Here is a 101,683-nt window from a genome sequence, read left to right on the forward strand (position 1 = left end):
CCTGCTGGTACTGCAGCCAGACACACTCATCATTTAGAATAATTATGTACTGTAAAACAGCAGAGATGCGACATACCAATGACCAAACAAGTTAAATTACAGTATGAACAGAAAGATTAATTACAACACGTATGGTCATTTCCCAAAGATCTGCCTTGATGTTGTCCATAAGTTTACAGGTTTAGAAAATAGTAATACGTGCATATTTGTTGTACAGGTAACCAGCTATGAGGTAACACAGTCTATAGTTTCATTTGCAACTTAATGTCAGGTATAAGAGAAGATAATATAGACAATTGTGATGAATGTACACTTTTATTTCCTAGGGTAACTAAAGTACCAACAAACAGTTGAAACAAAACTGTATGCAGCACACATTGAGTGAAATCATCGGGCTTGTGTGAACAGGATATGCTGAAATACCGGAAGATATATTGTGGGTTTTGAGGGGAAGCGCAAAGTTTTGCGATAGCAATACCCATCAGATTGAACAGCAGAGCAGGGCACAAGAACAGACATGTGAAATGTGTCAAATTGGATGACATGGGTGAAGCAACAGGAAATATTTTATGACTTGATACAGTAAAGTAGATAACATTTGACAGAATGTTATCAAAGAAAATGTTTGCTTCCGCACACTGACATTAGTTTAATACTATAACACCCACTTTATAGAGAAACTGTAAATGCAAAATGTCAATCAACTTTCCTTGTCACACATGTACACAGCACAGCACACAATGAGATTTAACCTTTGCATTAACCCATCCTAGTATAAGGAAAAGAGGGCAGGAACTATACAGCTCTTGCTGAACAATTGTGGGGTCCAGTGCCTTGCTCAAGGGCACCTCATTAGTGCCCCGGAGGTAAACTAGCACCCTTGTTTGTGTCTGAATGAAACTGGGAGGCAGAATTTTTCTATTTCCAAATTTTAAGACAACTTGTTACTATGGATCTGAAATATTAATCTTAAATAACTTTTGTAATGTACGTCTGATCTCAATTAGAATCTCGGACTTGAGCTGTACAACCAAAATACATCCCTTTTCTCCTAAATGGTGGATACAAAAGAGCAAGAGTAAGTTTGCTTGTTATCATAATGGCCAATATCATTTGATGTGCAATAAAATCAGTTTATATACACGAATAAATTACATGACATTTCAGAGTAACACAGTGCTGATCAACATAGAATTTAACAAATAAAATGACCAATAAAAAAAGCCCTACAAACACAAAAACAGTTAATGATGCTGGGATTGACATGCATTTCAAAAACAATATACACCACAAATATCCCTGTAAACCAAGACAGCCTAGAGGCTGTAGTTAAGTGGATTAACTCCCTTTTACGGTTAACCGATACTCCACAGAGTGCTGCATTGTTGTCAAAATTATTACTACAAGCCGTATTGTTTTTTAGAAAAAGAGAATGTATTTGTATATGAAAACCCTTCAAGTGTGTTTTTATAATTTATCTAAATTCTAAAGCACACATTTCCCCTGGTTTGTTACAAATTGCCCTTTTCAATTGAGAGAAAACTGAACTAAAAACAGTTACACTGTTAAAGAGGAAACTGCTACAGTTTCAAAAAACACAGCTAAGGTGTACATAATACATCCCACATAGTGGAGGACACTAAAGAGGATTTCCAAAAGTCTGTTCATGAATGTATTTTCTATACTGACTTATTACTATTAGGTCATGGTGATTTCTATTTCTATTTTAGTTCGAGCCAAACTAAAAATTTTGTTACTGTTAATTAACTCCTATCAGCATGTACAGTACTAAAACTGCATGTCATAGTGTAAAAACAGAAATCTTAATAGCAGGCAACTGTCTGACTTACATTAAGAGTTTTAATCATTTTTTAATACTTTATGTACAATTATTACACAATGTTGTTGACACCATTAATTGGTTTTCAGCTACAGTGTAGGATCTTCTTCCCATCCATTTCTCTGCTACTACATTCCATCTCTGTCGTTGACCCCTGAGTTTTTCCTCTTTGCATTTAATCGTTAGTTGCCCCGGTATGCGACATTGGTGAAGGTGGAGGTGGCTCCCTTGTACAAAGGATTGTTACCCTGGGAAATGATAACAGTGGTAATGCTTTTCAATTCAGTGCCACACAGATATCGAACTTGTTACTGTATTTACAGTACTCCATTGATCCCTGAATCAGAAGCTTAGTAAGTGTTAGTGTTTTAATTAAAAAAAATTCTCACCGTATCCCATTTGGCTTTGGCTCTCTCCTCCTCAAACCTGGCGAACTCTCTGCGGTCATGTATGGTGACCAGAAGCTTCCAGATGAGCAGTCCAACGAGGCCCAGTAGCAGAATGGCTCCGGCCACGGCCAAGAGCGCCACCAAAATGTCTGGACCCTGAGGACACTCTGAGAGACGGGAGACAGGAAGAGAGGAAAATAAACTCATTTCCTCCAGGTTTACATGATGTTTGTTAAGCAGGGGAGGTCACTCATGGAGTGATTATATAGCTGATGATGTGTTCATCTATAGAAAATTACTGATTTCTGGTGCACACACTGCTCCCCTTTTTCTGTAGCCAGCCAGACACAGGCTTAAATTGCATTCAAGAACATATTGTTCTGTCCTATTAATGCACCTAGATTATCATGCTCAGTTCTCTTGACAGTCTATGTGTCTCATACATGCACGGAACTCTTACAGTACCTGGCTCTTTTACCACATACAGAATGGATTTTCCACTTTCATCTTCGTAATACAGGAAGTGCTCCACGCAGTCATTATCATCTTTGTATGAGCAATTCACAGAATTTTGAGAATCTAAAACTGTAGGAGAAAGATGATAAAAAAAAGACACAGGGTGATACATTATTTAACAAAGGTCCAGGTAACAAACAGTCCATTATATCTTTTGACCACCTTGCATGTTTGAAGCCTCCAACTTCCTTCACTTGCATTTATGTCATGAGATTAGCAGCAGGATAACAGCAGCAAGCATTAGGCATATTGGCATCACAGTATGTAGTAAAGAGTTCTCACCCAGTTTATCCACTACTTTAATTTCATCTTTGCAGATTCTATTGCAGCTGTTGTCTTTGATGTACTGTCCTCTCTTGAAGTGCTGGCACTCAACACACTCCCTGCAAGCAGAGTCCCATTTGGTTACCTTTATTGAATACACAGTATGCATACTATTGATGCTCTTTAGAAGCAGTGCATGGTTTAATTTGATTAAAGGGGATGGACAAACAACAAGGTATAAGAGCATCTTAGAGTAAAGCTATATCAAGATAAATCTGGGAAGTGTTAATATTTGCAGACTGCCTGGCTGTGAAAGGAGTTTGACCTTTAACTGCTGTTCATGAAACCATGTTAAAAATGTGTTTGGGAAAAGTTTGTTTTAATCCTGGAATGTGGAAATATCACGATCTAATGATGTTTTACTGCAGAGTGCAACCAGCCAACTTTGTTAGTCTCAAATTATTTGCTGAACATTTTTCTCCTTGCTAGTGGCAACGCCTAAGGTCCAGAGCAAGACATCTTAGTTACTGGCCTATTACAATTACATTTGTTATACATATTAATGGTCTGGAAGATGACTACTAATCATTTTGGTGACTTCTTTACCTTTTGCCACCATCAGATCAAAATGTTTGACCAACACTTGTCTTGTCAAGGTACGGTACTTTTGAAACCAGAATTTCCATAAATATATATCTGTGGCTATTCATGGTTCCCTGAGAAATCTTATTGTTTTTGATGAGCAGCTCTCCATTTGTTTTAGTGCCACTACAAGGCCAAACGTTTCACTTGTACATCACAAGAACCAGGGGAATCTAGTGGAGATACTAAACATATTCTTGGTCCCTGGAGGGCAAACCCTTTTTTTCTTCTTGAACGACCCTCAGTCATGATATCTCATATTCTTGGTAGACTGCATGCCATTTGCTGGGGAAATACACCCCTTAACCATTCCTCTAGTGGCATCCACAAACGGCAAAGAACAGCTTTAAAATATTTGTGCTGTCTTAAACATGAACGTTAAAACATCAAGGAGGTTCACGCTGTGTAACTGTAATCGTTTGTTAAAACATTAAGAAATATAATTACTTTTTTATAGTGCAGGAATCAGGACAAGTGGGGCATTTCTCACAGGTGGCTCCGTAGGCACCAGGCTGAGTGCATTGACAAACCCCACACTCGCAATGACCCCGGCCGCTGCACAGCAGGCCAATGCTGGACATGCAGGTGTCTATGACTGTGCTACAGTTACAGTTTTCTCCTTTCCAGCCAGCGTCACACTGACATAAGCCACAGCTACACTTACCATGATCTGAAAGATACAAAAAAACAAGGTTAAAGCTGTTATAGTCCTTTGAAATATGTTTCTTTGAATTCAAATCAAAGTTGTTCAATTCAAATATGACCTCTAATGCATATTGATTCAAATATGTGTTTCAGTGACCATAATCATATGGGTGTGGCCGGGCAAACAAAATTGCAAAATACAAATTACACAATTGCAAACTGATTCACTGTGCGCCTGTGTTTTATAGGTCTATTATGTCTGTGAGTTGTCCTTTGTTGCCATTTAACCTATGTGTTTTAAGAGCATGTTGTATGCTTGGGCAAGTACACCTGTGGATGTGTTTGTATGTCTGCAACAATGCAATTACTCGTGTTATGTGTAACTAATGTGTTATTTTAGTTTATTTCTGAAATTAGAATGTTGCTTATTGTTGTTAAACGGGTTAATAAAAATAAAAAAAACTATAAAAAACATATTTTAAAACAATCAACATTTGACAGCAGTAGCCATAAACTGATGATATTTCAAGTGGATAATGAAAACATTTACCTACTTTTAATTACGAGTACAAGTAAGCTTTGTGTACAGCTATGTTTGTCTTTACATAATCTACATCTTCTCTATAAAACAATGCTAAGCAACAAAACAACTTGGTTACTAACTGCTCTAAAATGTAATATTACTCAGCAAGGGACATTCCACATTTCCCTTAATCATCCCAATTCTGACAAAGGCAGGAAATGTTCTCTGGTGATAAAGACACAGATTATTCCCCATCTCCTTACAGGCAGGCGTACACGCACGCGCACACGCACACACACACACACACACACACACACACACACACACACACACACACACACACACACACACACAAACAATAGGGCTTAAGACTCTACTGAAGTGAAGAAAGCACAAAAGCCAAGCCATTCGGGGAACAGTGTCACAGTGATGCAACCATTTGCTGACAGAATCTGGAGGTGAGTTTTTCTCCCTGGATTACAGAGAGACAGAGAGATTAAGCTACTTTAAAAAACAAAGGCAGAGCCCAAAAGACTACAGTGTTCTTTGCAGGAAACCAAACAGGATTTGGCACAGGATGACTAAGAGCGAGATGGGTGAGTCACAGCCCAGCTGGATCAGACTGGGGGAGTAACTGGTCATGAAATATCACAAAGGGTCCAAGGGTCCCTAATTCCAGAGCTTCAAACAAATCATCCGCCTTTGTAAACTCCAGAATACAGCACCCCAGTGTACGCCCTGTCAACTACGGCTCCTGTTTTAGATTGTTTGTAGCTGGGATGGGATCAGACGTGGTCACAGGTTAATGGTTAACAGTCTCACATTTAATGCTTAGCAAGGCAACCGTTGAGTAATCTCTTTACTCTGTTAACAAGACAACTGCTGGAGACTGTTGAAAAACTTTGAACAAAATCTGACATTTTTTGTCAAAAACATTGCAAAACTACATTTTCATCGTAACCATGGATATCTTTTGAAGTCTAGACCACTTAAAACTTGAGTGTATAGTTGTGCTGTTGTTATTAGTTGTAAAGTTGATTCACACTCATAAAAGGGAGTTTTTAGGGTCACATCATCCTACTCTCTCAGTGAGGCTGCACCGTAATCCTGCCCATTATTCATTTGCCTGGGTTTAAGTGAAGGTTAACATGGGGGCCATGATGAAGGGACAAAAACAGGGATAAAGACAGAAAGGTAAAACAGCACATTACACTGTTGGAAGAAGAGAGGGAACAGAATCAAGTGCAGTGGAGAAAGACAGACACTGGAGAGGAAGGGATGGGTTAAATTGCCAGCAGAGGAATGCAAACTTTCCTGTTCTCTCTTCCCTCATATTTATGGGCCCTGGGGCTATGCTTGCTGACTCCTGCTCCTTGGCCCTGCACAGTCCCTCAGCAGACAAAGAAATACACAACCACAGGGAATATCACGGAGATGGAGCTTTTCAGTGCCCTGGGTTAGAGTAGCTCCAATTGAGCTGGGGCTGAGGGACGCTCACTCTTTAAAGACAACAGCAGCATGACTACTACTGAGACACAACAACTTTGCGGCCCCAAATTGAGCTCTGTGGACTGTGTTACACCAGCTTTGTGTGTGTAGGTCTGTGTGTGGGCAAGTTTGGTGGCTGTCTGCGCCCAAGCCATGCGATACGTCAATTAATGCCTTAATACCCGTTTCTAAGAAAAACAATCTACATTGAGAAAGACTCCTCCTTGTTGATGTCAATATGTCATATTCCAGGAACATTCCAGCTTGCCAACACACGCAGTAGTTTAGGATGTTGATACTTCAACCTGATATATATATATATATACACATCCTTTGAAATTGTTATGTCAAATAATACCTATTTCCTGAATGTTGCACTTTCAGTTCAGTTCACTGGAAACCAGTGTCCATTACTGTAGAACGGTATGGAACTTTTAAGTCATGATTATTAAAAATGGATGGACAGACAGACGGATAACTTGAAAACATAATGGCTCTAACCTCAGCTGTCGCCTGCGTGGAGGCATTATACAGTTTCCTAATCTGCTATTGCGCAGCCTCCTCTTTAGAACCACAGGGCCAAACTGCTGTTACATTAAATTGCACAATGACAAAGCCTATTAAAGTTTTATCACTGTGATTGAGTAACTGTGCACTGAGCTGTGCAGACTTGTAATAGGGAGTGATAACACAGCATTAGGAACTGCTGTAAGTTATAAGCACATGAATAGAACTCAGTCACACAAGTTTACAGACCTGACAGAGGATGGGACATTTGTAAGCATTACTGTTTATACTTGGCAGTTAAATGATGCAATTATTTACAAGACCTTTGCAAGCAAACAAAGTAGTAAAAAGTTTAAAAAAGGCTGTGGATTTTTGATTTGTCAAGCGAAGTATCAGAAAACTATGTAAACAGACCAAGGTGTGTTTACAGACTGAGATTGACTGAAAACAACCAGAGTGTGTTGCAGTAAAGTCACACTGAGCCTCAGAGCAGGGGAAAGGAAAGGAAGGGCAAGGAAGGGTTAGTTTCCTGGAGTAAGAGAAAAATGTTGTGCATTCAAGATCATTTACTTGTATGTATGCAAGTTTATACAGTGAGTATTGAAAATAGAGTCAAGTTGTTGTTGGCAAAACTGCAAAGAGGAAAAACACTGATTAAGACAGAAAAAGTACATTAACTCACCGGAGCACAGTTCCCCTTTGAAGCGCAAGCAGTTGAAGTCGTCACACTCGCAGTATTTGCCCCAAACCTGACCAAACTCGTTTGCGTGGCAGGAGCACTCTCCGCACAAACAGTCCCCTCTCCCGCTGCAAATTGGGTTCCCTGGCTTCGGTATGCAGTTGACATCATCAGATGGACTGTAGTCCTCCACCGAGCACTCGCATCTTGGGCCCAGACGACCCTGGTGACACTGACACACACCACACTCGTAGGTCCCGTTGCCGTTGCTACAGAGGGGGCTGTCGGCTTTGGCATTTTCCTCACATGCGCAGTCACAGGCAAAGTCCACAGTGACCTCCAAGGAATCCTTAAAGCCTCGAGGTTTGATGGTAAAAGTGCGGCTCTTCTCTTTGGGGCAGCTACGCAACTGAGCCTCCACACTGAATGACACCTAAAGAGAAGGACATGTTTCTGTGACAATCTGTGAATGTAGATACCAGATGTGCACGTCAGCATCTCAACAGATACGTACCGTGTCTCCAACCTTGAGGCCAGAGCAAGACTTGAGCCCATGGATGACCTCTCCATTCAGGCAAGTGGCATTAAAGGAGAGCTGCAACTCTTCTGGGACTCCCAGTAGCTCCAGCTCCATTTTAGAGCGAATTTTCTGCTCAACACAAAGTTATGGAGTTAAACAATTACATCAATAAAGGTACATTTATTGTATCATATTTTCCCAGTTGAAATAGATTACATGACTTTTTTATTTTCCCCTTATTGTCCTCAATTTGGGTAATGCTTACAGTATAAGCGTCTGTAATGAGCTCAACTACGTTCCCAGAGTCGTCGGACAGTAGTCCCACGTGTGTGCCTGGAATGAGCTGACTGTACTCCTGGGAAGACAGGCATGAAAACAAGATGATGACCCAGTTCTTTGTGTTTTTCATACCAATAACTTAAAAAAAATCATGCTGCATTGCACAAGCAGGGCAGTTTGTTTACCTTGTAAAGTGGCACCCTATAGTCGGTCACGGCAAAAATTAAATTGATGTTGTTTTCAGACATTTTCTCTGTCATGAGTCCCAGGGAAGGATAATCCTGGAAGTCACAGGAAAGAAATAATCATCAATGGAAACAGGATCTGTCCAACAACTCCACAAAATATTAAAAACCAGGGTGAATTACTCATGTACTTTAAATTCCTGCCTTTACCAGCACAGTGGATTTGTTGTAAACATTCTCAATATCAAGATGACATTTTCCATCATTGGGCTGGACAATTCCAGCTATACGTCCATCCAGAGCGATGTGAGTTTCGGCATCAGTGGTGAATACCAAAAGGTGTGTGGCATCCGGACGCCATCCAATCTTGTCCTATTGATGATTAACACAGAAATAAATATAACAACTGTAAGCAAGACTGATGTAGGCACACGCTCAGTTTTGCACATCAGCGAGTGAATGTATGTGATTACATGTCCATACCTTGCACACCACAGCCTGCATGATAGCATCAAATCCACCCTCTGGAGCATCTCTATTTCTAGACACCCTCTGTTTCTCCACCTCCTCAGTGAAGCGAGCCACCTCCTCCGTCAGTGACAGCACATTCTTGAACCCGAATTGAGGCAGGCATGTAGTACCAATTCTGTATGTATTGAACAGGTGAATGGGGGATAGGAAATCAGGGAAGGAGAAATGGACAGACTTTCTCAGAATATTAGAAAATCTCTCCTTCTTCCCCTTATCCACCTCAAATGTAACACCAACATAACCTCCACCTAATGTCCAACCTACCCATAGCAAGGGTTTTCCACTGCCTCTTGAGGATAGGTGTACATGTAAGGGGAGGTGGTCTTGTCCACAAAGGCTCCAAACCCCATGCGTAACTTGCTAGTGGTGCGGCCCATCGTCACAGCAAGCTCATTGCCCAAGGTGCGAAGGCGAACCAAGTCATCCCTCATTGAAAATGAAAGATCCATCAGATAGTAGAGGTCCACTGGGTAATCATCCACCTGTTTCACTGACACATCGAAACGCTGGGAATCTCCTGAGATGGAAAGAGCAGAGGAGTTTATGGTAGACTGAATGAGATCAATTGTGTGTCCAAACCTTTTTTTGACTTTCAAGGGAAACCGATTAAATATAAGATAATAATAAAGTATAGAAATCAGTCTATTAAAGACGTGCAAACAGCTTTGGTGCATCAGGCTATTAGTGCATGCACAACAATAACAACGGACCTTGATGTCTTGTTCCCAATAAGTATATCTGGTCTTGTAGGTTTGTTAGCATCTGGTCTTATAGGTGATGTGTGGTTGGCTCTTAAAGTACCTGGTCTTAGTTTAATACTGATTTTTTGAGGCTTTATCTGAGTGACATCATCAGCTATGCCCGAGGCCTTGTCGCTGAGCGGTGCGTCCTTCTCAATACTCAGGGTGCTGAGGGGCAACTCCACAGCAGCTGGACTGCACCCTCCATCCAGCAGATTCTGCTTCAGGCCACAGCGGGACCCACCTGATCCCCCCATCCCATACTCCTAAATAAAGTATCATTGCATTAAAGAAAATCCATGCATGACAAAAGAAAAAAGTTTTAGGTTTTCATTTATGAGATGATGTTGATATATCCACCAGAGGATGACAACAAGAGGTATGCTGTTGGGAAATAAGATTTCTGTTCTAACTTGCTGTCTTGAGCAATGAATGGGAAAAGCAACTGTCTGTATGTTGATTTGCACCTGGTGTTTTTACCTCCTGAGAGCACCACGCACATCTAGGGTGTGCAGCCAAACACTGTCGACAAGTGGTGACTCCTTGTGAAGTGCAGATGTCGGAACCTTTGATAATCAAACAAACAGAAATGCAACACAAAATCAGTAGTGGAAGAAGAACTCAGATCTTTTATTTAAGTAAAAGTAGTAATACACAGTCTGTAAAGAGCCTAACATTAACATAGATACATAAATACATTATACAACACAATATGACTAAATGAAAGACATCAGATAGCCAACACACCTATACATAAAGCACCTTCACAATGTTATTGATAATATTTTCTGCAGCTGGTAATGGTGGGGCTTTATTCATAAATCGGCAATACTGCCTGGTAACTTGTGAATTTGACCAAGTCTTACCTCAATCCATAATAATAAACCATACTGTATTTGTTGATTATTTTTTTCAGTTGTTAAACTGAATCTGCAAAGTGACTTGTACATAAAGGTATGAAATAAAAGTAGTTGAGTAAAAATTACATTTTTCCGTCTGAATTGTTGTGGAGTTAAGCGGAAAACAGCAAAAACGGAAATACTCAATTACAAATACCTCAAAATTGTACTTAAGGATAGCACTTGAGTAATTCTTCTTAAATACATCCCATCATCAAGATTTTTTAAAAAAATATATTTTCCTTTCACTTGTTGTTGAAGCAAAGTGACATATGTAGATAGCACTGTTCACCACACTTTTTTTTAATCAGAAGTACCATGCAGCTCTGTTCAACCACAATCACAGATACCACAGCCATCTCATCCGTCATAAGAGTAGAATACTGTGCAAACATGTGTGCAATTTACCCATGACATTAATGATGCTAATCCTCATTATGTTTTCTCAGAGTCCTTCGACCTTGCTAGCAAATTACACCAAACGTTTCATTCTATGCAAGTCAACAGATAATACCAAATGCTTTTCTATGTATTATCTAGAATGGCCTATGGGTGTGGCTCACTTGAGTTAAACATAAGAGCGCAGTTACCTATGTTTATCTACCTGTGTGAAGTGTTTGAGATTTGAATTTGAGATCTGACAAAATACAGGCTATAAGAAGAAAATACTTAATTTAGCTCTTGAATAACTGCCAGCATTTATATTAACTTCCAAATGAGGTGGCATAGTCAAGGGCCCCTGTAGTAGCCTAAATACCCTCTGAATAAGCACCACGCAGTATGGTTTTTCAGATTCAGTATAAACTATTCCAATAAGTCTTATGATTGAAACTTTATAGTCTGTCATGGTGTTTTGTTTATTGTTGTTTAGTTTTTGTTTTAATTGAGAAAAAATAAAGCACACGCACATATATACAATGCATTCATATACACATTACCTATTCCATTCTGAATGAAATCATGATATTTTATAGTCAAGTTTAGCTGAGGAGACCCGGGGAGCCTGGTCCCCTCGCTTCGGGAAACCCATCCCAACTATGTTTTACTCCCTTATAAGGAAAGGTGGCCACAGCTCCAGCGGAGGCGCGCAGTTACAACCAGCGGAAGTTTAACATTTAATTATTCCTTTTCCCGTTGAAGAACATTCCGCTTTATTAAATGGCCTAATCTTCGACAAATATAGCCAACTGTTAATATGAACAGTAGGTACCTTAGAAGATGGCATACTAAGCCGGGCGGAAACACCCCCAGGTCGCGTAAGCAGGTGAAAGTTTTTTCAATTTTTTTTTTTTTTTTTTTTTTAAAGTAGCTCAAGCAATAAAAAAACTTACCGAAGACGTTTGATGCCGATAACAAAAACAGATACAGTATCATTAGACGGTGTAAAAACGTTCCCATGGCTGGAGAGTAACGGAGCAGATCTAACGTGGGTCGTCTGTTCTCCCCTGTGGGCTTGTTCACTTCGCAACTTGAACGCCTTTCCTCATTCTTGACTTAAACGCATGTTGGGTCATACAGCGTCGCCTCATTCATCAAAACTCTCCAACCAGTGAATGTTTCGTGGAACTGCCAAGATTATGACATGTTGACACTCGTTTCCTAATGGTTTGAACAACAATTGTGTTGAGAGATTTAAAACGACCCTAAAAGACCCTAAAGTTGAGTAAGTTACAGCAGTCTACATTCACATTATAGACTATTTTAAAAGACACATGATTGATAATTGTTTTTGTTTTCAAGGATCACCTGAGAGATTTCCCTATAACTCCTGAAAGCTCAAAACAAACTATTATGCTGCAGTAAGCAGGGGGGGAATAAAAACAAACATAGATCTTTTTTTCTTAAATTTTGAACAAAATCAATGCATCTTAAAGCTCCTCTGTTTTGGTACTAGTTCCACAAAAAGTTACATTATAACTGTTTTTTTTTTTTTTTATTAAAATGGCACCAGGAACTAAATCAAATTGAAACTGTTGAGCAAAATTATGATAAAAATATAAATATTAATTGATAAATTAATTCTATGTTTACTCCTCTGTTAACGACTCTTCCTTTTTCGTTGAGTTGCATTGTGTACAAAAATAGTCACCATCAACACTATGGGCATTCATGTGTATTATTTTAAATGTGAACCTATAAACTACTCAAATGATGCTAATCCTTACTGTATTTTCTGGAGAGTACTTTGACTTGCAGCAAAAGTTTAAATAAAATAAATCCAAACGTTTTTGTATTTGTTATCTAGCAGAGAAAGGGTGTGGCTCATTATAACAAATTTAGAATTAGTATGGAATTGGACGTGTAGTAGACTGAATATTACACTCGATTTCATTTGGCAGTGATGTAAATACTGGACACAAGCAGCATTTTGGACACCTATAAAATGTACACATACAACGCTGCTTTAGCACAGTTGGTGAATCGTTGCTATGGATGTAGTTCATAAAATAAAGACGAAATATGAAAGTGCTCCTCTCAAAATAAAAAGACATAATTTCACAAAGAAGGTATAAAGTTACATACATCCTGTTAAATATAAAATGCTTTGCATATTACTCTGCCCTCTACTGGTTGAAAAGAGCAGAGCTTACATCAGTGGACCAGCTCAAATGTGTGTGTAATGCTGGCCTCAGGCAAAACTAGAAACCCTGACCATGCATCTAGAGCTCAAAATGAATGAATCACCACAACTTGAATCAGCCAACACTTAGTTGTGTAGTTGTGGTAGATGGACCCCTAGTGCGAAAAAATAATGTATAAAAGGTCATATATACAGTACTAGAGTTCATATTGGTGATTGTGATCAGCAGTGATTTCTTAATTTATTTAGGATTTAAAAGGACCCTTTGCCCCAAGCTATTGCTATGTAATAGACATTCCCTAGAAACAGTCTAGCCAAGTTTTCCGTCCTCCTCACCAAATTATTAAATTTGATAAGAGCTCGTCACAAAAAGCCTCTTTCCATTCAACTGAATGATGGAGCATGAATAAATTTGCCAGATTCTAAAACAAGAAAGGAAAGGCGGCAGAAAATGGAAATAAAACCTAAGATTGCTTTACGGGAATTAACTTTGGGAAGTGTGTGGTGGTGGTGTGTGTGGTGAGGCTTGCAGAAGCAGACAATGCTTCTTATCTTTGCTCTTGTCCATTTATTGAATCTTTATCCCTGTGCCCTGCTCTTATTCTCCAGCTTGTTGCTAAGTTACTGCCACCCGTGTCCAAGAATTGCCGTGAGAAGAAATGACAAAAATAGAGAAATAAGTAGAAAAGCTATAATAGTTGTATGTTCTGCTGGCATTCAGCTCTCAGTGTGGGTGGATGGTGCAGGTAATACACCGGAGGAGGCAATCAAACTCCCTTCTCCAGTATTGACTGATTCGGATTTATTGGCTCCAGAGCCTTCTGTGGCGATCACCCCCACAGATGAATGGCATTTTGGGAAGAGCATAGCGCCCGTCGTCATGAGTAAAAAAAAACAGAGACTGGGTCAGACGGCAGCCAATTAAGACTGAACAAGACGCGAGGATGGGAGCTGGAGGGGGGAAAGGCGGATGGAATGGTCCTGACCTGTGTTACAGATCTATCTGGAGCCCTTTAAGCTTTTCACTGAGTCTGAGAACACCGTAACAGAGAGCCAGTATCAAAACCCAATTGCTCTCAGACAAAATCGGTGTTTGGTTAACCACAACCGGCTTACTATTTCCTGCTTCGATGGGTTTAACTGGCGGGTATGAGGGTCAAGTGGGGGGATATGAGTTTTTCTCAGGTGATGGGTTGGCAGGCTTATGAAATGTGCCCCCTAGTCGCTGACGTGGGACCATATCTATTTGTGTTGTGATACTTATCTGATCAGCCTTACCCTCCTCCAGCCCCACTGGATCTGCAGCTTACATTTCTCTCTCAGGGGACGACAGCGTATATGTGGCGAAAGAAGGAATAAACAAATAAATAAATAACTGGGGGATACATAAGGGATGGAGGGAAAGAAAGAGTGCATTTCCATTGTTTCTTTTAAGTGCATCCAGACTTCAGAACTGTGGGAAGTCTAATGTGGCCTCCTGTTGGATGTAAGTGAGACAGCTGGAAAGAAAGAAGTTGAAGGTGCAAAGATGACTGAATCTGGCAAATGAAAAGACAGAAAAGAAATGGCAGATTATGGTAGCGTGCATTACTGAGATGTGTCTAAATGGAAATGAGGTTAATGGGTAGCGTCTGGTGGAGTGTATGAGATTTCTCCACTGGAGAAGAAGAGAGGGAATTTCTTCAATTAGATTCATGAGATCTGTAATCTGTTTCTCAAACAAACAGATTTTCACCAGCCATTCAAATGGACAGGTTGCAATAGGTGCGGTAGGAACACACACACACACACACACACACACACACACACACACACACACACACACACACACACACACACACACACACACACACACACACACACACACACACAAACGCGCACACACACGCTCTAATATACCCCTACAACGTATCAAAGCAATGAAATCATTACCTTCTTAAAATACATTTAATGACTGATGGTTGCTTAGTGTGGGGTCGGTGTGGGGCACCACTCTGCTGCACTGTATCAGTATGTAATTAATTACTGTATTTATCTCTGCACGATTAAGAGTCCCAAAGGTGGCAAATCCCTGAAGATTTGCCACCCTGGCATCTCGCACTTTCCCTGAATCTTGTGATACTTTGTCTATCCATATCTAATGTCCAAAACACACTTTGTTAATGCAGGGTTCCTTGCAGTCCTGTGTACTTTGATCAGCTAATAAGGGGCATCTCGGAGAATCTGTACATTAAAAAGTTGTGAGGAAAGTCTTCTCCCTCTGGGGATGGAGGGGCTTTTAAAGAGCGTGTCCATTTTGAGTCCTGGGTCATGTCAACCCTGTGGCAGCCCCACGAACAACAGGGATGTAGGTGTAAAGAGCAGCGGGGAGGTGGGTGTGGTCAAACACCACCTCCTTGTTGCTAGGGATGTCTTCACTTAGTTTGTGTTGCTAGGCTGCCAATTCCCTCATGTTAAGTGGAAACGTTCCCCCCCTCTTCTCCGTCCAGGCACCTCATCGCTCCCTCCCTCTCTTTCTCTTCTAAACCAAAATAACTTCACCAACCATCTGTCACTGGGCTCACAGGTCTACTGTTGCTTAGGAACAAGTCAGACACTCTCATTAATGTCTATATGCATCTTCATATGAATATACACTATCTTCATATACAGTTATGCCAACAATAACCACCGGTAAGAAACAGATCTCTGCCTGTGCATGGGAAAGTGCCAGAGGCCGTTTATCAATCAAATGAACATTGTCACAGAAAATCCTTTTATGAAGTAATACTTTTGCCAGAGGGTCTTCAGTTTATGAAGCTTTTACAGGGCAAAACTTCCTGAAAGACATTTAATAACAACATGAAAAATGCTCAAATGATTTGGGTAATTGGTGCAAAGAAGTAGCATGTTCACAGAAGTCCCCTCCTCCTTGACTTTGCAATCACTTTCTCCCCATTTGTAAATTCTTTGAAGTTTTCTTTTTTTAAAGCCTCAAAGAGGCCTTGTTGGGTTTTTAACTGTAGCAGAGGATTTACATATTGACAGAGAGATGAAGTGTAAGTACAAGCTACTTACCATAATCACACTGCAATGAATAATAGAACAGAATCAAATAGTGCGGCATTGATTTACATGCTGCCAATTAATTTGCAGCAACCAAATCCTAAAGCTAATGAGATTACTTGATCTCATTATTCTCAAAAAAATACTCCTTGTTCTTCTGTTTTCAGCCATTAATAAATGATCTGAAAGTAAACCACCTTATGAGGCTTATGAAAGGTATTTGTTCATGGAGCTAATCATTGTTTGTACACGAGCTTTTCATTTGGTGACTAAAAGCTGCTTACTCAGACATCAGGAGGATCCCAAATTTAATTTCATTGCCTTTGTTTTTAGACAAACAGCAGATTAATTTTCACAGGCTCTGCAGACAATGTCACATCAATATAAGTTAAAGTGAGGTATTATGGTAGAATGAGAAAATAAGCTTTCTCATCTGTATGTTTTTAGGAACATTTGAGTGTGTCCATATACAATATAATTGCATTATATTAGCCGTTTAGGGGAGTTAACTGTTATCTTTGCCGATGAAATTAGTTATTACATATTAAATTAGTTACAATAGTTTCTGAATTAGTTAAAGTCCCAAATTTCAGCGTTTTTTAGGGCTCTCTCCTCCTTACAGCAGTGACATGTCCATAAAAATCTGCAGATATTTTCATAAATTTGAAATGTTTGAAACTTTAAAGTACAGACTACCTGTAAATTAAATCCGTCAGATATTTTTTTCTCCAGGACAAACTAGCCTCTTTGGGTCGCTTTCAAACATAATGTGCAAGTATCCATCCATCCAGTAATAATCTGTGTTGACGTCTATATAACTGCTTACAGTCTCTTGCAAACATGTCAGAATTTTCAAATGATTTTCCTGTTATGAATGCAATCGCATAAATATTCATAAATAATCTAATAATAAAATCACTGGAGTTATTTTAAATTACAGTATGACTTTATGATGTATTAAGTGCTGTTCTAAAGAGAGAACTATTTATTGTTTTATACTCTACTTATATATTATACTCATTGCCTTAAACTTTTTTTTTCTTTAAAGACTGACAGGTACGCAGAGATATTATTGGGTATTGTAGACTGTTAAAACAATAACAAAAGGAAATTCCAAGGTAAATTCCACCTTACATTACATGCTAAGTATTAACACATTTTTTCACAAATTAAGTCTGTCAATACAGTACAGATTCCAAAAATGATTATCCCTCATCACTGATGGGGGGGAATATTATTTTTATTATTGTAATAAGAATCTTTTAAGATTGTTCACGTAATTCCTCATATGGTTTATTTGCAGCGAAAAACACTTACCAAGGGTTCATATTTCTTTAGGTTGCAAGGGTTTCACTTCCACCTTAGTTATTTGATGTCCAATGAAGCTGCAAAAGTCAAACACAACAAAAGACAAAGTGATATTTGAATAGCACATCCAATAAAGACGGAGAGCTGTCTGTTGTTCAGGGGTTTCATTACAGCTGCTCACTGAAAGAAAACAGCAGGAGCCAAAGGGGAGCCAATGTTTCTGATAAATATTTGCCATGGTTCTATCATAGATTATTAATTCATGTCTTCAATTATAAGCTTGCTGGACCTATATTGGTCTCTCTCTGGGCAGTTCCCTCAGCAGAAACATTACACTCTATAAACACATCTCAACGGAGCAGATGACAATCTGCAACTCATTTTGTTCTAATTGAACTGAATGCTTTTAGGTTGTCAATGATTTTCAACCCTTTCATGAGAAGTCTTCAAAGTTAATGTACGTCTGAATCAATATGGGTGAGGCTTTGAGATGTTATTGATGTGCATAAATGAGTGTGCATGCGTTTCAGAAAGGACCCTTCAAAATATCTAGGTTTAAAAGTAATTTAGCGACACTTAAATTAAGAGACCAAATGGAAGTGCCACTGGTTTGAAATACAATCACATATTCTAAGCTCTAATGCAAAATTCTTGTGATTCCACTAGCCGTTTCTCAAGGAAATAAAAGATAAATGTAATATCTAGTCTGAATGCCAGATTAAGATTTGTTCAAATTCCGTTTCTTTACTTCACTTTCTTCAATATCAGAGGAGTCATCATCTGAGGCTATCTGACTACCTCCCCTTGTGAGGAGGGGTGGTGTGGTCCACGGGGAACTCATCATCACTTTAAAACGCACCAGAGACTTGGCACAAAAGAAGCGCTCGCAGGCGAACACAGACGCAAAAGGACTGTCTCTTATTTCAACGAAGGAAACGACGTCTAAGAAGATCCACTTAAAGTCAGAAAAACATAGACTTTGAGTTGAAGAAACTTACTTTTTGCTGTACCTGATGCGACGCTGTTTGCCTGCAGCAACAGTCGGTGATGAGGACGTTGTCATTACGCACTAAGACTGTGGCAAAACTCGATATTTGCCTGTAGAGCGGGACTTTAAAAAGCTTATTATTCGGAGGTTTCACATGACGCAAAGTTTTACTTGGAGTCGAGGTGTTAATGTGAGACTGTGTGCCTGCCAAGAGGAGTTTTTGTGTCTATTTGCTGATAACCCTAAAGGAAACATGAACGTGTCCTTCTTCAATGTGACCCAGGGCGCGCTGTTTAACGGGACTCAGACTCTCGCCGGGACTCTGGCGACATACTCCTCCGGCAATGGCACCGACAACGTGGTGACCGGCGACGGCGGCGGGTCTCTGGTGCTGGTGCAAGACGAGCGCAAACTCTTCGTCATGCGTGTGGTTCAAATCGCGGTGCTGTGCGTGTTGTCGCTCACCGTCGTGTTTGGTATTTTCTTCCTAGGGTGCAACCTGATGATCAAATCGGAGAGCATGATTAACTTTCTGGTGAAGGACCGCAGACCATCCAAAGACGTTGAGACGGTCATGATCGGGCTCAGCTAGAGCACGGAGAGAGTTGGCACCGTGGAGATCTGGTTCGCGTTTCCGCAGGTGAAGATCTGCATCTGCATGTGTTTCTCAGAGACGCACTCTCTGTGTCCTAGTGAGGAAAGATATGCAAACACTTCTCATTTCCTTCCGAAAAACGACTACAGGATAGCAGCCAGCGACCAATGTTCATGCGTAAAGTTTGTGCGTAAAACACGGGAGATTGTTTACACGTGGGCCTGTTGAATCTTTTGAGTGAATGTAATGTTGCCAACTTGAACACAGTGACGAAAATGTTTACAAGCTTGTTACCTCATTTTTTGTTTAGTTTGTTTTTATTTTCTCTCTTTTTTTATGTACATTTGAAATGATTGTAACTGAATGTATTTAAAACTGTTGAACTGCATGATTGTGAATTCTTATACTCCCACGTCTGCCAGTGTACAGTAATATGTGGACGTGATGGACATGTAGGTATTCTCTATACAAATATTTTTCTTGGTCTAGTTTAGTAAATCTCTGAATATTGAAATCTTGCACGTTTTTCAACGAACTCAGTCACCGTTTACGTGAGAGGTTCTGGTCCTGTTTGGCATGCTCGCTAATTGATCTAAAATGTGATTTTTGGACCTGTTTTGCACTTTTGAAATCACTGATGCTGCATGAATTATTTTGTACCAAAAAAAAAAAAAAAGGAATATAAACTTGAATTTGCAGCACGCAATTAAAACAGTGAAATGACCATGTTAAAGGGTGTCATCTGTTGATTAGCATGACACAAATCACGGTAACACTGGAAGAATAATTGTGTTTTTCTGTCAATATAGTGTCTCCTCTCTCAACAGATCTGAAGTGGTTCTAGACCAATCTCTAAAGAAACATGTATTAATTACTGTTTGATTTTGAACTCAAATTATATCTGACTTCTGAAATGTTGCAGATCCATCGTTTTTCTTCATATCTAAACTTTACTTACATGATGAAAGCATTAAGTCAACACATTCAACCAATATAAATGCACCTTTAAATTCAAAAGGATCATTTTTATAAATGTTAAAAAAGTAAAAGAGAAAAGGATATTTCACATAGTTCTAGTTAAAATTAAGACAAACTATCAGATTGAACAAGCACACTTAACACTTAGGCACTCAATACAAGCAGAGTGGCATTTATTGCAGCTTTATATAGAGGTGCTGAGAGGCCAGGCTGAGTTATCCATCTTGTAGACAACAGGCCAAGCTCATATTGGCTTCACAGCATTTAATCTGATCTCTCTGAAGAACGACTAGCTGCAATCAAGGAACATTCAGGCTCACCCGGACCACTTAACTTCCGGGCAGCCCCCACTGCACCTTAAGAGTTTAAGTATGGCATCCAGAGCTCATGTTCTTCTTTTGTGACATCCGAAGGTGTGTAGCAGAGAGTATGAATGTCAATACACGAACAGTGAGAGAACTTATATGCAGCTTTAGAAGGATTTTACACAAAGAGGACATATAGCGACATCCATGACCTGTCCATGTGCTTTAAGATATAATTACACTTTCTGTCTCTTAGTGTCAATTCATTGTACTCACTTGTCTTTCTCAAGAAAAAAACAACTTTCCTCACTATTTCTATTTCAGACGGGAGAAAACCCACAGAAAGTGTCATTTAGGTGTCAGATATAAGGTTTCCATTGTATCCAGCTCAGCATTTTGGTTAAATTTTTACTCAGTATTTCTATCTGCATCCCCTCCTACTCTCTCGTGCCCCACTCAGAAGCAACCAATATTCTCATTATTATTTCAGTACTTGTTAGGAGAGCTGGGGTAGATGAATCCTTACAAACACACCCATGCATCCACACATGTGTCTATTCACCATGCACACATTAGACACTGATGTGCAACAGACCAGCAAATTCTGACCTCCACCACGAGTATCTCAGAAAAACAACATGAATAAATAAAACTAATTAGATAATTAGACTTTAACAGCTGAGAACAACTTTACAATCTAGTTCAGACACAACAAATATTATGCAGGCATACAAAGACTACTGTGTACTTAAACATGTTGACATGGTAACTAGTACAACCTATGTGTGAAGGGAATTATAATTGCTTTTAAGTTTCCGGGGCACAACAGAGAGCAATTCATATTCAGAAATGATTACTAATGCTTACAAAAATGTTTAAAGCCTGATTATCATATTTTCTTTTGAAGCAGGAATTGATGAACATTTGTAGAAAGATCATCACAGCCATAAAGGTTGTTATAAGTTGGCTCGCAGCATATTTCTTCGATTAACATGACAAAAGTTAATACTTGTAGCAGCCGCTACAGTTGACCATGCATCCATCAACTGCAAACACCGGCAACGACAGACTGAAACCCTGTCGTCGCCGGTGAAACATAACAGCTAAAGTATTCAGCAATACTCCATAGCAGAACAGTGACTAACTAAACAAATCTGGTTGGATTGGTATTTAACCTTCAACTAGCTGAAATGCAAACCATCACACCAATACTTTATAGAGCACAAAACTAACATAAGATGAAAATTGATTCTCCTGTGCAAGCTTTGTCACTTTTTAAAAGTCTTATCTCTGTATGTCAGTCACCATCTGGCCTAAGATCCACTTTAAGTACTTGTTTTCTCACTTTGGAGGCACTACGAGTCGCCCACTACCACTGAGCATATGCTAAAGAGTAAGCATGTGGCGCCAATGATGGGTCCACAATCTGTTGATGACACATGGATGGTGCTCGTTATGGTGCTTCTCTACACCGATTGAATGATCTGCAATAATCATGGTATATTCTTTTGAGAAGGAAGTCAGGTACTACTTATGTGCCTACAAGTTGGCCTGCTTGACAAGGTTGAGATGTAGTTCAGTATAATAAATGCATGAGGAGGATATTAATAGGATAATGTTGCAGTGGCAGTACAGGCACAACCGTTAACATGTTAACTCTTCACCCCAATCAACATGTGTGTAGTTGTGCAAGTTTGGTGTGTTTTAAGCTCTCTTTCTCCATAGGCTACTGTACGGTTGCTTCTCAGGAAGCGTCACCACTGACCTTTTACAACAGAGACCTGACAGAAAATAATGAACTGTGCGCTGGCCATGAAATCATGACGGATATAATGGTTATTAAACCAGCAATGGCATACAGCACTTAACCGTAATTAAGATAGCTTTCCTAAGAAGTGTGGTTTTGAGAAGGTCTGTTATTGTGCTTCGCTTTTCGCCCAAAAACGATACAGATTTGACAGCTTAGTGTGTCACACGGTGTGTGACAGTCATTTTTCATTCCCTCTGTGTTTTTGATTAGAGGGAAAGATACACAAAAGATATATTTGCCGACATAGGTCCCGCAAGGATGAAGTGGCCTTTCTCAGCCCCATTCAATCGGTTTCTAATGGGTTGTGTTGTATTCAAAGAAGGAAGCGATAACAATACATGCAGTTGAAGTTGACGCATAGACACGGTATCTCATCTATCAGACAGGTGAGTGGATGTAAGCACCCCTCACTGGCTTGAGACTGTTGGAACTGGTAGAAAGTGCTGTAAACACACAGGGGTCCATGCACAAATGCACACACATACACACACACCTTTCCTCCACATCACTCCAGGCAAATTGTGCCGCATCCAATTCAGCTGGGAACCAACAGTCCTTGCATTCAAACTCATGAAATTTTAAATAAATCTATTATGTTCGTGCAAATGAACAACAAACAACAAGATTGCCTCATTCTTTCCATTACCCACAACACTATGAAGTTGGCAATTACCTACACATGCACACACACAGTTCACATAAACATCTAACTCAATTAACTCATTGCTAACCATCTACAAAATGATACACCTACCTCATTTCACACACACAAAAGTGTTTCTATGCTGCACACATTCTCAGCGTGAATGTCATCATAATTTGCCAATGTGACGTTTGTTGACTTCATAATAAGCCTCTGCTGTCAGCTTTAACCCCAAGGCATTGTTCAGTTTTTGGGATATGTCATGTGTCACTGTGCTTTCTTACCTGCCTGGTCCTGAACTTCGCCTGTCAGTATGTCAGAGTATTCTCACTACAGCAGCTCTGTCCCTTCCTCTACTGTTACCTTTTATCTGTCTGCACTCTCCAAAAATGTGTTCCTGAGACACTATGTACCAGTACTGGAATTAGGATATGATAAAGAACAAGAAGATGTTGCTGACAGGGTTATTATCACCGTCACCTCTATGTTGTTCTTTGATGGTTTAGAAATGACATTACATTACATTACCGTCATTTAGCAGACGCTTTTATCCAAAGCGACTTACAATAAGTGTATTCAACATAGGTATTCAAGAGAACTACTTGTCACCAGAAGTCATAAGTGCATCTCCTTTCTTAAACAAGCATCTAAAATTAAACCAGAGAAATAAATTAAGTGGAAATGTTACTCAGGGACTCAAAAGGAAATATAATTTGCCGAAGTCTAGCATAGTTAGACCTATCTCCACAGCACTTTTTCATTGCTGAAGAATGGTCTGGCTGCACCCATTATCATTCTTTATAAGTAAAAAATATGGAAGGCCATTTTATTCAATATTACATAAATAAATAAGCCCATGAAAGAAATACATTGCCTATGAAATAAATCCTGGAATAAATAAGTGAGTTAATATATATATATGTTTTTTTTTTCCTTAATGTCACATTTATTTCGAAGCTCCTTTTATTTCCATCTCTTATATACAAATGACAGCTGAGATCAGCTCCAGCACCCCTGTGACCCTTAACTGGATAAGCAGGTTACGGAAAATGAATGAATGAATGAATGAATATACTGTACAAATGAATGGGGCGTGGTTATATCACAGATCTCGACTGTCAGTGTTTATTTTTTTTGTCAGTTACTACTTGTATGCTCATCCGAAAGTTTGATATATTTGGACTACTCACATTGAAACTTTGAACTATCTCCATCATGTGTTTGCCCTTGGAGAGTTCTGCTCCTCCAGTGACAGGTCTGCTAGTTTCATCAGCAGTGACTCTCCTGCCCTGTGATCTCCCTGTCTATGGAGCTGCTGGTCTCTGCTGACATCCTCAGAAATGAAATACTCAATGCATCATATATATGCTGATAATACATTCCTGTATTCCTCTTCTTCTTCTTTTGAGACTGCGGATGACAATTTGCAGTCTAATATTAACTAATTGCAGCATGCCCTAAATTGAAATAACTTTAACCGATGCCATGTTATTTCCAACCAGTACTAGTTATGTTTCCTCCAACTCTCACCCTTGAAGGCTTTTAATGTACAAGGCCATTCTAGACAGGTTATCCATGTACATTAAGCTCTACGTTTGTACATGTACAAAAAGCTACAATCAAAAAACCATAATTGACCAGGCTTAGGACTTCTAGACTTTTTTTATTTATTTCATAGGAAAATAATTTTTCTATGTATTTATTTATTCATCTAATATTGAATAAAATGCCATTCCATTACAGTTGTGGCTTTTTTGTATTTCTTTAAACCAATCAATCAGTTTGAATTTAGTATGCGTTATTGTTACTGTATGCTTGTTATCAATTTAGATGAGGGAATTGTAGATCATGAAATCTCAATATATGATTTCATCACAATATACCAATTGAAAGATTGGTAACAAATTATCATATTGAATTATTGCACAGCCCTATTACAAACTATGCACATTAATACTTAGTACTCACATATGCTATTTTGCATAAAGAGCTTAATCATATCCAGAACTAATAAATATCTGCAATAAAATCAGTACAAACTGAGAGAAAGCCAGCGGTAGTATGATCTTAAGCAGTACAGATGGCCCCACAGTGTGATTCCACTTATTCTAAATTAAAATATCTAATGAGTCTCCAAACTGAAGGAAAGTTTTAGATGAAGTATAATACTACAAAAGCTCATCCTCTGTGGAGGCCTTCGGCGGTACGGTTAAATTGGATTCTCATGAGGAATGGCGAGTCATTTGTTGTACTCTTTCATCCCTGTTTCTGTATTTAATCGAGGATCACGTCCAGGTCAATGCTGCATCTGGATACACACACAGATCCAGTCAGAGCGAGAAGACAGCTCGGCACAGGGGATGTCAGATCGAAACAGAAGAAGGGAGCTTGGCACAGGTTGTGTCTGATTAAGTCAGCATTCAGAGAGGAGCACTGGAGAGAGGGGGAGCTGAGACACAATGACACCAGCTTGGCTGCCTTAGCTGGGGACAATCACCATTGGGCTAATCAAGCACACAATAAACAAAAAGCAAACACCCAAGAGAATGGGAGCTCATTCTTTCAAATTATTGAATATGCATTTCTCTAATGGCCGCGTCCTCTCAAGGGGATGGTGGGTGTCTTATCCCGTTGATTTCCGCTGAAAATCACTTGTATTGACCATAAGCTGGCACACTGTTGTGCAACCACATTACAAATCCTACCCATTGCCTACGATACGCCTTCCCCAACCACTTACATTTAAATGGCTGGGTGCAAGATAATTGGTGTCTGTGTGAAACTAGTTGATTATGTATTAATAAACTCAGGAGTGTGCATGTGTTAATTGGCGCGAGTTGGTGGTAGGCACTACACAAAGCTTGCCCACAGCCGAGGGAGGAGGTGACGGGGAGCGTCTGTCAGTCAGCACTCCTCCTTAGGGAGAGGAGAAAAAGAAGAGAGTGAGAGGAGATATATTCAAAGCCTTATCTCGCATTGCTTCCTTGGCTCCCTTTCTGCCTCATCCCTGCATCCCAGACATGGATATGCCAAAGAGAGAATAACAGCCACGCTCCTGTCTCTGCCCTGTCCTTCACTCTATTTCGGCTCTTTCATGTCACTCTTGTGATTTCGTCCACTCTAGATATCGTGTCATTTCATCTCTCCCCTTGTTGTCATTATGCCATTCAACATTATAGGACATTGCCACTGAGACGGCTCCAAACTTCTGTTTCCCAAAAGTGGTCGTAGTGACATTGTAGAGCCTTTCTGACTGTCCAGTTGTTCTAACCAGAGATTTACTAATCACCTGCCGCCGGGATCAGTCAGAAATAATTACAACACAGCTGTAAACTTAGTACAAACTCACGAACATTCACTGAACTGCAACATTTTACCCCCATTCAATATCTCTTGTTAAATGATGTGTTTCTTGAGGCTGTGAGCAGTGCACGTTTACTGTAAACTGAGAGCAACAGGAAGAGGAGATTAAAAAGGAACCTTAAAAAAAATTGATTGTAGTGTTCGCTGACATTATCTAAACAGAACTCGCGCTTTGCCCATGCACACACACTCACACGTGATTGTGAATGCACATACACACACTGCTACCAACACACAAGGGCTGCAGGGTGGTGTTGCCATAGGAACGCAGAAAGGTAATGGCCATGTTCTTGAGCTAATGTCGCAGGGGGTGAAGGGCAAAGGAGGGGGTTGGGGGTGGGGGGTGGGGTGGGGGGATTTATGGACTAATGATAACAGCTTTAACTTCAATCTTCTGTCATCTTACTGTCACCATCCCCCTACTGACGGTGGCAACCATTGCGACACCAGCGTATGATCAGATAATATTGGAAGAAGTTTTAGGCAACATTGATGCCATGCTATTTGCTTTTAATGCCTTCGGCAGAACATCCAGCTAATGCTGTTAATGCGGTTAGCTTTGATGCAGAGAGAACTGCTGGGCATCTCCATGCATAGCCGTCCCTCTCCACCCCTGGGGTATAAATAAATGATCCCTAATGCAATGAGTTGAACCTTAAACCAACACTGATGAGCATTTCTGTGAGTGTGTGTGTGTGTGTGTGTGTGTGTGTGTGTGTGTGTGTGTGTGTGTGTGTGTGTGTGTGTGTGTGTGTGTGTGTGTGCATGTGTGTGCATGTGGGATTAAATATTACTGAGAAATGCAAATAATTTAATCATACCTCAGGAGCCTGTACCTATAGCGGAGTGTTTAAATGTCAGAAAGCTCCAGGATCTCATTTATATTTGACATATCTCATATATGCATATATGGTTCCTAAAAATGTAATAATAACCTGTAGATACTACTTCTGTGGCCTCACTTTACTTAATTTTAGGGCTGGGTGGTATGGTTTTAATCAATATCATGATATATATAAGATTAATTTAATAAATTGATGCATTTATAAAGGTTAAATAACCCAACCGTATATTAGGTAGTTCAAATAAGCTTACGGTCAACTAACTACAACTTTAAAGCACTTCTTCATGCTAATAAATCAATAACTACAAAGGTGCATTCAGTGGAGTGCCGCCATGTGTGACAGCAACGACCACTGCTGTAATGTTCGATTAAATGAATACAACCCACATTTGGCTAACCCCCGTCTAGACTTCAAGTGTATCAGACCTGTTGTTCACTCGCATGAATAACCGAAAAGATACAATCTAATTTGAATCAATTCAAATGTCTGCACGAATATCTGAAGGCATGCGTCTCAGTTCGATCTCCCAGGCGTATAAGCAACTTGAAGATTTTTAGCAGTGATGCAGTCAGCTGTGTCGTATAACACAGACAATAAAATGGTGTTTTGAGAAAGTGTGAACCACCATAAACAAGAGAGGTCCTTGAGCCTGCAGTCATTACTGGCAACCCAAAATATTATGCAGTCTGCTACAGGAGAAAGCGACATTAGCCGTGGACAGAAACAGTGGTGCACACTCAATCACAGATGCATGTGAGCAATTGCATGATTGTTCTGGTGGAGATAACAATAATGATACAATATTATACAAAATACACTGATATTCTGCATAATGTGTACTTTTATTGTTGTTACATTTTGTGCTTAATACTAATGTACTTCTAGTCATGTTACATTTTGTATACAGAACATTTACTTTAAATGTAGTATAATTTAGTATTGTTTAGATTGGAATTGCGACTTTTATTTCAAAAAATTATTTGACCACAGTAATATGGCTATTGTATACAAAAAGTACATAAAATACTGATATTGGTGTTGACAAACATTGGTTAACTTTTCTACACTACATGAGACAAAAGTCTTTAAATGTGGTTAACAATACTTTAATAACCCATTTCACTAGCTTTAAACAGCCATTTCAAGAATTCTGCCAAATGACCACACAATATACCATACATATAATATATACAATACACCCTCCATTGTTCATCCACATATTCTAAATTGAAAGTTATTTGTGGTGTAAAATGTAATGTTCTGTCCATGTTCAGAGTGACCGCTCCTTTTTATAAATCCAGAAGCGTGGGTTTTAATTAGCTGTTAACAAGCGCAGTCAATAGGTGTTAAAGGTATAATCAACATGATTATATCAGCCATCAAGTGTGGTTGTAACAAATAATTATAATTAATTATACATAAAAAATGTCCAAGCATTTGCACCAACATGAAAGCAAGTTGCTTCGTGCTACTAACATTTGGTCTCTTTGCCAAACAACAGTTACAATACAATACATTTAAACAACATTTAAAGATGATAAATTATGATCTTGAAGTATTGTCCAGTTGTTAAAGTTGTCCAGAGAGGATTTTATTTTAACATCTCTTAAAAAATTAACAAGATGTGGATTGCATTTCTGTGTTGGTATGCAGGAAGCACATCTCTCTCTTTTCCTTTAAAACAAAAAAATCAGTTATTCCAAAACAGACGATGTGTGGTGCGTGGGCCGTGCTGGATAACAGGATGAGAATTATCACTCTGCCAATTAAAACAGAGTTTATTAGTTTCCTCATCTCTCACAGAGTTGGTCATCACCTGCTGCTGCGGTTTTTCCAATCTCCCCCATCCTCCTTCTCCTCCTCCTCTTTTCTGCGCTTGATACTTCCCTTTGTGTCACTTTACCCACACAATGACAGGGGCTTTTAAAAATAGAGACGATCCACCCAGATTATAGCGTTTTAATTACGGAGCTGTAGATGCGAGGGGGGTGTAGAGGCCCCCTTCCACTGACAGGGGGTTGGGGAGGGTTGAGGAGCGAGGGAGAGTTGGAAGGCAGAGTGGTACAGTGAATGTAAACTGTATGCTAATTAGTGTCGTCTGCCATAGCGAAGCTTTCAGGCTGTAACAAGGTAATTCACATTGACTGTTGGCTGTGTTGTATTCTGAGCACTCCATAAACACACATATGTGAGAGTGGCCTCATCGTTGTTATCTTAAATATTAATACCAGAAAATCACCTGTGGGGAGACGGGGAGCAATTCAAAGCCAGGCAGCTGTATCACACTCTGCTCCTATTATCAGGGAAAAACTAGAATGGTGATTCCTGTTCTGCATGTGCTCGCAAGTGTTTCCTGTAAACACGAGAAAAATAAGTAATTCCAACAAATTTGACTGATTTTGAGGTATGAGAGTTTAAAAGTAATCCTTCATCTTAAACCCCCTACCAAGTATTATGGGTATAAACGAGTAATGATGTACAACAGTATAAGACAGTGTTGTGTCTTATACTGTTGGATTTGAATGTCCATGTTGGTGACATTTCTGACGGCTTTGCTACTGAATTTTTAAACATTATGGAGTCTTTTCACTTCAATCAACATTTGTTAGGCACCACTCGTAGATTTGGCCATACATTGGTCTTAGTTTTTACTTTGGGTCCTGATTTATCATCTTTTGTTTTAAGGGACATTTTTGTTTCTATCACCTGTCTTGCTTTTAACTGTGTTTTTTGTGAATAGGAATCCTCATAAGCGTGAAACTTATTCACGCTCTTTAACGAGAGTGCACTTGTGATGTCTGGTAAATCCAATGATTAAGTGGACGGCTTCAATTATATGTGCAACCGCCTCAAACAATGTTCCAAATCACCTTTTGTATCACCTTGGATCACTGAAAACAATCATTGGCATGAAAAGGGATTGAAGGAAGGCTGAGAGACAAGAGGAAAAGTCAAAGCTATTAGTCCACTATGAGCATATGGAATTTGTATCTACCACACCTGCAAACTCCAGAGGGGTGAAAATATGAAAAGATATAAAAAACATAAATCAGGTAAGGGTGAAGGAAATTGAAGTAATTTTAATATGCAGATAGCAACTTTTGGAGCGTTTTGGTATTAGAAAACATTGAGGAGCGAACATTATTTTTATTGAATAATACATATCCTATATCATGGGATTATAATCATTAATACAATAATGTGTTCATCACTTAAATGTTGCAGCTGGTTAAAGTGGAGCTAATTTTAATTAATGAATATAAATTTACATACTGCTGGGTAGTTTGTGAATTTCCTCCTCAGGACTAATAACTCCTCAATTAAATAATATCATAATTTATTTATTGGTTATATTTTGCATTGTTAATATGAATTTGCAAAGTAACCAGTAACTAATGCTGTCAGATAAATTTAGTGACGTAAAAAGTGAAATATTTCCCTCTTAGATGTAGTGGAGTTAAAGTATAAAGTGGCAGAAGATCAAAATATTTAAGTAAAGTCCAAGCACCACTAATTTGTATTTAGGTGCAATACTTGAGTAAATGTACTGTTATTTTCCACTACTGGCAACTGAGTTGAGAAACGCCTCAAAGTTAGTTAAAGCTAGACAGTTTATCCAATATTACAAATGTGGAGGGTGGCTTTAAACATGCAGCAATATTGTTCAGCTTACATTCCGGCATTATTCTGTAGGGGCAGTTGCTATCCCAGCCTCAATCTGGAGTCCCATGTTAAAAGGTTAACTAGCTCAGTCATGTATTTTCCACTTAGAGTTAGATATTTACTTTTGTTTAATGATCTTTAGAAGAGTTATTCATGTAAGGCTGACCTGAATGTTACTAAGCTTCCACCGTTGCCATGGTAATCAACGTCTCAATCAGTATTCGAATGCATCCATTTTGTGTTGTTTTTTCTTCTCTTAATACAGGCTATGCATTACCCCAAAAATCCCAGAATTAAGTAGGGAAAACTAAGCTCATATTAGTAATTATGTGGAGTTATTCTTAGACGGAGAGCGCCGTTTGTTGTGTGTGTGTGTGCGTTTCAGCGATGTGCCAGGCAATGCAATGCAGTGGAGGGAGTTGATAAATGGACAGTCTCAACAAAGCCAGATCTTTCTTTTTATAAGTGGGCATAGGCTAACGTCTGTTTATTCAATCTTTTTTTTTGATAGTCCTACATTTGAGCAAATTTGATTTTAGGGCCTATCGCTGTATTAATCTTGTATTAACTGTTGTTATGCTGCTATGAATGCTAAATAGTAAATATGGGGGTAAAAGGAAGTGTCTAAACATATCTGTTTAATATATAAGTTAGTGATTAAGGTTGAGGTCTATGTTATCGCCTGTTGTTATATTGTAGCCATTAGGCAGCATATTCATATTTTATTTTGTAACTGAGCCACATGCCATAATGTAAGCAGTACCATCTCTGTGTTCACATACTGAGAAGGATAGAATATATCTCCTTTATTTAAGTTTAAAGTTTAAACTAAATAAAAAAGCACAAATTAAACATGTTGTGTGCCCCATTTGCACACAACATTTCAGTGCTGGAAAATACAATACTATACTGAGCACGCAGATTAAAATCATTACCAAAAATGACAAAATGTCTAGGGCCAATTAGCATCATAATTACTTTCCACTTGGTTGTTGATTACGTTTTTACTCATTTATTTGAGTAAGTAAAGTCACTCAGACTATTAGTATCTAGAACACCGAGCAAAGTTTTCATTTATAGTTGCAGATATTTTTACTTTGACAATTAAGAGACGTTTTTTCTCATTTGATCAGTGCAATAAAAACTAATTACATCCACTGTGATTCACTGTTGGAAAAACAGAGAACTATAAAAAAGTCCAGTGTGGGCGGATTCTTTTTTAGAGAATGCATTTATATTGTTGTAGATGTTTGAGTTACCAGCTGCTCTGCTTTTGGCTTCTCAAGTGAGATTAATTACACAAACAGCATGTCCTGCATATTGTAGGTCAATGTAGTGATCACAGATGGGGGTAGTGCGTGTGTATGTGTCGTGTGGGTGAGTGTGTTTGAATACGTGTGCAGACCGTTGCTTGTGTTTTGGCACCATGGCAACCTGCTACTGGGTTTCTCTGCATCTTAGCAGGTTACAATTGCATACCGAGGATTTTGTAAATAATAATCAGCTGAAGCTCTCACATATGGCGTGGACAGAAGATTTTTATCCACACTTTGAGCCGTATTATTCACATGCTTTTCGGATATTTCTTTCAAGCGTGCTTTATTTTAACTTGTTCTATTCTGTGGTTATTGGGCCGTCAGCTAGAGCTCTTTATCTCAGCAACAACTAACCTGCTGCTCTTTGTGTAGCTCAAACAAAACAAAAGAACTAGAACTGAGTCTTACGTCATAATACAATCATTTCTAGTTTTACAAGAAGTAATGTTTTTAATATTGTTTCCATATGGGAAGATGATCCTCTCGATTTTTTCCCCCTTCCCATGGAGTCGAGCTTCGCCTCTTGTATAAATAGAGTTTATTCTCAGCCAACGTGCCTCCAGGCAGAGAGCCTCATTACAGCCCTATCACTCCTCCCCAGGCTCCTCAGCAGCCCACCACTGTTCTGCAGCAGCTCCCAGCGACCATGATGCCGCCTGCCTCTGCTCCTTCCATTAGGCCTGGTGGTCATGTCAAGGAGGGTACGGCAGACTGTCACCCCACACACAAACTAAATCTCAGGATTTCACACTCGGGGCTGTTCTTGCCTGTCTGTCACATTAGCAGCTCGCTAGTAAGCACTCGGATATATTATTTATGGTCTACTCTCAAGCTTGGACTTTTGCATAGAATGTGTGTGCAGGAGTTTGCGGGTGAGAGTGTGTGTTAAATTCATAATCTAGTGCTGCAGCAGGTTTTAGAGCCCGGTTTACAACTTCTAAAAGGTTAATTTAATTATTTCAAATAAAGTTTTGTAAGTCAGTAACATTGAGTTCAGAGATTCAAAGGTTAAAACTCTTCCAGCAGGAAATATTATGTGTTCCAAAACTGTGAAAGAATTGTTACTGTGCATATGAATTTGGGGCTTTAACAGTTATAATGGCTGCCTGAACCCAGCTACTGTGTCACTTTGAGTTTACTCAGGTTATTATACAAATCTTATGCTTTAACTTTAAACAGAATAAATTTAAAGCCAAACTGTTGTTTGGCAAAGAGACCTAATGTTAGTAGCACAAAGCAACTTGCTTTCATGTTGGTGCAAATGCTTGGACATTTTTTATGTATAATTAATTATAATTATTTGTTACAACCACACTTGATGGCTGATATAATCATGTTACATTACATTACATTACAGTCATTTAGCAGACGCTTTTATCCAAAGCGACTTACAGGAAGTGTATTCAACATAGGTATTCAAGAGAACCACTAGTCACCAGAAGTCATAAGTGCATCTCCTTTCTTAAACAAGCATCTTAAAGCATAAACCAGAGCAAAAGTAAAAATGTTGATTATACCTTTAACACCTATTGACTGCGCTTGTTAACAGCTAATTAAAACCCACGCTTCTGGATTTATAAAAAGGAGCGGTCACTCTGAACATGGACAGAACATTACATTTTACACCACAAATAACTTTCAATTTTAGAATATGTGGACGAACAATGGAGGGTGACATTACTGACAATTCCACTAGAGAGGATGCTCTAAATGGATGTTATAGGAAATGTTGTCCATGAGAAAGATAAGGGACAGGATTCTTCCAGCCATCACGTCAAGTCACATGTTTGTTGCATGAATAGTCCCCAGACTAACATTAGCGGACATTACTTATGTATTATTTATGATATTGACATAACTCCTTCAATATCACAAAGTTTACTGAGTTACTGAGTGTTGCATCACTGAGCTATGAGATATAATTTAAATTGCCTGGAAAGCATTTCTAATTTATCAGGGTGACAAATATCTCTTGAAACGTATATAAACACATTTCTAAAAAAAATAAAGTTTTTAAATGACTGTGGATTTACACTAACTTGAATATATTTTCCTAAATCTTGGGTCAGAACGTCTATTCAAATTGCTTTGAAGGAGTGAAAAGATTGTGCAAGGTGAGTCATTGCCGAACAAATTGCATTCACCACCTCGGTTTGACACAATGTGGATTAATCCCCTCGTCGCCCCAGGGAAGAGGACAGAATAGCAGGCTGATAAAATAGCGAAGACAATCAGAGGACAGTCAGATAGAGCTGATTGAGCTCTGTGTGTGTGTGATTTTCTCAATATGCAGACCTTGTTGAGCTGATGATGATCCAGAATGCCCAGATGCACCAGGTCATCATGAATAACGTGACCATGTCGGCTTTCAGCTCGTTCGGATACTCCATTCCTCCGTCGTGCCCTGCGGTGATTCCCAGACTAGGATCAGGGTCAGTTCAGTCAATCAATTGAGTCCAATTTTATTCAAATGTGTTTTGACTTTTAAAATGGAAAAGAAATACGCAGAAACTGAATTTGTTCAGCGAGTTGGAGTTTATCACCCACAAAATAACATTTTTACAATCCACACGTAAAAACAGTGTCAAGTGTGTATGTGAATGGTCTCATGATTCAAGACAACAACTTTGAGTTGCATGGACTTTTCGGGCTGTTGGGTGTTAAAACAAAATAGACAAGTACGTAACTCCTATTTGTTGAATGGAACTGGAAAACTATGGACATAATCGTGGAATGAGTCTCTTTGTTGGGTAAAACAGTGTAATCTAAGATTTTTCTTATTTCGTGAGTAAATAATTCACCTTGTTGTCAGTCCTTGGCCTGTTCTCCTTCACTGTATCAGGCTCCCAGAGATCTGGTCATAATTCAAGAGAATGAGGCTAACCCAGAGTTGTACCACCACTATTAGCAGCCTGGCCCTCACCTGTCCTACCCTGCATGGCTGCTGCCTCAGGCCACACTGGTCTACCAAGACCCCCCCCCAGACCCAGCTCTCCTCCTCCACACGGAGACAGGTGATCAGGACTCCTGCATGTCCATTACATTTCATATGACAACTCAGTACTGGTGGTCATAGGTGTTCAAGGTGGACGAAATGGTTGGGCCCCAACTACTTTAGACAAACCAGAAAGATAAACAACCTTTCGATTTGACATAAATGAATGATCTATTCCACGTTTTCCACCAGTTTAAAACAAATGATAATCCGAAAGGTACATACCTGTTCGCCACAACCTGCTGTTATAGATACAATTTTACTGCGTTGTCTTGCTGCTGTTATGTTTGGTAATCCTCTCAGAAAGATGCTTGAGTCCTTGGTACCATCCACTGATAAACAAACGGTACTGAAGCAGTTAGGCAACTTTTCCCGTATAGCACTCCACGTTAAATCCATGTTTGGTAATCCTCTCAGAAAGATGCTTGAGTCCTTGGTACCATCCACTGATAAACAAACGGTACTGAACTTTTTTAACAGAGGCACGGGCAATCAGTTCCACATGGCATCACATTTGTGCCATTCGCGACATGCGCAGTTTATTTCACCATAGTTGGAGAATGGACTCTGGTGCAAAGCAACATTTTACGATTTTTCCACTTGCACCAAGTGACATTTCACCTTTAGTCTACTGGTCGTGCAGATAATTAACTGTTAGATGATGTCAAAAGTCAAATGCAAATGTATCATTCTGAAACAAAGAATAATAATAGGAAACTTATCTGATAAGCTTGTATCAAATCAAATTTATTATTAGTTTGTATCAAGTTATCACCTTCTGAGGGGCAATTTAGCAGGTACCAAAGTTTATTTTTGACAAACAGCGTTTCGATTTCAAAGGGAGGATAAATGTTTTCTCTTCAGAGGCTCCACTGTCAGGCAGATCCAATCTGTGTATTAGTCCATGAAAATCATTCCTAAAATAGAAATTTGAAGACACATGGGTGTTAATTACTGCAGGTGTGGCAGGATCTTATTTCAAGTGAATTGGTGGTATGCTGTAGATTGTATTATTTAAACACATTGCAAAGATTAAGCAAAACTTGATAAAAATCTATTTTAAGGACATTTATGCATTTTAAATCACATGAGCTTCTGTGGCTATTGTTAGAAGGTCCACTTTTAGAGATGGTCTATTAGCCTTGTCAATTCTTAAGTTGAGGTTTCAACCCATGTAACACATAGCAACACATTAATTGTCAGAAACATATTTTTCTGAGACAGGCTGTTCAGGGGAGCAAGTGACGGAATGTCTTATGTCTACTGGGCTTTTTAGTAACTATCAGAAAAGTAGATTTGTGCATAGATCCTTAAAAATCACAACTAAGCAGTTTGTTTCTCTCACTTAATGAGAATTAAATAAAGATAAATCCTTTATATTCTCTCTTAGCTCAAGTTATTACCCTCCAGAATAAGACTCATACTTAAAAAATCTCACGGTAGGTATAGGAGTAGCATCTGCGGCACATTTATTAAATCTGTGATAAAGAAGACAAAAGACTGTGTTTTAGATATATGTATATAATTGTATCATTTGTCATTGGGCCTTTGCTCCTTGTCCATGTATACACACTTAGGAGATGTGACACGCTCATTACTATTTTTCTTTTTATGTGTTACCCTCACCCAGCAGTGCTACTAGGGTAAAAGTTGGCGTCACGCCTGCAGCAGGTAAAACCAACCACACAGCAACACCCAGCCAATAGCCAATTAACACAGGCTGCTCCTGTGATGTCATGGGGCCCTTCACAGCTGGGTGACAAGAGAGGTGACAACAACAGGCATTACAGTAATCGTGATTAGAAGTGTACTGATTGGGGATGCTGCTAGTGACTGTAGTGTCGTTGATTGTGAATGGCTGGAGATATGAGTTAATCAGATGCTTTCGATTTGAGTGATATTTTATCTATTTTTGAAATAGAGAACAACAGTGCTGCTGATGTAGAAGTGTGAAAAAGAAAGAAGGATAATCAGTTCACCCACCAAATATATTTATTTTGTATGGGAACTATAGGTTAAAAAAACATAATTCAATGTTTGTTCTTATTTGTTACTATTTAATTATTTTATGTTCATTTACAAAAGATAAAACAGCCAAATCAATATATTATTGTGCTTTGTTAATGCAATTTTTGCATTTACTTTTTTCAACATGTATTACCCAAATTATCCAGTAGGGAGCAGCAGCAGATTTAAGTGAGATGACAAAGAGATCACAAGCGAGATTTATTTCTGTATTGATAAGCATTCACAGGGACTCTGCATTCTATAGTACTGATGTACTCCTTTACATACCACTGAATGACATAGCAAGAGGGTGACAACACATATGATCTATTGCTGTGCCTCACCGTGTGACCTTGTCTTTAAAATACACTGTAATGAGAAGCTGGGAGGATAAGAGGGCACACTACTCAATCTCTGCAAGTGACAACAAACAAAGCAACAAAATTGGGAGTGTGCATAATCAATAAATTGAGATTTATAGTAGTGTAATTCAAGCATTAAACTGAATATTTTCAACATCTTTAAATAAGAAAGGTGTTCACATGTTTTATTAACTGGTTCGATCTGACTAAAGCTGTCAAGACCATGTACACTGTGAGCAAATTCTTAAGGGTTGTATTAAATAGCTTTCAGTAGCAGATTTGCCGAAAGGGATAATACAGCCAGCACCATATAGTTCTGGCATTTGAGGCCTAGGAAAGAATTTAGTGTCAATTTCCGAGATTTGTCTGTGACAACACACGACATCTCAGTTCCCGAATTTCCTGGCACCCACTGAAAATAGTTTCAGGTTTCGGAGGTTCATTTGGAGTTTGAAAACTGTATTGTACTGTGACAGAGCAGAGTGGGGTGCACAGGATTTCAGCAGCAGTGTGGGAAGGTATAATTATAAAGATAGGGTGTGAAGGGTGAAGCACACACAAATCTCTGATAGAACACTCGGATTAAGAGCTCAAATGGGAAGTACGTGCCATACGGCTGCCTTTCCACTGTCTCCAGGGTAATGCCAATGTTTACCCAGCTATTAATATCAAACCAGCACACGTTGTCTATCATGGAGACACAAGTGAGAGTGGCATGAGAGAGATACCGAGAGAGACACAGAGAGAGTACACCAAGAGGAGTTAAAGAGACAAATTAGAAGAGGAATGAGATTAAAGATGGGCCGCAAATGGCAGACGTAATAATTGATCAAATAGATTGAGCATATAGATTTAGAGTGTAAAGAAGTGGTGCACTGCATCCAGTAAAGCTCTGTACACCGACAGGGTAACAGTGCGCTCTGTGTTGGAAACAAACACAGGTGGTGGAACATGAGAGATAAATGAGGGATGTAAAGTGCTGTAGTGGGGATGTTCAGAGGTCTGAGGACACTCTGTATATCTATTCAAACTATGGGTGGCAGTCAGCCAGCTATTTATTCCAGCCTGTCTGGCATCATGGTGCCTCCTGAAATGCATTTCTTATGTTTTACTGCTGCTGTTATTCACATATACTTTAATCATTTATATTTTACTTCATTTTCACATCATGATATTGTCTGGTTAAAATCATTTTTGCTGTAAGAATATGTATATGTAAAAATATGTTAAATCCCATTTTCTCCTGTGCAGAACCCAATATACCCAGGAATCAATAAAGCATAATCTATCACACAGTGATGAACCTGCCTAAATCTGCAATACTTTCAAACCAATTTACAATAAGCTTTTATTCCTTGTCACTCAGGTTAATATTTTATCTTCACTTTTCCAGCATTCACCAAACCCTTACTGTGCCACAACACCATTTCCTTTCACCATTAAATGTAAAGAGAATATGTTCATGCTTTATCCAAAAGAAAACAGTGACAGAAGAGTGAAGGGTAGCTCTGCTTTTATTATAAAATACAAATATCTTGGGAAAATATTTCAACATGATTGCACACATTTCATAATCATTCACAACACTATTCTCAGCTAATATAGTGACTGTTCTTCTATCAGATATACAGCATATATGATACATATATGAGCTGCACTCAACTAACAAGGCAGATCACTTAATACATAACATTATTAGTTTCAGTCCTCTTGATTAAAGGTGTCAGCCAGAACACACGCGCGCACACGCGCACACACACACACACACACACACACACACACACAAACACACGCACACACATTATGTACAACCGCTGTGTCTGATCAGAGCATTCTGTACTCTTCACAGAGATCAGAAACTCTCCCTCTTTTCTTTTGCACGTCATTTTCCATCTGTCACTTTCTCCGTCATTCCATCCCTTCACCACATACTACAGGTATATTAATTTAATCTGATAACGTACAAAATAAAGGCAAAATAAATTGTATGAAGCATGGTTAAGGAATTGTTGTTATTCCACCCAGAAATCAGTAATTTGGTGAGACCAGCTGGCCAGCACAGGCAGAGATCAGCCCATGGCACAGCTGAGAACACACACCCCTCCTCTCCATCACAATGCAAATGCCTTCACATAACCTTTTGTAACACCAATGACCACCAAATGCCAACAATGACTGGTGGTGTTTATGCCAAGATACACAGATAGTGCTAGAGATCTACAGTATTTAAGGTTTTTGATGAATGTCACTAGAGATTAATCTATATTTATCTTGTCATGCTCTTTCCTGACACACATAGCTCCATGACTAATCTTTCCCAACTGTCACCCAACTTGTCTCTCCCTAACATCCCCTCTTTCTCTTTTTGTTTTTCACCCTCTCTGGGCCTCTTGAGACATGGAGCGCCCAAGGACTCTAGGCGCTTTGACGAACTCCATGAGTGTTGGCTTGACTGGGGGGAGGTCTCTTGTGATCTCGTCCACGGTCTTCTTGTTGGGACAGGCTCCGTCTGGGGTGGCGAAGGGCAGCAGGTCTTCCTCGGTGTGTGGGGCTCCACGTCCGAGCCTGATGCCCAGCTCTGCGGGGGTGAAGATAGGCAAGGGGAGGGTTTTTCTCTTTGGCAGCAGCTGGTGCTCCCTCACCCCTCTTTCCACTGTGCCCACTCTGAAGACCCCAGAGGGGCAGGTCTGTTTCAGCGAACGGGCCTGCCACTGTCGGGACAGTGTCTCCCTACGAGAGTCGTCATTCATGTTCATTGTCTGCCTGCAGGCATCAGAGAAAAGCTGTTAGAAACTCTGGGAGCACTCACTGTGATTTACCCTCTTAATTAGACTGTAACTGCCTTCTAATATGAGAACAGTTTACCAAGAATTGCCAAGTAGATTCATTTTGATGATGGTAAGGAAGATTTTAAAGCACAGCCAGGACGTAATTAGTAGAAATAGATTTTTTCCCACTCGTTCAGTGGTGACAGATACTACAGTTAGGGGACCTGCAGATTTGGTCTGTGAGCTCTCACCTGTCCTGAGGTTGAGTCTTGAGACTGACACTATGCCAGTCAGCGCTGTAGCTCTCCCTGTGAGCCTTGTTTTCTTCCTTTACGCTGCAGGTCAGCTCAGCTCCCACCACCACACCGTTACACTTATCCAGGACGGTACACACTGACATCATCTCTGCTGTGGGAAGATCTGTCTCGGATGTATTGCCTTCAGTCGAACTTGTTGGTCAGTATTAAGGTGTGGTTTTGTGTCTCTGGTGAGGCTGTTTGTTCAAAGGATGCTTCAGCTGGCTGTATCTCCTGGCTCCCACTGTCTCTCTCTCTCTGTCTGTCTCTTTGTGCTGTCTCTGTCTGGGCTCGGGTCTGTCCTTTTATAGATGTTCTGTTGCTATTCCTGATTCATGTAGTCACTCTACAATCAGTGTGCCCTGACATCCGACACCAAGAGCTCCGTGTCTCATTCTCTGAGAGCTGGAAGCCCAATTTCTGAGGAGGGGTTAGCGGGTGAAGATCCCCTGATTCTCAAATGGCATGACTGGTCTCCTTTGTAATCACCCAGACCAACACTTTCCACTTCAGCAGGGATCGCGATTATATAAACATGTTGACAGACAGACACAACAGGTTTAGTCTCCGGAGAGGACTCTTAATAGGGGTTTGATCTTGATGTACACGAGGCAGCAAGTGTTGCCGTGTTAATGTGGAAAGATGACAATTATGCAGCTGTTTTCCATACACAAAGGATATTTCAGGCAGTAGGTTAAATATGTGTGCATCAGAAACAACACGTCTGTCCCTTGGAGATAAAAGGTGAAAGGCTAGATAACTTTATGGAGTCACAGCTTGCTGACTTTCAAATTATAATGCAGCTCACAGGGAGTTTCTCAACAGCTGTGCCTGGTGACAACATCAAACCTCCTCATTAAATGCCATTGCAGTGCGCTGCCTCACAGTAGCAGTGAGAGCTCCATCCCCAGTGATTCATTACCTCAGTGACAGAGCGGCATGCAAGCCATAATCAACTCAGGTTACAGACTTTTAAACACACACACACACACACACACACACACACACACACACACACACACACACACACACACACACACACACACACACACACACACACACACACACACACACACACACACACACACACACACACACACACACACACACACACACACATCTCTGACAGTCGGCTGCTGGTGTGATGTTACTACTGGTCCCTGACTCTGACTCATTCATCCATATTGGGTACTGATATCATCAGATAACCGAGATCAGATAACACACACACAACAACATAACGTATAATAATCCTGATGAAAAGATCAATCAAAGAGTCTTTTACATTTAGTTGTGAAAAAAGGCATTCAATTAGCTATATCTGTGCCAAATCTTGACAATAAATCAAAACATCAAGCCTAAATTAATGCCATTCATTTTCACTGACAATTTGTGCCCTATATATTTCTCATGTATCAATTCAATTTAATTTCCCCTCTCCCTGACAAGTGTGGCAATGTTTCAGTCTCCTCTCTGTACCCTTTCAGAAGGGTGACATTGCATATCAAAATTATTGCTCAGTGTCTGAGATGGGAAAGAGCGCAAGAGCACCGTAGGCATCCTTGTGGTCATGCCTTTAGTCATGTTATGACACCATGGCATACGTGAAATGCTATTTAAGAAACCTGGTAAGTCACTGCACAAGTCCTGCAGTGTTAAGATTGTAAACTTGAATAGATGTTACAGAGTTTTTGTTATAATGGTAGTATTCACCCTACTAAAACTGCAAGAGGACAGCAGATGGCTGTCACCTACTTGCTGTTTTTGGGTGAGTCATGCTATGCTAATGAAGCCAGGGGTGTGGAGGATCTGTAAAGGTGAAACCCCCTCACCCCCTTCTTCCTCATCCCTCCCTCCAACCGCACCAGGCCACGAAGGTCCGGGAAGAACTTTGTATTGCATAACAGTATTGCCACAGCTGCTGGGAAGTGACATTTAAATGAACCTTCCCCGAGACAGAGATGTGGAGTGGGAGAGAAAGGGAGGAGGAGGATGAGGAGGAGGAGGAGGAGGAGGAGGAGGAGGAGGAGGAGGAGGAGGGCGAAGAAGCCTGTCCCTGTCAGGAGGTGGTAAATAAGGCAAAATGTTGTGAAAGTGCAAGTTTGAGCAAGGCACATTGATTTTGTGACAACAGAATACATTTGAGAGGATAAAGTGTCCTACATAGATTAGCAGTTACAAGAACTTGAGGCGAAAGTGAACTTTCTATTGATTCCTGCACACAATCTTCAACTTGACTCTTGTGCTTTATACTGGCACCCCAGAGTCGAGTGTTACCAGCTATTTCAGTGTGTGTGTGTATGTGTGTGTGTTAGATAGCCAGTGTGCCAGCAGGCTGCTCTCAGCAGTGTCTCTCTTACATAACCACAGCAACAACAACAACATCATTTTTGACTTGCAACCCGGTTTGGTCCCAGCGGGATGGTCAGATGCCGTACAGGCAGCACCAGGCCAGGATCAGACTAAAAGCCATGGTTACACTGACGATGGGCCAAGTGAGGACACATAGGATCAGACTGAAGAGGGCCCTAGTTTCCACTGCAAAAGAATGTTGCTCTTGTGCCACAGTCTCCATGGAATCACTGCTTGGATTTCAGATAGTTATGCAAACTCTTCTTATGGAAGCTCGTATCAATTCACATGAGCTGCCCCCAGGAAATCCATCATATCAACATGTGACACTCATGTGACAAGTTTATTTCATCATAAACTGGACACCAGAACAAATACACACAAACTTCCACATGAGCTTAGAAATCTTTCACATTTTCGGCAATAGAGCGGAAAAAACACCCTCATGCTTTACCTAAAAGTCACTCAGTCACATACACCAACAATCTTAAACGTTCAGCATACTTTACTAACTACATTGCAATTCCATCTACTATTTTCCAAAATGTTTAAAGCCAAATGCAGACTTTAACAAGTTAAAAGTATCAATTATAGAAACACACATTCTTGTGAGGAAAAATCTGACATACTGGACTGTTTATTAAGTGTTGTTACTGATCATGTGATTGGAATATATGAGTAATTATAATCATAGGACAAAACATAAAGAGGCTCTGCTTAATGGAACATCGCTACCCTGAAGGTTCACAACAGCTGAACAATGAACAGGCTAAGAACTTAATAAAACTCTATGGTAGACAGAAAAAAAGACGCCACAGTAGTATTTACCAGAAAATCTGCATAGCCCTTCTAGATTTTGACCTGAGAAAACAGAATAGGACTCAAGCTTGGTTGTTGGCGAAGAAAGGAGAAACTGTTCAGCCTAAAACTTCCAAGAAGCAGAAATTGACACTGGAAAGTTAGAGCTATGCATTTCTGTCATCCAGGTCTCCAGGGTTGATAACTACTGCCCCCTGCCTTGTGTCTGTTATTATTGCAGCCAGTAGGTCTTAAGATCTGTCACTCAAGTTTCAATCGTCTCTCTCGCTCTCATCTTCTTCAGTGGCTCTTCCGTTCATGGCCTCAACCCTCGCCATCAGCAGCGGCAGGTTTATGGCAAGGCCCGGCACCTCCTCGTCAGAATCATCCCTTGGAGGATAGAAGCGCTTTGCCTTCGCCAAAAAATCTTCAGCTATATCTAGATACACGAGGCGATCCTATGAGGAGGGAGAGGAAAAAGTGGTTAAGGCAGTGACACTGAATGTTACCGACACAATATGGGTGTTAAAGAGTCTGCGTCCTCTACTTTACCACAGGACTTGAGTATATCAACCTATGTCCTCCAGTGGCTGTGATCTGAACCACTGGTAGAATCTTGATTCATTTTTATTTTTTTTGGACCAATTAAAAATCATAGTTGTAACTGCACAAAGATAATCAGAAGAAACTAAATTTAAGGCAAATAAGATAAGATAATGCCCCTAGCTTTGGAGATACAAGGCTCAATTGAGTTTGGGATACTTAAGTTAGTTGCATATAGACCTACTTGACAAAACTGATGCAGGAAAGGTAAAGGAAAGGACTCCTCATGTGGCCTGAAGCGCAGCTAAACACTCCTACACATTTATTTAGGTCATGGTTAGGATGATTGATATGTCTCACACCACCCAACAGTGCTTTTTTTTTTTTTTTTTTTTTTTTTTTTAACCCTATGCTCCAGGTCACAGTGAGTATGAGTTCAAAGTTCACCAGGATTAGTAGATATCTTTCTGGTGGTGGCTCTTTGTTGGAAAAGAGGGACGTCTCAGTGTGGAGTGTATGAAGCAGGTCACGTGCTGCTGGGGCATTACGCATGCGGTCATGTGAGGCTCCAGCAGACACTGTCAGCAGTGAGTCCGCCTCAGCCATGAAACCTGGAAAAGAAAGAGAAGCCATTTCTGGTTACTCTGTATGAAGAAGCGAATATCTGTCCCAGTCCTCCTCAGTCCAGCGTTACCCAAGTTCTCCAGGATTTGCTTCCATTTCTCTCTGACTTCCCGACGTGTATCTCTCATGGCCTCAATGTCAACACTTAGTCTGCGATAGCCCTAAACAAGAAAAGGTCAAAGCTTTAAAAAAACAAGTTCTTTCACCTTTGTGTACTTTCTCTAATAGGACAGGCTCAACATTGTCCTACTGCCCAAAGGCCGGTTTGAATAACTGTTCACAGCTTTATATGACTTAACAATGATGTTTTCTGTCTTTTGCACACTATGTAAATCGATTTTAGACCCGCTTTGCACCAGTTAGAGTCACCTAGAGTTCTTTTTCACTATGGTGCAATTTGTTAATGGTTTCTTTTTCATCTTAAGCTTAACATGATTAGAATAAGCCTCAGACTCTAGCTACTCTGTTTACATCATCCCTCACATACCGTAGATCCCATGCGGGTCTTGGTCCTGGCCTGCAGCAGGCCGTAAAGGACCCGGTCGTCATCTCTCTCCGAGTGGCTGGGGTCGCCTGGCTCACTCCACAGGTTGGTCTCCTCATCACGACGCTTCTGGACTTCCCGGTTAAAATACTCCAACGGATCCTGGCTGTGTGGTCAGCCGACACACAAGCACAGTTACTACACTTTCACACATACATAATCTGTTTTGACACACTTGACAATCAATTATTGAAAGTATAAAATACATTTTTCGGGGGATTATCTTCTATATACCACAGGTGAGAAGGGTAAGTGATATGTGTATGATAACAATACTTGTGTATTAAAGTGATATGTGGTGAAGGACTTCTCTGATTCCGTCCTGTCTAATGTCTTCTTACGGTACTAAAGGCTGCTTTTCATCATCATCGTCGTTGTCCGCGGGGCAGCAGCAGCAGCAGAGTTTCCTAAAGACTAAACCCATCTAGAGTCACTGGGTAGAAGTTGTTCACAATGGTTAATAATCCAGGCGTAAACTTGGTTTCAGTTCTTTGAATGGCTGAAGAACGTCCTTGGTTCTTCAAGCGATAGTGAAGCTGATTCCAGTGGTGAGTCTGATACGCATAAACTCCAAAACACTTCTGTCCCTGTTGATGCTCTGAAGAGATTCCTTAGAGAAGGGGACCTTTTTCAGAACCTATTTTTCAAAAAAAGATTTGGCAATGTAAGACAAGGCAGCTTCACAAAAAGTGGTCCACTAAAATGAATCTTATTTATCTGGTTTGACACTCCGAGGAAGAAAGTTTGGTAAAGCAACAAGTCTAAAAAGTTACAAAAACAAAGGTCACTGATCCCCAAACTCTACCTAATTTTCATCTTCCCAATTTCAGGGCCCAGCCGCAGCTCCACTTCCAGTAGAGGTTTGTCCTTCAGATCATTAGCCAGAGTCCGGGAAGAGACGCTCAGGCAGATGGCAGCCCAAGGACTGGTGCTTCTCTTCAGCCTTACATGGAGAACAATGAGACCAGTGAGACGTTCGCTGGATCGATTAAAAAAAACACACATATTTACAGACCCACAGCCTCAGAAGATAGTCACAACATAATCATGTGAGCCGCTCCATGTCTTGTCCTTAGCATTGTGTTTTGCCTGAGGACAACACATGTCCTCTTCAACAGTAGGACTGATTACACACTCTGTATCCAATCTACCATGGCTGCATTGTTTTAAAGACTATTTCAATCCCTGTGTATATCGTGAATGAGGTGAGGTTATTTAACCATAAATCTATTCAAACTTCATGAAATTAGAAACGTTAAATAGATTGTTTGGAATTTCTGAAGATTTCCAATGGCTTCATGTCCATGGATTATCGAATGTTGTCGGTGAAAAATCCTAAGTATGCATTGTGAAAATTGTGGACTTTTTGTAATAGTAAGCGTGTGCCATATGCTCAAATCACAGGGTATTATGTGAATGACAAAATTATCACTGGTTTAAATTTTTATTTGTGGTGGTGGGGGGGCACCTTTTATCATTCAAAGATTAAGCGTGTTAATCATTGAGAAATGTAAATGTTTATCAATTATGATGTTTGCTGTTGTTAGTAATTAGTAGTATTGAGTAGAAACAGAACAATTCACAAGGAAAAAACACAGGAATCATATGTATTTCAACCATGTAGCATGGAATGTAACTAAGTACATGTACTCAAGTACTGTACGTAAGTAACTTGTATTTCCTTTTTATGCTACTATCTACTCCACTACATCTCAGAGGTAAATGTTGTACCAAATCCACTGTATTTATCTGAAAGCTTACCTTGGAGATTCAGATTATAAATACAAAAATAATCAACTAATAAATTTGGTTTTATTATATACAGCGGGTAAAATAAATATTGGACACGTCACGATTTCTCTCAGTAAATATATTTCTAAAGGTGCTACTGACATGAAATTTTCACCAGATGTCGGTAACAACCAAAATAATCCATACATACAAAGAAAACCAAACAAATAAGTTCAGAAATTAAGTTATGTTTAATAAAATGGAATGACACAGGGAAAAAGTATTGAACATGCTTACTGAAATGTATTTAATATTTAATACTTATTTAATACTAAATTTACTTTTAATACTTAAATACTTGGTAATGACAGCTTCAAGACGCCTCCTGTATGGAGAAACTAGTCGCATGCATTGCTCAGGTCTGATTTTGGCTGTAATGAGACACCTTTTTACAGGCCATCAGTTGGGACTGAACCAGCTGATATTAATTTGCACTGACAAGGGGCAGGATTGCTTTCTAATTACTGATAGATTTCAGCTGGTGTCTTTTGCACCTCCCTTTCTTCACGTGTTCAATACTTTTTCCCTGTGTCATTCCATTTTATTACACATAACTTAATTTCTGAACTTATTTGTTTGGTTTTCTTTGTATGTATGGATTACTTGGGTTGTTACCGACATCTGGTGAAAATGTCATGTCAATAGCACCTTTAGAAATATATTTACTGAGAAAAATGGTGACGTGTTCAATACTTATTTTACCTGCTGTATATATATATATATATATATATATATATATATATATATATATATATATATATATATATATATATATATATATATAGATAAAGCAAGAGGTGTATATTTACAACCTTAGCTTGTCTGCAAGTTTAGTGAGGTTTGCAAGCTGGAACACCGTTACAAGTTCATATATTTTATTCGACATAAGACACTGGTTAAGACTTAAAAACTGTTGGTCAGTATTCCTGTGATGGCTTTAAATTAACGTGTGATGAATGATCCATAGACACATTCAAAGTATTAAAAAAAACCATTATCAAAGAAAACCAATACTCTAAGCAGGCTTCATATGCATTCAGTATAATGTGAATGTATTTAGCATTGATTTAACAGGATCAAATAAATGCAAAACAAAATAAATGGCTGACATGTAATTTTACTGTGATAAAGGCACCAAATTGTTGATAACATTAATTTCTTTCATTTGACATTCTCTCAGTACAGTATGTTGCTAAAATCATCCTCACACGAGTTCCAGATAATCTCAATAGCCACTTGTTTTGGACTTCGTAAGAAAGAATAATAATCAGACTGTGATCACAGCATTCACAAATACCTGGGCTTACAAAGTAAAACGCCTCAAGGCCATGATGTGGCCTTGAGGCCTCACAATTACACCCATAAATATGCTCCTTCAATGTGTGAACAGCTCAACAGTTTTTTCTCAAGATTGAAAAGCATGAGGAAGAGGAACTCACTCTCTTTAGTTCAACTCCATAGTAGTTTGAACAAGTTTTTCCAGTTTTCATTTCATATGCAACTAGATGGGCACTCGTGTAATCCTGCTGACAAACAAATCGAACTGAAAACATGACCTCCTTGGCGGATGTGATGATAAATCCAGATTTTCTGAGGTACAGACTTTGAAACAAAGCTAAAAAACTTAAGCTAGAAGCAGCATTTCTAATTGTTTAAAAACAACAACATGCTCCATAATGTAAGATATGATAGAAAAAAACAAAACTCATTCAGTGCCAAATGCCAGGGCCTGAGGGGAGGCCAGAGCTAAAGTCAAAGTAAATCATATCAGTACAGTAATAACTTTTGATGACAAATAATGAGTCAGCTAATTTACCAGAAGGCCACTGAAGGTTATCAGCACCAAAGTACAAAGTACACAGCTGCCTAAATCATGAACACCATCATCTTCATTCTTTTTCATTAGTTTGAGAATTAATTTGCAACACAGATTAACAGCCACCTAATCTGCATCCTGGCTGATCCCTAAATGCAAAACAAAAGCAGTATTGAAAACCATCAGTAATACTTGGTGTTAACTGATTGATTTTCGCATCCTAGGATAGGTAACGATGTCCAACTAGGAGGCTTTCACTATGTGTCAGTGGTGTCTCCTTCTAGTGGTAATGAGACTGCAGGTGACTTATTTTCCCATCAGTCACAGTGTCATAAAGGAGAATAGAGTGAGGAAATAGCATTGCCAAGTCAAAATAAATGTTGGTTGTAAATATGGCAGTGAGGTGTGGCTTTGTTTTAGGGCTGGTGCACCAGAGAAACATAATATGATGGCGCAGTTGAAACACACACAAAATAATCTGAACGATAAACAAAAGCAGTAAATCAATGGCTAACAATGTGTTCAGTAAGATAAGGCCCAGGGAGACAGCTGCTTCATGCCATCGCAGCAGTTCTTCTGTAACAACTGAGACAGACACCCAAACAGTGAGAATCGATGACATCCTCACCAAGGTTTTCTTGTTTCAGTATTGTCCACACAGCCACAAGATGACTTGGTTCAGGAAACAGTTCTCATTGCACGGCGAGGGACACGGCAAAACAATTACAGGTCCACATAAAAATATGTATGTGATCACGATAAAAAAAAAACATCGTTGAAGTTTTGCCTTTGAAATCTGAGATACTCCTTCTCCCTTCTGACTGAAATGTGTGGTCACATGTCTCCTGTGATTAGAAGTCATGCACAGTTGCACATCCCGTCGGCTGAAGGTACCGCTACGCCCGTTTTTAGGGTCCATTTAAAGAAAACAGTAGTGACACCTCTCCACCTGCTGTAGCACAGTTAGACGTCTCTCCTGTTTTTAAGTGTGGTGGTGGGAGTGGAGAGAGGGCCGCAGCTCAGCGATACGTTGGCGTAAATGGGTCATGAACTCAAACATGGTGGCGGCCAGACTCTGGTGGATGAGGTAGCGAGGCAGTCGGCCCTGACGAGAGACAAAATGTGAGGGTTAATTATTTACTTTGGTCACAGTAAGTTTTTTGATCACCTGTAATATGTTTTCAATTTAAATTTATGCATTTTTGTAATTTTTCAGGTGCATGTTGCATTTTTAGTCACATTAGCGGCAAGGCTCCATCAGCGTTCATATCCACTGATTTTCCTTTCTGTCCGAGGCTCAAAATTTCTGACAAATAAATGGTTCTAAAATGCAACTGTTGACATGAATGACTATGTAGAACTTAAGTCCATTGACTTTCCGTCACATGCCACACTTAAATTATTGTCGGGTCAAAATTCTGTTCAGTCATGTTTTTGTCTTGGTGTGTACTATAATTCAAATGTCCTTACTTGTCTTTGATATAATTCTGTTATTAGATTATTGTAAAATTGATTGAGTAATTTCTTAAACCCCCTCTATGCGCTCATCTCACTCTATTTTTCTGCATCCTGTCACTATTTGGTGCTGCAGCAAGAACCCTTTTCAAAATACAGACAATTAAATTTTACTAATCTTCAAGGCAAAAGTGAATTTGTCTTGCCTCGAATAACAGAAAGTGGCAGACTAACTGCATCTTCTCACCTTCAAGTCTGTGTTCAGGACCCAGATGAAGGTGCAGACGGATGGGTTACTGCTGGATTTGAGGACCACAAATCCTCCTGGACCGTTCTCTCCCCTGAGGCCGACAACACAAGGTAGATGAGAAAAGAGAGACGTTAAAGAAATGTAACTAACACATCTTCACTTTTGTCAAATCGCTACGATGGTCAAGGTCTGACCTGACGTAGCGACCGATTGGAGGTCTGGCTTCGTGTTCAGTTGCCATGCCAGCAGACAGGTAGCAGTCTCGTTTGCGCTCCACTCGCCGAACATTAACAAAGTCCCTAAAGGAAGAAAAAAACCAATCGGTCAATCAATTCACTTTACTCCAGACCTGCAGTCTGCATAAGAATAAGATAGAAAGACAGAATAGATAGGAAGGATAAGAAACAGCCACAGATTGAAGCCTGCGGTGCTGATGTACCTCGCAGACACAACTCCCCCTGCTGCTCCAGATGAGACATCATATGATACCAGAGTGTTGTCGTCAACCCTCTGAAGGATCTGAGGAGAAGGCAGAGAGCACTGTTAGACTTTGGCACAAAACAATGAAATAATAAAATAAAAAAGAAATCAGAACAAGGAGTAAAAAACAAATCAAAGTTGTCACCTGGCACCCAGACACAGTTCTGTTCCACTGGACCATTTTCTCCGGTTGCAGAATCACCTCCTGATACACAAGCTCAGCAGAACACTGCATAAAGGCCTGAACAAAAACAATGATACACACAAATGTTTTAAAATGCCCTTTTCAAACTGGGATTTCCCCCCCCAATTACACTTTTATTCTGTAATGTCCCTTTTTCTGATCGTGGGAGTCACAAGCCCTTAGCCTTTCTGAGCTAACTAGCTAGCGGCTGTTGGCTACATTAACCAGAGAGAAGGACTGTCTGTGTATTTGTGCTCTTCATTGTTTATCTCTCCGAGGAACATTTTGAGAATAAACACACTGTTCTAGAGAGAGAGAAAACCCCCCCCCAAAAAAACAACAAGACTCAACATTCAGTCATTTAAACACAGCAGATGTGAGTCTTAAAGTAAAATAATATGAAGCTGTGCTGATTGTGACCAGGCCTTGTTTATCAGTTACAATAAAAACTTCACAACTTACAGTGGTACACCCTTGGGAAACAGAGCCACTTAAGTAGACCCTCAGCTAATTAGCATGTTGTAAATAGCAGGCTTACTCTGAACTCCTCTCTGGGAAATTACCCACACTAAAGGAACATTTTTCCCAGTGTCTCTGAAGCACCAGGGACTTCTCTTTAACATCAGTAGTCTCGATTATTTCATCACTATGCCCTCTAGGGGTTGTCAAACACAAATATGCCCATGAGCTGCAAAGTGTACTTGACACAGTTATGGCAGAGTTATAAACAAAGGATTGTGCAAGTTTACTGATATACAGCCCAGACTACTCTGACTCTACTACTACTACTACTACTACTACTACTACTACATCTACAAAAATGCAGTACTATATCAGCCCTACACAAGAAATGCCAATGAGACTAAATAAGGGATTAAACAGGTTGAAAAACAATGTTGATAATGGCATGCCATGTCTAAACATGATGAATAAATACAGTATTCTGGGTCTAAATATGATTCACTTGGATCACTAATGGAGCATGTGACTTGGTAAGACACATTTTCACAAAGGATACACAAAATGCTGATGTACCTTCAGAATGAATGTCTTTCCATGGAAGGGGATCTCCAGAGTGTAGACAGAGTCGCCCATGTCCTGACATTAAAACAAAACACGGTTAGTATCGTGATGCTTTCTCTTTCATTTCAGTGTATCTAAGGAAAACGACACTAAAATACTTTTTCTGTGGTAAAATATAGATCACTTTTTTTCAATTTTTAGATTTCAGATTTATAAAAACAATATAATGGAGTTGAACTAGAAATGAACTGAAGCCAATCCTGCAGTAAACAATGTGGTGTAGCAAGAGTTGGGTCCAGATTGGTGTTTGAAATTCGGCTCTCCTTCCAAGTTAATAAAATATGTGGTTTCACTGAGTTCAGAGTCTCCCAAATAGCTCACTGAATCTTCAAGCTCTGCTTTCTTATTAGCAAAGAGCTGTGTACAATATATTTAATTAACTACATTGCAAATATATGATACATCTTGCTGCAAGTCACAGTTTTAGTACTCTGAATGTCCATCTTTGACTCTTATTTTCTCTCCAGACAAGCTACTAAAAACTGGATCTATAAGGGTTTATAATGATCCATATTCAACACGTAGTATAGCCCGATCGAGTCATTTGATTTGAGAAAGTATTCACCCACAAAACCCAGCCCTGTGTTGCCAACTGGTTTCTAATGAAAGTAGCAGCACTAGATCCAAAAGTTTCTAAATCACGCAAGAAAGTCACCAAGTCGGCCGGATGAAATGATTGGACGGATGCATTACAGTCCAGGGACAGCCACAGAAACCAGATTGGGTTTTTTTGTCCTGATGTATTATATAAAATGTTTCTAAAATACATTACCAGCACTAGCGTCCATATAGCTTTTAGCAACAACACTTAAGTTTGGGATTTTGGTGCCTTGAACTTTTTGAACACTTTGTCTCCACTGGATGTATAGACAAAACAGTAAGTCAGCAGTGCAGCTTCAGTCATTTAGCACTATAGTTATGTGTGTAACCCCAACAAAAGGGGAAGAGGAGACACTTCTCTATTGGAGTGTCACACTTGCTGAAGCCAAATCAAACACTCACATTGTTTTTTTCAAACTTCCAGTTGTCCTCCTGGGCCAGGATCTGTTCTACCACCGACATGGCCTCACGACCCTGACTCACATACTCCTTCTCCTGTAACAAGAGTGAGAGGAGGAAAGAGAATGATCAGTCATGATCAGTCTGAGGAGTCATAATAATAATAATAATAATAATAATAATAATAATACTATATTTTATTTGTATAGCGTCTTAAAAAAGCTACTCAAAGGCACTTAACATGGTAAAGAGAGAAACAATAAAATAAATGACAATGTAAACAAGGCAGAGAGATGACATTATAAAAACTCCTCAGACGGATGCAGTTACCTGTGAAGTGACAGCTCTGCGTCCAAGACCCTCCTCATCCAGATCCTCCTCAGAGTCTGCAGACACAAGTTCGGAGTCAAAACTCAAATTGTGGCTCAAATGAGAAATGTTCAAAAGATACGGTAAAGAAGTAAACCACTGAGGAGAGCACAGAGTCTGTACTTGAGTTGGATTAAACAAGAAGCGGTCAATGTAATGTGTGTATCATCACCTGCGACGGATTCAGGTGGAGAGTAAAACTGCCCGTCTGAAACGGCACGGGGGTAGATCATCGGGGCGCGTTCACAGGCTGCGTTCACCGCCGCCAGGTAGGCTGATGTCAGAGGAGCAAAAATGTTTAAAAAAAAAAGGAGAAACTTATTTTTGTGGGCTCGTGCTCAAACTTGACAGGAATCTTTATCTCACCTCTCTCATCGTCGGCCTCCTGAGGGAGCACCTTGAAGTCAAGGAACCAGGTCTCCAGCCAGGCCACCACAAACGACGTGATGGGTATCACATAGCCAAAGGCATTCTGGGAAAGGAGCTGTGAGGAGACAGAAACCGCGTCATCCTCAAGCTGCGTGATATTAAAAGTGCTATTACAAGAGGTGGTAGTTGTATTTTACGTATTTTAAATGTTGGATATTAAAAAGTTAAGAGTGCTGTAAAAATGTCTGTGATCCTCTGTGCCACATGAAACCAATTAGTCCTAAATTAGCTCAACGTCCCATCAGAGAGCATTTATTACCGTAATAAATGCAGAAGTGAAAAGGTCTTTGTGGTTTTGACTGTAATGCTTGCACCACACACATACACACCACTGTATATGGAAGGGGACACTCACGCTAGATACGATGACCTTAACAACGAGGAAGACGCTGGTCACTAGAGTGGTAACCTGTGGAGGAAAAAGGAGGATTTAGATTTGTGTTGTCATTTATGCCCAGACCGGCCAATAGGAGATATTACACTATTTCATCAGTGTGTGTTTCACTGTGACTGGTCTCACTCACCGCAATAACCCACCAATGCTTCAACCGAAATGCAGCGTAACCCACTTGAAGACACAGGAAACGAAACAAGGCCAGCAGCTGAGACAAGGAGGAAGGAACAGAGAAGTAAACCGACCTCAGGCATTTAACGCTATCGTGGTGTTAAAACATGTTGACTTATGTTAACATTGGCTAATGTCAATAAATGCAGACATGTGACCAGCCTTGGCAGCTCATTTAGATACTTTAAATCAGACTATATAACAACATCAGCCTATGAAGTTACAGGAGCAGGTTTGAAACGAGTATCTGCCGGTAAATGTCATGGAGAGGTCAATCTTTTTAAACATTATCAAGATTAAACACCAACACAATGCCACTAGTCTACATTGAAATAAAAGTAAATGTACAGAAACTTGGATTGACCCACTTACAAGTATGTCAAAGAAGGAAGACCTGTAGTTATAAAGGACAACCTCATTTTTCAGGCTGTCCCAGATTGAGCTGGAGATCTGCAGGAGAACAGAGCAGAGTATTACTCATCACTGCTGTGGCAAACAGGAAACATAAAACGTATCGTCTTCTGTCTGTTGACTCCTAATGAAAACTCACATTGAGCTCAATAATCCACAGGAGAGAGATGAAGAGCAGGTCGAACGTCACGAAGAGACAGAAGGTGCGTCGGACGTCGGAGACGGCCTTGCGTTGTGAGGGCGGTACCAACAGGTACGGAGACGGGAAGGACAGCGACGTAGAGTACGAAGCGTTCAGGGAGGCGATGGCAGGGAGGCTGCCCCCGAGCTCCCCGTAGTCGACACCTGGCATTCCTGCGGTGAGACAGGAAACTCCCCCTGCTAGAAGGGAGACAAAGTTATTCAGTTTTAACCAAGAAATGGGGAGAATATGCATGAAAAGGGGCTTTAACGCATACACTGTTCACCCAATATGGATGTAAAATCAGCTTAAGCTGAGTATTAAAGCAGTTTATATACTCAGTGACTGCTTCATTTTGACTGTTTGCTAAAGTCAGAGCCTAAACAAGGCACATGTGACAGGTTTTTTGTTAAGGACTGCTCAAAATACTTATATTCTAAATATTAACATACAGTACACAAGTCTTCTCTCATCTCTCTCTCGTCTTCATCAGTGCAACATCGTCATGAAAATGTTGGGTTGATAAATCATGTTGTAAAAGTGAAGAGTTATGCAACAAAAATTCTCATCTCGCTGATGGTGCAGTTTCATGACTCTCAGAGGCCATTTTATCAGGTTTACAATGAAAAATACACATGATCCATGTGTTACATTTTGATGCCGATTTTAAATATATGGTGATGTAGAACTTCTTTTCTATGTTTGCTACTACATCATCTAGATAGATGTGGTTAAGATAGACAGCTTGAGGTACCATTGTTAGTTTATTGCCTCCTACACAGAGAACCACAGTGTCACCGTCTTTTCGACTTGTTGTCTTTTGGCCATCAGCCCACTTCCAATGCTACTTTAAAAGCTTATGTTTTTCCATTAAAAGATGTTGCCATAAAACAACTGAGACCAGAATCGAGACTAGACACATTTTTGAATCACAAACTATTTGTGCTGCTGGATGTTTTGAAAGATGGTGCAGGATTCAAGATTTGATCTGAGAAAAAAAGACTCAGTAGACTTTAGTACTGCAGCTTCTACTCAAGGCTGCTTGCACTCTGGCATCAGATTTTGGGGCTAAATCGTTTCCATGTAACAGGTAGAAAGTGTTTTCTACCAACAGGCCTGACCGTGGGGTCACTTTGAACTCAGTGAATCAGGATCAGTCGATGCTGAGTGAGTTTAAATCCTCTCTTGAACTATTTCAGACAATTAACTTAATGTTGACAAGCATCGTGAGGCTTCTCTGGTTCATCTAGTTAACGTCACGTAGAGGGACTTCATTCAGCAGCGTTTGGATATGACATCTTAACATCTTTAACATTCAGGTCACGTTTTATTTGAGTGGGTTCAGACCCCGAGCCTCCCCTGTTCAGAAACAAAACAAACAAGTCTGTGGGTCCTTCAGGATCTGTCAGGCATGCTAACAGGCTAACTTACCCCCTGTCAAACCACACAGACAGAAAACAATCACCAGGATCACTGGTGAACTCTTGTAAACAAACACTAGCTGGCCAACTAGCCAATGGTGAGAGCTAACGCGGTTAGCTTAACCATGGAGGAAATGTGACACAAACACAGCGTGTCTGCAGCGAACAGCGACAGAAAGTGAAGCTGTTAAACAAGGACACGTCGTTGACGTAAGCCCGCATGTGTGTATTAAACAAAAACACAAATGTGAAGCATTAAACTTACTTGATTTACCGCATCATCATCATCATCGCCAAGCGTCTTCCGGGGTGAACGTTCAGAGATTAAATATTTGCCACAAGATGTTTCAATCACGTGCAAAACGACATCTGTCTGCGCGAAATGTAAATTGGGGATTTACAATCCAACACGATATCAGACCAAAAGCAAACTCACCATTAACTAGAAATAGACATTGCCTTAAAAGAAGCAAAACTATGTCGCAGCGTGTCACAGCTTTGAGGAGAAACCACGCGGAACAGCACGTGAAACAGTTCATCCAGTCAGTGTTTCTCACCACATCAAGTACATGACATAGCTGATGCATATTTCATACTTTTTATTTTTATCCATAATAAACAAGAGTAAATTGTTTGCTTTTAAAGATTGGTCATTGTTTTATTACAGTACAGTAGAGTAGAAGTGCAGATGTATAGTGTGGTGTATTTTGCATTTAGTGCTGTCAAGTGTATAGTAATGTGTCAGTTGTCCTTTTTTCCCTTTCATTTAAATATGATTACGTTGTATACCATGTACAGCCTGTGTTGGTGACATTGCATTTAAATGTGGTCATACGAATAAAGCCGAGCAGGTTTAATAAGATGTACGTGTGGTTTTAATCAGACTGTGGTATACACTGCCCTCTGGTGGACACAGTCCGTAACAGTCCGTATCTTATATTTGTTTACTATATTTTACCATTATCACTTGATTTTATTTATTTCATTATTTTATTATTTTATTTATTTTGTTTGTTTATTTGTTTATTTGATTGTCACTTGTTATTTCATTTTGTTTCTTATGCACTGTCTTGCTGGCTGGTCTGTCAAAGCACTTTGTAAACCTTGTTTTTAAAAGGTGCTATATAAATAAAGTTATTATCATTATTATTATTATTATTATTATTATTATTATTATTATTATTATTATTATTATTATTATTATTATATCCGTGCTTACAAACGCTCTGTGCCGACCATTAACTTGCCAGAGAGTAAAGGCAGACACAAAAAACAAAAAGACACGCACTACAACTTCCGGTGAGGACATTCAAAATAAAGCTCTCAAGATATACACAAGTGTACATACCGGTATGTTTCATGGGAATATAAATGTAACTCTCCAAAAACACTACTCGAAACCCTATCGTCGTTTGAAAGGCAAACTGCTGAAGCATGTTGGATGTCGCTTTGGATAAAAGCGTCTGCTAAATGACTGTAATGTAATGTAATGTAATGTATTAATACCTCAAAGCAACACGCCAAACATCACGGGACAGGACCAACGCTCACGCTGTCATGAAATGCAAGAGATTACCCTCTCCTGTACTTCCGGTTTCGTTAAAAAAAAACTATTGCACTTAAAAAGAGCACAAAAACAATTATATTTTGAGTATAATATTATATGACATATCTTCTGTGGGCTTCAAAATGAATCATTGCACTACTATAGCTTATTTTTTTTTACTTTTTGAACTAGCTCAACGTTTTATAGGGGTCGATTTCATTTTGTAGAATGCACTATATGACTATAAAGAAAAAAGAAGAACTTTTAAACACATATTTTGATGACATTTTTAGACCTAATAGACATAACCAATAAATATGAGCTTACCTTCTCTGTAGAGGTTGAGTTATTAACTACTTTCTTGTTCTTTTGCACTGGAAAGGTATATTTTCCCACTGATTTGGCATGAGAATGAAGTATTTTTGGTTCATTTTAATGTTGTTTTTTAAATGTTAAAAAGTTTTGTTTTTGCTGTACTAATAGAGCAAGTAGATGTCTTAATAAACAGCACTACAGCAATTTTAACGGAAGACGATGACTGAAAAGGGATGTGTGCAGCAAACAAAATAATGAAAATTCATATTTCCTTACTTTCGGATCAGTTTAAAGGAGAAAAGGAAAAACAATTTATTTTGATATTATATTGTAGCTCACTTTAAAACAACTACATTACATTGAGAAACAAGAAAATGGAGAAAAATGAAATAAAATAAAGACAGACTAAGCATTAGAGTTCATACATGTCTTTCCATGGTTGTTTTCTTCTGACCTGGGAGGAAAGGGGAAGTGAACAGAGAGGGGAGGAGGGAGGAGCCATCGGCTGCAGGGTCCAGTCATCCCACTATTTGGGCAGGTCAGAGGTCAAAGTTTCACACAGTTTTTATACACAAACTGCAGCCCAGATGATACAAACAGCAAAGTTTCTTCATCCTGTGTCACAACTGAAAACATTCTTATTTATCCATTTGATAAATAAGCATGTTGTATCTTCAGTTTAACTGGAAAAGGAGATTAGTTAGATGCTGAATAAAAGCATTTACAAATTGTTGTTGATTTGAAGAAAAAAGAACATTTGTGGTGAACATTTGTGTTGAAAACTTAAGAAAGTTTGTGCAGTGATCATTTTGCTCAAATGTCAGTCAGTAACCGTAGACAGTAGACAGTAGAAACATTGACAGAGCTCAGCTACTTACACACTGGACATTAGATTAGAAAAATAGCTCTTACAACAGATCAATGACGTACAGTTAAAAAGATGACAATAGAAAATCGTCAACATACAAAAGGGAATGCATCAGCACTTACAAGTCGATATAAGTCAACAATATTGGAATATAAATCAATTCTTTTGATTCCTTAACATGGGGTCAGTTCACAATGTATCCAGTTCTAATGTGTGATGCAGGGAGGCAACAGTTGGGTTCTGTAACAAATTAGAGGTAGCTTTGCCCTTTAAAGATGTCTTTATAAGCATTATGTGGTATGAAATAACCACACATATACACTTGTGGATTTAACACAATAGACAAAATCTTTTGGTGCTATTACTTAAAGTGATACTCCAAATATTTCTGGTATCTATCATTTTATCATAGATTCGCTCTTGGAAAATGTAACTAACGGGCAGAATAGAAGCAGAGTATGATACAGAAATAGTCTGAGAAGTGTTTTATACTTATGGATGCTTTGACAAATTAATAAATGAATTAAAGTCGACTGTGTCTGCAGTTCTCCCTCAAGCAATCAAGACGTCAAAGTTATAATCCATAAAACTTCAATGTGTGGTAATTTAACATAACTCTGATACAGATAGTCTGATATCAATGAGACAAAATTACAAAACAGTAATCCATGATTACTGAAATGTTTCCTGTGAATCCCTTGATTTGAGGCAGACTCCTCCACTACCAATGAGAACTGCTCTATAGAGAGACAATTACAGAATCTGAAAACATTGAAACATGTTCACCATAACAAGCATTAAACTAGATTTCACTGCATGGAAAAATGTAAAGATTGCAATTTGAAGTACTTGATTGGTTGGAGTATCACTTTAAATTTTGAACAAAACTTCTACCACAAGATGACAGTGCACGTACATTTATTACGCTGCAAATCAGAACAAGGACTTTCAAAATAAAGTGGAATATGTATTGCACACATTTATAGACTTTCAAGTACTTTAAAAAGGGTCGTATAATGTATCCAATGGAGTTTATATGTGTGTGAGTGTGATTATTGTGCTGACTATTACCCTCTTTAAAGGAACATTTAGCTCTGTGCAGAAGCATTAAGGTAGAGGGGGACTGGTCTTACAGGGTATTTGGTCATATTGACCTTGTTGGCCCCTCCGCTCTCAGTGAAAACAAAGCGACATTCCGGCCAAAGTGGCGTCTGCAGATCACTCCTCACCTGCTCATAGGGGCCAACTCCTGATACACAAACTGCCTCTCTGTTCTCTCTTACTCCACCTTTACCTTCAATCATAGAGGTGATGTAGTACAGAGCTCTTTGCTCACTCTTGTGTTGGATTTCGTGGGAGTATCTTTCATCCTCACCCGTCTTCACACATCAACAAAGCAGCACACACCCATTTCCTCACCTCTCCTGAGTTATTCATTTTTTTAACCACATGACAAAACACCTTCACTCTCCCCAGTTATTCCCTCTAAGTTTTTACCCAACCCAAACTCTCTCTGTCTCTCTCTCTCTCTCAGTTACTCCCCCGGCTGTTCCCCTCTGTTGTTTCTTTGATTGTGTCTTCCTCTTCCTCCTCCTCCTCCTCTTCCTCCTCCTCCTGTGCTGCTTGGATCTGCTTGGCCGTCTCTCTCACGCTGGAAAACTTGACTGAATGCTCGGTGGTTGCCGTCTCTTGGTGATCTGAGGAGTCAAAGACTGATGTCAAAGGAAGCAGTACAATCATGACACCAACAAACCATTAATATCAATGTATCATATGGAGTGTCTCTATTGGGTTAACTCTGGTGACGGAGATGACTGGAGGGCAGGAAGACACTAATATTGAGAGTTGAGCTGCAACATTAGTTAATTCACTGATTAGTCACTCGACAAAAAAAAGGCAACTATTTAGATAATTTATTAGTTGTTTGAGTCATTTTTTAAAGCAAAAAAAGCCTAAATGTCCCTGCTTTTTTAGTCTTCTATGAAAATAAACAGAATATCTTAAGAGTTTTGGCCTGTGGGTCAGACACTGAAACTCTGTTCTGAAACTTTATAGACTAGATGATTTATTAAATAATCGAGAAAATCATTGGAAGATCATTTGTAAAGAAAATAATTGTGAATTAGTTGGAGCCCTAATCAACAGATTTTCTCTCTTTTCAGGAAGATAAAGAATCTATAATAGATGGAAGACATTTGTTTCTAATCATAGCTGCTTATTTTTAGTGTTATTGAGAACCATATAGACTGATGCATAATCAATTCAAGAATAGGGGGTAATATATAGAAATATCAAGCAAATAACATATCAAGCTGCTTCAGAAACCCAATGGATGAGACTGAGAAAGAGACTTTGCAAGTTCATTCCTAAAGTTTATACTTCCCATAAGATATCAATTAAACATTCAGTTAAACATTTATTTTTCCTTATTTTGTCTACAGTCCCAACTGTGTATCTAGACTGAAACAACAGATGAACTGTTATCAAAGGACCAAAATTTGTACGTTGTGTTTCAGCAGGCTTCCACAAATGGATTTATTAGGGGAGCCTGTCATCTGGTCTGACAGAGCAATAATTCTGAATGAAATGCCACTGTTCTCATGTGATATAATGGAGATTTAAAACCAATGATTATACTGCATAAAACTAAACATTAAGGGTGTGTTTATGCAAAAAAAGTTCCCTCCAGCATAAGATTTGTGTACTATCTTTTAGTTTTGATGGAGATGTAACTCCCACAGCTATTCTGTTGCAGCACATAACTCAATCTCAAACATCTTTCTACTATAAATATAAAATATTTGAAGAAAAGTCGAAGCGGTAGAATACAGAACAGGATGAGCGTGGACAGCCTGCTCTATTGGCTTGTTAGTCATGTCTGGCCTCTGACTGGTCAGCGTTGGGTCCAGGCCTTAAGTCTGCTGCAGTGTGCTCTGACAGATTTGGGGCGCGAGACAGAGAGCTATATGACACTGAGGTTGTCTCTCAACGCACAGAGCTTCATCTGTGCTGCTGCTCGGGCCACAGAGGAGCTTACGTTACCCTAAATGCTGCAGAAGACTTTGAGAAGAGCATCTCTCGAACAAATTGGGTTTTATATTACATTTTTTTATGGGAGCACAGTATTTCGGAGCATGTTGTGCTTCTTACCTCTGCCCCTGCCTACCTTACTTTTGTTTTTCAGCCATCTCGCACATTCATTTGTTTTCCCATTTCTGCTAAATATAAACTTGATGGTTTGACTTTAGAATATGTTGCTGTCTCAGAAACTGTCACAAAGATACCAAAATCATTTAAAATAAGTTTGGTGGAGATTTTCTCACTGAGTATGAAACTAATGTAATCTAATGTAATGCATCTACCTTAATGAAACTTGACTTTGGCCCAGTGAAATAATCCTGCTCTCGGGACTCAAGGGATACTTTCCAACTAACCTGCATTTGAGATAATGAGATGTGCACATACTTCCTTTAATAAAAAATGAGTCCTGAAATCTTAAACTATGTGAAGTGTTTGCAGACACTATCCGGTTAAATTAAAAGGAAATGGGCAAACAATAAGAAAAATGCATCTTTAAATACTCTTACACTGCATATATCAACAGCATGTGCAGCATAAATATAATCAGTTTAATTTTTAGTAAACCAATTTCCCCTGATCTTTTGTATGTGCAGGACATTTGTTTTTTGAAAACCCACGTAAAAGCGTGGCAGCAAATCTGATTGCAACAGCAAATATGATTAAAGTTGAAAAAACATATCTAGTCCTGTTAAATTACACTGTAGCTGTGCTGGAAATTTCTCAATCGCCCCATTTATTATTTATTAATATTATTTAGTTTTCGAAACCAAATGAGAATAATACATTCAAGAAAAATAAACACCCAAAGCAGGCCTAGAAAATTAAGGTGCCCTGCCAGCGCTTCTGTTTTTAAGCAGTGTTAAAGTGCCACAGGGTTGATTTTAATCTTCCAAACAACAACAACAGCAGTGTTATCCTTGCTGCTGCTGTGTTGTGCAGTGCTGCTGCTGCAGCCAGTCGACAGAGAGCCTCTCTCTCACCAGCAGCTTTGTAGGGAGATGTGTCCTCTCCCTCCTCTCCCTTCCAGTCGTCCCCCTCCTCCTCCCCTTCACAAGGGTCTTCCAAAGGTGGGTAGATACCTAGGTTCTGCATATGTGCCTCAGCCATCTTCTGCACAGCTACACACAGGTAAACACACACACACACACACACACACACACACACACACGCACACACGCACACACACGCACACACAGGGAGACGGCCACACAAACACATGGACACAGGGATAGAGGGATCTGTTGTTTTGGTTTTACCACGCTTCCACACTGACAGTTTTTCATCAAGCCTCACAGTGGTTTTTTAATACATGCCAGGCAGGCAGGAAGCCAATTAAACACATGCACTGACAGACAGGCAACTGCAAAAACGGTATCCCACACTGATTTCTTTTTAGCCTCCGCTGTTGTTTTCTATCCCTTCTCTCACCATGTTCTCCCATCTGTTTGTTTGCACCCTCGTCTTTCCTCGACTGCCTGCCCTCCTCAGCGCTCTCGCTTGGCAGTGCTGACTCACACTCTTCTCTCTCCCTCTCTGATGTGATATTACCTCAACTCCCCCTCCCACTTCCACTGGGTCACCTTGACTGCCCTCCCTTTTTTTCTGACACAGTGCGGCACTGAGGCAGGTCACTTATTCTAGTTTACGGTAGGTTATGTAAGTAGAAATTATTCTGAGGTGACTCTCTCTCTTCCTCTCTCTCTGCGTAGGAGCTGATGAAGGACAGATTTCTGATGCAGGATCGAGGCCTCCTGACTCATTACATCATCACTCCACATGCATCCGATATCCATAAATCCCCATTAAATGAGGCTCTGCTGACAAGCTCTATAATGCAGATGTTTGCTCCTTTAACGACCACATGCAACAAGCAGGAAGCCAAAGGCATAAAGACACAAAAGAAAGTGCATGTTTGTATTTCTATCCTGCCTATACGTGTGTGTTAATGTCTGTGTGTGTGTGTGTGTGTGTGTGTGTGTGTGTGTGTGTGTGTGTGTGTGTGTGTGTGTGTGTGTGTGTGTGTGTGTGTGTGTGTCACACAGCTGTATACACGGCTGACTGTAATCCAGGATGATCCAGACTTTCCTAGACTCACACTCAATGTCTCACAGCTGTCACACTCTAATCTCCCTCTTTCTCCCGTCCTCTGTCACAAACAAATATACGGATCCTGTTTTAGAGTGTACAGTAAGAGCAGAGAGCAGAAACACAGAAGCATGCCTATGCACATCACAGATGCACAGTGAATAAAATACAGGCTTTTAATGCATATCAACCCATCTGTCACATGCAATGTTTCTCTTTGTCTGCTATCATGAAGCATGGTAAGCGAGGAGGAAATTGACTGCAGCGAAGCACGGTAAAACATAAAGGACTTAAACACAAGGATGAATCACAACACACAACCACCACCTGTTGTACTAATACTGCTCACTATACCTTTGAGTGATGGAGGCTGATACACGTTTGGATTGACACGTTTTGGTTTGAGCACTCCGTTCTCTCCTACGACCCACTGCGAACAAAGTAAGAGAAACATTAAATGTATCATGTGTCAATGTATCAGAAAAATGTAAAGGTTAAATGGCTTAGGGTAATGTTAATTATCCAGGCAATATTGTTAAGTTTAGTCTGTCTTAAAATATGTAATTTTTACACTTTTCACTGCTTAAATTTCATTTTAGTTTCATTTTTAGTTTACTATAATAACCCTGCATCACACTTGTGTAAGTTGCATACTCCAAACTAGTTGTGATGTCACAAATCCTGCTAACTGTGAAAACTGTGGATAAGAATTGTTATCCAGCTATTTCTAAGGTGAAGAATGAACTCTGAAACTCAGAGGATCCAGCAGGGTTAAAAATGTTATAAAAACAGAAAGTAAATGCCAGTTGAGAGCTGATACAATTATGCTGCATTATGTTGCTTAACAATAAAATGAGAAACTTGAAAATAAGGGTGGGTGGGAACTTTTTAGTTCCTGGGATAGAGTGGAGGAGGATGCATGAGAATGCACAGATACTTATCATTGAAAAGTGTTTTGCCATCACCTTTACCTGATGGGTGGATTGATCATCGTCAGGAGATGATTGGTCAGCTACTCTAAACAGTGTGGCAGGTGTTGGCCTCCTGCGTCGGATCTATAAACAAACACACACACACACACACACACACACACACACACACACACACACAACGGCTTAAATAAACGACTCATTAAATTAGCCAACACTGGATTTTTAATAATGCTCAGCACAAAGCATTATCAATCAAGTGGAAATTGTTCACAGTTCATGCTGGTTAAGGGCATGCTGGGGCCTCGCTGACTTCAATTCTGGTCAGGTCAGAGCACATGCCTCGATCAGTAGAGCAGATGAAGACTCATTATGTAACTTTCTGATTCCATAGACGGATACAGTTTAAAGGCATGTTGTGTAGAACAGAAGCTGTATTCAGGCTTGTTGCTCAAGTTTCAAATTATCCAGCATTTCAGAAATGTTAAAGCTTTTGATACAGGATTTATTTGAAGTGAATGACCTCTTCAAACAACAAACAAGTGTGTGTGAGTGAGCGCAATTTACCCTCATTTACAACCCCCAAACAGAGGGACCATGCTAAAGAGGATTTTAGACTAAATGAGCCCCGGCATAAGCCCAGACGCTCCCTTTCCCTCCGCTGACCAGTCTCCCTCTTTACCAAACACTGTTCCCTGGAGGCTCAAACCAGATCGCTGTCGGTCTGAAAGCAGACAGCCAGCAGACGGACTGCAGGTCTGCACTTCACCTCTAGAAGAAGTCACTGTGTACAGTGACTTCTCTGTCCTCATAGGAACAAATACCCTGCTGTGCCCCTCCAGCTCACCAATATCGTGCCCTGCCTGTCAGACTGCACTCTTAGAGTTTTGCATTTCCCCTGACGACAACACTTTTGATACTGAAATCAGTAAAAGTCATACTCCTCCAAAACAAGTATTAACCACTCACCCTCTGTATAGTTGAAGGGAATTAAAATAGTTAATAGCACTAACATGCTTAACAGGGTTGTGCATGAGGACTGGGTTTCAAGTTGTGTATTTAGCTGTTTTTTGGCAAAAATATAAGCATCCAGAAAGTTAATCAACAACTAGTTTGATAATTGATCATAAGTCATTAGTCTGATATATGTCATTGTAAATGTATATTTAAAATACTTTTGGTTTTGGCTCCTTGGAACTTGTTTTGGGAAGTCTGAATTAATTTTATGATTATTTTATGACATTTTATAGACTAAATGATGCCCCTATTAATCAGAAATATATAGTACAATATGAAGATGATTGTTGATTGCCATCCTATTCATGTTTGCAGCAGTGGTTGGAGACATTTTTCTGGATGTGGTGTATTTTTCTCTACAGTATAAACAGCCTCTGCACACCACAATGAAGCGACCTTAAAAGTTTTTACAAGCCATCTTTCAAGCAAACAGGAAGTGACTGTTTGTGGTGGCATATCACTTTCATAAAAAAAACCGGAAAACTCCGGAGCAGAATGTGTGAGGCCTTTGTTTCATAAAGAAAGATTTACATGCAGAAAGTTTCACCCAAATTCCCACAATTCTAAAGGATTAATAGCTGACATCTATAAAAAATACCTTATGGAAAAATGTTGGATAAAATTAGGTGTGCTGAGAGTGAGAGCAGTGCAGCTAAGTGGACTTGGCAAGACAGACAAGGGAGGTATTGAGAAGTGTCCTCCGCGGAGGAAGCCAACCTTGGCCATGGCATGAACCCCTGGCTGCTGTTTACGGCACCACAGAACATCACAGGCAGAGAGTTAAGTAGCCTGGCTCTATTTTGCGTTAAACGGCTCCATACAAAGGGACGTGTTTGTGTTCGGCTCCCCTCTGTATTGTTAAGCGAGGTGTGCGTCATTACAGTGAGGCACATGTTGCCAAAGCAGAGGCTTGCTGGGCCGCGTGGTGGAAAGCTGCCGCTGTCAAACACGACAACACAGAGCAATCAGGCGTGGATTTCGCCCGTATTTATGGCACCAGACACACTTTTTAATCTTGTCACGCAACTTCCAGCTGTCCTGCCTCCCCTGGATCTCTCACACTATCTGTCTTTCTCTCATTCACCTCTAATTTCTATCTCACTTGATCCTCGGATTCCTCTATCCTGTTTACTTCCATATCCATCCTTCATTCCTTGACAGTGACATCTCCCTCACGTCTCAACCCTTCTCCTTTCCATCACCAGAATGAGTCGTTACTAAAATCATGGTATTATCCCTTTGTTTGCTGCCTTGTCTGTAGTTTTCTTACCCCAATTGATCATCCCTTTCTGTCTGTACTGGCAGGGAGCTTCCACAGGGCTCCCCCCTCTCCCCCTGGAGAGTGTGGTGGCCTGGGGGCCCCATGCTGCTGTGAACCCTGCTGCCTCGGCCTGCCTGACACCTGCTACCAGCCTTGCAGGGCAGCCTGAGGTGTCTCACACAGAGACCCACAAGAGAGAGCAGACACCAGATGTTGCCATGACCAAGCCTATGCCCAAGTCCTGTAGCATTACAGCCATTAAACTGGGAAAACCACTGGCTGGTCCTCTGTAAGCCCCCCCCATGCAGACATTTTATTTGTAAGGTGTATTTATAAGGTTAAAGTGAGGAAGGTATAAGAGAGGCCAACAGATTCTTACAGGCCTAGATTCTTTTTAATCAATAATTTTTCAAGCAAATTGCCCCCGAAAAATCCAAGTCATAGCTTCACTATGTTTGCTGCTTTTCTCTGTTTGTTAATTTAATGTCTCTCTGTTGGACTATTGTTCATAACAAAAAATATGATGTCATCTTTGAAAGGAAATGTCAAACTATTTTCTGACATTTCTTAGACTAAATAATAAACTATTATTCAGGACAATAATACGCAGTTTAATGATTATGAATATGATTGTTAGCTGCCCCAATTAATTGAGTTTTACATTTGACCTTACCACAAATGTCAAGTTTAGTCCCCACAAAATACCTGTCCCCCTACAGTTCTACTTCTGTTTTTGGTGGTAAGGTTTACATTATTCTGGTTAAAGTGATGGTAATGTTTGGGCCCTTGCTCTATTTTATGGACAATACAGTCCTGGATAAAATAACAGGGCTTGCTCCTTTAAAAGATATCTAAAGAAAAACAAATGTCAGAGCTGTGTAGATAATGTTTTAGGAAACGTACCTGTATACCACCGCTTGCCGTCTCTGTACTGGAAACTATGACGCAAAAGCCAAAATTCCCATTTCTCATTCTGTCTGGAGTCCATTTCATGACCCCTGACAATTAAATCTAATAAGGTGTCAATGAAAGAGAATGCAGAATGAAAGCAAGAAAAGATCAAAACTAAAGTAAAATGTATTTATTAAGTTAAAATGTTAAAATGATTGTGTGGGGTAATTGAGGTCACTGAGAAGCATAATCTGGAAATGTAATGATCTATTAACCTTAATTTGTGTGCTCACATCCAGTGTGTATGTGTGTGTGTGTGTGTGTGTGTGTGTGTGTGTGTGTGTGTGTGTGTGTGTGTGTGTGTGTGTGTGTGTGTGCGTGTGATCCGTGTGGGTGTGTCTTCCTAATGTCATCATGAAATCATCCTGGTGGTCTTGTGAAATGCCAAGACGTGACCTACTAATCCTGGAAAAAGAAATCAGTCCATGACAATAAAACCCTGAGGTCAACCAACATAAATGTATATGTAGTAAGTAAACAGAGGTGTCTCTTCCTTTTATGCACACACAAAGTGCTGGTGACAGTGGTTGTAGCGGTGGCATGCTACTTTGGCAATGCCAGATGACATTAACACACATAGTGTGTAATTTTCCAGCCTTAAAACCAAGTCCACTCTCCCCGAGTTACATAATATGTATGTGACTTCCTCATTTATGCCAACACTGGGGCACAGCGTGTGAGATTACTCGTGCTACACATTATCCCCCCCACCTCCCTCCTCCAATTCTCTAAACCCCATGCCCCAAATCCCCCAACCCCCCTGCCAGCCATTGTTTTTGTACCAAGATCAGTCGAACTGCTGTGAACTTGCACTGAGGGGCTCTAAGCAGGCTGCTGCCGTGGCCTTTCAGCCGCTCCACAGGTGTATGCCTGCAGGCATCCCCGAGAGGCAGCAGCAACTCGCTCGGCTTCACACAGAGATTTGGTCTCAATAAAAACATTGGCTGATGGATCACAGCATAGAAAGGAAATGCCTCAGTTTATCTTAAGCAGATGAGTGGGTTCTAATAATGCGCAGACTCTACATTGTGGGACTGACGGAGGAGGTAGACAAAAACCTCTAGATTCATTGTGGCGTGGCAAACGGTTTGAATAGACTAAGTTTTTTTAAACACTTCTATATATGTGTTTTATTGTAATCCCCTCTTATTAAGTTATTGTCAAACATCTTGCTTTTATATTCCTACTTTTATTGAGTTGTTGATGATTTCTTTAAACTTCCATAAAGCCATTTGAAGGTATGTGTTGAGACGTGCCATATTAGTACTAATCTTATTATCTAAGAGTTATATTTTTAGTCTGCCAAGTGTAAGTGGGCGCAAGTAGCCATGAGGGACTCTAATACGGGACTCCAATACCTCACTCTGTGCTGTGTGGGGTACATGATTCATTAGCAAATGTTAACTTTGCCCATGTGTGTATGTGTGCACAGGTATGCGTGTGTTGGCTCAGTACCGGCTTGCGTAGAAGCCTGGGTGCAGATCCGCTGATATGGGTCTGCTCCCCAGAGGCCGTCCTTTTAAGCTGGTACTCTCAGGGCCGGGCCTATAAAAAGCAGCAGCAGTAGGACAGAATAAACTAGATCGGAGGGATCCCTGGGGGGGAGACAGAAAGGATCTAAAACTCTGCCCTGCACCAGCGCTAACACTCAAGCATCTCCAGGGGAGTCAGCTGTGCAGATGGCCTCAACTCAAAGACAACACAGAGAGACAAACACCTCAGATCTCCTTCCACGTCAGCTTAAATCTCTCGTGTCCAATAGCACTGCATTCCATCGGGAATGAGCAGTGTTTATCAACTCTCTCTGATAGGAGTGGGAGCATCACTCAGATCAATTTGAAGCTTTTCTGACTCTCTCCCTCCCAACTGTAACCCAGCTCCGGATGGATAGATATGGATTTGTACAAGATTGATTTGTAGTTGTGGCATCTGCCCACAGGGGCATGGCACTACATCACTCAGAAATAAGCTCTTGTGTATGTGCATGGCATGCAGTACACCAAGGGGAACATATTCATAATGTTCAGCCTGAAACAAAGGGGTGGCGTATGGTATAAATTTGTGCAAAGGAATTAGGGTATTGTCTTGAAGTCTGTTTCTGAGTGGTGTAGCTCTGCTGTTCTTCTCTGTGAAGATGGATGGATTTTTGGTTTGTAAGCTTTAATTTATTTTGCGTTTCTTTCATTGTAGAAAACTTACCCCATGGGGCAGCACATACATCATTCTTCCTTACAATTATTGTCACCCACAATTTTTTGATCTGTAAACCTCTCTTCCTTACAACCTCAGGTACATCTACTAAGTACAAAGTTCCCTCTTTTTCCTCTTGAGACCATCTCTCTCCATCTCTTGGTGAGCTCTGCTCTGCTGCAATTTTATTCCCAGTCTCTGCTGTCGTGATCTTTAGCTGGTTTGACTCTGAAGAGCAACTCAATTAAACAAAGTCATGCCCCCCCCCCCCCCCAGGCTTTTAAAATGAAGCCTTTTAAAATGAAGAGGCAGAACCCCGTGTGGTGCTCTAAGTGCATTCTCGCAATGTATTCAATAACACAATAAGGTGAAAAATGATCCCTCTCAGTATGAACTGAGTGTGTTTGTAAATTTTTAATGCAGATAAATATCTGACAAATCAAACACATGTTGTAGTTCAGTTACCAATGGTGGGAAAAAAAATTGCACCAACCTCGAAAGTTTAACTATTCAAAGAATGTCATATCTATTAAAACGTGGATGCATTTTTGCTAGTAATGCAAGAGGGTCCAATAGGTAGTATTTAATTCAAATTCAAACACAAACACTAAGAGAAAGATGTCGCTCACTGTATCTTACCTGCTTAATGTGATTAGAAGCATATCCCTCTGAGGCTAATTTGTAATTTGTGATTCTGGGCTATACAAAATAAACTGAATTGAATTGAATATCTATTTAGATTTTGCTTGTGGGACGCTAAAAGATAACCCACCAAACTGTTTTTGAGCTCCAAGAAGCAAAATATCAGAATGGTTAATTGCCATGACCATGCCTGATCTGCCTGCTGTTTTGTTTGTGAGCATATCACAATCAAATTTTTTATATTATTTTTGGTTTTGTGTTTTGCTCAAAGAATTGGACACTGTGTTGGCTGTTGTCAGGATTAAACTCAATACTAGCCCACCCTGCCTTCCTGACAAAGCTGGCAGACAAAATGTTTCCATAAGCATAACCAATACACCACCAAAGGCCCGTCATTGCTGCCAGACAGATTCAACAAGGCTTCACTGTGTAACACGCCTGTCGAGTTTCAAGCTGTTCCAAAGAGGGTCAAGGACACGGCAACGCAAATTACACCCCCAAATGCAACTCAATGAGGTTTGATGTTTGTCAGATATTCATGGTGTGCTCGTTCCTATTCAAATGAACAGCATCTTTGAATTCTCGTAAGTCAGAGAGGCTGCTGCATGTTGCTTCTCAACATTCTCATAACACTCTTGCGGTGACCTTACGCCCCACCACTCTAACTGAATAAACAGATGGGCTCGAGATAGCATCTGGAGGGGCTCTCCAATGACCCCAAAATAGTAAATGTAATTACGCTGCACCCACTGGCAGAATGATATCACCCTCAGACAACCATCGCCCTTTCTCTCATTCTCCCCATTCTCGCCGTACGCCGCAGCATTGACGCAATTAGCTGCTGGTAGCTAATTCTGGTCTGTTGGCTGTCGTTCCAGTGACTGTTGGAAGAAAGGTTTACCATCACAACACAATAGAGATAATGTGCCAATGTCTGATGAGTGACAGGAAGCCACCTGCCAGGTCGCAGTGCACACTGGAGCAACACACAGGGCAAGGCGACAATAGGGGAGATGTCAATCAAAGCTTTCACAGTGACGAAGGCACCTCTAACAGCCTGCAAACATTGCGGGATAATTCTACATTCATTGTTCATGCACTCAAATTTTTTTCAGTCAAATTGTACTGCTGACAAAGACCAGTTCCAGGGTTCAACAGGCAGGGACAAACAAAGGACAGAGTAGCTATAGTTACTCATCTGCAACGTCACATATACCCACAGGTGAAAAATGAAAAAAATATTACTGTTAATAGTTGCTATGCAGCTTACAGATCCTTGCTTGGGTGCAAAAAACATGTAACTCATCCAAGTGTAAAATAATTACATCACTAAGCTTGTAATCAAGATTTGTTCGAATTAATTTATCATCCGATTGTATAAATTTTATAAATTAGCTTTGTGTGTCAGGACAGCACACCATGTGAGTCTGGACTATTTGTTCATAACCTTATTTCTGCTTTAGGCCATTCCCCCCTAAACACATGGTATGCCCCTGTGTAAGCTCATTAAGTTGCAGGCAGATAAACACGAGAAAAAAATGTCTCAACCTCCGTGACGAAAACCAGAGATTACAACAGGCACAGCAGCAATAACATAATGTCATGTCTTCTCTGTGTTGATGAAACAGTGATCGAGACCAATCCCATTTGTTTGGAGTCAAGCCTCACTGCTCCCTTTAATATGCCTACATCGGTCTTGCCATCATGTGGCTCTTTGGCGAGACAAAGGGACTCCGGCTCCTGACATTTGAAGTAAAATCAAGAGGGAATGCAATGAACATACTAATGTCTGACAACATTTGTTGACAAGGCAGCTCATGGTCCTGTCCAGCTCTTATCTCCCACCCCCCATTTCTCTCCCCGCTGTGCCACTGTTCCCTCTCTAATCCTCAACACAGATATGATCACTGCTGTTGTTGCTAAAGCCAGGGTTAAAGAATAAAGAGGATAGAGAAAGATGCATGTGGATGTGCAGTTGAAGATGAATAAATGCACATTAAGGAGCTGTATCTATTCATATCCTGACTGCAGCCTTAATTGGTTTCATTAACGGTGAACCCTAAGGAGAACAAGTGAGTGACTGAGTTGGATATCGACACCAACTGACAACAGAAGATTTGTTGACCATAACTTCAAAGACTAAGGGGGCCGTGTTGCAGCATCGTAGGCCTCCATCAGGTGCTGGACAGTGCCTGTGCATGCCTGTGGTGAAGCGGGCATTATGGTGCATTTTCAACTCACTGTGTATAGTGTCAGCAGGCGGCAAATCACTCCACCCATGCTCAATATTTATGCTTTTTTAACTGTTTATACATGACACACAGGAGCCAACAGAAGATGATAGATTGTTGAATATAATCATTGGGACAACAAGGTATTGAGAATAGAATGTAAATGATTACATGAAATAAACAGGCTTCTGTGCACATAAGCTACAATGCTAAAACTGAGTGGAAAAAGAAAATGAAAGGAAACTTTGTGCTTTACTGCTGTAGACAGATACACAACATGAAAATGTTTCTGTAGAGTCATTAACTAATCAAAACGCATTGGACTGTCAAAAACAGGGAGGAACAAACACATACACAGCCTTCAGAAGACAGAGGTCCATTCATTGTGTCCAAACTGTAATTACAATATGTGGTTTCAAGCGAGGTACATTTCTTTCCTTATTAGTTTTTGCCACTACAAACGTCAACAAACTGCTTTGGGCGGGCAGCTTTGAAAGAAACATAGAACATAGAAATTAATTTTCATAAATTTGACAGATCACGTCATTGGGCAAACTGCGTCACACCACTACATTGGCATTCCTGTCCTCATGTTAGGGAAAGATCACTGCACCCTCTTGCCCAGTCCTAGCTTGCTTTGTGGCATCCAACAAGTTGTTCTTCCAGGCAGTGTATGTTGACAGTCCCTCAGACTGCTAATGTTTACCCACAAACACATACTGCATCAAAGGTCGCTGTTTGACGTTTAACCCAGAAAACTGAACTGGGGAGGGTTGGAGAGGGGGTTGGTGGAGAGTCGGTGGCTAAATCATGCCGTCTGTAACCCATTTAGGTTTAATATAGATTAATATAGAGATGTTCGCCCTTGGAAGGCTTTGGACTGAGGCCCTTTCCTGCCCTTTGATATTTTTTGTTTCCTGTCAATTCAAAAGGACCAACAAGAGCTGATCAGATCAGGTTGAGTCAAGAGAGGAGAAGCATAAAGAGATGTCTGCTTGTTGAGTCCACAGGGAGGCCGACTTGATGGGACTCAGGGATGCAGCGTCTGCACCATGACCCTAATCCCTGTCCACGGAGATATTACCCCACGTCATTTACAAAGCAAGTAGGACTAGTGAGGGGGCATATGCATGATGGGGGCAGGGATGGTAAACATAACCATGTGCTTTCTATGCATTGTTATGGGCAATCACATTGTTATGGGCAATCACACATTAGCTCATGATATCTCAAAGCCTACTTAAAACGGATCATTTTCAAATACTGTAAGGTCTAGGAGGATTTCAAGTAAATCTTTGGATGGGAGAACATAACTTCAGATATATTCAGAGATGCCAGGAATGGAGTTGGGAAAGAAGAAAGGAAATTCATTAAACATTCTTGTCAGGAGCTTGAAGGCTTGTTACAACATCTTTAATTTGGAGTCCTTTGTTACAACTCGTGGAAGTGATGAGTCAGTGAAGTGAGGAACTTTTTCACTTTACATCCACATTTTATTCAAGTGACATTCAGGTTGTCTTTGACAAAGCAGCTTTCAGAGGTTGGTAGAAATGTGCTCACAGTGAGGTCAGTGGATTATCCTGAGTAACCTGGACATTGTTAATGATCCATTCCTCTACAATATGCCCTACTTCAGAAGATGCAAGCAACATATGTCTCAAAACTTGGCTAAATATAACCAAGACAATCTGCATGGCCAAATACCAATGTGGACAAGCAAGGGTGTTTTAGTTTTTGTTATGGTAGAATATATTCCTTCTGAGTAAACAAGTGAGAAATGCTTGATAGGAATATCTTACACCTTTGAGCCATGTACAAATAGCTGCTGCTTTCTCCCACAATGTGCAATATTTCACTGAGTGGGAGGCATAGAACGTCTCTCACATTTATACCCAACCCGTCAAAAAGCATTCACACACACACATATACACAAACATGTAACAGCACTGATGTAAACAACCTATCAGACAGACAGAGCTGTCCATTAAAGTTGACCTTTTAGATGCAAACTGAGGGGGAGCTTTGGGCGACATAGTTGTGCAGCCTGTCTCCATAGTAACAAGGCCCCGGCGGTTCAGTTAATAGTGGTTTTTGGGGTTTAAATACCATCGACAAGAACAGTAAGGAGTCACGGGTTGTGTAGCAAGTTCGGAAGAATGGTATAGTCATTGCAACTCATTAGCAAAGACGGACTTGTGGGCTAGAGTAATTGCTGTGGGAGGGGAAGGGAATTAAATGAGTGTTGTTAACCGTACTCCCACCCACCCACACGTCCCTGGAGACTCCCACCAGCTTCGGGTAGATGCTATCTGCTTTTAAGCACACCCTCCCCTGACTGACCTATGGTTTCTGACACAGAAGCTCACACACACACACACACACACACACACGCACACGCACACCTTGAAGTCCAGGGCCGGCCTGCTGGAGGAGAGCCAACCGTAGAGCCTACATTTAGCTGATCACTGTTTGACCATAAGGTGATTGCGCAATAAGGTCCTCCCCAAAACAGACGGAAGTGAGTAATTTTTTTTATTTTTTATTATATGAAGCTCACATATGGTACATTGATATCCTGTTGTTTCTCGGAAGGGATGATAAGAATCAGATCGTGATGACAAGGTGTGAGAGATAGAGAAAATAAGAGGGGGAGGAGGAGAGCAAGTGTTTATGTATAAAATGAGAGTGGAAGTCTTGTGAAGTGTTGCAACACATTTCCATTTCAGCAAGTCACTTATTCTAGAATTCAGTATTGATGTCGCAAATGAGAATGTGACATGATACCTTATTTTGCGACAATAATTTTCATAAAAGCTGGTAGTAAAAGGCAAGAGAGTCACACTTGATTAAAGAAAGCATGAAAAAAAGATTTCAAAAAACAAAATTAGAATATTTGATGATCAGTCAGGAGAATGGTGGCAGGCCACTCAAGTTCATCAGAAGCCTCTTTATGCAATGCAAGCTGTGAAACAAGGACAGTATCTGAGGGAGCTGACCCCAGACAGGTGAACCCAAATAATAGGTTGTGTGTATTTCTCTCTCTTTGCTTTACTTCATATAGCCAATAAAATATCTCCCCTGCTTTCCTTCCCCATCTCTCCTCGAGCTCTCAGGAGGAATGAGCCATTGGCCTCGATCTACCTCGTCACCAAACAGTTCCTACTTTGGCCCACTTTCCTCTGGTCTAAAATAAGATCCACCAGCATTGGAGTTCTGTCACAAATGAGTAAAAACATTTCATACAATGATACAGGCCAAGCCGAATCAGTCATAAAACCTTTTGGTGGCATCGCAAGATTGAACCATTCTTCGTACTAACAAAAGCTCAAATGACAGAAGTCACTGACATGCATAGAGAGGGACAAGCAGCGAAAGACAAAAAAGTAATTATTAACACTGGCAGCTACGCGATCAACCAAATGTCAAGGGCTTGCTGCTCTGTTGCAAAAAAGCTTCATATGCAAGATAATGACTTTCGTTTCAATGTCACATTTTAAACAGGTCAAGATAGATGAGACAGCAAGGCACTAATCTCATGAGGAAACTGCGTGAAGGAAATGTCATCATGATTTCTCAAACGTGTGGCAGACAAACCCGGCAAACCTGCATGAGCAACTCAGAAATGAAACAGGGCAGCGAGAAAGCACTTCATAGTTCTTAGGAATGCTACCCCTCCCTTTGAATGACTGAGTGGAAGGCAGAGGGGAAATTAGTCAATAAGAAATTCAGCTGTTAAACTTTTAAAATTCAAATCAAACACAAAAACAAGTCAGAGCTAAAGCGAAAAGAGAATCTTCAGAAACATATAATTATTTTTCTCCTGGTTCAAACACCAATCTGTCCACCGCCTGCTCACCATCTCCACTTGCCGAGGGTCCAGATTGGTGGGCACAGAGGTCGGCATAGCAAAATGGATCTTCTTCCTCTCCTTGGTCTCCCCATCGACCTCAGTCGACACAGAGGGCTCCATGGCTCTAGATCCCGGGTGTCTGACTCCCAGAGGATGACAGGAGGGGTCGCGGCTGAAGATCACTTAACCTCCCTGGACGAACGTCCCACTGCTGGGTAACCACACTCCTGAAGACTTGTGTCCTCTCACCTGCTTCACTCATTCACACCCTGACAACCTTTTTCTCTTAAAAACAACCCACTCAAACTGAACACTCTTTTTCAACTCCTGTCCTCTTTCCCTGTCCAGTAGTTGCTAGTGTTGTCCTCTACCTCTCCTGTTCTCCCTCTCTCACTCTTTCTCCCCTCCCTTTACAACCTGTGCAGCTGAAGTGAATGAAGCCCGTCCTCAGATGTGGCTTTGGGGGAGAGAAGTGGGTGGAGGGGAGGGGCCAATGTCCAAAGAAGGAGGAGATATCTAGAGAGAGGGGAGGGGCCAGATCAAATAGGGGAGGAGAGGAAAGAGGATGAAACAGGAGGGTGGAGGGTGGAGGGGAAGCGGCTGTGTTTTTTCTAACTATCTAAGCTGAGGTTGATTTGTAATCAGAAAAAAAATAATCTCATCACATCAGCTGAGCCTCTTTTGGCCTCTATTTGTGAATGAGAGATTTATGCTTAGCGATCGAGGGAGCAGGGAGTGCAAGGAGGGATAAACAAGGAGAGAGATGTGTGGAGTATGCAGAGGGGAATGTACGAGGGGACCCAACAGTTATCAGCACTAGATTTATTAGACTGGGTGGTGTTATACACGATGCTATGACCAACAACTTTCAATGAATGCCTCATTAGAGTAACTGTCAAATGATTGGGCTGTCAATTTGTCTTCCATCCTGTAGAGAAAAATCTATAACTTAGACCAGTGGTTCTCAAATGGGGGTACGTGTACCCCTGGGGGTACGTGAAGGCACTCCAGGGGGTACGTGAGATTTTTAAAAAATATATTTAAAATTAGCATCCATTCAAAAATCCTTTAAAAATTGTTATTTAATAAATATTCAGTAAAATATAAGTGTAAGTTCATAAACTGAATTTAATGCAACAATGCAATCGTCAGTGTTGACAGTTTAATAAATCAGACACTGATGGCAGAGCGCTTAGCATTACATATTTTTTTCAACCAGAAATGCTTTGCGCTGGTTAGGGGGTACTTTGCTAAAAAAGTATTTCACAGGGGGTACATCACTGAAAAAAGGTTGAGAACCACTGATTTAGACAACCCACATGAAATGTTTTTTTAACCTAAAAACAGCTGTTTTAATCTAATAACACACTTAATAATAATTAAAAAACTGAGGAAATAGGTCATTAAGAGCTTTTAATGAAAAAATATAGACAGAGAAGATGTAGAGAGGGAAGGAAAGGGATGGCAGATTGTTGATTGCAACGTAAAGGGAATAGAGAGAGAAGGGCATGTTCCAGTGCTATTATCAGGGCCTTGCTGTTATTTCACTCACATGGCAGAGGGATTTGGACAGTGAAGAGCTGTGGATTTGGCCTCAGGGCAGAATTGAGCTTTGGCATGGGCTGGAATGAAGGAGATAGCTGGAGTGGTGGAGGAGAAGGAGTGAGGTGGCTGGAGGGGCTTAGTGGGCAGAACAGAGAGGAAGGTCAAGGTGATTATGGTGCCCTGGGAGGGTGACTGCTGTTACGTCCAGAAACAGATTCAGACAACTGAGTGTTTATCCCGCTGGTAAGAGCATGTTATCTGTTCACTGTTTAAGTGTGGGGAAGGATGAGAGGGGGGTTGTCTGGGTGTTTTACTGCTACAAGGCCACTTCTGTTTAAAGAAAAGCACCACCTCTGCACGCCTGCAGTTGGCAACTGATTATTGCTTCTCCGAAAGGTTGTGGCTTATTACAAGCTAGACAAAATACAGACTGTCTAAGGAGCCGCTGAATGTTTCAGAAGAAATTAAACCTTTTTCAGTCACCTGTTGCTGTTAGACTTTTTGGCCAGAGTGGTTGCATAACTTCAGCAAGAATTGCGCAACATATCACGAGGACTGTGTAATAGGCTATGTTTAGGAAACCTGCTCACTACAAGTCTAGCATTCAATGATAGCAATGATTGAGTCATTTTCAAATAATGAACTAATAAACTGAGGATTTTTTTAATTTAAATGCCTGGCCAGTTAGGGAGTGAGTAAGATGATAATAGCAGGATATTATGACCACAGGAGCACCCCAGTGCTGTTGTTGTCCATCCAAACAAAAATATACATATACGGGACTGAATCTGATCTGTCTGATCAGCTGGTGACAGGTCAGCACTGTGGTCATTAATGCCAGCAAGACAAAAGGCTGAATATCATGAGGGATCCTCCTTCTCTATATTCTCCCTGCAGTCGCTGAGAACCTGCAAGTAGAATTTACAGCTATGGTATTAACAAACATTTAAAACTGTCTAAAAAGATGGAAATATTGGTGGAAATTGCAAAGAAATCCAATTTAGGCCATAACTGCAAATATGTTATGTATGAGGCAAAAACTAAACCCACATCACTGATGGGTCTGGTCAGAAGAGTGCTCTGCTGCACCTGTAATCACTACAAAGGTATGGTGTTCTCAGGTACAATTGTACTTCATTGCAGGAAGGTGATACGTTAAAAATGATATACAGCTGGTGTTAACTCACTCTTTAAAGTAGTCCATTGTGTCATCTCTTTTCCTGCAGAATTCCTTTCCAAATAGATAAACATTTCTGCATTTGGAAATTCAGTTACTCTTCTATTCTGTATAAAACGAGTTTGCTGTGCAATCCTAATGAGTAAACCTGGGAGAACAATCCCAGACAAAACTGGAAAGAACAAGAAAATAGTCAAACACAGACTAAACAAGCAAGTCTGGCACAGGAGGACCGGCTTTGATCTAAGACTCCAATATAAGATGAGGCATTTAATCTCTGAAAATAATCACAATTTTCTGGCATAATAAAATGTGTCTCTCAGCTGTGGTTTGCGGATTTAGTGAGGGAAGTAACTGCAAATAAATAAAAAGATGTTTATGTAGAAAAAAAGGATAAATCAAGTAAGAACATGATTACAAAAAAGGAATTAAGGATAAAAATCACATGACGTCATGACAATGGGTCAGAAAAGAGGATGCTACTATAAACTTGACTTTATCACTGTTGTTTGCATATAAGAAAATACTTAAACCAAGTTTGATGCACATAAAATGATAGCTCATGTGAAGACAATATAATACATACATCATAATACATACTGTCTGTATTAGAGCACCATCAAATCAGATTTAGGGCACCAGTAAATCAGATTTTTTTGTATTTTTATTCGGATTTCACTCTGTACCCGGACAAATCCAACAATATGTACTCCTGGTAGCTCTGTCCTCTCAGCTCATCATCTAGAGCTCCACAAGAGCAGTCTGGATGGGGTTGGATTAAAATGTGAAGCTGTTCGGCTTTATGTTTTATGTTATATCAAAGCAATGTCAAAATATGAAGTGTTGCACAACAAACAGGAGCAGCCTCCCCTTCTGCTGTATGGACTACAAGAGAGACAAATTGTCAGGTAAGCTTATAAATCCATGAACACAAGAGTGTCAGAGCAGCCAAGCATTGTAAATTCCTCAGGCCGTCTGTCAAATTAACAAAATTATTCCACATTGCTGACACACTGACAAGTCCAACAAATTGCTCTAATTGGAAACCAACTGGATATTCTTCAGGAACTAAGTTGTGCCTAAATGGATTAACAAAGAAAATCCCCTCCAAGAAATAACTTTTATGTTCTTTGTTTACCTCAGCTGATGTTAATATTTCGAATGTCCTGAAGCTGCCACTTTATATTAATTTGTTAATGCTTGATCTGGTATTTGTTCATTTTTATGCAACCCCTGATAGCCGCTCTACAATGTTTGTGGGTTTGAATACCCCTGGGAGTGTCTGTATTTGTTCGTACCTCTAATTAAGTCTGATGTGTCACTTACTCTGCTATTTGTGATACAGACATTGGTTAAACCCTTCTATATATGTACAGGCTCACATGTGTCTGCTTCTATTTTTATTACGCTTCCTCGTGTTTATACATTTTGTGTCAGTCCTGTCATTAAATCACTGTGCTGGCAGAACCAGAGGAAAAACCTCTGAAAGATGGATCACACTTGCAGTCTGAGAACTCCAAGCATGATAATAACTCCAGCAGCAAGCAAGGACATGCTGTACAAGTGTGACATGTGCACTGCACACACACACACACACACACACACACACACACACACACACACACACACACACACACACACACACACACACACACACACACACACACACACACACACACACACACACTACACTACACTGGAGACAGTCCAAACCAGCTCCAAAGACAGATTAGGAAAAGTGTGTAATTCTATCTACTCCTAAAAGCTGCATCTTGTGCCATGTGATAGTCGGTGGAGCAAGAGCTAACAAAAACCTCCCTGTTATGAAAGTGATTCACAGGCCTTTCAGATGCCCTATGATACCTGACCTGCTATAAAGAATAAATGTATTCTGGGTATGTATTCTGACTATATTATAGTTTAAAAAAAGAATAAAGGAACAAGCAGAAAAATAACAGAAGCAGATAACAAATATATAACAAACATTGTTACACTGGTCCAGTCCCGATCCCCTCGCTTTCATGCTACCTTATTCTCTCTACCTCCCAGGTGCTCCAGCAGTAATAAGCTGATACATTCACAGGGGATTTCAGGGACAAACATCACTGTAAAAGGTGAAATATTCCATTAATCAGGATCACAGAGAGGCTTTGTATCGTCGTAGCAGGTGTCCTGGTAATTCTGTGGAGGGGCACAGAGAGGCACTGCTTGTCATTCAACACTTGACTCCTCACTCATCCCCCTCCATCCAGTTATATAACATACCATCTCACAATAAACAGGTAATGCTTGCATGAACAGTCATAGCCATTTACACCTGCACTGCCGGGCAGTTTCAATACCAGCTTTAGTTGTGTTGCACTGTTTCGGTGATGAAGGATGCATGTACACCATCTGCTGTCCTATTAGTGTTATTACAGTTTACAATATTATATTATTTTGTTCTCGGTGTGCCCATCCAGAGGTCAGACACAGCTACATACATTTTGTCAATTCATAAAACACACATTTCATTGTTATTGTTATGATTTGTTCCCAGGGATTTTACTTGATTGATAATGAAGGAGGGTCTCTTCAACCAATTCTGTGGAAGACCTGGCCCAGAATGATGCGCTGAGCACTGTACATGGAAATATGTCAGAAAAACAAAGGGATAGACAGAGAATTACTTTTCCCGCTTGTTATCATTGCAGTTTCAGACGCCAGGGAACTAAAATCCATCTGGAATGTGTTGGGACTATACAGCGCGTGATGGGACACATTTAGAGCAAGAATCACAGGAATAAAAGACATAACAAAAGAAACTGAGCAGGACTAGAAATAAGAAGACTAGTTTAGAGCATCAATGTGGAAAATTAAACAGAAAGTCAAATTGTTGTTCCCAAACTAGGGTCTAAAGACCACCGGAAGAAATTGTTGGGATCTAATCGACCTTTTTCACAGCAGCCATTTTGACATGTCATAGCAGGGTAAACACAGGGGTATAATTTGATAAGATTATTTGTGGTCTATTTAGTGTGTCACAGCAATTCCAGTGAGCCAGCATGCACAATACCAGGGCCCTGGCCATAATTAATGTTTATAACTACACCTGTGTTTACCCTGCAATGACATCACAATGGCTGCTGTGAAAAGGGCCTATTGAGGTCCCCTGCAAAATAAGATCATAATTTACCATGTAGAAACGTCATATGCATTGCATATTTTGTAACTCTGTTATGTTGTTCATTCTGTACACATTACATCTATTGCATTTCTGTCCATCCTGGGAGAAGGATCCCTCCTCTGTCGCTCTCCCATAGTTTTTCCAGTGCCGATGTGAGGGTCCCAAGACAGAGGATGTCGTATGTTTACAGATTGTAAAGCCCTCTGAGGCAAATTTGTAATTTGTGATTTTGGGCTAAACAAAGTAAATTAATTGAATTTAATTGAATTGAGAATCTGTATAACTATTCTATTTGAAGTCTTTGTTCTCTGCACAGTTGTCTCAACAAAGACAGACAACAAAACACATTACAGATGTGGGACTATTACAAATCCCTCAGATATAAAAGATACTTCTTTGGTTGATTTAGTAGCATTTTTGCATGAGAGAAGCTGGCTGAAAATACATTATCCCCATAGAGCTTCGGCCTTTCTTACAAGAAAAATAATAATGCATTACTTTTTAACAATAAATTAACTTCAGTGTATTTTTTTGTCACTTTTTGGCAATTCAAAATGAAGTGGCCTTTTTGATAAAATGTAAGTACAGTCAATATACTGAGCTTATACTTGGTTACTGGTTGTATGGAAATGATAAGGGGAAGATTATGAATAAACTCCAGTAGGTGGCAGTCTTTTGTAACATTTGGCTCTTAAATAGGCTCATCCCATGTTGACTGCATGGAAGGAGCTTTTCTAATGGGGTTTGAAATTGAAACTGAGGTGCTCATTTAGGATGGAAGCAAATTTAAAACATGTCACTATTGAGGGACATTGGATAGATGTACCAATCACTTTCAAGAGAATGTGGCAACATGCAAAACGAGACACAATGGAGATAGAGAAAAAAGCTTCTGGTACCCAAGAAGATGAAGGAAACGCTGAATAGGTGTGAGATTCCTGGAAAGGTGAGGATTTTTTTTAAACTTTAAGTTGAAGATTTCAATGAGGTAAACCTAGGTAAAAAACTAAACAAAACACAAGACAGAAAAAAGAACAACAGAGGTATGAGTGTTCGTGTGAGTGACAATATATGTGTGGGTGGGTGTGAGCAGTAAAGTAGGGTGGGGTGTTGGAGATGTAGCAGGTGGAAGACATGGTGGAGGCAGAGACAGAGGAAGACGTGGCAGTGGGGCAGTGTTTTAATTAGCACCCTCTACCCCCTCCAGCCCTTCACTCATAGCATCAATAATGCATGGCCCCTTGTTTCCACTGCCATAATTAATCCTCTCTTACTATAATTAAAAGCCAAAAATCCCACAAGATGGTTCAGCTTGGCCAGGCACGGGTTAGGTTGGCACGGGAACTGATGAAAAAACTCCAGAGCATCACACACACCCTGTGGACCGACAGATCGACAGACAGACATGTTGACAGAGAGATCAATAGTCGACCCAACACCAACACGAGCAGAGTGAATGAGGCATGAAGGCAAGCTAAAAAATACATGGTAAATGCGACACACAGGCAAATTAGATGAATGAATTTGACAGACTAACAACATGAGCCGCTCTTTGGAAGTGTGCTTTGGTGCGTCCTGTTTGTGAATGAGTGAGAAAGTGTGGGAAGAGCAAGCCAAGCACAAATCTACCAAACCCAGTTTCGCTCCCTAGAAAGATGGAAGGATGTATGAGGATGTGTATACACACACACACACACACACACACACACACACACACACACACACACACACACACACACACACACACACACACACACACACACACACACACACACCTACACAAACATACTTACACAGGCATCTTGCTCCCAGATGAGGTTTGTCTCCACAGCAGCCAAGACAGACGAGAGGGAGAGGAGGAGCTTTCTGATGCTGCAATTAGGACCACACTGTCTGGGCGAGCAAACAAGAATGAATATTTCAGTCCGGAGATCTCCATGGGTACCTATGGTGGGGGCCTGGCACAACTACAGGCACACACACAGACACCCATTCACACACATACAGATACACAACTTACCACGTCTGCCAGAATTATTCACCTCCCAATCACAGATGCCACAATTATCACATCAGTATCACTGCGGAAATGATGCCAACTGTTATGCTCAATGAACTATGGTACAAGATTTACAATATCAGTATAGCTATGCATCAGCAAGAGCAGTCTCAGTATGTAGCTGATGGTTTCTCCCCCTGCTGAAATAGGTGCAACGAGCATCCAAGCTTGGCCACATGCCAAGAAACAACCCAGTTGGTAGAGCAGAGGTCATATATCTCATATGCAACCTAAATGTCTTCTCTTTTCTCTAGCTTTCCCACTTCCCCTTTCAGACAGAAAGTACTCACTTCTCTCAGTCACCTCTTCGGGCTCTTCAGCATTTTTAAACGGTCGCTTCACTTCAGATGCTCCAGGGTGAACACACCCTCTTCACACCACACTCCCAGTCACACACAAGACTTGCACAATAGGAGAACTCCCTCTGGTGTGGGTTCATTGTCGATGCTCCGTGCAGCCCTCCTCCTGCCCCGCCGTCCTCGGCCCCATCTCCACTTGATTTATCGCTCCAAAATACCACTGCACTAATTAGTCAAGTAATTAATTAATAGACATTTGCATTTGTGCATATGCAATTAGGGGGCTGGAGAGAGGAGAGTGCAGATGGGGTCCGGGAGTCCGGTGGGGGTGGGAGGGTCTGTGTGTGTGTGTGTGTGTGTGTGTGTGTGTGTGTGTGTGTGTGTGTGTGTGTGTGTGTGTGTGTGTGTGTGTGTGTGTGTGTGTGTGTGTGTGTGTGTATGTGTGTGTTTGTGTGTTTGTGTGTGTGTAATGAATTTCATATTTATGCCAGCAGAAGTTTGCACTTCTTGCAGAAAGACAAGTGAAGCGCAGGTCATCACCTCACATGTCTGACAGTGAGAAAAGAGGAAGGGCAGAGAAAGACGACAAAGGCAAGGAGGTGTGGCTTGATGACTTTGAAAGGCTAGTGGGTGTCACTTAGAATAGAGGAAAAAGAGTGATGGAGATTTTGATACGCTAAAGGGAAAGGGCTTCAATTTTACATTTTGATTGCAGGCATTTAGCCTATGAAAAAGCACAGCAGGTGGCACCTACTTAAGACTAATCCACAAACAAACAGGATGCAAAGTCATTCTAAAATATCATAATTCCAAACAAGCTCTCCTCCGGCATTGAAATATCAGATCAAAGCCTCCCTGATTGGATTCGCCTCGAGCCCAGAGCTGGCTAAAGTCACACTGTTGACATTTAGCATTTATTTTGGCAAGGTGACCTGAAGGTTGTTTGGGACTTGTTGAGAAGCATCAGCCCCCCCTTCGTGTCCGCAACCCTTCCATTCCCCTCCCTCAGTGCAGCTGAGGTAGGATAAGGCACAGATTTGGCTGGGCGTCGGAGCTAGATGGCCCCTGCTCCCCCTTCATCCACACACAAACAGACAAACACTGACACAATCACCTCACCATGGTTTGGGGTAGTGCCAGGCTACCATCCCCTCATCCCATAAGGGATGAGACACATTAGTGAATGTATGGCATCACGGCTCCCTAGCCACAGCTGCCACACTACTGGTGACCCCAGGGATGACCCTACAACCCCCAAACACTCCGTTAGTTGTGGCTGCGGAGGAGATGTAGGGGTGATCTAGACCCAAGGACATGATGAACCTCTATCAGTTATTTCTCAGCCTCCAGGTCCCTGTTCCCAAAGTCCGGTGGGTGTCTTTGTGCCAAGTTGGACTTGGTGGTCATCGAGCTCATTTCTCCCACATTAACTCCACTAATGTCTGCTAAATAGAGAAATCTCGGACACAATGAAGCAAAGCAGACATACTGAAGGGGCCAGGATGCTGGTGGCGAGGAATTCTTGCATCTACATCACTGATGTGCCAACATGCCTCCTCCTAAATCTTGGGCACCTCTGCCAGCTCCTGCCAGCACCAATCCCCTGTCATCTCCAGCTAAGCCCCCACCCTCCCTTCCCCACTCCTCATTTTTCATACATCCCTAGTGGCCCTGCACACCTGGGTCTCACTCTCTCTCACCTCTCACTGTGCCTCTTTCCCTCTGTCTCTGATGCTCGCCCCTGCAGGCGCCCCTCATTCAGCATTGCATGCTGGAAACACCAGCAGCAGCTCTGGCAAACCTCACATATTCAGATACAGCTACCAGTGAACATTTGATCTTCCCACTTAACCTCATGAGCACCAATCTACATGCACCATGCAAGAAGCAGAATCCTATGTATTATTATACCTTCTAATCTGACTCATTTGCAGCCTTGACAAGTGGGTCATCTGCATCCCGTGTTGTGCCCAGAAGAGTCAGAACAAATCACAATTGGTTGTGGTTGTTGTTCCTCTGAATACATTGAAACATAATTTGATCCAATTAAGTAAATAAATAAACAATATGCCTTCTGTTCCACGGCCTTAATGCACTTATAATGCATCCCCATCCCCCTACACCCACCCTGCTGCTGAACCAGAGATGGGATGGAGGGTAAACCCTGCAACTAAACCCAGTTTACCCACCTTTCATTTGCGGAAGAGTTGATTGATTTTACAATAGGCTCCATGCATAATTATTGTATTATCTTAAACTTGTACATGAGAAAAGAGTCTTTGAAAGGGTCTTTTTAATTGCTTGTGTAGATATGATTTTAAAGCACAACTTGTATGGCTTGGGGCTCAGTCACTGCATTGGCACTTAATGCAGCTCTTAGACACTTCATGGGTGACCTTGAGTCAACATATATATTGACCTTATAACAATTAATCTTGTATTTACCTCCTATGATATCACTTTAGTCGGTGTCTGCTAGGATATCTGCGCAGCTCTTCTCTAAATTGGATTAAACATTAACGAGTGAGTTTGGCAGGTGAATGAGGAAATTCACAGGTTTGATTAAAAAAAAAATAGTCTAACATCCCTTGAAGCAGCAGCACAGGTCAACAATGATGATTTTTGTTGTTCCACCATTTTATTTTCTCCCTCTCTCTTCTGTTTTTCCTCCTTTTTTTCTGGCTGTGTGAGCTCTAGCGCGGTGACAGATGGCGGAGCCCCCTCCTCCTCCTCCTCCTCCTCCTCCTCCTACCTCCTCCTCCTCCTTCTCTCTCTCTCTTTCCTCTCTCCCTCTCTCTCTCTATGTCTCTCTTCCCCCCGCGGGCAAATCTCTCCGAATGCGGGCGCATGTCAATCACCGGGCTCTCATGTGATGGCTCTTGCCGGTGACGTGCCAGCCATATGGGCGCTGGCATCACAGCCCTAGCTGGTATGTAACCCCGTCCCCGGTAGCTCACACACACACACACACACACACACACACACACACACACACACATGCACACATACTCACTTAGTCCCTCACACATTCTACACACAGACACTCCGAGACGCACGTCCGATCGCAGGCTCCGGTTATTCCAGTGCGCGTCGCCGGGAGAGAAGCACCCCTAAAACCTGCACCTGTCCACCGTCAGGGAGCGTCGGTTCGCTCGCTCGTGCGGTCCCTGAAGATGGTCTGAAACTCACGCGCGTGTTTTTTTTTTCCTCTCCGATCCCCTGCGAAGAGCTCGAGCCGAGGTAAGTTGGAACATGAACAACAACAATAGCAAAATTTGAATTAATAAATCAAAAATTAAAAATATATCCGGGATGATGAGGTACCCGTCCAAAATGGAGGAGGAAATTAATCTAATACATATATGAACAGATTAATGCAAAGGTGTCGTCTATCTTTTACAGGTTCTGATTTAAATACCCTGTTTTGGTGACTTAAAGCATCTTTTATCTTTTTTTTTTTTTTTTTTTTTTTTTTTTTGTAAGAGAAAAAGCTAATTAATCCTATGGAAATCTAATGTACTTAGTCGCCTTCCATGTCTAAGAATTTACTCTGGTATGTAGCATATCGATCCACGGCATGTAGTCTGTTTAGATCGGGTGATGGCACACTTTGAAATCCATTAAAAATGTCAACAATTGATTTACAAGGCATTACCAGGTTTTATTAGATTTCCGTACGAGCGTGCTCGCTCAAATACCTCCTCACCCCCCCTCTCTCCCTCTGCGTGCCCTTCAACTTTTGACATCCAAATCTACCTGGATTATAGAAGATAAAAAAATCAAATACCACGCTCGTGTCAAAAGGCAAAGCGTCTCCAGGATCCTCTAAAGAGGAGCAGTGCTTTCGGCAGCGCGCAGGCTGTGAATAGATCCCATCGGACACTCATTTGATTTAGAGATTCCTGCGTCTGGACCCTGAAAACTGAGAAACAAAAGACAAAACGTAAGCAAGGTTAGAATTTCTCTGGAAGATTTTGACATCCGCCCGGTTGCCTCAGAGGACGTCCTCAACCTTAATAGGAGATTTATTGATGATTTTTGTCGATGATTTGCACGTTCAATCCAGGAGCAAATGAAAGGGTGGGACAACGCCATGAGTGTTAACAGGCAGTGTGCAGCACGGTTTATCTCTGTTTGTCTAGTTTTAATCTTCAACAATCTATCTCAACATTACGTTGTTTCAACCACAGTCGTTTGCTGTTACAGTGGAGCTATTTGCATTTTTTTTTTTTTTTTTTTTTTTTTTTTTGTTGTTGCGAGATTGGATAGGCTAATTGTGTTTCGCAAGTTGAGTTTTTTGTATATTTAACGAGGGCTAAAAGGGTACAAGCGAATTCCATCTGTAAAAGGTTATCGCTGCCTTAAAAGTGCTTTGAAATTGTGCACTCGTGCATACTGAATTATGTGTGAAATCTATTTCGTGTTAGCTGCATGGTCTGTTAATTAAACGTTGTTATGTTTTTTCTTCTTCTAATTGAGCAAACCTCCTGAGCCTGAGATTTAAAAACTAGATTTTGCCCCTGGCACACCCCCAGAGATAATTAACCAACCATCACAGCCTACCTTACTATGGGCTGCAAGTCTATCTGCTGCTGCACTATAATAAGAGATGGGAAGTGAAACATGTCAGGGAGGAAGCCAATGGAGGCTTATTGAATCCGTCAAAGACCCCCTCGTCTCTCTGTAGCCCTTTTTTTTTCTGGGAAAGGACTGCACTTACTAATCAAGTGGTAGGCGGATCAATTTATTTTTCACTTTAGATGTAGGCTTATTATAAGCATGTTTGCTTGGTAGTTCATTTCTAATAGTTAATTGGTTGATATTAGTTAAATTATGGTTCGTTTTAATGGCGCACAATGATTTTGAGGTGTTTTTTCGAAACATCTTCGAAGTGTTCATCTCCGGAATAATACATTATTCTTTTTCTTATGATAATGGTTATTGTTTTTCATTATATTTAATATAGCTGGAATAACATTAAGTTTATATTTGTCACGGTCTGGTTGTAGGCTACCTTTCCTCTCGGTTCTTGCTTATAGGTCATTTATAATGATAAATGCTCTGAAAGCCTTTTTACAGCTTGAGTTAGATTATGTCCGTAAGCCTTAGTTTTATAATCAAAGCGTGACTTTTAGCGGAGCTACAGCCTATCAATTAAAAAAAAATCCCTTTTGAATCCTCTGAGCAGAGGTGTATGGTGTGGATGAATAGTGCTGGAATGCAGCCAGGATTGTATATGGGCGTCAGGAGGAGTGAAAGTGGGGGCCCCCATGGGACCTGTAATGTGGCCCCTGCCGCTGGGACCCGCTGCGAGAGGACGCGACAGGGCACACGGATGACAGCAGGGAATTAAATGGGAATCCGTCTGGCTGTAACTCAGCGCAAAGCTTTAAAAGCTGATTTCTCTCTCTCGTTTTTTATTTTCTACAAATTGATACTATTTGTCCTTCAGGCCGAATCAAAGACTCGCTGGTATATTTAATAACGAAAAGCCATTGATTATGAGTTTTAGTGACCTTCCACTTTGAGATCTATATCTATATAGCTCCGATATTTGGATTTCTAAGAGCCAAATAGATCATTTAATTTAATTTACATATAAGTAATGATAGAAATGCCATCGTTTTTTTTTTATTATTGTACATTCACGTGTGCATGCTCCTTATTTTCGATTTCCTTTTTCTCTCTTCTCCAGAGCTACAATGTTGACAAGGCTTTTTAGTGACCCCTCGCTGCTGCCCGATGTGCAGAAATACTCGGGCTGGCCGGACAGCGAGGACGAGGATTCCAAACTCAAAGATGAGGATCAGGACACCCAGGACGACGAGGAGGGGTCCGAGATGAGAGAAGACAGCCGGACTCATTCCGAGCACGCCGGGGAAGACGACGAGGACGACGAGATGGAGGAAGAGGATGACGGAGAGGACACAGAGGGGGACAGGCCCAAGAAAAGGGGCCCCAAGAAGCGCAAGATGACTCCGGCCCGCGTGGAGCGCTCCAAGGTGCGGCGGACGAAGGCCAACGCGCGGGAGCGAACCCGCATGCACGACCTGAACTCCGCGCTGGACAATCTGCGTAAAGTGGTGCCCTGCTATTCCAAAACGCAAAAACTTTCCAAAATCGAGACTCTGCGGTTAGCCAAAAACTATATCTGGGCCCTGTCGGAGATATTGCGCTCTGGAAAAAGGCCCGAGCTTGTGTCCTACGTCCAGACGCTGTGCAAGGGGCTCTCCCAGCCGACGACCAACCTGGTGGCGGGATGCCTGCAGCTGAACTCCCGCAACTTCCTCACCGAGCAGCAGTGCCAGGACGGGGGGAGGTACGGCTCCGGCTCCTTCCCCGTGCACTCCTACCCGTACCAGTGTGCGCGTCTCTCCAGCCCCCACTGCCAGCCGGGCTCGGGCTCGAACTCGCATCCGCTGAGGACGCACGGCTACTGCTCGACTTACGACTCTCTGTACGGTGGGAGCGGATCCCCAGAGTACAACAGCCCCGAGTACGAGGCGCCCCTCAGCCCGCCCCTGTGCATCAATGGCAACTTTTCCCTGAAGCACCAAGGCTCCGCGTCCCCCGACAACGAGAAGGGGTACCACTACTCTATGCATTACTCCGGCCTGCCTGGCTCCAGAGCCACCGGGCCCCACAACTTGGTGTTTGGCTCATCGGGGACCCGGAGCGGCATTCACTCTGAAAACGTCCTGCCTTACCACGACATGCACTTACACCACGAACGGGCCCCCGTGTACAATGATGAACTGAACGCGTTTTTCCACAATTAAAAGGAGAAGCCCGTCGTGCGTCCCCTGCAATCATCATCGATCTAACCACGGCACACTTTTTAACAAGCTTACCTGCCAGGATTTAGGCTTTCTGGAGAGATGTTTCACTCGTTGTCTTTAGTGTTTTCTGTTCCTTAATTCCGTCTTAACTTTTTTTTTCTTTTGCTATAGTCAGAGATGTAGTGGAGGGTAATCCACGTAACCCACAATCTGATCCTGTGCAACAGAATCTGTCCAGCTTTTTCAAGCTGAAATAAAAGAGATTTGATGAAAAAAAAAAAAATCATATCAAGGCCTGTGATGACAATTTTAATGCTATTTTGAAATTGTGATTTGTGTTTGTATCGGTGGTTGTTTGCATTTTGATGACTGGAAGTTGTTTATTTGACACTACATCACTGGCTGCAGCTACACCTTAACATTGGCGGTGATTTTTCTAATCTTGGGAAATTAGAAATAAATCAATGAACAAGCTAATGCAAATCACATTTACTTGCCTGTACGTGCGAGCTTTGGGAGGTTGATGAAATATAAGTAGATGCAAAGGGAAATACTGAACCAATAAAAAAAAGTGCTGGTTGGGTTGTTTGAGAATAGTCTGTTCTCCAGCAAAACTATTGATTCCCATCTATGCAAAACCCAATGAGACCAGAGAGGAGAGGGGCGACAAGTCCAGAAAGACACTGTATGTTTCATTAGCACTGTTGCCACACACACAGAGACAGACAGACAGACAGACAGACAGACACACACACACACACACACACACACACACACACACACACACACACACACACACACACACACACACACACACACACACACACACACACTCTAACACATACAGACACACTTTGGAACGAACACCCAACGAATCTGACAATAGGGCTGGCAAAAAGAAAAAAGGGATAATCAAAATAAAATGATATCAGACATTTTTTCATTTTCTTTTTTTATTCTTATTTATTCGTATTAGCCTCATTCCTCTAATTGAGCCATTGCACTGTTTTTGAGTTTTACATTTTGGTTTTAATTTTAATGCTATGTTGAATGGGTTATTATTATGATTACTATTATTATCATTCTTCTTATTGCACGTATTTATTGTGTTGTTTTGTAATTAACGTTAATAGTCAATGGAAATGAAGGGATCCCATGTGTTGCTGAGCATTTCTTTAATACAATTCAAGTCTTTCAACTTTGTATTTCAACCAACTGTGTGGTATAATAAAATGACAATAAATGAGACTGTGCAACTTGATTTTTTTTGTTACCTATCGAAAAGCCTTTGCATCCAATTAAACATACAACAATATATAACTTTCCTATAAGAATTTACTCTTTACACTCAATAGAAGATTAACCATTCGTTTTTACATCGAATTTAAATCGGACATTTGCATTGGAAGGATATTAGTATTAAAGAAAACATAAACCTGTAGCAGGCTTTTTAGTTATTGGGGAATATGAGGGTGAACATGCCACAACCGGCTGGAGTTCCTCACAGAGCCTCGGGGCCTCTATCTTATAAACTGGGACAGGAGGAAGAGGGCAGTGTTGTCATTCCTCTCGATTGACTAAACTAGTGCCAATACGTTATTTTGGTCTGACATTCAGCTCAAATTTACCAAACAATCTTTAAAATGTACGGAATGATTTAAATCGCAGTACGATAAGAGCTTTGGTGTAAACTTCGATTCAGTGATTAGAGTCCGGACATACATAGAAACAGTGCAGGGTAGCTGATGCCATTCAAAGTCATCAGGGTTATAATGGAGGTTTCTCCTCGCCATAAAGACAAGACATGAATAAGAAATCTATTTCAGCACCGCGGAGAGCTCCTGCAGCTTCCGTTTGAGTAAGGCGTGTGAGCTTCAAATGCGGTAAAAAAAATCAAATAATCCATAAATATAGTGATAATATTGCAACATATAACGAGATAGTGATTGACATCACAATGCTTTAGAAGCTGGTGAACACATTTTGGAAGTTGGATTTTATATTGTATCCATACATCTGCAGGTCTGTTAGTTTCGCACCAGGGTTCGTACATAAGCCAGAAACCACTTGTCTACCAAAAGAAAAGGTAAACCAAAGTCACATCATGAAATAAAGAACATAATAAAAAAGACACCCTCCTAGTTGTATTATTTTTCCCTACGCCTCATACATTTTGAGGTCAGTGTTGACATGCTGTCTTTATTTCTTTATCTTTTTAATTCTGTCAATACATGAAATGAACTTAGCGTTAATGACATGAAAGAAGGCAATGCAGCTTTGACGCCACTGACAAAATATATTCGTTATTTTAGATTTGATTTCCATCTTTCGATAATGCATTAAACATCAGATATGAATTATGAAGTCGACCCCCTTTTATAGCTTCACCTCTTGTGACTTTAAACACACATCTTATATTTATGTCACACATTTGTTTGGATGGCGTTGCATATTTAGAATGTATTTATCCGGGCTTTTATCTTTAAATCAATTTAAATCTGTTTATTGAATCGTTGTCAACATAACACTCATACAACATATAAACGTACCAAAGGGAAGGTTAAATATTTAAACTCTTTAATAAATACATCATTATTTTTCCTTTATTAAAATGGTGGCCACACATACACACGAACCCCCCCCACACACGCGATCAGGGCAAGGGGCAGCCGTTGCCACCCCGCCTGAGTTTGGAGCGCTGCCCCGGGACCCATATGTTCCCCAAAATGTCCTGGGTGCTCTCTGCTGTACGGACACACATAGGCTTTGGCGAGTGATTGTGACCAATATAAATACAAATATCAATATCAGTACCTTCAATATCGGAACTCTATTCTTTCCCATTTTACTGAAAATAAAACTGCGTGGGCATCAGCTGTGGTTTCGGCCCTGGACGCCAATCGTGTAGCTTTGATTATTACAAAATGTATAAATAGCCTACAAGTGTACAGTGAAAAATACAAGGCAGGACATTTCTGGAGCAACTGATCAAACAAATCATCTTTCCAAATCAGCTAATCACTTTCCTTTTCCACAGGAATGTAATCCCTACAAGTTTGGATGGTAAAGGAAGGACATTGACATAACAAAAAGACACGATAGTGACATACATCGATAGAAAATATTTGGATTTAAGTTTAGTTTCGGTTGAATATTTCAACCCTTTTTCAACACTAGAGTGCAAGATAAAATACAATATATTATAATTTGAACGAACAGATAAAACATTTTGGAATATTTAATTCAATACAAAATGCGGTCTGTGGCATGTCGTTTACCACCTGCTAATCCCCATCAACAATTTGTAAACGATTAAAAGATGAATAAACAGATTTTTCGAGGACTTCTTACTTTTCCGTTGAAAGAAATCTTATTTGTGAAAGTTGAGAGTACAACACTGTGGGACTCTGTTCTTTACTTTACAAAAAGGCAAAAATATCAACAAAGATATTCATACATCTACAATATCGTCACGTCAGGACGTTTGATATTAGTGCATGGAATTATTCTTAAAAAGTATTAAAATCAGAGCTGAAACGTTTTGTTTAGTGGCCTTGTTTTTTACTTGAATAAATCTCTGTCCTAACGGTTCAATATAAAACCACTTCCTTAAATTAAAACATGCTTCATTTGGCAGGCACTTCTACCTGTGAGTGAATTCATTTAGAAGGAGAGTCCCGTGTGGGAATCAAAACCGCAGTTCTGCAGTTCAGGCTGTTTTCAAACCGACCAACCAAAGGCTCGTGTTACACTTTTGCGTTAGTTTAAGGCCTCTGCATTCTTTTTGGCCTCATCAGCAAAAAAAAAAAAAAAAAAAAAAAAAAAAAAAAAAAAAAAAAAAAAAAAAGAAGAAGAGTTGCATGCATTTCTGAGAGAGCCAGCCCCAAAAGAGAGGCCAGCGAGCAATGGGAGAGGGCATCTATCAAAAACTCCCCGACCCCCCACCCCCCACACCACCACCACCTCCTCGTCTTCCTCCACAGTCCGGCGAGAGTGTGAGAGAAAGAGAGAGCTGGCAGGCTGCTGGAGGAGAGCCGTGCCAAGTCTCTTAATGTTCCCCAGCAGCAGCACCAGGAGCTCCGGAGAGGACAACCCAGTGTGTGCGCCAGTGTGCCAGTTCACCGGGCCAAAGTGGCACTGCTGGGAGGAGTCGATGTTTCTTTCCTAATTTTTGCAGCATCTGTTCATTATCCAGGACGTTTAAAAAAGGAGAGCGCTCATCCTGAGTAACCCTTCGCCACACGCACGCAATCACAATCTACACACAGATACACAGCGGTAAGGCATTTTTGTGAAGAATTGGCCTATGACTATGCCTATGAATATGCATTTACATCCCTCTAATGTTGTGTTGTACATGAGCTCATGCATTGAAAGAAGGTTGTGTTGCATGTTAAGAAAATGTGGTTGTTCACAGTCCTCAAATGTCATAACCCTGCAACAAAGATACAAATAGTGCGCAAACACATCAAATTTGAGCGAAAAAATGCCATAATTTTGATTAAGTTTGATTAAAATGTTGTTGTTATTTAGGCAGTTTGCAGATTGTTTTCTAGTGTGTGTGACGGGGAGGTCGTGACATGTCATCACATCATAAAAGAGTGTGTGTCACATTATCAAATGAACTAAAACGTTTATTACAAATATATGCCACACATTTATTCAACGAAAGGATCATATATTGTTTATTGATAATACCAAACATGTAGGAATGCACAGGTGTTTTGTCAATTACATCTCCAGCTGAAGGATTTAGGCAAATCACACGATTTTACACATTTCCACAAACGTATTATTTCCTTTATTTTGCATTGGCGAAATTAATCATCTACTACTTACTGGCCATAACTGTGCAAATAAAAGTCTTGACTAGTAACTTGCATTTGCAGTCAGTCTTAAGAAGAAGAAAGAAAAAAAACTTCCAATGACACTCTTTGCTGCACTCAGGATGAAAAGTGAGTGAATGAATCTCGCTGTTTAAATTATCATGTTCATGCCCACTCTTTTTCTCACTCAACTTGGTAAGGGAAAAAAAAAAAAATCAAGAGTGTTTGTCCGACATAACAGTCAATAGTGCGATTATCAAAATGTCACAAGTATTATGGTGTGAATTCCAATTAACGTCTAGCTAAAATAATAACCAAGTGTTTTTGCAAAATGCATATATCAAATCATAATATGGATGTAAAATATGTGGGAAATAAATGCTTTTAGGATTTCATGCAGAGGGGGAAATATCATCTGGTAAAGAGATTGTGAGTATTTGCAATCTGTGATTTAAAATAAAAAACATGAAGCAATGCAGTTGAAATGGACACGGATTACATTTAAAAAATAAAACACACACACACACACGTTTGAATATTTTATGTCCCCAAATATTGCACATTGTTAACTTATCTGGCACCTGCACACACACACACACACACACACACACACACACACACACACACACACACACACACACACACACACACACACACACACACACACACACACGCACTGAAACCTAAAATGTTGCACATGTGTACAGAGGAAACAATCGTGCAGGCCTCGGCCAACCTCTCTGCCAGACTGTATGCCAGTGCCCCCACACACTGCCAGACAAGGGAGCGGGCCTGTCACTGGCAGGCCATTCAGAGAAATTCCACAACATCTGTTTGTTATCACACAATGGTGCACGAAGCAGCACGGGCAGTGGGGCAGAAGACGAGGCAGAAGCTAAACTGAGAGAGCGCTAATGCTGGAGGTCCTGCCAAGGGAGAAACAAGGGCTGCAGGAGGAGGAGGAGGAGGAGGATGAGGAGGATGAGGAGGAATTGGGAACGAGGGGGTAGGAGGTTTGGGGGGTAAAGGGGGACCGACCGGGAAGGGAGTGGGGGGGGGGGGGTGAAAAGACAGAGGTGGAGATCCGGGTGAGCGCCAGGTAGGTTTCAGGCCTTTGGCGGGTGGCCAGAGTTCCCTGCGTGTGATCGGTGCCAGATGTTGACGTGCGTGTGTTTGTTAAGAGTATTGACTGTGACTAGTGAGGAAAGTCTTCTCGAACCTGACCGTCCAGTCCCGGTATGTTCCGGTCGGAGGGTCCGGCGGTGTAGGCGTGGCTGGCCCCTGTTTAGGAGGTTAAGTAGGAGCGTGCACTGGGACGCAACTGGATCCGAGGGAGGGGGGGGGGGTCGTTGCTGGTCTGCACTGCACAGATGGCCTGTGTGCGTGCGCGTGTGCGTGCGCGTGTGTTATGATAGGGTTGGATGATGCCCTGGTCACATGGGCAGCAGTAATTGGCCTCCATATTGACCAGTTTGCAGCGCTGGGGGGCGGGCAGTCTCCCAGCTGGACCTGTCAGATGGCATCGCGTCCACCTCACTGATCACCCCCCGGACGACCTCCGCACCTCTCCCCTTCTTCCTTTCATCTCTCCCCTTCTCCTTCATCCCTCTCCGTCACCTTTAATCTTCCGTTGCCCGCCTTTTCTGCCATCACAGGGACGAGCTGCTCTGTCCATTACCGCCGCTGTCTACTTTCCACAGCATCTCCAAACTTAAAACCACGTCTCTACTTTGGAGAAGTAACCAAGAACGAACTCATAAGTGTATGAGTGTGTGTGTTCTATGTTTTGGCGATCAGTGTTGGTTGATAGGATGGGAGAACTGTTAAGGATTTAATGGAGCAATGCATTGAGCCTTGACCTGAAACAAGTCAGATTTATTTATATATGTTTATATTTTTAATTCAATAAATAAATATATATTATTATTTACTTCATCTTGAGGTCACACCGACCTTCTTGAAATAAGGGCAGATCATTCCACAAAATGCCATTTAATTCCAGCACAATTATAAAACAAGAATTGTTTAGGAAAACAAACATCTAAAGTCTAAAACAAACAGTTCTTGACCCACTAAAGATAAATCCTTTTTGCTGCTTTAGATTAAAGCAGACCTTTGTGTATCCGATTGACTTTAAGCGTGGTATCACCCTCCCACCCGGAACAGTAATGGTGTGTGTTTTACTGTGAGATGCCTGACTGTGAGGAGTTAGCAAGGATTTCATCCCAGACTTGGCAGGGGAGGGTCTCTGGGTACGTAGAGAACAATTGTCTCTCCTTCGGTCCTGTCAGCCAGTAAACACAGAGAGCTGGCACACGCTCAGTGGGAAAAAGATCGGGAGTGACAAGGGGGATGGACACACACACTCACACTCTTGCGCCTATCCCTTCCTCACAGTACCAAAATGGGTTCTGATGGCGCTGCTGGGGATTGAGGGACGACAGGCGGATTCTCCGAAGTGGATTGGAGGACCTCATGAAAATAGTCTGTGAAATGACCACAGTGTTAGCCTGCTGTTACAGACAGAAAGGGAGGGAGAGCAGGAGGAGAAAGTGGAAAATAGCGGCAGATAAAGAGACGAAAAAAGGACAGGCAGAGCAACACAATGCTTGCCATGCTCCTCTGTCAAGGGACAACTCCATGGGAATAAATGTATAAGAATTTCTGTGTATGTGAATATACACTCATATGAACAAGGGTTTTGATCCTGCAGCTCCTTTTCTAGCAGTGTTTCTGAAAACATGTTGATGCATGAATGTAACTCTGCACTATGTTTGCATGCATGTGCGCCTTTACGCGTGAGCAAGAATGAGGAGGAGACGAGAGAGGAGGGTGAAGTGTGTTTGTGTATGTGTGGTGGAGGAGGAGGAGGAGGAGGAGGAGGGGTGTGCACGTTTAAATTCTGTGACATCTGTTCATTACAACTAGAGTGTGTTTATTTTTATACAGCCAGCCACAAGCAGAGAGCTCGACTGGCACCGCTGGTTAATGTACCAGCCCTCTACAACGGCAAAGCAAATGAAATATTAACCGGCAGAAAGAATGAGGAGAGGAGCGAGGACAAAGGGAGAGAAAGAGGAAAAATGATAAGATAATATGTGACAAAAATGCACACACTCAGTGTCTCGACTCACGCACACAAAGACCTCATTCTGATCTAATCACGGCAGAGGCCTAGAAAACTGCAATCGAGTGTTGCTGCAAGACAGAAAAGGGAAATGTGCAAAATGTCCAAAACGGATGATGCTTTATGGAAACAGGTTTCCATTCATTGAGATTCTTCTGTGCAAGTGTGCAACATCTAGTGAAAATGGAAAACAATCAAATATGTCTCTAAGAGAGAATAGAGGACATTGCAAAGCAAGCGACATAATATAGAATAAGCTAGGAAAGAACCAGATGGGGTTCAAACCCCACTTAAGTATGAAGGTCACTTCCCATTTGGGGTATTTAGCAGCCAAAAAGGTATTGAGTGACTAGTTTAGGGTGCCCAGATGGTCCACAGAACATTTTAGAAGGTCCTTTAACTTATGGTTGGCATGTAAAATGTTGTTTTTTGATCCCGTTTTACTTGCATTTAATTGGTCTAGCTTCAAGTGTAACGTGGATCAAGGTTTTTGGTTTTATTATTGGTTTTATTTTTATTAATATTTATTATTATTTATTGGTTTGTCCTTTAACTTTAACCACCTGAACATAATGTCCTCCTTGAATGTATTTTAATAGGATATGTGTTTGTGTTTTAGTATGTCTTTCATATGTGGTCCATTGTGACCTGTGTGAATTGTTTTTGTCAATGTTTTTTTTTTTCTTGGGTGACAAACTAGTTTCCTCTTAGGAGATCTATGAAGTTGTCTATCTATCCATTGTAACAGAATGTGTCTGGAAGTGTTAATACGATGCTCAGTAAGACAACTGCTGAGGCCACAGTGTTTTAGTTCGGTAAAGGTCACTCTGTCCTGCTTCAAAGTCACAACTCTTGACCAAGAGACCAACAGCAGCAGACTAACCAGACCCTAACACCCCATCCAATTATCCCAAGCAACCAGACCTTTG

General features: G+C 40.7%; 7 protein-coding genes and 1 pseudogene across 8 annotated transcripts; 3 read left to right on the top strand and 5 right to left on the bottom strand.

Annotated features, from left to right (window-relative positions):
- Nucleotides 1-296: 296 nt before the first annotated feature.
- Nucleotides 297-12,138, bottom strand: LOC129098443 (integrin beta-3-like). The gene is made up of 15 exons (XM_054607450.1): nucleotides 11,979-12,138; nucleotides 10,229-10,314; nucleotides 9,810-10,014; nucleotides 9,273-9,525; nucleotides 8,961-9,123; nucleotides 8,688-8,849; nucleotides 8,478-8,573; nucleotides 8,279-8,368; nucleotides 8,008-8,142; nucleotides 7,497-7,926; nucleotides 4,099-4,321; nucleotides 3,028-3,128; nucleotides 2,695-2,814; nucleotides 2,230-2,396; nucleotides 297-2,088 (listed from the first exon to the last, which is right to left on the bottom strand). The coding sequence occupies exons 1-15, from the start codon at nucleotides 12,043-12,045 to the stop codon at nucleotides 2,023-2,025; spliced, it is 2,364 nt and encodes a 787-aa protein (XP_054463425.1). The 5' UTR covers nucleotides 12,046-12,138; the 3' UTR covers nucleotides 297-2,022.
- Nucleotides 12,139-18,822: 6,684 nt separating this feature from the next.
- Nucleotides 18,823-19,453, top strand: rprml (reprimo-like). The gene has a single exon (XM_054607475.1). The coding sequence runs from the start codon at nucleotides 18,823-18,825 to the stop codon at nucleotides 19,159-19,161; it is 339 nt and encodes a 112-aa protein (XP_054463450.1). The 3' UTR covers nucleotides 19,162-19,453.
- Nucleotides 19,454-32,135: 12,682 nt separating this feature from the next.
- LOC129098346 (uncharacterized protein C21orf58-like) lies at nucleotides 32,136-35,163 on the top strand (annotated as a pseudogene).
- Nucleotides 35,164-39,732: 4,569 nt separating this feature from the next.
- Nucleotides 39,733-40,745, bottom strand: tcap (titin-cap (telethonin)). The gene is made up of 2 exons (XM_054607474.1): nucleotides 40,471-40,745; nucleotides 39,733-40,214 (listed from the first exon to the last, which is right to left on the bottom strand). Exons 1-2 carry the CDS (start codon nucleotides 40,620-40,622, stop codon nucleotides 39,824-39,826), a joined length of 543 nt encoding a protein of 180 aa, XP_054463449.1. The 5' UTR covers nucleotides 40,623-40,745; the 3' UTR covers nucleotides 39,733-39,823.
- Nucleotides 40,746-43,937: 3,192 nt separating this feature from the next.
- On the bottom strand, nucleotides 43,938-45,800 carry mreg (melanoregulin). The gene is made up of 5 exons (XM_054607472.1): nucleotides 45,718-45,800; nucleotides 45,320-45,482; nucleotides 44,903-44,993; nucleotides 44,656-44,819; nucleotides 43,938-44,123 (listed from the first exon to the last, which is right to left on the bottom strand). The coding sequence occupies exons 1-5, from the start codon at nucleotides 45,798-45,800 to the stop codon at nucleotides 43,938-43,940; spliced, it is 687 nt and encodes a 228-aa protein (XP_054463447.1).
- Nucleotides 45,801-47,999: 2,199 nt separating this feature from the next.
- On the bottom strand, nucleotides 48,000-57,319 carry stard3 (StAR-related lipid transfer (START) domain containing 3). Its single transcript, XM_054607459.1, has 15 exons — nucleotides 57,076-57,319; nucleotides 55,348-55,589; nucleotides 55,170-55,247; nucleotides 54,757-54,834; nucleotides 54,588-54,641; nucleotides 54,170-54,287; nucleotides 53,976-54,077; nucleotides 53,765-53,820; nucleotides 53,438-53,530; nucleotides 52,388-52,450; nucleotides 51,314-51,409; nucleotides 51,128-51,207; nucleotides 50,883-50,987; nucleotides 50,686-50,779; nucleotides 48,000-50,088 (listed from the first exon to the last, which is right to left on the bottom strand). Exons 2-15 carry the CDS (start codon nucleotides 55,558-55,560, stop codon nucleotides 49,966-49,968), a joined length of 1,353 nt encoding a protein of 450 aa, XP_054463434.1. The 5' UTR covers nucleotides 55,561-55,589; nucleotides 57,076-57,319; the 3' UTR covers nucleotides 48,000-49,965.
- A 1,635-nt stretch (nucleotides 57,320-58,954) lies between these two features.
- ppp1r1b (protein phosphatase 1, regulatory (inhibitor) subunit 1B) lies at nucleotides 58,955-78,203 on the bottom strand. The gene is made up of 5 exons (XM_054607473.1): nucleotides 77,783-78,203; nucleotides 65,677-65,760; nucleotides 65,060-65,135; nucleotides 63,601-63,738; nucleotides 58,955-61,236 (listed from the first exon to the last, which is right to left on the bottom strand). Exons 1-5 carry the CDS (start codon nucleotides 77,894-77,896, stop codon nucleotides 61,070-61,072), a joined length of 579 nt encoding a protein of 192 aa, XP_054463448.1. The 5' UTR covers nucleotides 77,897-78,203; the 3' UTR covers nucleotides 58,955-61,069.
- Nucleotides 78,204-89,049: 10,846 nt separating this feature from the next.
- LOC129098455 (neurogenic differentiation factor 2-like) lies at nucleotides 89,050-92,801 on the top strand. 2 transcript variants are annotated; one of them, XM_054607466.1, is made up of 2 exons: nucleotides 89,050-89,262; nucleotides 91,718-92,801. In XM_054607466.1, exon 2 carries the CDS (start codon nucleotides 91,725-91,727, stop codon nucleotides 92,799-92,801), a length of 1,077 nt encoding a protein of 358 aa, XP_054463441.1. In that variant the 5' UTR covers nucleotides 89,050-89,262; nucleotides 91,718-91,724. The 2 variants fall into 2 exon arrangements, with proteins under 2 accessions (XP_054463441.1, XP_054463440.1); XM_054607465.1 differs by lacking the exon at nucleotides 89,050-89,262 and adding an exon at nucleotides 89,897-89,965.
- The last annotated feature ends 8,882 nt before the right edge of the window (nucleotides 92,802-101,683 follow it).

This window comes from Anoplopoma fimbria, chromosome 11 (assembly GCF_027596085.1).
Source record: "Anoplopoma fimbria isolate UVic2021 breed Golden Eagle Sablefish chromosome 11, Afim_UVic_2022, whole genome shotgun sequence".
NCBI classification, from domain to species: domain Eukaryota; kingdom Metazoa; phylum Chordata; class Actinopteri; order Perciformes; family Anoplopomatidae; genus Anoplopoma; species Anoplopoma fimbria.

Excerpts from the sequence above, each read along its gene's own strand:
- LOC129098443 (XM_054607450.1), bottom strand. The coding sequence starts at position 12,045 with ATGGGAACGTTTTTACACCGTCTAATGATACTGTATCTGTTTTTGTTA. Across the intron at positions 10,315-11,978 it reads ATCGGCATCAAACGTCTTCG|GTTCCGACATCTGCACTTCA; the intron begins GTAAGTTTTTTT and ends TGATTATCAAAG. Across the intron at positions 8,369-8,477 it reads ATAGGGTGCCACTTTACAAG|GAGTACAGTCAGCTCATTCC; the intron begins GTAAACAAACTG and ends CTGTCTTCCCAG.
- stard3 (XM_054607459.1), bottom strand. The coding sequence starts at position 55,560 with ATGCCAGGTGTCGACTACGGGGAGCTCGGGGGCAGCCTCCCTGCCATC. Across the intron at positions 54,288-54,587 it reads TTAAGGTCATCGTATCTAGC|CTCCTTTCCCAGAATGCCTT; the intron begins GTGAGTGTCCCC and ends GTCTCCTCACAG. Across the intron at positions 50,089-50,685 it reads TCCTGAACACAGACTTGAAG|GGCCGACTGCCTCGCTACCT; the intron begins GTGAGAAGATGC and ends GTCTCTCGTCAG.
- ppp1r1b (XM_054607473.1), bottom strand. The coding sequence starts at position 77,896 with ATGGAGCCCTCTGTGTCGACTGAGGTCGATGGGGAGACCAAGGAGAGG. Across the intron at positions 65,136-65,676 it reads ATGATCAATCCACCCATCAG|TGGGTCGTAGGAGAGAACGG; the intron begins GTAAAGGTGATG and ends CTTTGTTCGCAG. Across the intron at positions 61,237-63,600 it reads ATCTCCCTACAAAGCTGCTG|ATCACCAAGAGACGGCAACC; the intron begins GTGAGAGAGAGG and ends TTGACTCCTCAG.
- tcap (XM_054607474.1), bottom strand. The coding sequence starts at position 40,622 with ATGATGTCAGTGTGTACCGTCCTGGATAAGTGTAACGGTGTGGTGGTG. Across the intron at positions 40,215-40,470 it reads AAGACTCAACCTCAGGACAG|GCAGACAATGAACATGAATG; the intron begins GTGAGAGCTCAC and ends TGATGCCTGCAG.
- LOC129098455 (XM_054607466.1), top strand. The coding sequence starts at position 91,725 with ATGTTGACAAGGCTTTTTAGTGACCCCTCGCTGCTGCCCGATGTGCAG.
- mreg (XM_054607472.1), bottom strand. The coding sequence starts at position 45,800 with ATGGGTTTAGTCTTTAGGAAACTCTGCTGCTGCTGCTGCCCCGCGGAC. Across the intron at positions 44,820-44,902 it reads GCAAATCCTGGAGAACTTGG|GTTTCATGGCTGAGGCGGAC; the intron begins GTAACGCTGGAC and ends TTTCTTTTCCAG. Across the intron at positions 44,124-44,655 it reads AAAGATATCTACTAATCCTG|GATCGCCTCGTGTATCTAGA; the intron begins GTGAACTTTGAA and ends CCCTCCTCATAG.
- rprml (XM_054607475.1), top strand. The coding sequence starts at position 18,823 with ATGAACGTGTCCTTCTTCAATGTGACCCAGGGCGCGCTGTTTAACGGG.